General features: G+C 40.2%; 2 protein-coding genes across 4 annotated transcripts in view; one reads left to right on the top strand and one right to left on the bottom strand.

Annotated features, from left to right (window-relative positions):
- The first annotated feature begins 79,637 nt into the window (after positions 1–79,637).
- JMJD1C (jumonji domain containing 1C) lies at positions 79,638–135,893 on the top strand. Its single transcript, XM_031053295.2, has 24 exons — positions 79,638–79,736; positions 96,692–96,797; positions 101,625–101,749; positions 102,962–103,105; positions 103,223–103,415; positions 103,503–105,175; positions 108,236–108,408; positions 108,722–110,928; positions 113,837–114,038; positions 115,749–115,963; positions 116,990–117,142; positions 119,943–120,032; positions 121,402–121,529; positions 121,713–121,926; positions 122,417–122,631; positions 123,067–123,345; positions 123,720–123,888; positions 124,265–124,355; positions 124,464–124,594; positions 125,747–125,869; positions 126,907–127,046; positions 129,026–129,202; positions 134,515–134,646; positions 134,988–135,893. The coding sequence occupies exons 2-24, from the start codon at positions 96,791–96,793 to the stop codon at positions 135,075–135,077; spliced, it is 7,071 nt and encodes a 2,356-aa protein (XP_030909155.2). The 5' UTR covers positions 79,638–79,736; positions 96,692–96,790; the 3' UTR covers positions 135,078–135,893.
- Positions 135,894–143,595: 7,702 nt separating this feature from the next.
- The window catches only part of NRBF2 (nuclear receptor binding factor 2), a 15,319-nt gene continuing 14,735 nt past the window's right edge, over positions 143,596–144,179 (bottom strand). For 2 of the 3 annotated variants that reach the window (XM_031053144.2, XM_031053145.2), the window contains one exon: positions 143,596–144,179. This exon is cut by the window's right edge and continues 961 nt beyond it. The gene's annotated coding sequence lies outside the window, so the exon portion shown is untranslated. The other variant, XM_005153663.3, reaches the window with a different exon arrangement.

Here is a 144,179-nt window from a genome sequence, read left to right as displayed (position 1 = left end):
CAGAGTGCCCGACTCTTGCTTGTCAGCCTCAAGCAAAATGATACAGTCTGATTTGAAATGCTGTATTTGTGTAAAATGAGATCTGTTTGCTTAATACCTAGATTGTTTTGTTTCTCTTGAATGTAGGACCAGTAGTTCCTGGCACATGCTACTGAAATGGATTACAGATTGAGGTGTAACAGTGAATGATATTAACAAATGCTCCACTGTATATTGGAAGTTGTTAAGCTAAGTCTCTGTCTCCATAGTTTATTTCAGTGAGGTCCCTGTGGTGTGGGTTGGAGGGAGGCTATGTGGTCTTCGTGTCTGCACAAACTGAACAATGTGCTGATGGAAGCCCTGAGAACAGATGCAGTGAGAGTTAGCTCTCTGATCTTTCAGCTGAATTTCTAGCTTCCATCTCCTACACAACCAAGCTGCTAAGTAAGAGTCACATGGATGGATACTTGAACAAAAAGCTGTTACTTAATATAACTATTGTGCTTAGAAATGTTCTGTATTTGTCAATGCAGCAACTTGCCCTCTGCTCATGCAGCTTAGTTTTGTTTGCACTGGGGCCTGTGTGCCAGTGTGGATTGCCTTGACCCATATGTGCTTCATTGTGGGAGTGTGAGGGCAGGGAAGGTGCTTGTGGGACCCCTAATGGAGACTGCTGAAGAAAATTTTCTGAACTGATGTTGAATATGTACTATCATGAGTAGGATCCATATCTATAATCTGAATTGTGGTTACTACTTTAGCATAACTTTGAAGTAATTACACTGTGGTGTAAATGTTTTTGCCAGAGATGAAGCAGATAAAAATGTTTTTTTTTTTCTGTATTTCAACAGATACACTGAAACTGCAGAATCATGTTATGATTTCATGTACATTCCTAGACTGTGAATTCAGTACAAGTGTACCTGAAGAATCCTTTTGCAATTGATATTCTTTACTCCAATAAAATAATTATGTTACATGCTTTAAGTTATGTAAGAAATTTAAACTCACTGACAAGGAAATAGCTAGGTCCCTAGAGGTTATTTAGTAAATATGGTAGACCATTCTGTTTATAGGTTTGTGTAGCAAACATTAACTAATTTCTATTAGTGGGGAACTAAAAAATCCCCAACAAATGAATCTTAAGCTGTAGTTGCTTTTATTGCTATCTACTTCTAGATGCCCATTTTCTCACGTTAATCTTAGCAAGCATTAAAAAAAAAAAGTTGCTATATTGAGAGTCCTTTTTTGATGAAGTCTGCATTATCCAGCCCTTTCCAGTTGCACCTGAATATACGGTGTTACAGAAATACATTGTTCAACTATAATGGATTGAACTTATTTCATTGTTTTAAGATGGTTCTTGCTTTTCGCATGCAAAATCTGTGTGTGTTTACTGCTTGCTTGCTCTGCCTTCTATCAGGGGCCTTCCAAAACATGTTTAATTCTTTCCACTTAAAAGAAGAATTCATAGATATTTTCCTAGTCCTCTAGGCCTTTGTTCCTGTTGAGTAGGATTGCATTCCTGTGTTTGTTCCTAGCTGCAGAGCAATCAAACTGTCAGGAGACTCTTCATAGACTTTGCTTTCAGCTCTTGGGTAGCTTGCAGCCTGATTCAGTGATATCTAAAATGCTAGCTTTACCTATAATAAATTCTATTTCTTCGTATTCATATTAAATAAAAATATTGCTGTTACGGATATTTTTACTCTGTGAAAGAAAGTTGATTGGTAGTTTCTGTCTGACCCATTTAATTGTTGGAAGAAATCTGATGCCTGGCTCTTGCCATTTTGGCATTCTCACAAAAGGGCTAAATTATTCTGCAAGTTATGACTTGCCAAATGTATGAAAATATCTCTGCACAGATAAATCAACAAGCTCCTGCAGTATTTTTGGATCTAGTACTGCTCGGTAGGTACAGTATTCCTCGGTAAACAACCACTACTCTTTTGAGAAGGGAACTTACCAGGTTGTTTTTCCTTACCTCCTCAGTTTCTCGCTTTCTCAGGCAACCTCCTAACCCGTTTCAAAATGTTTTAAGCAGCTGTGTCTGAAGGGGGAAGTGAGTGACTTGTTTTGTGTGCGTATGTATATATATGGGGTGATCTGGTAGCAGCTAGCTGCTTGATGTTTTTGACAAGAGGCAGTATGCTTTAGATGATACAACATGTCCTTTTTTGTGGGTTGTTGTTTTTTCCCCCCCCCCAGAAGGCTGTAAGAGACACTGTAGCTGCAGATGGTGAAGGTTTGTTCTACTTTTGGTTGTTTTTTTCTTTTTCTCCCCCACCCCTCCTGCTGCCTCACCCCCAATAAAGTGTTTAAATCATTACTTTCATTGTGCCCCCTATTTTTTCTTGACAGTATGTCAGAACTGACTGTGATCCCTTAAAAATGACTGGATCCCTCTATTACTACATCAGTGATGGTGCAGCCCATGGGGGCTGTTGATTCCAGCTGACCCCCAAGTGCTGTTGACTCAACATTTCATCCTCACATCACATTAATGTATCTCTTGCTTTGCGGAATTACTATTGCTGTTGGTAGAAAAGCCCTTTTGCCTGCTTGAAAAGTCTTACTTGAATTTTATTGGTTAGGGGAGTCTGCAAGAAACTGGGGAGGGTGCTCTTAAGTACTGCTTACATATATGCCTTTGTATAGGTTTTGATGTTTTACAGTAGTTTGATTATGTCTTGAAGAAAAGTATTTCAAGTGAGTTTATGCCTCTCCTGCCAAGTGCAGTCACCCATCCAGGAGCTTCTGGTTCTATTTTTCCAATGTATTTTCTTGTGTTACAGCTGCTTAGGCATCCCCCTGAAAATGATTAGTTATATGAACCATATCCACACAGTTCAGGAGAAGAAAATGTGGTGGGTTTCTCCATCCCCCCTTTCAGTCGGCAGAATCATAATTTTAAAGGTGTGCTCTCTAAAAGTGTTTGGGTGTCCGGCCAAGAGTTTGTCAAGAATGCAGAGAAACACTGCTCTTTCCTGCTCCAAAAACATTAACTTAGGTGGGAGGCAGTTGCTAGGTTGTAGATACGCTGTTACGGAAAATGGTTAAATAGTAAAGGAAAGAATTTAGGCATATTATGCTGAATTTTTCAACTCTACTCATTTTTACAGGCATTTCAACTTGTAGTACCATGGTTTAAAGAAGGGACTACATGGTGTAGTAGATACTGAATGTTTAAAAGTGCTTAGTGTGGAGTCGCTACTTTAAGTGTACTAACTTTAAACAACTGCTTCTGCTCTCCATTATAAAACTAGGGAAACTGGCAAGTTTCTAGACTATTTGGAAAGTTAAAAAAAACCCAACAACCCCACCACACATTCTTGAAGAACCTCATTCACTTTTGTCTTGCTAGGTAAGTATTTCCTCTTTTGTACCATGTAGGCTCACTTTCTGTGCCCCTTGTCCTTCAGCTCTACCAGCTTTTCCTACTGGTAGTTTTGGAGGACTGTACTCATGGGCACATCTCCCTATGGCCTTCAAAGGCAAAGGTCTCCAACAGTTTGTCTCATCAGGTTTATTTCAAGTTTGTGTTCTTTTTTTCTGCCAGCCTGGTGTTAGGACAGATGCAAAGAAAATTGGAATAGTGGTGGGAAGGCTTAAATGTTTCCATGTTTTTGTCTTGTCTGTCTGTCTCCTCCCACGGATACTTGAATCTCTTGGTCATTTTCAGTGAATATATGGTGCACGGAACTGATAACTGGAGAAAGGTTTTTTCATAGAGAGTTCAGTGAAAACTAATGGTTGGAGTGGTGGACAGGCGTCCAAATTGACACTTTGCATACAAAGGCACAGGGAAGTCAGCAGGTGGTGATTTGATTTGGTCACATACCAGTTGTGCAGGAGTCATGCATGTGCATAAGCCACAAGCATATGCTGTCATATCCCCACGAGACCAGGCTGAATAAAGCTGTAGGATAGTCTGGTGGAGGTAAGGGGAAGAAACGTCAGGATGTAGTAAGAGATTGGAGCATGTTATGGGAGGGAACTCAATTTTGCAGCTTCATAGGGAATTCAGAGTAATATGATGTGAGTATATTATTTGGGAATGTAGAAAACCACACACTTGTCATTTGCTCCTGGGAAAAAAGTTAGTTCCTTAAAAAAAAAATGGAAGAAAAGGAAGGACAGCAGTGAGTGATGTGGAAGGTGTCCTGTATAAAGCCACTTTTAATTAGTATAAACATTGAGGCAAGGGCTGATCTTTAAAGCAGTTTATGTATATGATGTGGAGAATGTAATTAAGGTGTGCATGGTATTTTGCTTGTTTTTTTTAATACCTGCACCTCAGGTAACATGGCTCAAAATGGCACGGCCACAGATTTTCATTATGTAGGCATGAAAATGTCATAGAAACTCAGTTTTTACTATTGAAAAATCACAGGAGACTTCAGGATATGTAATAACAAATTGGAACTGCAGACTGTGAAATCTGTTCATCCTTCATGAAGTCTCAGCTGTCAGCTTGTGAATAAATCACCTTTGAAATGATAGCAGCATAAACAAATAAGAGACTGAACACTTGGTAAGTTACTGCAGTCCCCCCCTAGTAGAGTATTAGTTTTGTTAGGTCTCTGATGCTTTCTCTTGCAGGTGGAAGGAAAGTTTAAATGTTGCATTGGATTTCTGTAAGACTTAATGACTTGGAATATGTCTGCACTGCTTTTTGGGCTTGAGCTGTGCAGAAATGCAAGCCACAAAAACTCGCCACAGTAGCACTCATCACTGGTACACCTTCTTTGCATACATGCCCTTAATTCCGATAGGTGTTGAATGCTAGAATTTTGTGAATGTAGACTTTGAAACATCAGAGTCAAGCTCCCTAGAAAAAGCCTTGAAATATTAATTATTAGGATTTGTTTCTTCTTTCCTTTTTTTTCCCTCCACACTTTCAGATTTAGCTGACCATATGATGCTGTTTTGTCTCAACTCATTTATTCTGTGAAATTGTACTGGCAGGCCAGCTGATAGATGAATTAAGTTGTCAATGATTTGTAAGTTTATGTAATGCTACTCTGAGAAGTGATTGCATGCTGCCTGGTTACTTAATGAAATATGGAAGGGTGCTAATTTTGGGAGGTAAGAATAAAGCAAGTGTTCTTGTCAGATTGGGTAATTTTGATACTCTCATCTGTTTATCAAGCATTCCTGAATATGTTTGTCTTTCTAGAATAAGGGAATTGTTATGACATAAAAGCAGTGAGATAGTTTACAAATATGGGATGAACAGTAGTGAATTAAAAACTTTTATATATTAAAAAATTTAAAAAGCAGGATATCTTGGGACTTTTTGAGTGCTTCTCTTTCATTTTCTGGTGATGAAGTACTTGAGTGGATGAGCCTATGTAACTGAAAGTAAGTAGCTGTTGCCATCTGGAAGTTTGCATCTAGACGTCTGCAGGAATCTGGGTTTGATTACTGCTGAGTCCCTTCAGCCATTGCATTGCAAGGGGTACATCTCTTAATTCTTAGAGTTGATCACTAGTAGGTTGTGAGTATAATTGGGTATAATGATTATATGAATTACAGTAATTCAAGAAATGTCATAGGTATTAATGTTCTTCAGTTATACTGAAGCCATTGCTAGAGTGTATGTCGGCTGTATTTAATCTCTCGTATGTTGGTAACTTGTCATCTGCATGAGTTGTTATAAATTGGCCCTGCAAAGTCTGTGAATTATTGGTTGGACAATGGTGCCACAGCAGTAGTGAGATCCGGCATTTGCAAACTTGGGCACAATAAAACCTTTTCCTTATGTTTCATGGCTTTATTGTATTTGTGAATCTGTTACAAGAGTATATTCTTTGTACTGTCTGAATCATACAGAGTGATAACTTAATTAACTTTATACAGTGCTGTCTCTGCCAACAGTTTAACTAGAGATCTAGCTTATTTGTATGTTCATGGATTAGAGTGCAACTATGCTTTCAAAATGGATTTATTTTTGATATTTCTATTAATCTTTCTTATAATGGAGTATTCGCATGCTTGCAAGTGGAGAGGGAGGGGAGTGCTCCAAATACTACATGCAAGAATATTTAATGAAACAAAACCCATTGAATTAGCTGGCTGCCTAGCATGCTTCTCAAAATGTTGAAGAAGGTATGAAACATTTTTTGCACTTCAGTTTCATACTCTTTTCAACATTTTGAGAAGCAACCTGCTGATATCTCTCAGATAAAACTGTATTGGAAGCTTTAGTTAAGAGTATCATTTATGTCAGTTCATATTGTTTTGTAGTCTTTGTTAATCCAGTGCAAAATATAATTAAAGGCTTCTAAGTGAAGCGCTAAAATGTCAGGAAATGGTAATGCTGTCAAGTCAGCAGAATAATCCTACCTGCCACACTTTGTAGTTATAATACATTGCAGCAAATTCTTAAGGACTGCTGACTTAAGGTAGAGAATTTGGTAATTTCGGATAGGGGAAGAATGTAACCATCACTGAAACAACTGGAGTAGTAAAACCATAAACTTCAGCACAGCATTTTTAAATAGACAATTGCATAGTAACTTCCAACAGAAAATTTCAAGGGAAGTGGCATTTCCTGTGGCTTGCAAAAGCCTGCATTTACCTGACGTTGCAGTTAATTATGGTAAGTGTAATTAATAACATATTTTAGACTTTGAAAGATTGTTTTGTCTGTGTGTCTGTTCCCCCTCCCCCTCTTGCCCAGTAATAAAATGCTTCTTTTGATTCTGAATTAGTGACTTGACTCAGCCTGTATGTAGTTCTCTTCTGGCAGTTTCTGTGGCCTGACCCATCTTTCACACTCCATGTAGGCAGTGTTCTTATCCAGTTCATACAAAAGAAAATCCCTAAAGAGTGAATCTGTGTTAAATAAAGTAGACTTCTAACAATTCAGAAGGTCAGAGTGACTGGCATGTGCTAGCTGTTTTACGCGTTCTGGGGCCACAGAGGAACTGGAGAATGCAGAGCTGATTTAGACAGATTTACAGCTGCTTCACCTCACTGACTCAGGGCAACAGGACCCACAGTTTATTTTCATTCTTGATGTTTTGTGAACTCCTGAATTTTCTCATTTCCTTTTTTTCATGCTTCACATACATACCTATTTCCTCCTTCTGTGTATCCATGTTGCTAGATAATTCAGTTGCAGCCGTTTTTAGGATATTTAGAACTGAGATAAATTTTTAGGGAAAAGATCCTAAAAGTGCATTTTCCTCCATTGTGCCTGCAACTTCTCATTTTTCTGTTTGATTGAAGCCACAACTGCCTGAACAAAGATGGCCACTACTTGCCTTCTGTTTTCACTACTGGGAATGAAGCCAATTGCCCCCAGGGGAGAAAGTGGCTTCCTATCTGTAGGGATATAGATGATGACTTTGAGAAAGGATGAAAGCGAGGTAACAGTTATTCTTTGCTGAGAGGTAGCCTATGGCATCCCCCCTTCTGAGAGTGTAAGTAAATGGCAGCTGTTGTGGAAAAAGGGCAATTGTTTTGAGAAGTTCTCTGGAGAACATTACTCTTCATTCTCTGAAGCACCATGGGAGAAAATTGCTGCTAAATCTAGATTTCTTCTTATAGCCTCTCCATTTCACTAAAAAAGCTGTAAGATACTAATCTTAAATATATATAAACATGGAGATGATTTGGGGAACAGTTCTGGTAGCGCATATTTTACATCCTTTGAACTAGTGAACTTTTGAGAATTTTCTAAAAAAAGAATTAAATAAATAAAATCCATTCAGTACTGGGTAAGTGCTGTAATTCTGTAGGGCATAACTGTAGTTATGCAGAAGGAGAAGCTTTAAATCTTAGGTTGAAGTACTGAACTTCTTCCCAACCTTTTGAAGCTAGGGTAGTGTCTATCTAAAGGTGACCTACTTGTGCTTTTTTGGGTTAGTAATTTATTGTACAGCTCTTCCGAAGGCAGCAGTTAGGCATTTAGTTTTTCTTTCTTGCCTCTGCTTAATGAGTAAATTTGTGACTTCCATAGTACAGTTCATGCACAGGTAGAACGAGACATTGTGACTCAGGTGTGTTTCTGAAGGTTGCTATCCAGGACTTCAATAATTTACTTCTCAGTGTATTCCTTAAGAGCAGTGTGTGACCCATGTCACAGGGTAAAGCAGAGCAAGCTGACAACGCTCTGAATGTGCACTGCTGTTCAGAGCAGATGTTCTTAAGCTGGGTTTTAGCACTTGTACCCACGGTTACATGGAGTTCAAAATAAATGCTTTGGCAGTTGGCCTGCATTCATAAACCTGGTCTTTACAGATATTCTGGTTCACTTCTAACATCTCTCATCATCATTTTTTGGGTAACATTCAAACCGTACACTAAATGAGTAAAGGTATGTAGGTGCACTCTGCGTGTGCAGTTTATGTTTATCAGGCACTAAGTATCTTACTGTTGTTTTGTGGGGTTAATACTATGTAATCAGAAACACCTCTGGAAACTGGCATTAATGGCTTAAAACCTCTCCAAGGTAGAGGTGGAGCTACATGTACTGGAAAGCTGTTTGGTATCTTTTCCAAAAGTAAATTCTGCTGACTGTTTATTATACAGTTCCATTTCGGTACTAAGAGCTAAGCATGCAGTTGTCTTTCCTTTTGTAAAAGTGTAAGCAATAGGAATGCCAGACCAATACTTACCTGCACTTGTGTGTATAGATGTGTACTAATGTAAGTAATTTTGATTCATATATATTCTGTATTCCCATCTGGCCAGGCTGCTGCTTGAGTACAAACGATATTTGTTTTAAATAAAACCTCTGCTTAGATACAGTAGTGCAATTGGCAATGTCTGCCTATAAATGTACCCAAATTCTACAAGCTGTCATAGGTATAGGATATTATTAATCTGTGATCTTTGTACAGAATTGCCATTGAAGCATATGTTGTTAATGCTTCTTCCCTTATGGGAGATAAGCTGCTTCTAAACATGCTTTGAAGAAACCTTTTTGTAATGGCAAGTTGTACAAACCTGATGGAAGAAACATAAGAGCGTGGTAGATACTTTTACTGGTCGTTGCACCCTTCCCTAAAGAACCTCATACAGATGTTTGCTCATTTTTTTGGCTTCTTTTGAATGGAGAGATGGTTGAATGACTGAAAGTTGGGAGACAGCTGGATACTTACAGGCATTTTTGGGGATGCTTTGTGTTTTATGTATGACAAAACTCCATACCCCTAAGTGTCCCACAAAACTGGGATCAGCCCAAACACTGACAGCTAGATGTGTCAAGAAACTATAATGAAAAAATATTGCTTAAAGTAGCTGAAGACATTTTTCAAAGATTAAGTAGAACTAGTATGGAGAAATAACTGTCTTCTTGAAATACCATGGAGTCCTATTGCTATTCAGCTTTAATTAAATAAAATACTGAAGGGTCTTTTCTGTGAGAGACAAATTTGAATTCCATTTTAGTAACTTCATTTCTGTGTCTCAGATAATACGAAGTTTTATTGTGCTGTTAAAACTTTCGGGTAGGTATTTGTAGAAGCAGCTTATGCTTTTGTTGTTTTGCCATTGCTGTCATGAAGCGTCACTTTCTATTGAGTCTGGTCTTGTTGAGGAAGTGCTGGTCCCTTCTCCCATGTAGGAGACTGCTGTACAGTCCTCTCCTTTCACACAGGATAGTAACTTTCTCTGACCCATGGGTAGTATAGGTTCCTGGTATGGTAGTTTCACTCTGATGTTTTGGGGGAGTGTTCCTTCTGCAAGAAGGACTGGGATTCACTTTGGGCACTGTAGTTGAAAGGCCATTTGGTAGCTGTGTTCCAGCAAGGAGAGCTGGGGTTTGGGAGCAGAGCTTCAAGCACTGCAGCATTGTGCAGTGTGGGCTACAGCAAAAGGTCGTCAACTCTGAGGTGGTGTGATTACCTAGCAATAACTATGGGGTTTTAATTGCATATTGCCTTATTCAGGACTGCCCCACAACCACACCTTTAATGCATTAGCTGTTGAGCTAGGAGGATAGCAGAATATTTCTGCTGAACTTACTGGAATGTCTGCTGGCTTCTGCTTCCATTTTCTTATCCATAGTGGCTCTGAAGTTAAAATGGATTTTCTTTAACATCATCAACAAATTATAAAACACGCATAAAGCTGTAGTTTGCAAATCGCTTAGTGACATACACAAAAACAAAGGTCCCTGAAATTCCATCGGGTTGCTTTTTTACTGGCCCTTTTCTCCTGTGTGCAGAAGGCTCTCCTTGTAAATCAATACCAGATTGTGCATATATAAAATAATGTTTTATCTGTAAAAATAGAACAAGCTCAGCTTTTCAGCAGCATCGGAATCGATCATTTATTTCTTCTGTGTAGGCTCTTGCTAAAGCATTTGGTTTTATGGTGTGTGATAAGCTGTTGAAATATAGAGCATATTGTTTTTAGCAGGAGCCAACAATTCCTTAATCTGTTAAGGTATTGGGGTTATATTTCTGAGAATGCTTAGTAAGGATTTTAGGGCAGAATTTTGTGATTTCAGGCTGCTTTTTAACACTAAGATCTCGTTTTTTAGAACTTGGTAGGGATGAGGTTTTTTTGAAGTTACTGAAACAAAGGCACCAAATCTGTGAATATTCATTTTCTTAAACTTGTGGTGATTAACACACAAATATAACCCCCTTTTGTTTAAATAAATGTTATATTCATTTTCCTCTTTGTAATGTTTGTCTGTATGTGGTATTGGCTGCATACTGTTTAACAATGCAGAAAAATGGGTTGGCATTAAGAAATTCTTCTATAAAAAGCAAAGCTAGAATAAATCTTAACAACCATTGCCAGGTAGATGAGTACTGTGCAGAGATGGAGCAAAGACATTACTGGTACTGTTTTGAAAGCTTTCAGGCTGAGTTTCTTTGCTTATGTAAGACAGTGGTCTTTGTTTGGCACTTCCAATGGTGCTGGGAGTGTTGTGTAGCTTCATTGATTGGTTCCATGCAGTGGAAATCTGACCTTTAGCAGATGTTTGAGAAATTGCCAGCATTCAGAATGATCAGCAGACTAGACAGTTTTTTCCTTGTTATGTCGATGAGAACTTCCATTAGATTAGTAACGTGCGTGACAATGTTAAGCTTTTAAATTATTAGTAAACTTTCTGAAACAAGGCAGATTTCCCTGCTTTGCAGAGCTGCATCAGGTCCTTTGTTTTCTTACACACACAGTTCTGGTAATTGGTGAGCTAATACTAATATTTTGATAATTTAAGTGGTGTGGATTTTTTTTGTAATAAAGGCATACAGGTTTTTAACTAAGTTTTGATTTGTCTCTATTTTTCTCAAAAGGTCAGTTTTAGCATGCTGTTATAGCATCAATTTGGGATAAATGCTTTCAAACAAAAAAGAACAAACTTAAATGGGCTGGGGAGGGGGAGGCAGCAGTGAAACATATCCCATCTGGAGCGTTTGGCTTGGAACAGGATGTTGCATGACTCCATGTGAAGTCTGCTCTCACGAACAGTATCCTAAGTAATATAGGAGATTCAGTTGCTTAGTGGTGGGAGTTTAGCATGAAATGAGGTCTGTTTTTCTCAAACTCCAACGGTTAGAACTACAGGAAAGAGGTGGGACTTAATAAGAGATTTATGTGATGAATAACTCAACAACACCAGCAGTTGCCAGATTAAACCCTTTCCTGCAGGTGCTGGCTTTCCTCAGAGCTCTACAATTGTTTTTCAGTGTGTTGCATGTGAGAAGAAAAAGTATGTAAAGATTATAGGTTTAATATGAAAAAATACTATGACTAAAGTTGCCTGTTTCTGGTTTTAAATTTAAAAGTCAAATAATTGCAAAAGGGTTGATCTTGTCTGGGCATTAGATGTCTTGCGTACGTACATGCTGTTGTTGGGGAGACATAGGGGGTTTTTTTAGTTGATATCTTGGGTGCAGAAAATACATTAAGAAATCAGCCTATACCAAAAGCTTGGGGTAGTCTTAGCTGAACAACTAATCCTGCTGGTGAGGACTCCCAGGCAGAATGTATCCTGTGAATGCATAGGTTTTTTTAATCAAGGTTAGGAAGGAAGGAAGGGATGTGGTGATAAGAGAAGCCACACACATTAGAAAGCCTGGAAATCTTTGCCCTTTGGTCTCAGTGCTCAAGAACACTTAATTTTTCCAGTGCTGTGGAACTTGTCAGGTATGTTTCTTTATTTTTATGATTCCCATGAATTTATCCATAGAAAGTGAGAGACTGAAGAATAGGTTTTAGCTGTGGCATTCAGACCTCCTCCTTTTTTTCCATGCAGAGACTGGGGAATAAAACATCTTGGTCGTTCTGTTTTTGTGGGAAGTGAAATGCATGGGAGGAAAAACATGATTTTTTTTTTTCTCTTTCCCTCCATGTAGTTAGTTTTCATACATACACTGAACAGAAATACGGGTATACATATTTGTTCGCAATGTTGTTCAAAGTATATCACAGTTGCATTATTGCAGGCCTTGGCTATGCTTAGTACTTTTAATAGATTACAGTGTGCAGGACATTTGTATCACAATGAAATAAACGTACCCAAAGCTGTGAGATAGCCAGTAATGAACATTACTTTCAAAAGTGTTTGTTGTGTAGTCTTATAATTTATTACAGTATTAATGTTTGTTGGCAGTAGAAGACAGCCATCTCCTTCTTACATTTTTGCCTTGGATGTTAAGAGAAGTTTCATATGAATATGAATTGTTCCTTTCTCATTCACAGTAAGTTTATTTTAGCACAAGGTATATTATATGTACAATGTACAACGAAATGAAACGTTAGAAAAAGCATCCTGAAGCAGAAGACATTTGGTAAACCAAGGTAGAAACTTTAGCTGTCATTCCCTGGTATGCTTTGAAAACAGATTGCCTTCTTTATCAGTGAATACTTCCATGATCTTACATACTAAGAGTTCCACAGCTGGTGACTCCTTCAGTCAAACCTTCTTACAGTGTGTTCATTTTCCTGAAGGGAACACTTGTGTCCTAAACCTAAATAGTAATTTTGTTGCTCATTCCCAAGGGGATGGGAACAGCAATGATGTGAGTATGCTGTTTCTTCTCTTGCACTGATATATCATAGTACAGTAAAATTGTCAAATGCAGTTTCACTCAGGGAAGGTTGTGGTTGCTTGAGTTACCTCTTGATGTCATAAAGGCCCTACTTGAATTTTTTCCGGAAGTCTTCCCATAGGTGTACAGTCGATTGCAGTTCATGGGGTTTTTTGTTAGTTTTCAAGATGTTTTCTCATACATAAAGCTTGAAGTGGATTTTAATCACAATCTTTAAAACGTATCAACATAAGCAAGTGGGTTTCTGCAGCAAATATTAATGCACTTTATCTAAGTTAAAGTGATAATCAAAATTACAAAGAGCTCTTTAGAAAATAAACTTGCAAATACAGAATGAGTGCAAAAAAAAAAGTTGGGAGAAGTGATTTTGCAGTTTTTTTCTACAGCAGTGCTTGAACTGGGGGATCTTAATCAGCAAGATGCTAATGGGGAAAGGAGGAGATGGAGAGTACCAGTCCTTGCATTTGTGCTTTAAGCTTAGTGTTTTATTTGTCCAATTCCATAAAGGATTTAAGTAACTTTTATAAATGTCTGAGTCAACACATTAGAAGCATTTATCATATGTATAATTTCTAGAAGTAGAAGCTGCCTAGCACGTACAGCAAACTTTTTTAGTATCTCAAACTTGCACAGATGGTGAGCAAATTATCTACAGTTCTGAATTAATGCTTTGTTATTGTCTGCAGCGTTCATTTTGAATTGCAGGAGGACTTTTTTTTTTTCTTAATCCCAGGCACAGTCCTTCATAGTTACAGCCCATAAAATCATGGTGCATAAACGTTCTTTTAATTTATTATAATCTTTAAAATGCCATTCAAAATGTTATTCTTGCTGTTGTGACAGGGAATGTCTGAGTTTTTCACTAGTAAGTTACCCAGAGATAGCTGATGCAGTAATTGAGGTTATTCACGTGGCTCATTAGACAGCTTTTGATATATACTCATTGCCACTGTTTTGTTCTTCTGTCTTTACTTCTGGGCTTAAGCCTTAAGGGTTTGATTGTGTTATCTGTTGTGTCTATTGTTCTTTTGGTGTTATCAATGGATCTATTGTTCTTCCTTAAAAAGAGCTTTTCAGGAAATGACTAGGGGAGCAGAAAATGCATAAAATTACACTGTCTTCATTTCTTTGAGTTGTACATTTGAGACTTGTAGGACAATTTCTAATTAAAAAAACAAAACACAACAGCAACAAAAGCTGTAAGCTTTTTTTTTATTTTTAAAAGCAATCAAGGTACAAATCAACATTTCTCTGTAGTTTGGAGAGTTGTGGTACTGAAATACATTTGTTAATACTTAAAATATCAAAAGTTGAATGACTTTTATGACATACTTCAGAAAACTTGCTGCAGCATAAAAAATAATGTTAGATGAGAGAGAAGTGTATCTTCTGAGAAATGCAAGTAGACAAACATGTCAAGGGTTTTCATGTATGTATTGTGAATGATTTCTGTAACCTGAAGTGCCTTCCACCCTGTATTCCTGAAGCTTTTATGCACCAATGGTTCTGTTTATTTGCAGCAGCCCTTTCTGTGTTGTATCCTTAGCAGCAGCAGCAACAAAGTGGGTAACTGTTCGGAGCAGCAGGTTTGTGTTGCAACACCTCAGTGAAAAACTACTGTCACTAGATCTCTGTCACATTTAGTATCATGCAAACATATAGTCTCAGTTCCGAAAGAGTTTGTGGTCAAAAGCAAGCAACACTGGGTTGAAATGATTGTCTTCCTGTTCTAAAGTGTTCTAGCGTATGGGTGTTACAGCACCTAAAGATTGGGATTTGCCTGCTGTCGTGAACAGAGTGCAGAAAATCCCAATTCAGTATCTGTGTTATAAAGTTTAGCATGGGGTGTTTTTGTTGTGTGTTTGTTTTTTTGGTTCTGTTTGTTTATTGGGGTCTTTTATTTTTTAACACACGTGAGCAACTATTAGAAGACTTTTGAAATACACTGACTAAAGATAATTGTTTGGCTAAGTTGGGACCAGATTGTGCATGTTACTAATGAGTGGCCATTATGGCAAAGAAAAGAGGTTGAGAACCTGGCAGGATGTTTCCTGATGTCTTGTTTGCTCATATGTGTCACAACCGTGGTTCTTAATCTTCTTTGGCCTTTAGTAATATTTGAAGATACCTCAGTTCAGTGTTAGAATGAACCTTGATCCCAGTTTGTCGACATGCATGCACTGGTGTACTATGAAGTGTAATGACCCGGTTCTTCCTTACAAAGTCTAGCCTTGCAATTTGGTATCAAGCAGAAAAATAAAGGAAGATCATATATACCTGAGAAGTTTAAATCCTTTGAACCTTCAGCCTGTGAGCACAGATTTTAGGTTTTTTTTTCTCTAACACTGCAGTTGATCCACAGGAAAGGTATAGACTTCTGTAAGCTTTGTTTATGAATGGTTTGTTAGCAGGTGTCTTCAAGCTTCTAGCTACATCAGAGAGATTATATGAGAATCCATTTTTGAGTAATGACTCTCCAGTATGAAGGAGTAGATAAGGATCAACTATGTGAATGAAACTGAGATTTAGTTTCAAAGGAGGAGATAGAAACCTAAAAGCTGGAATAGTAAGACGTGGTCTCTGACTAAAACAACAAAGGAATAATTCAGCTTGCAAGACAGCACTGAATACAATTGCAACACTAAAGGAGAAGGCTTTAAGAATTCAGATTTCCAAAATTAAAACTTGGACACAACTGCAAAAGTGAAATACCTCTATGTCTTAGCTAGGAAGAACTTAAAAACTGTTTGATTTTATTATACTGTTTAGAGGTGATTTAGACAGGACTAGGAGAAATAGTTTAGAGACTGGTTATAGGTAGCATGTTAAGTAAAGGAAAGAAAACAGCAAATTACTGTTAAGGAAGTGAGGTGTTCTTCTCTGAAAAGAGACAAAGCTTTAAAGTAATTGGTATGGTAAAATAACTTCCCATCTCAAATATTCTAGTCCTCTTACAAGGAAAAACAACTGGAAAATACTGTCCAACATTTTAGTGGATAAGCCATGAAGTAGATAAATATTTCACTACATTTCTTTTGCCTTTCAGGATTCTGGTTTTGATGCTTTTGAAAATTTTTTTTTTATATATATATATATAATTATTACAATTTTCTCATGTTCTTGATGAAATTTGTCTTGTTGCTTAAGGTTGATAATGTTGGTCATAAGCGCAAAAGTTAGATTTCTGTCAGAACACAGGAAGTTACCATTTTGTAGTTGGTAATTATGAAAAATATGATGTACTGTCTCTTTTTTGGTAGATGAACTTTTCTCTTGGTTTCCTGATTACTCTTTAATATTTTCCATAGTTCTCTTGATTCGTATAAGCTGATCAAAGAACAGCAATGAATTATTAAAGGTTATCTGATTGATTTCTTGCTGTTGGTAGTAACTAGGCCTTGAGAAAATGTCTCTGGTACAAACAAAATCTGCTGACCAGCTTCTTCTGGTGTTGTCTGTTACTATGCTAAAGCTTTTCTGATGTCTTTTTGTTATCCCCGGCTTTAGCTGACAAAAAGGAAATTGTTTGTAAGCCCACTCCTGGTTTGTTTGGCCTGCTGTTCAGATAACAATGTGGATACACAGAGCAGCTGAGAGGCACTTGGTGCATTAAAGATCACCTGGTTCCAGTCCTGCTGCCATAGGCAGTACCACCTTTCCCTAGGCCACGTTGCTCAAGGCTGTGTCCGACTGGCCTTGAGCACTGCCAGGGATGGAGCATTCACAGCTTCCTTGGGCAGCCTGTTTCAGTGCCTCACCACCATCACAGTAATGAATTTCTTCCATATGTCTAACCTAAGTCTGCCCTTTTTGAGTTTGTGAACCTATTGTCACTTGTCCTGTTCCTCCAATCCCTGATGAGGAGTCCCTGTCCATCGTATGTCTAGATCACCTTCAGACACTGTGAGGCTGGTTAGTCCTTTGAACCTTGGAAAGATGACTGTTGAAGATGGCAAAGTGTACTGTCTTGGTAGAAATGGAGGAAGTCCTGTGCTTTTAGCACTATTACTGATTCCCTCAAGCAGTTGTTCAGGTTAGGGCTCTTCAGCTTCAGTGAGAAATGAGAAGAACTTGGGTAATCATCATAGCTTCCTGCTTATGTTCTGGTTGTCCCAGGAGAACTGAAGTTGCCCTGTTTCCCCATGAGTGGCTTTACAGCCATACCTTGTCAGATGATTGAGTGAAGTTTCCTGCCCTGGGGATGAGGAGCAATAGCAAATCATAAATTCAGACTAAGAAGTAAACTGCTCCTTTCAGTATGCACTTTAATTCAGCTTCCTGTAGTGCTGTGTGTCTGCTGACAACCTGATAGACAAACTTTATCTTCATAAACAAGCCATTGAACTGTAAAAATTGACTGAAAGCCATTAACATATAACAACTAATAATTAGTATTTTAAATGGTCTTATCTCTATTCAGTTGTTTTAGTCAGGTTTTCAAATATGAGAGATACACAGATTTAAACCAGTATGATATTTTTTTGAAGTGAGACTTAGCAATAATGATTCCTTATTAAATGATATTAAATGTTGGTCTTTTCAGTGTGGCATTGAAAAAGTGCATATATGCACATGTGAATTGCTTTTAACTAGCCATCTGAATAGGTAAATGGTTAATTTTAAGCTACTTTTTGTTGTTGTTCTCCTTGTCTAAAGTCACACATGTCTGATTCAAATACAAAATTCCCTCTTTTTAAATTGGGTATGTAGGCTTTCTATAGTATGTATGCTTCTGAACAGTTGTTTTTAGAAATTCAGGTGAAATAAGAAGTTTCCTGTGTTGTGTGATGGCAAACAGAATTCAAAAGATGTTTGTGGGTTTTTTTTCCAAGTCTTGAAGGACTGGGAAATTTTTGAGTACGTATATATCTTAGCTAGTTGTTGCAATGATTTAATACTTTGTGCTTTCTTAAAATAGTCATTTCTATTTGTCATTTTGGATGAGTAATTTATTATATTTTTGCCATCTAAAACATTTTTAAAATGGGGCTGCTTGACTTCGGTTTCTTTAAGTCCAGTATAGTCATGTTGTAATTTCTGGTTTGCTTCTTACTTCCATTTGCTGATAAGATCTGAGTTTGTAAAAAAAAAAAAAAAAAAGATTTGAAAAATATGTGTGTCAGATATTTTATGTTATTGAAATAAGTTTTAAAATAAAATTGGGTGCTCCCATGGGTACCTTTTTATCAGAGACGAGTTCTTTACTGTGAGAGTGGTGAGGCACTGGAACAGGTTGTCCAAGGGAGTGATAAATGCTTGGTCCCTGGCAGCGTTCAAGGCAAGGTTGGACAGAGCCTTGGGTGACATGGTTTAGTGTGAGGTGTCCCTGCCCATGGAAGGGGGTTGGAACTAGGTGACCTTAACGTCCTTTCCAACCCTAACTGTTCTATGATTCTATGATTTTTGAAAAACTCATTTAAAACTGACATGCACGAATGATGTCTTTTTTTTCCCCCTTGTGTTTCAGTGTCATTCATATTTTCTCCTTTCAGCTTTGTTTTTAGAAAATGTGTTTTAAACTGAGGGATGAAACACACGCGTGTTTTAAATTTTTCGGGTTATTTTTTCAGAGATGGTCTTGGGGCATGTAAGTAGGAGGCTTTTTTATTTTGTTGCCTTCCGTGTGATTTTACTCTATACATGATGTGCTGGTTGCTTAGCAATCCAAGCTACAGACTGCAGCAGGCTGTTGTGATAATACTGGTATTTTTCTTTAGTTTTCAACCATTTTTCTCTGTATTTTTTGCTGCGAAAGCTGCTTTATTGTTAATGCTCAAACATGAATTTCAGGGAATGCAGAATTAGGATTTGAAAATTAACCATAAACTGCATATGTTCATAATTTCTACTACTCTTTGCTTGAAGTAAATGATTATTTAAGGCCTCTCTGTGTTTTTTGGGTTTTTATGTTTTAAAGCTTGATGTAAGGAAGCTATCTTGATGATTCATGTTTATTGAAGCATGTATTTGCTACATCTGGTCATGTTCCCTTCTGCACCTGGCATATATTTGACATGTTTTCCAGCGTGTGTCTCTGGCTTATTCAGAAGCCTGTTGAGAGGGCATGGTTGTTCCTTATTCTTCCATGTATGAAGTGTATTGAGCAAGTTGGCATTTAAAGTACAGGCTCAGCTTGAGTGCGCCTGTCGCTGAGTGTCTCAAGCAAGGATACAGGCTCCTTTATATAGTTTTATAAATCTAGAACAGGTGATCCTGAGATTTTTTTTTTCTCAGTAACAAGAGTAATGAGAGTAGTGGTTTTGTTTTAGGGCTTCTGTCTTTGTATTTCAGAGGGGTTATAGCTGGATGCTGTTATGCAGGGTCTGCCAGTGGTTTATAAGAAATAAGTGTCGGACCACTCCTGCTGGACAGGTCCAGAACCATTGTGCCAAAAAAAGGTTTCCAGGCAGTTTTAAAACAACAGAGGCTTAATACCCTGCATGTAATGAACTAGCCACCTTTTTTTCCATACACTTCAACTTCCCAGGTTATAACTGAGGAGTGCTTCTGGGATACTATGCCTATTCCATTTTCCTTTGAATAAAGAGAGAATTTAAGAGTAATGAGTGTGCCATTTCATGGCATTGGAGAGTGTCAAAGGTGTTTTAATCTTTGAGGAGTTGTCCTTTTGACTTCCATAGCTCATCTGAAACTAGCAGGACTTTCAATTTAAGAGAAAACTAAATTTTTTGCTATTAAATTTTTGTTACTATTTTCAAGCTCCACAAATAATCAAAACAGATGTCCAAATAACTGTGTTTTTTCTTTAAGTGTTAAAATATCATAAAATAATGAACACTACTAATTTGTCCCATCTTCTAAGGAGCTTTCAGGGGTCTCTCATGTAAAACATCTGATTTTACAGCTTTTTTTTTCCTAATGCTCCAGAGTTAGATGCAGAGCTGGTGGATCTCTGATGCAGGCTATTATGTTCTTTAAATGGTGGAAGAATTGTAAACTTCTAAGTCATCAACTTTTATCAGTTTTGTCAAGAACACTTTCAGGGCTTTTAAAGACTTACTGTGGCACTGTGGGTGTCTACTGACCCCTGCTAAAAACTACGCAGTACGTTTGTGTTTCTTTGTCAAGAGTAAATACTCTTGTCTACAAATCCTAAGTGAAATTTTTGTATTTAGGAATGACTATGTCTGATTTGCAGTAAAAATGCTGGCGATTTTTAAGAATATGTGGGGCAATAAACCTCATCTTTTAATCCTAAATAATCTGATAGTTTAAGAGCACTATATTGCTATTATTCCAGCTGTTCTGGGTGGTTTTAGGCTGTATGAACTGATGCCAGTGTATTTTCAAATACTCTTGCCTTTTTTTCTTTTTCTGTACTGTTTTTCTTGAGGAGTTTGTAAAATGCAAATGTATGTAGCATTTCAATATATAAAGGAAAGGGTAGAATGATTCTTTTATGGGTTCTTTTTAATGTAGAGTGACTATGAAGTACTGATGTCAATGATTGGGGAAATTTTGGTAGCTTAGAACAATATTGCAAGCCCTTTATTAAACAGGAAACAGTGCTGCTGTCCTTGGTTGCTATTTCACCACGTTTCCATGTGGAAATGGGTAGCACTTGTATAACACGGTAATAATTTTACTGTGTGTAGCTGTTTTGCTTTATAATAATTTGTGCTTTGATTGCATTTGATTAGTTAAAGATATATTTAGAAAGACTTGACTGCTGGGTAATGCCTGTTTCATCAAAGAAACAATTTGTAAAAACCTGAGAAGGCAAGGATATTTGGAACATGATGGAAGACTAAGTTTTATAAATTCACTCTTACTGGATGCATTTGCTGTGTACTTACAACTAGCTTTGGTTTATACCAGTTAGATATTTGGCAATAGCATCCATCTCAGGAAGTAGATAGAAAAGTCTTTCGGACCCTATTGTACTTTGTGTTAATTTTCAGCTACATATAACGCTAAAACAGCCCACCAAAGCAAGGCAAGCTGCTGGAGCTGGGTGGCATTCAGAACTCTGGAAACCTTCCTGGCAACTTCAAACTGCCATTGCTGCTAGTGGTGCTTTGGTTTGGGCTCCCCAGACTTGTCTACTCCATCCACCTCTGTGGGCAGCAGGGGGGGCACTGACTGCTCACTTGGCTCCTTGGATTTTCTTTTCTGAAGGTAGATTTTTCTCTCAAAACCAGGAAACTCCCAACACCCTTTTTACTGAGCCAAGAATAAACCATTCTTAAGTATCCTGTAAAATGTATATACCCTAGAATTAAAGCGTGCACGTTGCAGTTAACATTGAAGAATATGAGGAGGGAAGAACTAACTTGGACTTGCATTTTAATTTGCTAATTTGGGAATTTTGTCCTGACATCTTGTAATGTAGTTTCTGTTTCTCTTATTTATTCTAAGTTGAAGGTATCAGGTAAGATTCCCCCCCCCCATCATGGTACCATGGGTTTTAAATACCAAACAAAATGCACTCCTTCAACACCCCTCCCTCTGTGAAAGATTTTGTTTATTGCTATTGAAACACACTTTTTTCATACTTGTGTATCTTCAAGTAAATTTCTGCTGAATTACATGCAAGGTTTGCATTCTTGTATTTACCTGGCCATCCATTACAAGGTTGGAAAATTGTTTCTGACAACTAGTTTTAGATGTTTGATTGCATGCTAAGAGTTTTAGGTCTATCTTTAGTTAGACAACTTAAAAGACTTGAATTCCACAGATAATTTTTAGCACTGGAGTTTTCAGTTCTCAACTCTATTATAAATAGTGTATAAAGTATATATGTGTTATAACTGTACATATTGTAATACTCTGTATCTTTCTTTCAATTTAAAAATGTTATGTGTGAAACCCAGTGGGTTGTACTCTGGGAATCACCCTGAAGTCAGTGGCCACATTTGTGTTGATGAAAAACTATCTGATATGGTACAAAGGTAGAAGTGTTTTTTCTTTGCCTTATTAAGAACATCTTAAGGCAGATTGCTTGATCTTTTTTTTTCTTCCTAGAAATAAGTGTTTTGCTAACAATCTTCAGGTGCTGGAGAGGAAACTGTACACTTCTCCCTTAGGAGAGAGAATTTGTATTCTGTTAAATACAATTTAACAATTGATTATTAATTATATACAATTAAATACAAATTTTTGGACATCCTTGGGTTAAAAACTTAGTAAATAAATGCTATGCAGTACTCTATTTCCTTGTTACTAGAGATCACTTTGCCTTAAAATGATGCAGGTTTTTATCTTGTAGCTGTGTTGCCTGGAGCTCTTGCCAGGGCAAACCTAACTTGAAGTCAGTCTTTGGATTGTTAATGATGCAGTTGTCTTCAGCACGAACCAGGACATGGGCAACACATTGCCATACTGTAGTGATGGGAGAGTAAGAACAGCATCCACCCCTTCAGGTAGTTTCAAGAAAGTGGATGGTGCATAGACTGTGCTTTTCAGCACTGAGTCAAATGTTCTGGAAGTCAGCATTGCTTTTGTGACAGTTTAAAGCGTTTCAGAATTTGTTTGGTCAGGCATATTTATTTGGAGCAGAATTGACTGGAAAACTCTGGATCACAGTGCTGCATGTAGAGAATTTCACCATTATTGTTCTGTTTTGGCTTTGAAACAGCAATATTATGTTGCAATTGTTTGGAAAACTCCATTGGAAATAAATTTTTTGTCTTGCTTTACTTGGAAAAACATGCTAAAGCTTATGCTGCTTCCTGTTGGAAAATAGAGCTACAAAATTAGCACATTAATGCCAATTATAGATATAATATCACCCCAGTGGGAATTTGCCTTTTTATGCAAGTGAATGCATACGTGGTGAGAAGATTTCAGCCACGTTGGGAGCACAAACTTCTGTATAGCTGACAAGGCAAGAAAGCAGAATTTGGCCGAAAGCTCCCAAAATCAACTTTCATTCTTAGGGGGGTGAATGTTGTAGAGTTTCTTGCTGTACAGAGTTTCATCAGTGAAGCAAGAAAAATTAAATCTTTTCAGCCTTTGCACTCCTTAGAGGGTCTGACTTTGGCTCTATATTTTATTTTGTTGGCATAGGTTGCTGGATTGCTTCCTTTCCTTCTCCTCTCCCCTATTTACTCCCTTTCATAAGCTGTGCTGCTTGGGATATTGCTCTTCTCCGTGCAGTAGGTCAGTGTGCAGAGAAAGAGGAAGCCTGTGTTCTTCAGAGGTTCTACTGTTGCCCTAGAAAAATCCATCGTGGATGTTCCTGGTTTAGGTATTTCCTAACAAAAAAAGAAGAGAATTGGTGAAGGATTGGGCTTTGTTTTGTCTGTGTTGTTTCTGCTTTTCAAAAATCAACTTTGAAAAGCCAGCAGATAGTTAATAGACTTGGCGTTGAAACCTGAATGTGGTGGAAGCTGGCAGAAGTAATTCCCATGTAAGGTTGTGTGTGTATCATACTTGAGGAGGAATATGGTGCCCTGGGCAATGGCAGACTGGCTCTGTGCCACACTCTATTCTCCACTTTTCTTGGAACAGCTCCTTTGAAGATCTAATTATACGGTGCCAGGAGACTCTGCAGATAGCTCAGCAATAACTCCCACTGTCACTGCACCGGATTTCAGCTTATTTGGGGTGCAAAACTTGCACACAAACACTAGATTGTATCACAGATATCCACAAGTTTTGGCTAGTGTCCAGAAGATACAGCATGTTTTAGTGTTGTGGTTTCTAAACGGCTAACTCCAGTTTAGGTTTATCTGTGTTTTTCCAAATGTTTATTCACTGATTCCCCTTGCTGCCTTCTTTTCTTTATTTTTTTTTTATTTGCTGCTGTGTGAGGTCTTACACCCTGTTATAGACTACCCAGATAAGCTGTCCTTCCAAATAGTAATGTGAAATTATTTGACCAGTCCAGAATAATAGAGTGGAATTTGCAGGTGGAGGGTCCCGGTGTGTGGGACAGTATCAGGTGTTTGGTGGTGTAGGTAGATGGTGTCCTTCCAGAGGGAGACCATATCTTTCCTTGTCTTCCTTTTATCGCCGACATACTTGTAGAAGCTTTTTCTGTTTCCCTTGACATCCCTGGCCAGATTTAATTATGCTGGGTTTTCCTAACCTGATCTCTGGCTGCTCAGACAATTTCTTTGCATTCCTCACAAGCCTCCTCTCCTCGCTTCTACTGTCTGTAGGCTTCCTTTTTGTGTTGGAGTTTGTCCAGGAGCTCCTTGCCTGCTGGTGTTTTTGTCTGACATCCTGTTTGTTGGGATGCATCACTCATGAGCCTGGAGGAGGTGATACTTTAATATTATCCAGCTTTCTTGGGTGCCTCTTCCCTCAAGGGCTTTATCCTATGGTACTCTACCAAGCAGATACATGCAGAGGCCAAAGTTTGCTCTCCTGAGGTCCAGGGCAGTGAGCTTGCTGCACTCCCTCCTTGCTGACCTAATGATCTCGAGCTCCACCATTTCATAGTTACTGCAGTCAAGGCTGCTCTGGAACTTCACATTCCCCATCAGCCTCTTGTTGGTGAGAACAGTGTCTAGCATAGCACCTCTCCTTGTTGGCTCCTTTATCACTTTGAGATAGGATGTGCTTTCCTGTAAGTGTTTTTAAGCATTACTATATTTACCATTAACTTTGTTTTCATTGAGAAATTATTATTCTGTAACTTCACTTTGTATTTTAAAAATAATGTATAGAAATTATTAAGAAATGCTTTTTAATGAAATGTGTCAATATACAATATTTAGTTTTGAGTTTTGTTTTCTACTTGCTTTGTTAAAATAACAGGCAATAGCTGTAATAATGAACTGTTGAGGTGAGAGGATTTTTTATACAAACTGTTCCTATAGGGCAGATTGTAAAACGACCACAAAGAATAGCAGTAGTTTCTTTATAGTTCCATTGAGTGAAATGAGTGAAGGGGAAAGGTAAAAGAAGTATCTGCATTGATGAGCAAGGTGATGCAGAGGCGGGGATGACTGCAATCAGACAGGGTAATGGAAATATCAGAGTGGCAGCAGGCAAATGACAGAAATTCCAGATGTCAACATGGTGAATCCAGAGGAAAAGCTCTGCCCTTGAGAAATAAAGAAGGAACAGTGTTTAATGCAGACAACTGATGCATGCTCTACTTTGACCCAGTGATTAGGACCAGGAAGAAAGAAAATGCATATTAGGATGAGATGTGAGATAAGAGGTAGAAAGGCTGGTTGGCTGTGAATATCATATTGGTGACAACAGGTGTGCATGATGACAGGTTGGGTGTCAGTAGCTGGTAGACGTATGGCTGAAAAGGAGTCAGGTGTGCAGTGAACGATAGCTGTGGTTAGGCAGAGTAGTCAGCAGTGTGTGGAGGTTGAAGGGGGAAGTGGTGAAGTAAGTGGATAGACTGAGTGCTTTCTTTTTATTTGGACGAACTGTAAGTGGAGATGCAATAATGGGTTGTCATAGAAGAAAGTAACTGCACAAAGTTATCTTCTTAATCTGATGCTTTAAAGAGGGTAGGGAAAAGGAAGGGAGTGTGTAGGAACAGAATGGAAGTAATATGGGTTAAAAAGAGTATAAGGGTGAAAACTGGAATGATGAACACAAGAATGAGAGTCTTGGTCCAGATTTAAGTTGTGTACACAGAAGGGAGAAGGACAAGATGAGAAGAAACACGATGTAGTATACTTTTGGAAATTGTGAGACCAAGTCTAGGTAAGGAAGTATGTTGCAGGCCTAAAATTAACCGAAGTTAGAAGAGTATTTCTGTGACAGTGATCAACTGAAATCACTGTTACAGAAGGAGACAGAGGAAGAAACTCCAGTTTCAGAAGTTGCCTTGGGTTGGCTGGGAGCTGAAATTCAGGAGGGTAGTAAAGCATCTTCCGTTCCCCAGGTTGTGTGACAAACAGTGACTTTTTTTTTTTTTAAATAATGTTAGCTGGGTTTTTTTTTTCTTAAATTTTCTCATCTTTTGGAAAAAACTCCAATTGATTATGTTGACCATTTAAAATTATAATTGTGAAATGTGATGGTTTTGGAGTTTTGTGTTTGCTAATGCAAATGGCGTTTAGATTTCAGCTCAGGTTCCTTCTTCCCTTCACATGAGGAGACAGAAGGTTTGGCATGTTTAGCTTTGTGAATGCAGCTGCATGAGGGTATGATTGTTCTCTTAGAATGTGTTGAGTAGATCCGTATAACCTACAACACAGAGATGGCACATGATCAAGTAGTTGCAAACTGGCTTCAAATTAATTTAGCTGGAAACAAAGTACGAGGGGTTTGTTCGCATTTTCAAGGACAGAAATGGCAAAAAACCTGAGCTACTTCTGTCAGGTGCTTTCTGTTGGGCTTGCTTATAGTGACAGAGTCTGCAGGCTCAAGGGTGTCCTTTCTGGTTCTGTTCCAAATGGCTTTTTTTCTTTTTCTTTTTTTTTTTTTTTCTTGAAACTGTTCATTTGCTTGGTTTGTATTACATGACAAGTATTTCAACTGAGAATTATAAGTATTTTTAAAACTTATTTACTAATATGTCAGTAGCTTTATGTATTACTGGAATGATACTACTGGATTACTTTGTGTTATACTTTTCATTCATGAGATAAGATACCCAAAGTTAATGGCGGTGCTTCAGCAAATGTAAACTTCCTCTCTTCAGCACAAATATTTCTGTAGTGCAGGAAATAATTATATCAGTAAAATGGATAATACTAAACTCTTGCATCAATTTTAAAACATGTTTTCAAAAATGTATGTAGATGCACACGTGCTGTGTGTATGTAATAATGTATGTCCTTTTCTATTCTTAAATTTCCCCAGGTATATGTGGAATTTGATGACCTTGAATGGGAAAAGCGAGAATGGGTTAAAGTTTATGAAGATTTTGCAACCTTCTTGGTGGAGTACCAGCTGGTCTGGGCAAAAAGAAAGGACCCAAGCCAGACTCAGGGATCAAAGATCAAACAAATTCAATGGCCTGCACTGGTAAGATACTTAAGCAATTGCATTTACTAAACTCTTTTAATCTCTTTCATTCTGTCCTTAGGAAACCATCTAGTTTACTTAAGCAGTGGTGGACAGTGGTAAGCATGGAGAGGGATGAGGATAAGGAAAGAATAACAAAGTACTAATAAAGCATGTTTGTGATGGGAGTGATATGATAAATAGTCACTCATCTTCTCTTTTGAATCAACATAGAGCACTGCAAAACTAGTCTCTCAGTGACATAATAGAGCTAATGACACTTTACATAGTCAAAGCATCTTACAAATATAGACTTATCAGCAGCACATCCTATTGCTCTGTGGAGGATTGAAACTAAGGTGAAAAATAAACCCTTATGCTTGTGATACCTTCTGTGTGGGAGTTGAGCCTATCTGCAATTCAGGTCAGAGTTCAGAAAGATGGGAAAAGTGAGCAAAGATCGATAAAGTGATAATTGCTTACCTGGTGTATGAGACTATGTATGACTCTCGTTCTTTCTGGATTGATGCCTAAACATTAAAGCTGCTGAGAGAACTGCTAGGAGGTTATGTCTGGTTTTGGCATGCCTTTAGGTAGACCTGATGAATGCTAAGGAGCTGTTGAGATAATCTAGTGAGCAATAAGCACATATTCCTTTTTTATCCAAAAAAACTAGTAGTGCTGTCCAAGTCTTCAGAAGAGCCAAATAGATGATGAGATTTCAGGAACCTACTATACTGGATGTTTGTGCTTTCTAGAGAGTTGGGGAAGAATTCTCACAGAGCGGCAGGTAAAAGGATGCTCCAACAAATTTGTCAAAATGGTGAAGGAAATTCTTAGTGGAATTGATGTTAAGCTTAGTATCTGTAACTTCAGTCTTGGGTTTTTAGAAATTAGCAGTTTTAATAAATTAAGATTATGGTATTTTTTCCCCTCTGATCTTTAACTGTATCTGTGTTTCATTTAAATATTCTCTTCCTCTTCTTATCTCTGAGCACTTGAAACTCTTCCTACAATGTTGCCACAAGATACAGTCATTCTGAAGGTCATAAAGCAGGCTGTCCAAGAAAGCCTGGCAGGGAAAGAGATGCATAGACGCTTTAGATGGACTTAGCTCCTCTTCAATTAATATTCCTACTTGACTCACCCTACATGTTTGTGCCAATGTGCATGAGTAAAACAAACTAGCTTTCTGGATGTACAGGATGTTTCTTGTATTTACCTGTACAGGCAAATTTTCTGCTTTATGCTAGTATATCCTTGCACCAAGAATTTGTAGTTGTAGGGAGTCATGTAATTAGTTCTTGGAGTTACTCATCTGTCCTTGATTGCGGATCTATTAGCAACTTGGAACTTAGTGTTTTAGTACTGTGCTATTTTACATGCTTGTAATCTCGCTGCCTAGGGTAGAAATCCTTCTTCAGCTTAGAAAGGGTGTATTTCTAGAAAGAATTCTAGGCTGGCTGCTTATCCCATGCCCAGGTTAAAAGTATGTCTTTGCTAATGTCTGAAAATGTTTTAGTCAAACCTCTCTCTCTGTAGAGACTTCCAAACTTGTGCTGCTCCAGCAAAAGGTAGAAACTGGGTTTTTTTTCCATTCCATCTCCACCTTACAAATTATTTGTTATTCTTGTTTTAATGTTAACGTTCTTGAGGGTGCTGATAGGTGTGAGAAGGGAGGGTTGCAAAAGATCTGCCTCTTGCGTTTACAATTAAAATTGAAATCATGTAGTCCAAATTGGGGCTTAAATAGCTTGTCAGGTCACAGTTTCCAGATGTTAAAGATGACAAGTTCTCAGCATTTGTACTTGGCCTGCCTACAGATGTTCTAGCAATTGTTTTCTGAGTGTAACCCTCTAGTCATCCATTCCAGAAAACACATATTTGAGGGGAAGTGTGGATACAGGCTATTAACTCTAGTTAGAGCAGATTCCTTCCACAGACACCTCCCAAACTTCTGCTCTGTATCAGTAGCTGCACTGTGCACACCAGGCATTGGGGAACAGGGAATGGTGTTTAAATTGCCGTAATACTTTCGGATTTTATTTCAAGACTGCCTGAACACTCTGATATAGCAGATGACCTCTATGAGAGTATGACAATTTAAGTGGTGATATGTTTGTTTTCTGCTTTTGTTTTTTCTTCTCTAAAGCAAGACTTCCTAAAAATGAGAAAGCAATGGAAAAGGTGATTAAAAAAAAATCTCATTTGCTAAACAGCAAATAGAAATATCTGCACTATGTGAAACCCTGAATGTGGATGTGATAATACATACTTTTTGGAAAAGCTGAGTCGTGCTGTAGTTATTAAAGGAAAAGTCTCAATCTTTCCCATGCATGTGAACTATTTTGAAGACAGTTATTCATGTACTTGGCTATCTTGTCTTCATATTAAATACAAAAATAAAAGTTTCTGGTACAGCTTTCTTTTGGATGCTGACATGTATGCAACAAAGCAGTGTTTAAATACGTTTCATGTAGTAGTTCCATAGGATCTTTGCCTTTATTGAAGTGAATGAAAAGTGCTTATTTATTTGAATGGTTGTCACCTTCTCTTCTTTGATTAACATATTCTGTATTTACTATATGGTGTTCAGACAAAGAAGGCTTGTTATTCCCTATGGGGCTATCTATGGGGAGACATCAGTTTAGTATCCGTGTACTTCACAATTAGTGATGTCTTTTGTTACTCGGTTGTGCAATACAGTGTATTCTCCACTTTATAAATGAAATAGACAGAATGCAAGTTGGTCACAGATGTTTGCTGTTTTAAAATGCCTAAGTATAGCTGTTACTGAAAGCACAGGGTCCATTGACCTTGTGTAGCTGTGCTTTAAGTTTTTAGGCTCTTATGTCAGGTGCTGAGAGGATGAAGAAATGAGAAGTACCAACTCTTTCTCCTTGTTTAGAAACTTGGTAACAGACCAGAGATAGATTATCCCCTGAATCCAGTTTTGTCATGATGAGATCTTCTTTTAGTAGCGTACTTGCCTCATGCATGCCAAAGGTGAAAAGTTGTAAATGAGCCTGGGTCCTGTTGGCATCAACGTGCTTCATTGTGTTAGAGTCACTCTGATGAAGTTGTCTAGGTACTGGTTCTGGGCCACTATGCAAGTCTGTGAAAGAGGGAGGCAGTGTTGTGCCTCACCTTGTCATGCTGTAATCAAATACTTCTTGTGAGATGACTTCTTGACTACCCAGCTGACTGGGATGATTGGAAATCACCTTGCCTGTGGGATATTTACAAGCATAGAAGAGAAGACTATCTAGAAGCATGAGGAAATGGCAGTGGAAATAAGTGGTGCCAGCATAAATGTAGCCTAATTATTAGGGAAGAGAGTGTTCAGTGAACAATGCTTGTGGTGTAATGGAGATGCTTTACAGATACAGTGTGGAAGAAAACTTATTGGCCAAAAGGGGTAGGCATAGGAAAAAAATATGTATTTTGAAAGATTAAAAAGTGCAAGTAGTGAAAGTGAGTAGTATCTTTCCATGTTAAGGGATTAAGAAAAGTAGCCTAGATAAGGTGTTGAAATCGAAGGTGCCACCTTAGTTTGGTAAACACAGGGTGTGTGTCAAAAAGATACAAAAGGATAGATACAAAAGGATAGATACAAAAGGATAGATACAAAAGGATAGATACAAAAGGATAGATACAAAAGGATAGATACAAAAGGATAGATACAAAAGGATACAAAAAGATACAAAAAGAGGGGAGTGAAGGCTCAAGTGAATGCATAGGAGAATTACCAGCACCTCAAAAATGAGGCAGGATTGATTTGTTAACTCCTCAGGAAACAACTCCAAAGCAATTGAGATGATGGGGTGGGGATATTTTAGGGGGAGTAAATTTCCTTTTTGTAGAAATAGTGTGGGTACTAGGATGTTAGAGATCAGAGATAAAATCATGCCTGTGGTACATACATTCAGTCTGAAGTCTTAGGAGTATAATGGTATCCCCTCAGCAGCCAAGGAGATAAAAGGAAGTGTGTGGGCAGGGTGACAGACTGGGGCAAGGTTGTAACATGGACAGAATAAAATGCTTCTGTGAGCTGTCAGTTTGAATTTAATTACTTTCATATGCAACTAGAGAGTATCTAGAAGTAAAGTGTAGAGGGAGAAAAAGATCGGACTAAGGACAGAAGCTGCTAGAGACAATTTAGAGAGTAATAGAATAATGTAGAAGAAAATCTAAGGTGGTAGACTAAATAGGTGAGGGCACCATGGTAGAAACATAGAGGTTCACTTTTTTTAAAGCTATGTTTAAGACATGGGAAGGTGTGCAATGAGTGCATTTTCCTAATAATTTTGTTTGAGAAGGGTGATTTTGAAAACTTCAGTAATGTGCTGAAATTAAAATTTATCATTGAAGGTTTACAGATAGAAATGAAAAGCAGACATTTAAGAGAGGTATTTAAGGGGCATGTTGCATCATCTCAGGAAGAAAATAAGGCAAGAAGGGTAACTGAAATGCAATTAAGATTAAAGGTGCTTAAGATGGATAAATTATGACAATTTTGTACTTTCAGGAAAAGAGCCTGTGAGAATATAAGAGACTGGGAAGAAAAGGACTGGGATTGGAGATAAGGAAAAGTGAGTGCATTGAATGGGAGTGTGCATGAGAAACTTCTGCACTTGCAACAAGAAAGGAATATTATAGAAAAGGGGAAAAGTGTTACCTTATTGTGGCCTTTTCCTTTTGGAAGAAACTAGCAGTGTTATGCAGGGTAGATATTAAAGGAGGAAACAGTTTGACTTGGTCTAATATGATGAAAGCCAGGACTTGGGGAATGGTACATTTAGCTGGCAGGGGAGAGTTGAGTGCCTTGGAAGGTTACATGCAAGGGTCAGGGGTTTCATGTGATCTACTGAAAATGATTTGTTTTGTTATACCTATAAATAAAACAGTGCTGCTTGTGAATTCAGTATGCATTCATATATAATAAATCAGAAGAATCTATACTGATTCTGTTGGTTTGAATATGGAGACTGTACTTGGCTTGACAAGGGTGAGTACTACAAAGCTAGCAAACAGATTTTCCCTAATGTCTCATCTAATACAAAGTTCTGCAATTGCTGTATCATTTCCAGTTTTGATGCTGTCATACAGCAAGAGCTGGTTCTCCTGCAACTGCATTTTTCTGAAGATTGTATGTATAAAAACTAAAATACATCTCATGAGGAGATCCTGAATATGCTTGTCTCCTAACGTAGGGTAGTTGGAGGAGCTACTCCATCTTCTCCTCTCAGTAAAAAAATGCCTGTTTGCCTCTCTCTCTTGGAACAAGTGAAGTCATTGCTAAACCAGTGGCTTGAGAATGATCTTTCCTGGGACTCTATCCAGGGCTCTGCAGCAATATAGAGCTTTAGCCAGGCTTATAACAAAACCAGGGACAAAGAGTGGGTATTTGTTGGCAATGGCTAACTTTTCCACTGGGAATCTGGAGTGGATTTATGGTGGACAGTGCCAGTGGCACCTGTGGGACTGTGGGCCTTCAGTCTGACCATCATGCTAATGAGGAGGTCTTGCAGAAGAATGAGATGAGTTTTGTTCTGCGTGGTAGTGGGTGTGTTTGTTCCGGTTAGATGTGAATGAGGCCATATGTTCATGTGCTGACAGCTTGTTTGGATATTTGGAGGTCAAGTATAAGAGTAGAAGTGTTCATGGACACTTGAAGGATAGACTTGTCCTCTGACCTTATGTAGCCTCTTCCCCCATCCCTCCCTGCCCCTCTGTCCCAGCTGTCAATTACAGAATCATTTTGCTTGACTGGATTCTGGTTCAGCTGGCTTGATTGTGTTGGATTATAAAGCAAATACTTATAAAGTGCCAGTTAATTGGCATTTGTGTCAAAGTTAAAGAAGAAAGTGTACAGATTGAAGAACAAGCTTCTATAGGGCTTCCAGAGATTCTTGAGACAAATCAAGTTCTTTATTTTTGGCATGAGGATGGAAAGTAGAACAGGTCCCTTTTTCATTCCTGTTAATATCATGACATGCTACTACTCTTTTTTTTTTGTCCTGGGTTCCTTGTCTTGATGTATAATTTTAGTTATTCTAAGTTTCTCTTTTGTATGTTGGTCCTATGGGTCAGATTGATCTCCTTCGAAGTCAGGTGTTTCTGTAGATACTGCTAAGTTTTCCCTGAGTATGCAGTTACTTCCCTGCAGCCTGATCTCCTCTCTCTGCACCATAAAAACCAGAGATATACACCGCCAGATACTGTGATTAAATTCTCAGCAGACACTCAGAATACTCCAGCAGTAAAAAGAACTAAGTTCACAAAGGATTACTGTGTGTATGGAAAGCAATGCAGAGAGAAGACTCAGTCTCCCAAGTCCTAAAAATAAGTAAAAACTTTGAGGGTATTTCAAATTTGAGGGGAGGGAGTGCTGTAGCTTCCAGAGAAAACAATCAAAAACTAATAGTGGACTTTTCCCCTAGCTTCTCCATTCCCTGCATCAGAATTCTAGTGCTTATATACTGTGCTAATGTGGTATAAAGATGAGATCCATACAGCAGGAGAAAATGCTTGGAAACTATCAGCTTCTTGGAAGAGATTTAAGACACTTTAGAGCTTTGGAAAAGAAAATTTAAATAACTGACTCAGCAGAGCATAAATGACCTGATTTTTTTGCTGCATTGTGAAAGACAGTAACATGCAGAAACAGTGCTTGGAGGTCATTCAAAGATCACTTCGCTGGAGAGTATGTTACTGTGATATTCCCACAGAACATAAATGTCTCAACCATGTCCTGCCTGTGTACTTTGGCACTTGCTTTTTTAAACTACTGCTTACTGGGAGCCACTGCTTTCCATACAGCCTTCTAAGCAGAGGCCATTACCTTCCCAGGACTCGCCCCAAATGAGGAGCAATAAACTGGAATCTGCTTCCCCAGATGCTCCATTGTGAAATCTGGGTGTTGTCCTGTGGCTTCCCACTATGGAAACAAGTGACGAAGTGGAAACCCTCACTGCAGTGCTGACTTGTATGTGGCCTTGGTACTTTCTGTGCACATTACACTACTGCATTGTCTGTTACGAAGTTTTTTTTTTTGTCTCAGGGTGTTGTCTAATGCAAGTTTGTATTTAACTTTGTTTTTCTCTTTCTTCTTGTTAAACTTGCACCTCAAAGAGATGGAGACCTTTTTTCTTAGAAAGGATTTAGTTTTGTAAACGCATGCTTCCATATAAAAAACACATAAAATATTTTTTGTAGTTCAAGTGCTATGCTAAAAATTGTTTTTAATGTCAAATACATTTACAGGAGTGCTAGTATTCCAGACAAAACAGAATATTTTCTAGACTTTAGTCTTAAAGAAACAGTAAGCACAAGTCATTTTGATCATACAGGCCTGGGAGTTGCTATTTTGGCAGCTTCTCTAGAGAAGGCTGCTTTATTGTGCCATGGCATCCTGGAGGTCTCTGTACTTCAGGGTTTTTCTTGCTGGTAAAGCATTTCTCCTTGTTCCCAAGGGTTATGCAAACAAGATACTGTTTAGTGTCCATTTGCTACAACATTAAGTATGTCCAATTGAGTGTGCCTCTGTCACTTGCACCTCGTGCAGAAGACTAATAGCAGCGAAATGTGATAATAATTTCTATGTGTTTCTGTAAAGGATAGATTTAAAGCTTCTGGAAATTCCATATTCACGCTAGGCACTTGAAGAGCAGCCACAGTTACAGGGAGCTCTGTGGAGGGTAACTGCTTGCATACTGATTTTATAACTGGTGCTTAAACCTGTATTGGTTGAGTATACTGTTATACTCCTATTGATACCCTAGTCAGCTAGATTGAAATTAATGTAGGTGTATCTAAACTGCATTCACACTTCCAGCTTCAACATTGACCTACTCCATGCTTTCATTGGGTTTTAAAGCAAAGAGCTATCCTCTGGAATTGACTGGGAAGTCCTAAGTCTTTGATACTGCACCCCCCCCCCCCCCCCCCCCCCCCCGCAGCATTCAGAGAATAAATTTTACATTTGGCCTAATGAAAAATTGCTTTGTAGCTCTTTAAATCATCTGAACTTCTTCAGTAAACTAGAAGGATAACCTGAGCTTTGGAGATACAGTGTCAGCAGAATATAGGCATGTGGATGCAGTTGGTTATTTCAGCACAGTAGTTTGGAAATTCAGCTTCCAGAAGAGAAGAATGACTGAGTGCCTTCAGCGTCTGTTCTGTATCTCCATCAGTCTGGTTACTTGCAGTCTATTTGTTGCTGTTTATGTAAATTATTACTTATATATACATTCTTTCTGGGGGTATGTATTTATAAGGGAGTGTGTGTATATAGACAAATACACTCAATACATATCTATTTTGTACAGTATATTTTATATAATATATAAGATAGACATTATATGTAATACATTCTTCTCACTCTATAAAAAATATTAAAACCCCCAAAATCTCTTGACCTATACCTCTTGAGAGTCTGTGCAGTGAGGGAAGGATGTCAGCATAGTACTTGTCCTCCATCCGAATGGTAGCAGTCTAGAATGAGGAAACCTGTGCCAGAAAGCATCTATCCAGAAGCAGCTGCTTGGTACTTTTCTTGTGGTGGGGTGGAGCAGCTGGGCTTTACGCCTGTCAAATCTACTTGGCAGCTAATTTTGAAAGCCACCCACTGTTAAAATCTCCACTGCTGCTTCTGTGCATTAATGACTTGTCAGCTGTGCAATACTGAAGTACTGCTTTCTTCGTGCTCACTTTAATGAGTTACAGAAGGCATAATTAGAGTTTTATCAGTTTCTTGTTCTCCTTCCCCCGAATTCCAGCAGCTTCTTCTGGGTTTCATTGTGAATCGTGTAATGTGCTGTATGAAGTCTCAGTGTCCACCTTGAACGTGTAGCAGCATGGAGAACCCCCAAAATGTGAAGCACTTCTTCTGAAAAAGTATTCCAGTAGTTCACACATTACTGTTTGGATACCCATGTCTTCCTGTGAATAGAATCTGTTCTACGGCTAAGACATAGGAGCTTCAGGTGAAATGAATGCCTGGATGAGGTTAAGATGTTGCAGTCAGGGCCAGATGCTGTTTTGCTAGGTTAGGGAGTTCTGTGTTTTGCAAAGTTCTGAGAATATGAAGAAAGCTTTTTTGGTGGTATCAAGAAAGTGTATACTTTGGCTCCACCTGATTTTTTGTTACTGGCATCTACACAAGGCAGCTGTTTCTTCTTAGGTCTCCTTTTTGATGGAGTGACTCCACAGAACATTTTTGTCATGTCATGATTGTGTTGTGGTATTTTAGCTTCTCCTTGGTCTACCACAAGAACTGGCGCCCATGAAATAATATTCCCTTGACTTCTGGTAATTTCCTGTAGCACTTCACTACTTCTTGCAGCAGTAGCAGTAGGTCCTGTCATTGGGTGTGATGTTTCACAGTTTTTAATAAGCAGAACAAGTGATGGTGAGGGATCTTGTGTTGCAAGAGTCAAAAAGAGAATTAACACCGTGGATTGAGGAGAAGACACAGAGGAAGAGTTTTTAGTCCTTCGAGCCCTTGTGGTGTGGAAAAGGGTGTTAATATTTGGGATAACAAGAACATAGAACTGAAAAACAAAACAAAACCAACTTCCTTATTTTCTGAAAACCAGACTCTTTAGTAAATGTGTCCTCTGTCCTCTGTTCCTGGCTTCACTTTCATAACAGCACTCTCCTGAAGTACTTGCCATTTCCTTTCAGGTGTGTGTTTGTATGGGAATGTGTTACTTTCTGAACTTCATGTTGCTGCATTTATGTTGACATGGGTTTCATCAACATTTCTGAAGCCCTTCTTAGATTTGGTGGCTCTGAGTGTGCTCCAGCTGGACCTAAAGAACCTAAAGAAACATTGGTTGTGCCATTCATGACAAGAATTAAGATGTGATTAGACAGTAACCACAGGCTAATTGGAAGGCTGTGTATTTTGGGAGCATTGGTGGGAAGAGAAGCATAGAGGAGGAAGCTGCTGAAGGAACAGGTTTGTCTATTCTGCTCATTAGTTTTCTTATCCTTTTTTTTTTCTAATTAAAAAAAAAGCATTTATTTTCTTTCACATGCCACATCCAGTTGTCTGCAGTGGGTTCAAAATCTGTTCTCTTTGTGAGCATGCAGAGGCCAGGGCTGTGAGTATTTTACCACTTCCTTTCTTGTACCCTCAGATTTTCCAAACCAGGAAATAGAGTCAAGGACCAGAAATGGCAAATATACTTCTGATGACTTAAAAGAAAAAGCAAAAACTTAAACTGAAGACATTTGTGTTTCTCTTCACAGTGTGTGTCTTGTTAGGATGATGTCTTTCTTAACCAGATGATGAACAACACTGATACCATTTAATTTTTTGAAATTCATGAGGTATTGGGAAACAGCCACTTTGTCATATCTGTGGTTTTGCAACACTTTTGTTTTTCTATCCTCTGCTGCATGGAATATTCACATAAATGGGGAAAGGACATACAGTGAAACTGCTTTTTATGTTTGGGGGTTTTATCTGCTTTTCTTTGCAGTAAAGCATGAGGTTACTTGAACAATAATTATTGATAATTCTTTAAGATATTTTATTTTGTGTGCATTGCATGTCTGAAGCATTATTGCATAGAATATATTCTATGTAATAATTCACTGGAAAGTGAATTAATGTTAAGAACTGTAAGTTTAGGGCTGTATAAAGCCTTCAGAAACAAAAACGATGTCAGAAAAATATTCATTAGTGTGACTTCATAAGCTATCAAAATGGTTTACTATTGATTAGGGAATGGGTTCTTGTTTGAAAATAATATACTTTAGCAGTAATTAATATTTGACTAGAGAAATGTGGCTGACCTCGCCTAACCCTGAGTACATCTGACTTCTTATGTACAGATAGGTGAATTATTAACACAATCAATGATACAGTGTTAATTTTTTGTCTACTGGCTGTCTTAGGGTAGCAGTCATGGGTAAAAAAAAGTATTTTATTAAGCTTTTTGGTCTTTTATTAGCTGCTTTTGTATTCCATTTTGATGGTTTTATGGAAAATACTTGTCTTGTTAATTAAGCAACTTTTAGAAATTTACATGAAACCTCTCAATAGTCCAATTTTTAAATAGAACTCTTTCAGCAAAAAGAAATTGTCATGTGTAATGCATCATTCTGAAAAACTCTTGACTTTAATTTAAAAGTGGTTTAATTTAAAATTTCTCATCAGTTTGAGTCTTAAGACATTGGGTAAGTACCTAATTTCTTTTAATAAATGATGCAGGAATATAATTCTGTTCATGGCTTTAATTTCACATGGCTTTGAAAAATTCTTACATATCTCATTGCAGGACTTGGCTGGGATTTTAAATCCATATAAATAAATAGCTACAAACTATATTAATACTATCACAATAAGAATGAATTCTGATTTGTAGGGCTGACTGAATGACTGCTTTTTGAATCATTGAAACATTTAGCTGGATCCTGAAATGAACTGAATAGCACTTCATATAGTTCACTGATGAATTTAGCCATTTTGAAAGTATATTAATAAAGCTATATATTATTATGAATATAACCGGAATAGATTTATGTTCTTTATAGATTTATTTTTTTTTTACATTTATTTTGCATTTAAGAGTATAGCTGGCTCTTTAGAGAACAATGTTCTTAAGTGTTTTGGTGTATTTGTCTGGAATAGGCTGTATTCTAACTGGTGTTCTAGTGACATTCTATTACCAAGCTAAAGCCTTTTGGTGTTTTGTTCCAGTATTACTATATGTCCAGGTAGAGTTTTGCTTATAGTACTTTTACTATTCTAAATTACAGTGCTTTTAGTACTCATAGTACTTTAGGTACTCTAAATGATTAATAAAACTTTTTTATTTATTGCTTTTAAATTTAAAGTCAACTTTTTTCATATCATGATTACCTAAAGCACTACAGAAATGCTGGGGTATGTCTTTGTAGCTTAGGGTGGTTTGAAGACTCACTAAAACCACCTTCCCATTCAGATTCATATTAGTAGTAGATTTTATGTGAAGAGGTCTTGATACCTCTGTAAATTACTGCTGTAAGTTTGCCAGGATCATATCCTTACTGAAGTTTGAGGCAAGATGCTGATAGTTTTAAACCTGGAGACTGGGCAGTACATCTCGCTTTCAGAGTGTCTCCTTCTGTAGATTACTCAGGACAGACGTAATCAATGCTGGTTTACTTTCTGGTTAGAAAGCATTCACTATTGATCCTTTATTAGAAAGTAGTGTGATAGATATTTATATTTGTATGCAGTATCTTTTAAGACTCAGGGTATAATTAATTTATATGGATAAAATCAGAAATATCTGGGAGAATTTACTGATGATTGTGGAGGAATTAAATTGCCAAGGATGTCTTTGAAACTTGGTCATAGTGGAAATAATGTGAAACTAAAACAGAATTACAGAATGCATCTATTTATTAAGTCCTTAGGGCTTTATGGGTGTTTTCTTACTTTATAAGTATAAAAGCAGTTGTGGGTTTGCGATTGCATCAGAACTTCTGTGGCAAGCTGACTTCTGTCAGGCATCACCTAGACAGACAGAATTCTATGAACCTCCACTAAGTGCCGAGAAGGTAGCTGCAGACAGCAGCAGTATCTTATCAGTCAAAACTGGTGCAGTCCTAGCAGAATAATGTGTTTGACTTGATTTGCAGGTGAAGGGATTGCAGATTATTTTTATAAATCTGGCCAGTTATGTCTTAGTGTATAGAATCACCTGATGTGACTCTTCACGTCTTTTCGTCCCCCTTTAAAATGTGGTAGGGTAGGAATGCAGCTTTGTTTGAATGTGCAGCAATTTGTGTTTCCTTTAAATGTGCGTAATCTCAGATGAGCTTTCCTTAGGGAAGAATTTATGCAGTTTTCCCTATGCTCCCTTATTAATAGTTTTGATCTTTTGTCTGAGATATATATATGTGTGTAACCTATATCTTGGCAGTTAATCTGCATATATAAGCACTGTGGTATTCATACTACTAGGTTATGCTTATGGGGGGCTTGAAGGCATTCTTAATTGATCATGAGGTTTTTCTGTGACAAGCTGTTTTCCTGTGTTACTGTCAAATTACCCAGTGAACTGTTATTAATCATATTTTGGCACATGGCTCTGAAATTACTGCCACTGCTGTAGAATGTCGATTTCAACATCTTTGGCTGCTGCAATTGCACAATCTATTAATGACAGACGTACTTGGAGTTCCTTCAATACAAATGACATTATTGGCATGCATAAGATAGTATGCTAGATTATTTATTAGAATAACCACTATATCTTTTATTGGACTTTACAAATTCTCCTCAAAATATCTAACCTAAACTTACTTTCAAAGTGGCAAAATGACCTATGTCAATTCCTTAAAAGTTACAAGTGCACATACGAAGTACAAATGAATGCAGGAAAGGCAACTGTTCCACGTGTCCAGACAGGGGAGATTAATGCTACTGGGTGTCATTTGACTGGTGCTGTATCTACCTGCCTTTTGGTAATACAGTATAAAGCTGCCTGTCCCAGGTCTTTGTTTGTGTTATTTTAAGCAAAATTTGGATAGTAGGGGAGAAAAACTAACACTTCACCCACTTTTCCAGGATTCATAGAATCATAGAATAGTCAGGGTTGGAAAGAACTTTAAGATCATCTAGTTCCACTGCCCCTGCCACAGGTGGGAATACCTCACCTTAGACAATGTTGCCCAAGGGCTCTCTCCAGCCTGGCCTTGAACACTGCTAAGGATGGACCATTCACAGCTTCCTTGGGCAGGCTGTTCCAGTGTCTCCCCACTCTCACAGTAAAGAGCTTCTTCCTTATGTCTAGCCTGAATCTCTCCGGTTTAAGATATGTCCATTACCTCTTGTTCTTAGTAATAATTCTAAATACTTGCTTTTGTATATTAATGGTATTTTAACATATGCTTTAGTACATCTATTTACACTCTGGCACTGATGTTTTAGGTCCTTTAAGTAATTTAATTGTATAAAGAATGTAAGGATCTATTACTTATATATGGATGTTTTTGGCTCACTAAGACTCTAAAAGATAGTCTATAGCTAGTTACTTTCTAGTGGGGAAATGTTTTTCTTTAACATATATGGACCTTTTCCACTAGTTTTAACCAGGTATATTTTAGTGTATACACAGTGAGTTTAAAGCACTAGCTGTAGTTTGCTTTCTCAGTACAGTTTCAGTAGAGTTCTTTCAATTAATTTAATCCAAATGAGTGCTAGTTGCCATTAGAGTTTATTTTTGAAATGAACTGAAAGAGACGTGAAGATGGGTGATAACAGGAAAGTCATTGCAAGATTTGTAAAATGCAGTAAATTCTGAATACCGTTGTTATGTTGGCCAGCACTAACATTTTGACTATAAGTAAATTGAGAAAATCCAGTAACTGTTTATATCAAATTTCTTATGGAAAATAAGCCATTAGGCCAAAGCAGATTTGCTTCTTTATTTAATTTCTCGTTTCAGCCATGATCCAAAACTGTTTGGAGCCAAGGAATATTGGTAACCATGTATGCACATAAAATCAGTCATGTTAATTTATCAAGAACTGAGGCTTATTTTCTATTTCCAAGGTAAACATGAGCATGTGGATATGAGCTGCTCACAAATTAACTGTAATAAGTAAGACTAATCAGTTTTCCTTTTTTCCTTCTTCTTTAAAGCAATGTAGTTCTTCGAGCAACCTTTCTGTTAGAGTTGTGGAAATAAGTTTTAAACAATCTATATGTAAAGTGATATTCAATCCTGTATGTTTTCAACTGTTGTAATTCTTGGCCAGTGATTTTTATCATGCTCTTCAAATAATTTCTTCTGCACAGATTTTTTTAATAGTGTTTTGTGTGTCCTGTGTCAGAGATTGTAGCTTGGATGCACCTTTGCTGAACCTCCTCCCACCCTCCTACTTCTTCAGTGGCTTTGATTGTGCACCAGACTATATTTTTCTCTTCTGTCAGGCAGATAAAACCTGTGTTCTCTTTGTTCCTTACATTTTACTGCTTATTGCACTCTCTTGTGGGTTAGTCACCCTCTGAGGGATGAGTTTGCAAGTGGGAACCATTATAGAGTGGGGGAAATAATGTTGTTCCCAACTGCAACCAAGTCATGAAATTCATTAGAAAAAAATTAATGTTTATGCTGTATGTGGAGAAAGGGCAGTTTCCACCACATGGGCATTGACTCAGTGCTGCTCTGCTTTGAGATTAACAGGACAGTTTGCAGATCTGAGTAATTTTTCCAGACTCATGGGAGGAATGACTTGTGGCCTGTTAGTATTTCTAGGCTCAGCTTGCAACCATGGAGGCTGGAAATACAGTTTGATTATTGAGAAGGTCATTCTCTTGAGTAGTTTTGTGGCCAGAGGTGAGTTCACTTGTGATTTTCTACTTGTAGGGATCACAAGAATAGTAAAGAGGACTTTCTCCCTCCCTCTTTTTGCCTGATTCCCAATTTTGATACGATTTTATCAGTAATGCAAGACTTTTACTATACATTATTCTGTAAATCCTTCTCTGTCTACTGTGATGGCTGCTTGGCTGAGAAAGGAGGATTCAGTTGCTTCTTCCTTTGCCCTCCAGGGTGTGCTGCTTCTTTTTGAGATAGGAGGTTATATCTCGCTGTTCAAAAGGAGATAAAATCAGTAATGGGATAGGTGTGAAAGCAGTAGAATTGTCTACTTAAACTGCTCGTATTAGTTTCCAAGCTGTGCCTGGTGCTTACTTTAACTCTCTGCTGATGTTTTGATAACACTGCAAGCAATCTTGGTGCTTTTAGAGCTGTACCAGGGGCTTGTGTTGGGACAGAGGCTGCTGACAGGGTCAAAAAGGGAATTGGGAATTCATGGGCAAAGAAAAAAGACTTCAGTGTGAGGAGAACTGAGAAAAGTGTAGTTTGTGCTGTTTACTGTTTCTTCTGGTGGTTTTGATTGCTTTTCTCCTGTTTCAGCATCAGCTTTTGTTTGTCTGGATTGAATTTGTTGGCATGTAAGACTCAGTTTCCAGCAGTTGCTGGTTCAGTCTCTTCCTGCCTGTAGCAAGAATGAGGTATACACTAAAACAGCTTCTGCAGGCAAGTGAATGCCAGAATGTAAGGTCATCATCCTCTGAATTAAGAGAACTGTTGCAGGAGCTCACTGGTGTCAAAAGAGGGAGTCTTTGTTCTCCCTGTTCTCTTTGCAAGAAGAGACTGAAGGTGATTCACATGATTCTGCTCTTTCACCAGAGCACATAGATCCTAATTGTTGAGATAAACAGAATCACAGAGTACCTGGTGGTAGCTGTTGTCTCTATTCCACCTTTGAAAGGAGGATTACTGCTGCCACAGAAGACTGCAGATCAGAATATGATGGAGTCCAGTAGATTCTTCCTTTTGTTCTTTTGCGGTAATGTTTTCATGCTGTCATTTTTGCCATTCTTGGATGGCAGAGAAAATGCGAGAGAATCCCTTGTCCTGATTTCAGGTTTGGTGTTGAATAGAAGAGTGGCTGCTGAAAGGAGTATCCATGTCTGTAGAGTACCAGGTTACCAGTGAGGTACAGGTTTCATCAGAGCTCTTGGAAGAAAAACTGAAAGCAGGAAACCCCCAACGCTACTTCTGCATAACAAAGATGAAGGAGCTGCAGTGGTGGTCACCCCAGAGAGAGCTATGTTTTTGTTTCATAAATACACAATATAATCTAGGTTTGAGGAATCACTTATGTTGTTTTCAGTAATGCCAACAAATTCCTCACTTCAGACACATAGGATGACAAAGGGATACACTAGTTAGCTCCATTATTCTCTTCATCCCCAGTTCTTTTCTTCATTTTTGCCAGGTCTTGTGCAAGGATCCATTTCATGAGATTGATGACTGTAGGGAGGTCATCTTGGCCATATTAGACAAGTTCTCCATGTAGTACAGAGAAAGCTTTTCAATACCAGTATTTACTAAACCTTTAGGAACTGAGCAGTGAGCCACACTCTTCTTAAGTGGTGTTAGAAGAGGCTAACTGGATTTCTGAATAAGTTCACAGATTTATGTAACAGCCTGTGATGAGTGTCTTCCTGTGGGCATAATAGGTAAAAGGTCCTCTTGACCACACTTCTGAATCCTGTGTCGGAGCAGTGTGTAGAACATGCACTTTGAGGTCAGGTACAGGGCTCAGAGTGCAGACACCTTGTCCTCTGCCACCTCCTGATTGTTAAAGCTTTGTCTTAAAAGCAGTGCTGCTTAAAACCTTTTCTTAAAGGTTTCTCACTAGCTTCAAATCTCCCTTCTCAAAATGTTCCCCTCGGGGAGCTCTGGTTCCACAATCTGCTCAGAATTCAGCTTCAGTAACCTTAATTTTGTAAAGAAACTCAAAGCCGTAATAAACAAGACCAAAAAAAACCCCAAAAAACATTACAAATGTAGACAGAACATGTCACTGTGCCATTTGTTCTTTCTTGTTCCCTTTACAATTCCAGAGTGCCATTTGGTATTTATCCTCAGTCTCCTTTTGTGTTATACAGCTTTTTTGGTGGTGCTGGTACCTGCATCGTGTAGGGTACATATTGCTCTACAGCTGTGCTTTCCACATGAGTGAGTTCAGAGAGCTTTGTGTTTTTTGTGGGGTATAGGACTGTTAACAACAAATATCTCCTGTAAGTAGTCTTCATTATTAATTCTCGGAGGACAGGGTGTTTCAGTTGTTCAGTCACTCTTCACAGCTCTTACTTCAAAGTTCTGTGTCGTGTTCCACTATTGCCTGTACGTGGTCAGTCACAGCAGTTCACAGGACATGCAGTATGCTGCTGCTTCCAAAACATGCTTCTTTAAAGGGATGAAGCTCACACAGGAGACAGCTTGTGTTCAATCACCCGACAAGGATGCAGGCTCCATGACTAAAGTGCAGGCGTTTCCCATGTCTGCTGATGTGCCTTTGTTACAGCTTTGCTGTCTGGCTGATAACCAAGCTGCTGGAGGGCCTTTAGTGAAAGGAAGTGGGTTGTGGCTGCTTGAACAACCTTCCTATCCCTAGCTCTGTTCCTATGCAGCTGGAGAGACTGACAGAGGCTCTTGCTTGCTGTGAGTCACAGGTGACTGTTCTGTGATGCTCATGGATATCTCGGGATGGGAGCTGACCCCTCACAAAATACCATTTGGGGCTGGTGGTGCATTTCCCAATGTGCTGTGCTGTAACACGTCACAGGAATGAGTTACATCTCTGGGAGGAGCATTCACTGGAACTTCTAAGAGCTTGAATATTACCACAAAGCCCATCATGCTCCTGTGATGCTGAATATGATGTTTAAGCTTCTTGTTCATCCTAAGTTTGACAGACAGAGAACCATTATTTGTATGGGAGGGAAATAAATTACTCAATGAGTATAACCCAGTCTCAGAAATAGATTATAAAAGTTAGTTTTTTTGGAAGGGATTTTTCCTACAGCTTGACATTTTCTCTGTGATTTCAATGGCAAGACCATTGCAAATTGTTATTTGTTAGAGTGTGCAGGCTGTATTAATTTGTCAAAGTTCTTGTAAAAACAGGAAGAGGCAGGAAAAGGCTCAGTAAATTAAATACTGGAGCAGCGTGATGACTTACATCTTGGATTTATGGAGGACAAGTTGGAGAAAGAGATTTAAAAAAGAAAAAAAAAAGCAAAAAAACCAAACGCAAAACCTAAAGAAGTCTACAGATATCTATGTAACTGAATGGATGTTTCTGTTTATCAAGCCATGGAGTGCTAAAGATCTGTATGTATTGGTCATGCAGTTGACATCGTGCTTTATGATAACTTTCTGGAGTAAAACAATTTCCTATTTTATATTTGTGCTTATGGTACAGATCTCAAGTATCACTGGTGAAAACTTAGTTGTGTAAAATGTTCACACAGTTATTTGCTGATCTCCATATTAGTACTAGTCCCAAAATATATCTCAGTTTACTGCTTTACCAGAAAAACCACCCCACAACTTACATCACTGCGAACTGAAAGTTAAACTTCTTGCTAGTGATACCTTTATGTTCTAGACAGCAAGGTCGATTCTTCTAGTTTGGGAGTCTGCCATATCATAGGAAGGGACTATTAAATCATATATAAAATATCAGCAGAAAAAAAGTCTTGGTTTAACTCATGGATTTGTTCTTTCTTTCAGAAAGAAAGTATTAGAGATAAGAAATGCTGCTCTCTCTGGATGACAGTATTGTCTTGAAAAATACTGCGAGTGATAGGTGAGCACGTAGCAGCTATTTTGAGGGTGGTAATGAGCAGGGAAATTAATACATTTTTCATGACTTGTTTCCAGCACTGTAGGTTAATGGAATCAATAGTGTCTTTCTATTGTAGAACCACATCCTGTCTGGTTGAAAAGGATGGGATTATTAGCCAAATCTGTCTCTCTCCGACTTTCTTGTCAAGACAGGAACTGCTTCATGCCAGGCTGTCTGACAGCATTTCTCAAAAGCTCGTCCATCACATGTCCTCCTTTCTGCCAAAGGCCCTGGCTCATTTTCTGAGGGGTCAAGATGAGCGTTAGGTTCTATGAAATCTGAAGGTGTGTTTTGGAAGTGGTTTTAACGACTTTGATGTCAGTGCTTTTACCACAGTCTGCTAGTAGCAAACAGTTGATGCAAAACACTGGCATCTATTTACTTTAATTGGGCATTGGGTATCTCTGATGTTTCTTTTGGGTTCTTACATGGTCAAGACAGATACATGTTTTTACAGAAGGTGGTAAATTTGTAGCATCCTTGCTGAGGTTAAAAGGCGAGTTGCTGTATGCAGAATTACACTAGAGATTATTTGCGAGTCATATTCAAAGAGGAGTAGACTTAGAATTTACTGGCTGCTAATGTTGATCTGTTCTTTTGATTTTGGCAAAGTCCTGTGTATGAATCATATTTAATGGCACAGAGAAGGCACTGCGCTCTGTGAGGGAATGAGGCCGTGCGTGTTGCATCTGTTTGAGTCAGCAGCCAGTGTGTTCTGTTGCAGCTCTTGTCAGAACAGTCTGGAGGTTATTTGAGGGTACAGTGAGTCACCGCAGTGCCTTCTTCACTGATCATGAGTCTACAGGGTGACATGTGTCTCTAGCACAAACCTCTATTTGTTTGATTGTAAGAAAATGATTTAAAATAAAAAAGAAAGTGTGATTACTTCAAAAGAAAAATATTTCTGGTTGGGGAGGAACCCCAACAGTATAAGTATGTCATATTTCTAGGTAGTGAGAGTCTTATATACAGGTAGAAAGATCTCTTTAATGTGCCCAAGGTCTAACCAGTCCATTTCTATAGGGCTTGCACTTTCTTTATATAAAAACAAATCTGGTTGATACCCCTAATACTGTATGTGAGCTTACTGATTGAGCTGAGTAAAGAGTTCTTTAATGCCAGAATTTTGTATGAAGCATAAGTATGAAATTAATTATACATTAATTCTGGTTGTGGCCACCTGTCCAGTAGAGTTCTGAGAGTAAGAGTATCAATTCATCCCAGTTTCATATAACTATTATGGGAAAACTGATAAGCAGCTGAAGTACTGTAATTTCTCTTGCTAAATTGGTAAGAGTGGTGAAAGCAGAAAAAGGCCAACTGGGTTTGACCATTAAAAAAGCATGCTTCCTTTCAGACCTGAAAATAAAACCTGGGAATCCTGAGTATCAAAACTTGTCTACCAAATAATTATGATGCTCATTTACACAGTCTTTCATCTCCTTCTAGGGACTGGTCTGAACAGTCTTGTTAAAAGCTGTTCCAACTGCTGTGGTTGCCTTGCAGCACAGGTTTTTTAGGCTCCTTAGCTCAAAAGGCATCTGATGAGGTAGGGTGGTTTTGAGCAAGGTCTTCTGGGTTTGTGTTCAGGGGCAGCTTGCCAAAGTTTCTGGTTCATCAGTTGCTGGGAGGAACATAGCTGCTTGGCTTCTGAGCAGTGAAACACTTGGTATTCAATTTTGGAAGCTCAAGAAGATCCTCATCTCAGGCTATCATTTTGGTTTAGGAGAGAGAATATTTTAAAGTGAATACACATAGTTCCAGACAGGGGCCCCCACGCCTGCTGCTTTTTTGTGCCCTTCATTTGGTTAGTGAAATATAAAAGTTCAAGTTAACACTTGTGATCTCTGTGGGTTGCTATACTTCCACATGATGTAGTTTCTGTAATATTGCTTTCAGGTTTGAGTTTAGGAGATCGCAGATGTAACAACTCATACTTTTAAAGCCATTATTCAGGCTGCAAAGTCATCCATTGAAAAATTGGAAAACATTTTGCTTTCTTATGTGTGGATGAAGCTGGAGGATTAAATTTTCAATCATCTCCTCCTGAGAGGAACTGAATAAAATTGAAATTAAAGTTGCATATGTAATGAAAATAAGGCAGTATCTATGCCTAATAGTCTTTTCTTGGTCTTCTCCCAAAATCCAGCAGGTAGATGATCCACTAGGTTGCTTTTTTTTGACAGCAGTGTTAGTCCTTACCTGGAGCCTGGTGATTCACTGTGCATTTCCCATCATTCTCACACTCCTGAAGATTTTTAAGTAATGCAGGGGATGTATCTTTATTCTCCTTTCTGACTATTACCCTGAGCCGATGCTGGGAACTGTCCAGAACATGCTTATTCCTAAAACCTGAAAAGTTTGCTTAATAGCTAGGATGGGTAAAAGGCAGATGAAAACAGAAAATTTCTGTGGAGTTCTACAAACTGCCATGGTAGAATATGGCAGAGAACATTATATGAGATCTATTTTAATGACTGTAGCAGAGACCTAGTTGATGAAAATCTAAAGTGTCTTTTAGTTGTTCTACATAAAAGTACTTTAAACACTTCAATAAAATATCTAGAGTATGGATTTTACTGTATTTGTGTTGCACTCCCCCCCCTCAAAAAAACCCACCCTGAGCAGATGGTATCTTGATACATGTTATATTAAATGTTAATCAGGAATTGAGTTCTTCCTTTCCATTGCTGATGCTATAAAATAGAAATGATAGGTATCTGTTAAATATAAGCATCACTTTTTAAAAATGTTTACTTTAGGTCAAGAGTTATATAAGGCTTGTTCCTAGTACTCCTAAAACATAATTTCTGCTCTACTTTCTAGCGCCCAAAATAGTCTTCCGGTTAAAATGCATTAACTGTGAAGATAGCTATGCCTTGTTTTCCTCCTTTATAAAAATCTGTATCAGTAATGCTGTGTGCTCAGATGGAATGGAAGTCAGGTCACTGGATTGTTTTATGCCAGTGTAGCACAGAATCCAAGAATGCTTTTGAACTCCTAAAAGAAAAAATATTTGTATTTATACTAGAAGCCATTGTTGAAGAAGAAACTACAATACCTTTGTCTCCCTTTCTGTCCAAAAGGGTTTTGTTGGTAGAGGCTTCATAGGATGTTGTTGCCATTAAGAATGAACTCTTACAATCTAGAACCATATAAATGCTGTCTTTAAATGTTCACGAAATGTAAAGGAAATGTTTTCTTTGCTGAAGTGCACAGGTCTTTTGTATGATCTTGAAAATAATATCAGTATAGCTTTTTGCTGCTCTGTCTGCATTTTAACAAGCTGCTTTGTTGGCAAACATCCTTTTGAACAGCCTCAGGAAGTATTTTCATGTGAAGTTCACCTGAGGCAATGATTCAGAATTCTGGCTGGTGTTTGTGCAGGACACCAAGGTGAGATTTAACACTTTGTGAGATTCAACACACAAAAGACTTTTACCCTAGAGTAATACTGTCAATGTAAAATGTTTTGTTATTTTGGCTTGTACCTGTCTTCCAAATGAGGCACACATTGATTTCATACAAGTTTTGACAGTGTCGGGTACTAATGGATACACAGTGTTGTGGTAGATCAGCTGTTAATCTACAACAAATACTTCTAATTACAAACTTTTATGAACTTGGAGTCCCATAAAATGAAAAAATTCCCCTGACAAGCTCTCCACTTTGTAAGCCTCTCTGTGAAACTCTTTCATTCAGAAATGCATTGATGGCATTTAAAAAAAAACCCTGTATTTTGCCACTGGAGAGCCACTAGCCCTCTAAAATTGCTAAGTCTAAATGCACACTTGATTGTTTACCAAGCATTTTAGCATCATTCTAAAGAGCAGGTAGTGATCTTCCGCCATTAACTGACCTTAACTATGGCTTGTTTCTGTCTTGGTTTTAGCTGTAGTGATCAGCTGAGTAGCAGCAAGCAATAGAAAAAGGGTATCAGGACAAAGCAAAACCAAAAAATTATGAAGGTGTAGAAAGTAACAGCACATGTCTACCTGGCATAGTAAATGCAGTCTGGTTACCTCAAGGAATGTATGGTAGAACTGTAAAAGTAAAGAGGGTCAAAATAAAATACTGAGTAAGTACTAACTTCTCAGTCTTAATTGGGCTTGTGTTCTCTAACTTAGAAGAGGGCTGAAGGTGTGGGGGGCAGACTTTTGTATGGCAATGAATCCTGTTGAGGTGGCATGTCAGAACTAATTGCTTTGCAGTACCAATGGATGCCCAATGAAACATCAGAAATGCAGGTTCACAACAAGCAAAGGGAGGTACTTTATTCACAAAGGGTATAATAAAGTTACTGCCACACTGCTGTCCTGCCAAATGCTGTGCTATGGTGGCAAAAAATGTGCATGGGTATAGCAAGCAGTTATGCTGACTCAGGGAGAGGAAGATTAAATAGGATGTGGACTCTCACTCAGGAAGTTTGTCCATAAACTGCCATTTGCCAGTAGCTGCTAGATTGTTCTGTGTGCCCCTTGCTGTGCTTGAGGAGGGGAAAGGATGTTTGTGTGTGGGAATTGCTGAAACCAGGTAGTGACTTAGTCTAAACTAGTGTTGCTGCTCATATTCTCACAAAGAGATGGGAGTAACAGTAGCGAGCAGTTCCGTCTGCTATTATACACCACTTAGACAAGGTTTTGTTCGCTGCCTTCTTTAGGAAGTACTTCTTTTTATTCTTTTAGGTTTCTGATTTTTTTTTTGGTCTTTTTTTCTCTTAACATTTTTTGATGTGGTTTAGGGAGCTATATGTATGGTCAGAGAGGGAATTACGCTCTTCCATTTTCCATTCTGCCTCTTTAGAGTTTCTCTTTATGTCCTCTTGTGCCCTTAACTGCATTAAAATGAACAACTCTCTCTGTAGTGACTTCATCCTCCTCAGTGCATGAGGAGCACAGGATAAATGATGTTAACAGCACAAAGAAATCAGATTTCTGGATCTTCCAAGTTTTCTTTCCCTTACTAGCATCAGAATTTGATTAGCATTGCTTCAGCAGCAGCCTGGGTTGTAAACTCCCATTACTCTCCCCTTCCCCCTTGTGACCATCCCAACTTTAATTCCGTAGCATTAGCTGCCATGCATGGCTGTGGGTATTTGTCAGCTTAAGGTATTTCTTGTTAGACTTCAAAGCATGGCATGTATCTGAGAGCGGCTTTCTGACAAAAGTTTCATCCAGATTTTCTGTGACCACTTAGAAGTATTCCAGGAAAAAAAAAAATAATAGGGCAAACAAAAAATCCCCACACCAATACAAAATAATGTGTAGTTTTCAGTTTGTGATTTTCATGGTTTCAGCAGGAAATCCATGTAATCCCTACGTTTGAATATGGTTTATTTTGGGCTTTGGAAATGCAAGGTAACTTTTCTTGTCTAGCCTGAATGTCAATGCGAAGAATAAACAAAACAAGCAGCCAAAAACACACACCCCCACCCCCAAATAAAGTCGTTACTGAAGTTTAGCTTCAAAGTCATCATATCTCAGCCAGTGCTGAGGGCTACCACTTACATGTCTGTGAGGCACAGAGATAAAACCAGTGTTTCATCAGCTCCCTGATATCTTTGTACACACAGAGCCTCATCAACTGTATGAAAGAGTCTTCAGTTTTATTATATTATCTAGTGCTGCTCTGTGTGCCTTGAAGAGAAAAATGAAGCTCCTTGAAGACAACTTCCTGCCATCAATCCCTGGTAACAGATGTAGGCAATCAGCTGCTTTGCAACCAGCAGAAAAAGCCAAAGAATTAGAATTAGTGGGGATGCCTGCTGAAGAAGGTACCAGCTAACCTGATCACTGCATTAGCTGCAACAAAGCTGCAACAAAAAGAGCGCGTGAAATCTCAGATACTGCAAGAATTGATATGAGGAAGCAATTTTTACTTTTGTAGAAAATCTAAAGTTCATGATAGTACACGATACTGCCACAGAGCTTCTTGAGTAGTCTTTTGTATGCTCTTTTCAAGGGTCTGTGATCTTCACATATGCACTTGCTGGCAGTCTTCAGAACTGAATGTTCTCAAATAACAGGAATATGGATTATGCTTTTATGTTGTAGGTCAGTACTTTGAAGTCTTAGCTATAAAATATAAACTGAGATGTGACATGAGCAGTCTTATGTTAACACGTACTTCAAAATCCCCACATAAATTTGAGCACCTATGTTGAAGGAACACAGTAGGTGTACTACACAGCACCCGAATCCTGCCTCTACATTTAACCACTCCTCATGTGAATGTTCAAACGTACTGTGTTTTCACTGGTTAGGCTTTTACATATGTAGTGGTGGAGGGAAACAAATCTTTATTATCTCCAGTACAAATCCAGAGACATTCCGGTAGGGCTTTTTAGGTGAGCCTCAGGCTTTCTTCTGTGCCAGAAGCCAGGCTTGTGCAATTCATGTGACCATCAGTAGGCTACTGCAGCGTGCACACTGAGATCATCAGCACCGGATAAAAAGTGTATCATGCACTTAAGTTTTCACATGTACAGTAAGTAAACATCCACCTGGCATGCTTTGTGTTTTCTGATAGTAAGCGTGGATGTTTTGATAGCAGCTCTGCATGTTGAGACCTGTGATTAAAAGCTGCTTTTTTTCAGCCACACCTTGGGTAGCTTTTGTCTGTCAGAGTGTTTCTCGTGTCTGAGGTTTCTCAGTCAGGGTGATAATCTTTGTGGGGCTGGAAGAGGTTTCTCTGAACCGAAAGAAATGTGAAGGGGAGATGCGGTTAGGGCCTTGGTCTGGTACATCACACCTGCAGCTTTGAGGAAGACCAAATTAAATTATTATATTTTTAAAAAACAAAGCCCCAACCCCATTCATGTCTGGGAATGGAATCCTGAAATGTGGTGTGAATGTAATAAATAACAGGGACATCTGCTTGCTTCCTCAGAGGAGCAGAAGTAGTAGATTGGGAAGTTAAGCGGAACCATATACTGCAATAAAAGAGTAAATGCCAGAGCACATGACTTCTCAGGGAGCCTTGCCAGCACCAGTCCAACACAAGGCTTCTTGTAGGAAAAAGAAACATGCAGTTGCTTACCAGCTTAGCCCAGGACTTCCTGGCCTTTCTGATAAGGTTAAAGATTCTGCACGTTTAAAGTGTGCTGGTAAAAAGGATGCGAGTTTTTGTTACTTGCAAACTGGGGGATGCTGCTATGTTTAACATGAGGGCCCCTGCTTGAGGCAGTTTTAGGAACCTAGAGCAGCTTGTGACCCTGCACTGACAAGCAACAGCATTAGAGCCTGTCTGTAACACAGGCTATGCCTACTGAAGCAGATGATGTGGAGCAGTGTGGCAGATGGGCACGGTGCAATGCCTCACTGTGCACACTCTGGTCATTGCTCTGGACTGCTTTTGCCTCATCTTCAGGTGTGAGCTCCCAGTGGCAGTGGGAGCACAGAGGATGCTCCTCGAGAGCATGTCTGGCTCAGATCTCCTGTGGGTGTGTGATTTGTGTTCCCAGCGCTATGCAGGATGGAGCGTGGGGTTCTGTTCCTGATTACGCTCTGGCAGCAAACTAGCAGGCTTACATAGGCATGACTGCAAGTTCTTCAGTCTGGCTCTAAGGAAATGTAAATATATGGGCTACAGCAGTCAGCTGCTTCTGCTACCTTTAAGTTATGAGCAACTCTAATGTAAATAGTAAATTTCATGGACAGACTCTTGCCCTATGTACCACAATTGTTTTAAATAATTTCTGTTAAGATAAGAAAGTAGATAAAGTTAAGAAAAATAATCTGAGGGAAAAGTTATTTTTTTTCCCAATTACTTATCATACAAATATATTTACCTGGTACGTTTACTTATACAGTATGTGCAAAACCAAATAATCTGGTTACTTCTTCCCAGAGCCTTATTATTAGTTCAGGTCTTATTATAGGAATGGATCTTTTTTCCAGGTGTGCTTTTCTGGGAAGCGTCTAACCATACTTAATGCTCTCAACAGCATACCCCGTCTTATTTTTTCTTCATCTATTACAGGAGGGGGAGGAGAGAGTCTTTCACATACATGAGTTTTAGCTAGCTAAATTGACACCATGACACAATATTTTATTTTAATAATTGTAAGGATCTTCTGCTTAATTTTGTATTACTTTAAGCATTAGAAAGTTAACATTTATTTAACTTGTAGGTTCCTAGAAGAAAACATACTATTTTATACTTCTGTTTTAAAGAATAAAGCTAATGCTTAGTTTAGTAAGTTTTGATTGGTCCCATTTTACCCCTTTTCTTTGTAAATATGATAATTTGAACATTTAATTAACAAAAACAAATGTTTCTGAAATTGATGGTCATGTAGTGTTCGCTTTTAGTGTGGGAAAAACTACAGTAATTTCATATGTCCCAGTGTAGTAACTGTTGTCAAAGCAGACTACCCATGGGAAATCCTTTTGCAAGACTTGCATAAAAATCCTTTTTTCTCTGGATTAAATGCTGCCCTTCACTGAAGACTCTATGGACGTCAGAGTTGATGGCTGATACCCTCTAGAATTCAGTACTTTGTGCTGTGGAGAATAAGATGAATTGTTCTAATGCAAGGGGTTCTCCCCCCAGTCAGCTGTAATAATATGGTAGAGGTAGAAGTAACTTTCATTTCCAGCTGAATAGCTCATTTTTAGGAAGCCAGAGTGGATTTGACCATCAGTCATTGTTACATGGTTGAGGTACCAACAGAAATGCAGTTTTTGGCAAAATAAACTGTTCCTAAAGCTTAGAGAAATCTCATGGAAACCTTCACAGGGAGGATGTTTGGTCAACTGGTCCTTTTTTCTGCTGATGCAGGAGGTAGGAGAGAGAGGTCCAGGTTCCTGGTTCAGAGTGAGGAGTAATGAAAACCGCTCTGAAGCAAATGGAAGAGGATCTTGAAACTGGGCTTCTCTTTTCAAATGTTTGCATTCCTCTGCTCCACTGCCTACTTCTGCAACATGCAGAAAAACTAACAAATGATTCAGTAAATGTTAAGAGACCCAGAAGTACAGAACAGTACTGATTTTCAGAATGGAATTGTTAGTAGTTGCCTTTTGCTAATATATAAAACCTGAAGGAATTCAGACTGTGTGAATGTTCAAGAATTACCCTTCACCCCAGTGCCTCCCAGGGCACTGAAGGGAAGTGCAGGGCAGGGAAGAGCAGGGAAGCTCTAGAGTAAATGCTTAAATGGTTGGATTTGCACCTAATACAAAATCTGGGTTGAATGCTCCTAACAGTATCTTAATAATAATCTTGAAGTCATGTTCAAGATGAAATTCAATTCTTGCCCATGTTTTAATTCCTAAAATGATAGGCAAAATATATTAAAACATGTTTATCTGAGCTACACACCTTAAGAAGCATTCATGGGCATCGAGCTTTGGTATGGAGTGTCCTCTCAAATGAGAGTTTGGTTTCAAAAGTGTTGCTGATGAAAAAAAGGAAAAAGAAAAAAGGCTAATTCACTGCACTTTCACAGCTGCACTGAATGTGGCCTGGGAACACTCACATCATGCTGAGTACTGGTGAGGAGCAGTGGTAAAAGTGGTGGCTGGTGCACCACAGTTACTTTGGTCTGGCAGATTTTGCTTTCCTGTCGTGTTGCTACAAAGCAGTATGTGGAAGAGTGGCTGTGCCTCTGCTCTCTGCTTCCTGCTGCAGTCCAGCTGAAAGTCAGGTTCTGGTCTTCCAGGCGCAGTACCTCCCCAGCGACGTTTGCATGAATGTTTATATTTTGCTCTTCCCCACCCTCATTAAACTGCTTTGGTCCTTAAAACATAATTTTTAGCCCAGTGTTAGTCCTCTGTTTGGAAAAGCTAGGTAATGCAGCAAAATGGCAACTCCAATAAAGAGTGCATTTTATGTTATTAAAACTATTTATAATCTGAAGTTCAGTGGGATGTGTCTGTGAATCACAGAGAAAACATATTTGAAAAACATCTAAGTTTTTAACATGGAAGAAGTAGAGCTGTAAAACTGGAGACCAAAAAGGCTAGGTTTCGCTTTTTCTCTAAAATTATCATGTCTGAAAGAATTTATGCTGAAATTGGAGTTGGCAGGAGGATTTAGCAAGAGGCAGACAAGTATTTCAGTAACTTGCCAATCTTCTGTTAAATGCTTAAATGTCTAGGTAGTCAGTCAGTTCCTCTTCATGGCTATATGGCTGAATGTTAAGATTATATGTGTGTTGAATACTATTAGGAATTACATTGTTCTAGCCTAATTAATTGTTACGTTCCAGTGTTGTGGCTAATACAATATATTTTATATTAATCCTTTTTTCTCCTCCTACTGCATATGTACGAATCAGAGTAGTTTCTAATATGAAGTTCATCACACTTTGCGTAGTGCAGCTTTGCTTAGCAAGTTGTATTTTTTTCTTATAATCTGTCCTAGAGGATCTGCTGTCTGGTTAAATTGAAATGAAAATAAATTTGGATATATTTGGAATGGAACATCTGGAGTTGCTGAATGTTTTAGATACTAAATGAGTTAGGGTCACTTTGACTATTTTTAATAAATGCAGACTGGGAACGTTTCAGTGAGAAAGAAAATGAGACAGAACAAAAGGCAAAAATGAAGTAGGAGTAATTTTCCCTCATAGAGTCCACTTTAAAACACTGCATTTCACTTACAGAGGATCAGCCTTCTCCAGTCTGTGTCACTGACCAAAAGTAAAGGAGTAACTGAAGTATAATGGAGGGGGGGAGGAAGGGATGCAGTGGAAGAAAAATCCTCAACATTTTTTGTGAAATAATAGATAGAGTAAGGTCTGTGGCAGAGCTAGTATATTTTATTGGATTGACAGATACAGAAGGAATTAAACCGCTAAGCTTTAATAATGTAAAATCTTCAGTTCTGAAATAGAAGTGTCAGTCTTCATCCTTACACCTTAATAACTGCAACAGTACTACTGTAACAAGTACCTGATGTTACTACAATATTTTAATTCATTTGTGTTTTATAAGTAAAAAGATGATAACAGAATGACTAGCTTTGTCCTTTTAATTTCTTTCAAGAGCTAGAACTTAACTAGTTAAACTTCACATTCCAGTTTCGTATGCCTCCCATCTTCTACAAGATTAGTTTTAATTTTGACATTACAATTATGTTCAATACTCACTGTCATTACATAAAGGTTTTGTATACTTCATTCTCTTTTGCCACCCATCCTTGTGTGCAGGAGCTTCTGCACCAACTTTGTGAGTTCTTTTGCCCTTCAACTGAAGCATGTTACTATCCTCAAAAGAAAGGTGGTATTTCTAAATATAGAAACCTAATTTAGATTCTGCCGTGACAGCTAGTGGTCCATTTCTTTTTCATTACAGTGACGAGGTATTTATTTCTGAAGTCCACTGGTATGTTACTTAAGTGATCTTTTAGCCTGAAGGCACAGAAAAAGTTGCTAGTAAGGGAGAAGGCACAATTCTGGTAAATGAACTTGAGTCAGAGATCTTCCATAGCTAGAGTATCTCTGTTCCATCTCCAACACTGGATATGTATTCTCTTCTATCATTAAAACCACTATTTAAGCCACTTAATACAAAGCGTCTTCTACTGAAATAGGCTCAAAATTGAGGATATATTTTTCTTTATCCCCTTTCTTTTCAAGATGAGCCCATTTACAAAGAAAGTCAGGTATAACTCAGATATAGAGGAACTTAACAGAGAAGCTGTTTCAGAGACTGAATAGTGACTGGGAGAGAGAAATGAAACATTTCTATACAGGTATACCAGAGTGATTTTTTTCATAAGGACAGGTAATTCTAAAAGGAGCTATGCTGCTTTCTCAAAAAGTTCTTACCTTTTATATTAATTGGAAAACATCCCTACTTCTTTCTTTTTGTACCATTGAGAACAGACTGGGGGTGGGGAGGTTATGTTTTTTGCTTTTTATAGTTTTTGTGATTCACAGCTGGGATTTTTGACCAGAAATGGGTCATTCATTTTATAGATTCTCCTGGAGTAATTCAATGTATGATGTTACAGCACCATGAAATGGGGGGGAAGCATCCTAGAGATTTAGTGCTTGCCCTGTTGTCCAGCTCCATTTGTGGGTCTTGGTCTGAAAGAGCTATCTTTCAGAGAAAAATAAAAACCTGTCAGTGAGACTTACTTTTTTGTTCACTCAATACATAGCTAATAGAAAGCTTTTTCTTGTTACTTTGGGTGTGGGAAAGGGAGTACAGTTCTTAAAATTATTTTATAGATATGAGAATATAAAGACCAAAGGGAGGCTTCATTTTTAAACTTCTATTCATTGCTTGTGCTATATCTTGAATGAGCGCAGCTTGAGGATATCTTAAATAGGGGTAAACCCCCCCCCCCAAACTTCTGAATAGTCCTAGACTGGATGCCATTATCTGATTTAGTGATAGTTTTGTATCAGTTCTGCCTGGCTTGTTGGGCCAAAAAATAATTTAACTTTAAAAGTCAGTTATGTTTCAAAATATTGAAAATGATTAGGAGAATTAAAAGAAAAAATGTTATAGGAGCTATACTAAGTTGAAAGGCAAAAAAACCCACTTGAAATCAATGTTCCTCATCATCACGTGAGCATGCAATATCTTGCAAAGGGCAAACGTACTTAGTAGTGGTACAGGCCAGGAGAGAGATAACAGTGCCAAACAAAATGGCATATGGGGAGAATGCTGAGGATGCATGGGTGATTTCTGCTTTGACACTGTTGAGAACAGGTAGTACTTATTGAAATAACAAACTGCTCCTTCCAGCCGTTTTGGGGAGGGAGAGGAAGGTCCCAAAGGAGTCTTGTTTTCAGTGATGGAGAGAAGGTCGTGAGGTGCAAAGAATCCTGACTCCTCAGTTCATCATTTAGTACTCAAGCACTTCACAGGGTAGAGCTGCCATTTTCACACCAGTTGGGTAGTTGGTTTTCTGGAGCAATTACAAAGCAGTAAGTCGTCTTGATAGGAAAACAGGAATGTTGCATGTGGTTTCTAGGTGTATTTCCAGCTTCCAAAGGGGATGTATGGTGGTAGTACACAGAGCTTTCTATTCTTGTTTATCCATTGCCAGCTTGTTGTGCCTGTTGGTTCCTCCTTGCCCTTCTGGTGTTTCTTTTTCGCTACCCCCTGTGCCTTCTCCTCAGTTTACATTTTCCTTTTCCTTTAGTGCAGGGTGCTGGCAATGGGGGACACTCTGTTCTCATCAACCAGGCCATGGCCCTCACTTGTTAAGAGCAGAAAGTAAACAGCCCCTTGCTTGTAAGCACTTTGCAGTTAAACATCTGTGAACTCTTTATCTTTTTATTTTTTAATTATTATTATTTATTTGAGGCTTCTAACCGTGCCAAATTCGGATAGATTTCCATGGGAATAGCCAAAGCAGACATCTTTGACACATCCAGTTTGTTATAAAAGCACTGAACTTTTAGTAGAGGTCAACAAAGCCAGCACCAGGACCCTTTCCAGATGGTTGGGAAGTAAATCTTGCTTCTTGAGGATCAGTTACTAGTGTTTGGTTTGAATGTAATTTATGGACAGCATTTGAACTTCAGCGTGAGTCTAAATCTTGCTTCTAACCACAGCTGAACTTTCAAAAGTCAAGCAGTTCATAAGTAGTTGTTATGTAACTGGTGAGTATATCAAGGGAGTTCAGCGTGCACCCTTTTTGAAGGGAAGGGCTTACAAGAGATGAGATTTAGTCATCAAGGGAGCAGTGGAAGAAGCCTGAAAATGACAGATTTCATAAAGATTACTAAATATAGTATGCATGGAATCACTAATACAGTTCAAATGTGAAGAGGGGGAAAAAGAACAGGAAAAGGGGAAGGCTCAAGATGTAGCTGGTGATGTGGCTGGAACTTAAATCAGATCCAATAATTAAGGCTCATGTCGCTTTGGAATTGCATATTTCTTGGTGGACCTTTTGATGTTACTGAATGGGAAGATAAGGAAGAATGAGAAAGCTGAGAAAGATCCTGAAGGGATATGAGTGGGAGTGGGAAGGAAAGACTTCATCATTACCCTAATTTTCTACTGTGGTGGATTACACATGTGCTAACCACACAGGAATAGACAGTTGTTCTGATGCTCTGAAGTGGAATTACATTTCCTGGAGGAGAGAGCCCTGAGGAGATCACTCTTACAGCTAAGTTCTGCCCCCAAGTACCTGTAAAAAATTGCCTTTAGAGAAGGAGGCTCGTTCAATGGCTGGGAACTTGAGTGTAAGGAAAAAACTTTGACCAACCTCTGCAACTTCCATTCAGGCTTTAGCTCTCAGCAGAGAGTTGTCGTGTAAACCTTTGTTTCTGTCTTAGCATATGAAGCAATGTCAGTGTGTAGAAGACTAGTACTGATTGAGAAGGAAAAGAGCTCAAAGATTAAGGAACATGATTGTCAAGCATTGCAGCTAGGGAAAAGGATTCACTGGATAATGGGATGTGGTTACTAAGAAACAACAGAAATGTTATGTATATGAGAGCCTGGACAAGAAAATGGAGAAACCCAAGCTTTTGACAGAGGTTGGGATATAAAATGAGTATCAGAAGCACAGTAGAATGTTCTTAATAACTGGAGTAGAAGTAATTAAAGCATTTTATGCTGCTCAGAAATAACCAAACAAAAGCAAAAGTTGTGCAGTAGTAATTATATGGTAGGCTAGAAAAGAGTATCTTGGTGTAAAAATGACAGACTGGCTCAAAATCACTTTGGAAGAAGATGACAGAAGGAGTAAGAATCCTTTGTTAGCCTCAGGGTTAGACTCGAACAGGGATAGGGATCTCTGTAGTGTTGTTAGATAAATACTGCTTGTTATGAGGTGGTTTACTTTCCCAGGTAGAGATCAGAGAAGAAATGATAGAGCCAAGGTATTCCTGGATGTGATTTCTGGCACGTTTCTTCCTTAAGCTGTTCACTGAACCAACAGGAAATCAGGGTTGCTTCAGACTTCATTTTGAAAAGCAATGAGGATATTCTAGAAAATGATTTTGGATTGAGGATTCAGTTTTACTTTATGCCTGATCAGCTGCAGAAAGAGCTGGCTTGGCTCTTTCTGCCCCTGTCTAGCTGATCCTAGCGGTCGCACAGCCAAGGCGTGAGTTACATCAGCAAGGTGACTCTAGAGAATATGAGTCAGTCTGGGTGGGCGGGCAAGCTCTGATACATTAGGCTGCCAGAGGAGGAAGAGTTCAGTGCTTGGGGCTGGTGAGGCATTCAAGACCTCCCCATTCAGTGGCAGTTTGCAGTTAATCACATAAAGTGGAACTTCAGATTGCACTCTTAGTTATCCTGAGTTGATTAAGTTTGAAATACATGAGAAAAAGCATAGGAAAGTTGGTTTGGAATTTAGGTTCTGAATCTGAGTGTCAAGTTTAAATAAGTTGATCACAGGTGTAAGGTGTAAGGACTCCATTTTTTAAACTTGTCTGGAAACTGAATTCCAAGTAAGGATGAATTCTGCTGGTCTGCAGACCGAAATGTATGAATAGCCAGCCCGAAGACAGGTAGATAGTAAGATTAATGCAGGAATTCTGTAAGCAGTGTGTGTATGTGTGAGAAGACTTACTTCTGATTTATTTGTTTCTAAATATTGAATTTGATTTTGCAAATGATGTGAAAACTAATAAAAAGAAGCTTTTGTATGCTGAGAAAGGTAGGGAATAACAATAATGCACAACTAAAATGTTAAATAATTTTTACTTTATTTTCAGTCAGGATGATAATAAACTACAAAGGATAAGGGAAAATATATAATAAGAGAATGGAAATTGCTACAACCAGAAGAAACTTAAGGATTGTAAAATATTCAGACCAAGAGAAATTTCCATCTCAAAATTAGGAAAGAATTAGCGCTGATTGTAACTATTTTAGCTAACGTTTCCTTCAGAGTGGTACCTGTGATTGGAGATACCTGTGATTGGACTGCATTGCCAACATAAAGGGGGGAAAGGAAGAATTATGTAACCAATTGAAGACTGTCACTCTGCCCTCAAAATATGTAAAACTTTGCGAGGCATTCAAAAGATCAAATCAAATCAAGGAGTTGGGAGATGAAAGACAATGAAGTAGAACACAGTATACGTACTTCAAAGAGCAGGCTTTCGTGACCTAATACCTGTCTTTGAAAATAAGTATTTTCCTAGACAGCGAAGGCCAGTGTGTGGCCTTCAGGTCAGGCATCTGTCAGAACCTTTCCCAAGGTCTGCAGGCAGTTCTTCCTGTTCAGCTCCATCAGAGGAAACCTGCAGGCTGGGATTAGTGTGGGTGGGGGATGCTGGTACCTCAGAGCTCTCAAGAGTGGCGTCATATTGCTGCCAGGGAACAAGGTCTTGAGTCCTTTTGCATTATTGGTACCTAGAGGACCAATGGTTTGCAGCTGTTGGGAGAAGCCATGAAGTAGGTGCTGTTGGGCAGAGAAGCTGGGCAGAGAGGCAGATGGCATAATAAAAGCAGACTTAAATTAACATTAATTTGAACATGTGTTTCTCACTGCTGTTTTATTTGGGAGGGGTAAGTGACCCTGAAGATACTCTGGAATCATAAGACTGAAAAAGACCTTGAGATCATCTAATCTAAATTGAGACGTTAAAATTTGTTGTGTCTGCTGCAGAGATGAAGAAATTATTCCTTGCAGCATCCTGTTTTCGTGGCTGCAGACACACCCGGCTGTTTTCCCCTCCCAGTCTCTTCAGTGTGTATTCATCCATGGTATTTTCCAAAACTGCTCATTTTATTGCTCTCTTTTGAGCATGTACCTGTCTTGAGGAACAATCTCCAAAATTCTGCTCACTTTAGACTACACCAAATGAGGCTTTTTGCCACGGAATGGACTCAGTCAGAGGTCAGTATGATCAGACAAAAAGCCATTTATTACAAAGCATTAACTCCTTATATATACTATTGCTTACACACACCTACAGCAATTTGGCATATCATGACTGGATACTTGTCTTGAAGACCCTTAGTGACTAACATATAATTGGTTAAGCACAGGTGTGAGAACTTGACCTCGAAAGCTTGCCAACAGTCCACAGTTCTCATAACTCAGTGAATTCCAGCTTCTTCTTATCTTGCTTGCTTAAGCTTCCTCGGGCCTCTCATGGCCTTGTTGTATCTTTCAGAGTTATTCAGAGCTCATGTACCAAATATCCATTCTCCTGTGAGAACACTGTCTCCACAGCTTTTGAATACTGAACACAGGTTGTACTAACATTCACACATCCCAGTATTGTGTTTGCATTTTTATAGCATGATACCATTAACTCATAGGAATTTATAAATTGAACCTAGCTTCTGTCTTTTTCTGTGGAATTTCTCCTTGGCCAGTTATTCACCATTCAGTATTTCTGCTGTTGACTTCTGCCTACATGCAGTGTTTTACATGGCATCTTTTTTTTTCAGACCACTTACCCAGTTTGTCTTTTTGTCCTCCAATACAATTTGCAGTGTCACCAAACTGGTTGTTTGTCAATTTAATAAATGTAGTCTCTGTTCTGTCATCTGGGTCACTAATGAAAATAGTGAGTAAAAGCAGACCCAGTGTAGGATGGCCTTGGAACTGTATTCTAGATATGTATTTTGCCAGTGAGCTGGTGATGATTCTTGAATGTTTTGGGTTTGTTTTGTTTTGTGTAGTCCTTTTTCCTTGATATGCATCCACATTAGTTTCATTTGGGTCTAAGCTATTTAACTTGTGTACATGAGTATCATAAGAGGCAGTGCCAAAAAACTTTTAAGTCAGAATATATAGATCTGTTTCTCAAGTCTGCTCTTCTGTGTTATAAAGGAAATTTGCTTTGACATTATGTATTATTTTCAAATTTATTGTGGTTTTTACTCATCACCTTACTTTCTTTTAAGCCTTTTCAAATAGACTGGTTATATCTACTGCGTGTTTCCTCCCCTTCCCCTTGATCCTGGGCTAGTCTAGTCGTCCATCAGCACTTTGAAAATCTACATCATGAACCCGCTTGAACAAAAAGGCTGGTCAGCTTTGTTCTGAGGCAAGAAAATGTAATTAAAAATTACAATTACTTTTGTAATGCATTCCACAGTATGTCAAGTGATGAACAATCAGAGGAAGACAGGGATTAGTGGTGTGAACAGTAAATTAGGTAGGAACTGTTTTATGTTAGCTATGTGGTGTTGAAATAGGTGGAGCAGTGTAGTGGTGAAATATGTTTGTCTACCCATAGTTGTTCATGCATTTTGAGAATGACTTGCTTAGTACTTTCACTAAAATGTGTGGACTAATGGATTACATTTGATTAAATCTGTAGATGGTACAGAATAGGAGAGGCCCTTAACACAGAAGGTGAGGGGGTTTTTATGCAACTCAAATGCCCCTGAAAAATTAGTCATAAAACAAATCTCAACTCCATATGAAGAGGTGGATTTAGGAGCAGATGGCAAATGTAAACAAGAGCTTATAGAGTCATAGAATCAACTAGGTTGGAAAAGACATTTAAGATCATCAAGTCCAACCTTTACCCCAGGACTGCTTTAGTAAATTGGACACATGTAAAGGTTAGACACTAAAGCATCCAGCCAGGTCACTAAACCATGTCACTAAAGGCTTCTTCTACACAGTTTTTGAACACTTCCAGTGACAGTGACTCCACCACTTCCCTGGGCAGCCTCTTCCAATGCCTGATCACCCTCTCAATGAATAAATTTTTCCTAATACCCTACCTAAACCTCCCCAACGTGGGGGTATTACCTCTTGTCCTATCACTTGTTACTTGGGAGAAGAGACCAACCACCTCCTTGATCCATTCCTCATTTCAGGCAGTTGTAGAGGGTGATAAGGGTCCCTCTGAGCCTTCTCTTCTCCAGACTAAACACCCTCAGTTTACAGTGGAAGCACTGACATGGATAAGGTTCGGGCCTTCTGGCAAGTCAAAAAGAGGATTGTTTTATGTCAAGATGATCACAGGTATGACTCTGAAATATATCTTCCTGGAATAGAGGAGGCATCCTAGAGTCCCCGTCCAGCTGCCTTCAAGAGTGCTTTTAAACTGACACACATAATTCTGGTCAGCCAAGCTGGAGAAAGACAGATTCAAACTGAACAAGATACAGGAGTCGATGATGAGGATAACCACAGTGCTGCGGAAGTACAATCCAATATGAGAGACTTAAGTGGGAGTAGATAATGGAGGCTAGTAACATAGTCTTGTACGCGAGTATGGGAAAAATGAGGGAATGTGTAATCAGTGCTATAAATAGCTCTTGGAGGTAAATATTGTCTGATGTACTATACAAATGGATCCAGAAGATCCTGAATTCACTATACAGGCCTAGGGCACAAATTTGAAAGTGCAGGGGTGCATTTCTTCTTTCTAATGTAACAGTAAGTTTGAACTTGGAAAAGAAACACATTTCCCATTTAGTGGGAAATTTCTAAGTAGGATGTATTTGTGTGACCTTTTAGGGACCCTAGAGAAAGAAGATGAATAAGATATGAATAATTTTGGTTTTTATCGTTAAACTCATAGCTGTCATGGTTTGAAGATAAATGAACTTATAGAAAGCAGAAAACTTTATCTCAGAGAGAAGTATTTTCAACACCATCTGTCCTGTTTTCCTGAAAGGAAAAAATGTGTTTGTCCACCAAGGTTGCTACTGAACAAGCGTGTAGGAAAGCAGATGTGAGAATCTAAAAATAACACTGCAGGGGGAATCCATTACGATATCTAGGTTAGTTTTTAATTCATTTACTAGATAGACTGATGGTGTTTCAACATCATTTCAGCATTATCCTGATGCTGGGATATATTGACTAAAACCCCGTCTGTTCCATCAGACTTTTTATTATCAACTGTAAACTTTTAACCTCTACTTCTTAGTGGCTTATGCCTGTGCAGTTTTTGTCTTTGAGAAGTCTTCCCAAACTTTTTGTACTGAAGAGTCAGGAATCAAACCAATGTATTAGCAGCTTTATCTCTGTGTGGGATGTCTTGACAGTCACAATATGATTTTAAAATAATTATAGCAGGCAAATAGACTGCTCAAGAAGGTTAAAAAGTATTTATGTATATAGTCTGAAACTAGATTGCATCTCACCCTGTTTACACAACACACAAAGGTGAGGTGAACAGTCTGGTATTTTTATTTGAGAAGTATACACTAGCATGTTGTCTCAGTAAGGTGGAGCTTTTTACAAAGATCATTAAAACACAATGCAGTGATGTTACTTAATATTTAAGTTTTACTGTTTGGAAATAGGAAAATACCACTTTTAAGGTAATATACGCTTATGCTTAAAGCTACATGTTCAGGATATGAACAGGATATATTGCAAAACACAGAGAAATGTCCAAGTATGTCCCCAAGTATGTCCAAGCTGAGACTAGGAGAGCACAGAAGCACTGAATCCAAAATGAGTAATCCTTTCCCTCCCTGAATAGCCTTTCCCTATTAAGGGAATCCAGAGACAAACAGATGGAAAGCCTGCAGAACTGGCAAATGGGGTTCCTAATCTTTTGGAGACAATGAACTCAGAGAAGGAGAAAGGAACAGAAGTTGTAGCCTTTGACAGTTCACCAAAAAAACTCCCATTCTGAATATATTGCAAATTGAGTGTGCTTACTCCACAGCTCTTCTTCCGCCTGACAAACGGTACAGCACACTGCTATCAGTAAAAGGGAATAAATGTAAAGACTGGAGGAAGGCCTTGAGGAGTCTTTTACTTCTCAGAAATGGAATCCACATTTATGTGTAACAGCTTCATTCATATGATAATTGAAGCAGGTATTTCTCTCTTTCAGCTTCCACAGAAGGTGTTGTTCTAAAATACTGCTCTCTGTTCTTGGTTTGGTTTTTTTTTTCCCCTGAGATTTTTGTACTTGACTTTTTTATGGTTTTGAGGCTTTTGTTATGCCAGGTAGCTCCAAACAGCAGCTCCTATTTAGCATACCTTTTTCTCCTGATCCCAGCTCTGTTTCAAGAGCCAATTCCACTCCCTGTAGACACTTTCTACTTAACTGAGTTGTTACAGCCTACTCAAGTGACCATTTCATAGCATGATGTTAAGAATATGTTGCTTGCCCTGAGTGCGGTGTCAGGAATATGTGGAGCATTTGATACTAGAGGAGTCGCTTGGATACTGTCGTAGGACTGTGGGAGTGGAAAATATCGGCACGGGTGCATTCTCACCACTGCTGTAACAGAGGAAGTGATGCCTGGCATGAGACTCCCTCGGAACCGCACCCTGTTTCTCCTCAGATGGAGCCAGTGGCTTGTTTCCAGGAGGCGGCCCTGGACTGCAGGGCAGCCAGCAGCCTGAGCAGTCAGGGAGCCTCAGCTGTAGTGGGAATCCAAGCTGTTTGTGCTGAGGAGGTGCCCGAGTTGTTTTGGATGAGAGCAAATAGAAAAGCGCAAACTCAAATGCAATCCATTTAAAAGGAGGGAATCTGACAAAGCTGGTGGCTAAAATGCCTTAGAGAAATGAAAGAGAAGAGGGGAGTGGCAGTGAAGAACTGAAAGATAAACAGAAAAACTGGGGGAAAAAACAGTGTTTTGGAAATGCAAGTTAACAAGGATGTAGGGGGTGAGATGGAAAAAAGTGAGGCAGGTATTTAAGCTCTTGGGAATACAACCAGAAAGGGATCTTGTGACAGCTAGATCTGGGTGACTCAGGAAGTGAGACAAGCTTCTATGAGGCAAATGGGAATGTAGTAGGAGAGGGGCAGGAAGTAGTGGGAGGTTGAAAGGTGGAGTCCTGTTCTCTAATGGACTTCAGTTGGAAGTTTGAGAGGGAGGCAGTGTCAGGTGCTGAATCAGAAGAGCAGCAATTCAGTGGATGTAAGAAGCCTAAAGCTGATGATCTCAATCAGGTTGTTTTTCTGGAGGTGAGGCTGGGTAAATGAATTTTACATCCAGTCAGTCTGGGGAAAAGAATGCAAGAGTATTGTGAATGTTGGAAGAAAAGAATAAAGCCAAGAAGTGAGTTGGAGGGAGTTTGGCATTATTGTGATGGAAACTAAGAAGGCTGAAGAAGTGTGAATACTGAAAAACATGGATGGCACCCAAGTTAAAAAGGGTTTGATGAATATTGCAGAAGGAGTGTGGGTAAGAACATTATGAACTTGAAGCTGTTGTGCTTGCTTTGTGGAAGACAGAATCCAGTCCTAAGGTTAATGACTGTTGTAGTACATTGCTGTGACACTTGGAAACTCATATGAAAGTCCAGAATTCCATTATGCAGTGAATTGTGGAACTAACCCAAAATGAAGAGGGTTCCTTTCTCCACTGAGGTAAAATTTTAAAGTAAGTCAAAGGCAGATGACACACAAAGACAGGGAGATGGGAAGTAGGAAGCATTGCTTATGAGGCTTCCGTAAAGCATTGGCCAAGCTATTGTCAAGGTTTCAGAGGTCAGTACAGCAGTGCAGAGTTTTAAGGAGAAAATGGAAAGATGTCAATGGATTAGCTTTACCAGTGTTAGCTGTTCCTGAAATTGATAAATGGGCAATGGCAGGGTTGGGAGCTGCTGTTTCTGAAAGCGCAGTTTGATGTGACAGGACTGCTGGGGGACAGGGTGCAAAGAGGTGACACTGTAGGATAGTGATGTTTGTGGCAGCATTTTGAATGAATCTGAACATGTATGTGTTTATTAAGGCCAGAGTAAAGTAGGCTTCAGTAATCAAAATGCAGGATGGGTGTAGGCTGGTGCTCTGAACTGTGGGGATAAGTACAAACCCACATGTTTTGTAAGCTTTATAAGAAAGATCTGCAGACATTTCATGTAACTTGGACCCAGAGGTGAGAGAGAAGCTCACACTTAAAGATGACACTGATATTACTGGACTTGAGTAAGCGGCAGGGTCACATCGTTTTTGCTCAGCTAACGAAAGGAGAGGGCATAGGAAAATACATCTGTTATAGTGACATTAGGCTTGAGATGACAGACACACACAAAGGGATGCCTGAGGGACTGCTCAATATTTTGTGTTTGAACATAAATCTGGAGTTAGAACACTGTTCTGTAGGTTCTAAGTACAGGGATTTGTATCTGTAAATGGCATGCTGCAGAGGCTAAACAGAGAGAAAAATGTCAGCGGCAAGCTGCTAACAGAAGCTGAATTAGGGGGAAATGTAGAATGGGATAGGAAGAAAATAAACTAGGGGCAGCAATTGTAAAATATACTATTTAGGTAGCTGAGACCTGAAAGAGTGACTCGAATTTGTACAAAGGATGGGTTGGTTTTTGGCTTTTGGTGGGTGTTGGGTTTTTTTTTGGTTGCTTGTTTGGGTTTTTTTTGGTGGGGGGGGTGTTTGTTTTGGTTTTCCTCTTTTTTTTTAAACAGAAGGATTAAAAGCAACTTACTGTGAAATTATTTGTCAGCATTCAAAATTTGTAGTTTCTGAAGTTTAGAGATCATCTAAACTCTAGCAGAAAACTCATGCAAAAGAACTCATGCAATACTATCGCCTGCAATGATGCATTATTTTTTATTTTTAGTGCCTACTTCTGTTCTTTCTTCTACCATGATTATTGGTCTCCTGTTGCAGCAGGGACACCAATTCAGCCACAAAAGTAGTTCAAGTTTACTATTGGAGCTTATTCCCAGAGCTACGAATTACAGTATTGGTATGATGAAGTAAATGGGGATGAAGTAATGGAGAAAGTTGCACAGTCACATTGATGCACGCAGCATTAAACCCCATGGTGCCTGCCCAGGGAAGGACAAAAGTTATTTTGAAACTTGACTGAAAATATTGCAAAGATAGAAACTATGTTTTAAATTGGATTAATCTGAAATATACTGTAAGATCAATTAGTGCTGATATGCAACTGTATTAATTGTACTGTTGGTCATGTTCCTCCATATTGAGCTCAGCTGCCCAACACTGTTGTCTTCAGCGTCTCAATTTGGAAAAATTACTAAAGACAGCCTGGTGAGGTTTTTACACCTCTGGAAGTGAGATTTATCCACCTCCATAACCAAAACATTGAGTTTAAATGACGAATTTGCCCAATGAACTGACACCTAAAAATGACAGTTTTTTTTACGTTTCACAGCCTTAGTAGTAATGATTGTTTCACCCATATTAATTCCTCCTTTGGACTTCGGCTTCTGCACTTAAGTACACCATTTGAACTCAGCTGGTTTGTACAAATATGTAGCAGAAAGTTTACTTCTCCACTAATGTGAGACTGGTGTAGTTCTGCTCTTATACTGTATTATTTCTGCAGGAGTATCGCTATGAAACAGTTCTGCTTGCTAAGCAAATGTAGGGTGGCACACACAGGAAGAAGATAAGTAGAAAAATGCTGATTTAAATTACGAAGACCTGTTTAAATAACTTTCATTTGTTTTGAAGTTTAAATATTTACTCATTCGCGATATTTACATGTGCTCTTTCCTTGCCAGCAGCATCACACAGATGGGTTCCTCGGGCGAGGTGTGGGGAAGTAGCGTGGTTTGCAGTTACACGGGTTTACTGCCACCAAGAAACAAAAGGAGGGGTAGAGCAGAACTTTCACCACCACCCCCTTCCCAGCCCTGTGTGCTTTAGTTCCCTGATGTCCTTGTGGTGTTTCTGGCAGCAGAGCCGTGCCAGTAGCCTCCCCGACGGGCAGTGACTCAGAGCCTGGGTGCTGGCAGGCAGCCAGCCTGCAGGCACAAGGGCTGCAGCTGGCCCTGGCCCCAGCCAGCCCTGCTGGGCACCAGCAAACGTCTCTGTATCGGGGCGCTTGGGTGAAAAACCTGCCAGTGTTCTAAAGGGGAAAAAGGAAAGGAGAAAAGAGCAGCTTTCGCAGAACCGTGCCAGCACAGCCCAGTGTGCCTTCCGCCACAAAGCAAACAAAACCCCAACCGAAAACTTCCAGCAGAGGAAGGCAAAGCCATACACCACCTGGAATTTTTCATGCGGTCTCTAAAGACAAAATCCGCAGTATTGCCATCCTCACATGCACGGCCTGAGCCTGGGCTGGGTCTGCTGCTGCGGTGCACCAGAGGAACGTTTTGCTGTAGTTGAAGTTACAGTTGCGATTTTAGGAAGGGAATGTTTGCATTTTCCCGTTGATATTCGTGATTATCTGTAGTTCTTACGATTATCTGCAAAATAGGGCACACTGTGTAATACATGTATCCTGTGGCAGCGAGCCAAGACAGTAATTGAAGGTCAGGGATTGTTTGCTGAGTGCAATTCAGTGTGCTGCCCGATTCCATAGGGGACTGGCAGTGCCAAAGAACAAAGGCAGCTCTGTTCTGAAATCTTATAGTATGGCTGGTTTGACAGAGTTCAGGCCTGATTATGAGAGGAATCAACCAGTAGTTGGATACAGTGCTAAAATAATGCGACTATTAAATAAGCCACTTTAAAGTGTAGTATTTTGCAAATGTCATAACAAGGCTTTGGTAGGAATATTTTACATAGGCTTTGGGATGACTCTTAAGGCTCTGATTTTTAAAGTTCTAGTTCAGAATTGAGTGTTAGTGCTTTTACATGGCAAATCTGTGTTTTTTTAAGAATGCACACATATATATTGCAGTAAATTTAGCAAGCCATAATGATGTAAACTTCCCTTTATGTTACCTTAGCATACTTACCTTAGCAGTTGTACCGGTAGCAACTTCATTATTTTTTTATGCTCTCAAAGGTGTTTCCCACTTAACGGATTTTTACTGAGACTGACTTTAAGTGAAACCCTTGGAAACAGAGTTGCTGGGTTAGTATTCCACACATAGCTGCTGCCACTTGAGAGTTTTCAGCAAAATCCCGCTGTGGTAATGAATAGGTGGTGCTGCAGTGGGTATTAATATTCTTTGTTACTAAGTCGCAGTCTATTAATAAAGCTTTGTCCAAACGGGCAAACTTGCCTGTCCTCCAGACAGTCTTGTGATTTGTATTTTAACAGTGTCTGTCTTGGGTATTATTAAGGATTGCCTGCTTTGACAGTTGCACTACATTCCACGCAGCTATCGCAGCACCATTAGTTTAATAGTATATGCTGTGCTCTGTAATAGGCATAATTTCTCCATTTGCCCTTCCTGAAATAACTATTAGTATTTGGACTCTTACTTGAGAGAAATGGTAAAACAAGAAACAAAATCCCCAAAACCATTCAGTGGTGGTAGTAGTAGGAAGGATGTCTTTGGGATGTTCAGTACTTCTTGGAGATAATCTAAAATGTGCTTAAATTTAGATATTGCTATATAATGTGTTAAATTTATATTTTAAGTAAGACGATCACACAAGTGCAGAATTGAAAAGACACTTTATTTCTTGACTACTTGGTAAAGTCTGACTTCAGGATATTTCCTTGTGTCACTGCTCACTGGTAGGTCAGGTTTTATTTCTTGGAGGTGCTGAGGCCTCTGAAGAGCCGAGCCTGTGAAGGACACCCCCCCTCACATGACACGCTGCCTGCTGCTGTTTGGTGGCAGAGAATGGGCAGCACTTGGGCACAGCTTTCGGGGTGCGATAAGGATGTGTTTTAGTTTCTGCTGCTGCATGACTTGTCTTGGTCCTGGTGAAAGTGGACAAGGCGTTATTCCCCCCTACCCCAGAGAAGAAGCAATTGGAAAGAAGTCAGGTCAAAATGGTGTCACTAGATGTTGAATTCTTTCTCTGGAGATGAGGAAGTGCAGCCCAGCCGTGGCCGGGTGGGGGCAGGGGAGCAGCGGAGGTTAGTGAGGCCTGTGCTCTGCTGGCAGTAGAAAGCAGCTTTTCTCTGGCTGGCCCTGAGGGCAAGAGGATCTGGTGAGGGGCTTTGCAGGCGTGTCAGAAGACGAGAGTAGCAACTGTCCGGCCTGGCTGGTCAGGAATAGATGGAGACTGCTGAGGGCACTGCTGCCTCTCCACAGCCTTGCAGCCATATAAGGCTGCTCAGCTGCCTCAGCTCACCACGATGCAAGACCACTTAAAAGGGAAAATCAATACAACAAACAGCGTCTGCCCGTGTCCCCTTCAGAACAAAACCCAGTTCTGCAGTTCCGTGGCTTTGGTGTAGGCTGAGAAGCGTACAAACCCCATGTACAGGTAGCCTGGTTCCTGAGCTGCTGTGTGCATGCAGTGTCATGACCTGTTGTGAAAGAAATCCAGTTGCTGGAGACAAGTCCATGGTGGGTAGAGAACCTTGCAGTTCAACTTCAATTTTTAACTGTACTTAAGTATTTTATTATTTCAGGTCTCAGTATTTTATAGCATTCCAGTACACCTTTAAACATACATCATTTGGAATAATTCAAGATGAGAACAGAGGGGTAGTCATGCATTGATTCCTCATTATTCTCATGCTTTCTTGGCAAACTACACACTTTGTATTTTTTTTCTTTTCCGTGAAGTAAGAAATGCACAGCTGTTTATGTTTAAAGGGTTCGGAGGAAAAAATGCCTCTGTTGCAACCCCCTCTTGAGAACTTCCTATTCTTATTTTTTTACTTTTTCTATCAATGTTTGTGTATGTGAACTAAACTCAGGGAGTGCCGTACAGGTGTTCTTGCTATATTTCTGTTTGGAAACCATTTTCTCACTAGACAGTACACCGTTCACATCCCTAACTAACACCCCACGCCCCCCACCCAGCCCCTCTGTCTCCGCCCCTGACAAGTCAGGTGAATTAATGTTTTTATCTAAACTGTAAGCTACCAGTTGTTGCCACAATAACTTATGGTCAACGATGGGAAAACATGTTTTATGTGGTATTTTTTGGTGATCAAGGATAAAATTGATGGTACGCTGAAAACTAGAAAATTGTGCTTGAGAACGTTTTGCACCAGTTGACAGGCTGTAACGCTGCTCAGGGAGAGGTGTGCTGTGCTGTTTGTGAAGGGCTTTTGGCTGAGCAGCCCCTGGGAGCTTTTAACGGTGCCTGGCGGCGCAGGGGAGAGCGGGACAGCCCTGGGCGCTCGGCTCTGAGGTCAGCGCTGACACTCCCTTTCCGGTTTTGGTGTTTTGGATTTTTTGGGGGGTGGGTGTGTGTTGATACACGAATGTGGGCAGATTCCTACCCCTCGTTTGCTGACTTCAGAACGCTCACCCGAGGGCGAGATGGGGAAAGGCTTTCAAGGGGCAGCCCTGCCACGCTTCGGGCCGTGAACAAGGCAGCAGGTCCCTCGCTCTTATCCGCACTGCTGGAGGCGGAAGCCTTTTGGCCCCCGGGAGTCCCGGCCCCGCGCCCGGGCCACTGCCACACGTGGCCCTCGGCTCCGCCCCGCAGGACGTGGCTGCCCGCCCGCCCCCGTGGCTGCCGAGCGCCGCCCCTTGCCGCGGCGTGCTCCTTTCGCTCGGCTCCCGGCAGCTCGGCTCCGTGCGTTCGGGCTCCTCCCGTCCCGGCTCCGCGCTGCCATGGCCGGCCCTGCGCACCGCGCCACCGCACTTATGTAAGCGGCGGCAGCCGCCATGACCCAGCAGCGGGGACGCGTCGGGGCCTCCGCGGCGGGCCCAGCTCCGCGCTAGCCCTACAAAGGGCGGGCGGAGAACAGTTCTTCTCCTCCCCCGGCGCCGCCGTCCCCGCCTCCGGCGCGGCCGCCCGGTCCGACCCGGAAGCGGCGCGGCGAGAACCATTTTCCTTGTGAGTTCAAAGGCTGAGGCGGTTGCGGAGGTCCCGCGGGCCGGGCCGCTGAGCGAGGTGAGTACGGGGGGGTGAGGGAACAGGCTGAGGTCGGTGAATCCGCCGCCGTAACGCGGAGGGGGGGAGCGCTTCTGCGGCTTCTTCCGCGCCTCCTCCCCTCCCCCCCATCCGCGGACATATTTAACTTTTTGAGGGGCTCCCTCGGTCTTTGTTCCTTCTCCGGGGGCGGAGCGGGGTGCGCCCCACGCTCACGGGGCTATGGAGTCCTTTCTCCCCCGCTCCCTTCTCCGCGATGTGCGGAGGGGTGCACGTGACGGGCGGGCTTCCGCGGGCGCGCACGCGGCAGGCGGCGGCTTTGTGCTCAGCCCGAAGGCGGGTGAACGTGGGCCGGAGCACCGTGAGTACCGGACACGTCCCTGCCCCCGCCGGGGGGCCGGGCGGAGGGGGAAGCCAGCGGGGGGAGCGGAGATGAAGGAATCCATTTCTCGCTCCCACTGCCTGGCGAGGTTACATTTCTGCCGTCGGCAGTGGCTGTTCCGCGTCAGGGCCTCGTTGTCCGGCCGTTGGCGGTGAGGCGGAGTGCGGTTCCGTACGGCGCCTCCGCCGGACGTATGTGTTGGGGGCCCGGCTTGTCGGGCCGGGCCGCGCCGCCTTCCTGTGGGGCCGCGCACCCCCACCCCCGTTCTGCCGGTTGCTGCGTGCGGGCTCCACCACCCTTTCTGGGGAAGGCCTGGGAGAGTCCCGCCCGGAGTAACGTCTTGGCTGGGAACGAGATCTTCCGTAGGGAGGGAGAGAAAACTCGACCCTCGATTTTTGTGTCAAATTTGCTTTGTCTTCCGCTCTTTTCCACTCGGTAATTCTGCCTTTGAGTACAAACCATGGCAACAAACAGGCCTTGGAAGAGAGCGCCAGCTATTTGAATGATTAAGTGTCATAATGAGAAGGTGCCAGTTTTTGCGCTATTGCAGGCTAGCCAGCGAGGCTAAAGAATAATGTGTGGAAAAGTTTGCTGAATAGTAGGTAGAAATGATGTTTACACGATCTTGTCGGTTTCTTTTTCGGTTTAAAGAGGAAAAACCTATAAAATGGGGTTTAGCGTAAGACTAGCTTTCTTGAATACGTTTTTATGTTTTTAGTTCATTTTACGGCATAAATTTCGCTAGAGGCTTTTTTTTTTTCAATGGAGCTAAGGCAGTGGCTGTGCATAGGGAAATGCGCGGCCGGGGTGCGCGCAACCGAGCACGCTGGAGGCTCCCTCCTGGGAGGCAGTGGTACGTGCAGGGTGAGCCGGACAGCAGCTGCGGGCTTAGCTGTAACCCGAGCGCTTGCTGCAGTGAGCTCCGGGGTGTCACCGCCTGGCAGCGCCAGCCTGCAGCAGCCGGGGTGCGCTGGCTCCCGGAGCCCTGGCCGCTGCCAAGGAACTGCCTGCTCAGGCTCACGGCGCGGGTTGCTCACCACGTCCCCAGCTGCTTCATGGCGTTAGGCAGAGGTAAAAACGCTCTGTGATTGTTCAGTACTGCTTCCTCGAGAAAGTGGGGCCTGTGGTTGCCATGGGGGTTTTGAAACAATACATAAATAGATGAGTTGTGCTACAAGGCGTTAGGAAAAGCAGTCCGTGAGTAATCTGCTCTCTTTGCAAGTATATGGTGTGTGCCGTTGGATACCTTTGAGATTGTTTGTTGTGACATGATGATACTTAATATTTTCTGAAAAATTGTTTCATTATTCCAAAGGTCCAAAACCAGCTCTTCTTAGTCTCAGTGGTAGGCGCCTGTCATAGGCAGGTTGTTTCTTGTATGAGCTGTGGTGGTAGTATCATGGGGATATGGATGGCAATGGGGCAAAGTAAGAAATACAGTTTATTCAGTATCAGGGAACTTGGAGGCAAAGCAAAGTGTGTGTGTGTTCACAGAGCTGCCTTTGGCCAAGCAGGGAAATCTGGTGGAAAAAAAGTGGGATTTTTTCCAAGCAGCTGCTTAGAAGAGTGCTTAAGTCAGATGTCATTTAAAATTGAGTCCTTTGCTTAATTGTGGTCTTCAGGGAGTTGGGTTAATGTGGATGGTAAAAGGAAGCTTTATGCAAGTTTGAAAGGGAGATTTTTGTTTGAAGAGGTTCAGTTTTTCCTGGTTTCAGCCAGTAAGCTTTATTCTCCCAGGAGCTGCCTTCCACTTCTGGAATGGAAAGAGGGAGCATCTTCCTCTAAAAGTCTCTGAGGAGCCTGTTGGACCTTCTTACATTTAATTTCATGTTGTTACATGCCTCCTATGCTTGCCTTCAGTAGCTGATTCTTGCCTGTTGTGCTCTTAGTCTTTCTTTGTGCATACGTGATGTGTGGTGTGAAGTTTGGTCATGTCTTTCGGATTAAGATTTTTCAAACCCCTCTCCTGTCCTTGGTGGCCTGCCTATCTCTCAGAGCTGTTGGAGTCTGGACTTTGCTTTCCCAGGAAGGCTTGCCTTTATTAAAGGGTGGGGTTTTGTTGTTCTTTGATAGTGGAAATCTTTTCTAATAGTGCCTTAAAAATCTGAACTTGTGTGCAGCTGAGCAGATACCCGCAGATGAGGAGGTGTGTGACATGGCAGTTTTGCTTTATTTATTTACATATTTTTTCTCTGCTTGTGGGATATCCCGCATCCTCCACATGCATATTTTGGGGGCGTTGGCCTGTCTAGAGGCTTAGATCTATGAAAGCAAGTGAGAAGGCATTACGTTTCTCTTCTCAGAATAATCACGCTCACAGATCTATATTTGGAACTAGTTCTTTTAATACCAGCAGTAAGATAAACCAGTGGCTCATGCGTACCTTAATCTGTAGTGCTGTCTGAATCCTGAATGGTAACTGTGAGCCACATTCCACATGGTTTCATTTCACTAATGATGTGGTATGTCCTGTTGTTTGTAGTCGGAAACGCGTTTCTTGACCTGAATAATAGCCCAGAAAGTTAGAAAGCAAAAAAGTAGAACGGTGCTTCTGAAGCTGTGAGCACAAGTTCAGAACCTAAAGACACTGCATCATCAACTTCTTTAAAGGAAAGGTTTTCTGCTTTTGTATTGGTACACCCAATGCTTGGCAATTTCATGATGTGGACTCCACCCTCTCAACTCAAACCATTAGCAATACAAGATCCATTATAGAAAAGTGATGCAAGAGCAAAGGCCCTTTCATAACTATTAGAGGTTAAATAATTATTTACTCTTTAGACTCTGTAGTTAGCGTATTATCATAATCTCCTGCCCCCTCCAGCGCTTTCATCTAGTTACCCTGTTGAGATGGCTGGCTGGCTGGCTGGCTGATAGAGAGTGGGGTTAGTTTTTCCTTGCTTATGTGAGAAAAGGTAACAGCTGAATTGAAACCTTGAATGAAATGGAAACAAGAATGCAGCACATTACATCTGAGCATTTGTAAAGTTGGATAGATTTGTTAAAGTACTGCGTATCTCTACAAATGAAGTATTCTCTTATTTGTTTAGTAAGTGCCACAGCTGAAACTCCAGAGAGATTTGGGTTAAATTTAGCCTAATTGCAAGGCACACCTTTGTGAAATAGGTAATGAAGTCTGATAAAACCTTGAGTGCATTTCTGACAAGATGCCTGCAGGCTGACTGAGAGCAGGTCACTGCTGCTGCCACCCTTGCTTAGGTGGCTTTTGTCAAGTTACGGGATTGCTTCGTGCCTCAGTTTCCCCACCTTTAAACAGGCAGTGGTGATCCTGTCCTCTCCTTGCAAGTCCTTGGGGTCTGTTGCTGTGGGGTGTTGCATGTGAGCTAGTGATGTCCTTTTTCCAGTATCACCATCTTATATGTGTTAGTGTAGCATTTGCTCAGTGCTTCAGGGGGTTTGACCTGCCCTTCTCCTCTTTGCCTTTTCCTTCTGCATTTTAAATTTAGAATCGATCTCAAAGGGCTCTTTTGCTTTCCTGTTTTCCCTCATTACTGTTTTTTTGTTTCGTCCTGTAGAATAACTTTCCTCTATTTCTTCTGTCCCTCCATGTTTGTTTTCCCCTTATATCCTGCATGTTCTTTCTGCTAGTCATTTCTTTTGTTCACCCGTGCCTTCCTCTTGCTGTTCTTGTGTGTCTTCAGAGCGGCATTTTCTCTCCTCTCCATCCGCTGGGATTTCCTTTTCACCTGACTCATCCTCTCGGTACATCCCCACTCAGTCACGTTGTCCTTGCGCTTCTGTTACAGGAAACCCAACCAGCAGGGGAGGGGACCGCCTGCTTGTCCCCTCTCGGGGCAGACCCACTGGAGTCATGGCTCCCTTCCCACTCTCCTACCGCATCCCACAGCGCCTGGGCGAGGCTATGCGCGAGGGGGAGGGTTTGGGCAAAGACTGCCTGCATGGGGGCGTCGAGGAGCCCGTTATTCCCTGCTCCCCTTTCTTTATGCCCGGCTTCTGCAGCGGGGCCAGGAGGTTTCCTGCTTCCTCCCACGTGCTGGCGAGGCGGCGAGGGGCCAGTTGTCCAACTGGAATGTTGGCAGGAAACCTCCTGGCCCCGCTGCAAAAGCCCCTGGGCCGAGCGCTGTCGCCTCCAGAGCGGTTGCGCCGGAGCAGCCGGTTGCTGCAGGGAGGCGCGGCAGCGGGGGCGGCAGCAGCAGTCAGAGCAGGGAAATGAGACGGGTGACTCCAGGCAAGGTGAACGATTTCAGAACAGGAAGGGGGGGAGCGTTTCACATCTGCAGTCTGCTTCCACTTGAACGTCCTTACTGTAATTACCACTGCGCTAGCTAGTCCTGCAGGCAGAGAGAGAGGAGCTCTCTGTGAAGATGTATGTTTAAGATCTAATCGTGCTCCTGTACTTCGAGCTTCTGTGGTAAATGCTCTTGCTCAAGCACAATGAGGGAAAGGAAAATACATGGTGTAGTTCCCTTTTCTAGCTTGTTTTCCACCAACGGCACAAAGGAAAAACGACAAACCCCCAAATCCTCATTTCTTATATAATTAGTAATTGTTATTCTGTTTTAACTTGTTTTGATGGAATAATTACATCAGTATTTATTTAGTCCTTGGGGTTTGGTGTGCTGAGTTTTTTTTTAATTGGTTAATTTTAATTTTTTTTCCTAATAGACATTCAAGCCCTTGGTTGGAAAAACTGTGTACAGTTCAATTACTGCAGTAGAATTCCTTGTGGACAAACAGCTGGATTTTATAACTGGTGATAGTGCCTTTCAGCCCTATCAGGTAAGAAATGTATTACTGTATAAGTACTTTACATTTGGCTTAGTTAAAATCCATGTGTTTATTATTTTTAAGTGCGTTTTGCTGTCAAATTCTGTTATGGGAATAATGTCCTATTGATTATTGGCAGAGATTATTGCTCATTTTGTGAAAGATTATATCCCATACCATATCTGAGTCTAGTGAATCTGATCATGTCAAGGAGTACTGTGCAACTGATGTTACTGAGCCACCTTTAAGTAAAATACCTGATACCTTTAAAGGTTAAGCAGTACCATTAGTTGTAGAGCAGATGAAAGATAGTATCCACCCTTCTGAAGCTGAGCTTTCATTTCTAGGTCTTTGCAGTAATACAGTGGTATCTGACTAGGGTTTTTTTTGAGAATGAATAGCAGAAAATGTGAATTTTTACAAAAAAAGACCTTCTTTTGCTGTTGTTTCTAAGCATGCTAAAATTTCCAGTAGTCTTGATTTTTAATGCCTTTTTCATTAATTAGAAACATGCTAATATATTAGTGTGTGTATTTAAAGAACAGGAGATTATTCCCCCCACCCCCCTTCAGAAGGAGGTTTAAAAACCTTTTCTCTGACATAAGAAAAACATTTGATACATTTCAGCTTGTGCTGAAACTGATTTCAACTTGAATAGCCATAAATTCTTTTTTATGGGTTGGATGGTATGCTGCGGTGGTACAGAAATAGTACTTTGAGACTTGGAATAACAGATGGCCCTGAATAAATGCTATGTAATTTTGTCCTGACACCCCTTCTTCCCTTCTGCTTCATGAAGATGTTGTTTTTTTTCCCCAATACCAAATATAGAGCTAGAAAAAGAGAAGCAACTGAGAGAGAATCCTGGGCAAAGGAGGGGAAGCTTCAGTTTGTGGAAGGGCTGGTGTTTTTGCGTGTCTCCGGTGGGGAAGCCAAATGAGTTCAACACTTTTGTCAGGGTGAGGTTATGTGTTGTGGCTCGAGCTGCTCAAACAGCTTGGCTCTGCCGCAGAGGACGTTTCCCACTGTTGGACTCCACATTAGGTGCCTTCAGCCTTTTAAGCCAGCACAACCTTGCTTTATAATAACGGGGGTGGGAGAAAGCTTGTGATGTTAGTGAGCTGAGCTGGGGATTAGTCCAGGGTGGAGCAAGTGCTGTGGCTTCCTCTAGGGAGGGGGTTAGGATGATGCAACACAGAGTGGGATATCCTCCTTTGGCAGCAGTGACCTCTTAAATCAGCTGTGCTGTGAAGTGTAAATTCACCCTCAGAGTCTAGCCGCAATCTTCCAGATGCATTTTAAGAAGCAAATACTTGTGCTAGCGTCTGTCCTTTGCCTGAAATTTATCAAGATCATGTCTCTGATAACGTTTGTTCCAGTAACAGTAATCAATCTCTTCTTGGCAATCTCCTTTTGGTTCCTTGCAAGATGAGCTGAGCAAAACAAATTGAATGTATGAGAAGGACTGCATTTTGTAGAACAGTCTTGTTGCCAGGCCTGGCTGGCGATAACATAGCTGTGCTACATGCATTTTAGGCCCTTCACTTCAAGGAGTATTTACTGGTGTAGTATTAGACATAGAAGCACCTTAATTTGGGAGGTGCCTACAGACTGAAGTTGTCATTTTTGAAAATGTGTCATGTGAAAAACTGGTTTTATAGTGTCTTGGTAAATAATACTGTATTTAACAGCATTAGCACTTCAGTTTTAAAGGAGGTGTTGACCAGATTCTGGTACAAAGCAGTAGCTTATGAAAAATGGTTTCAGATATAAGTTTGGTTTCCCTAACTCTTGGCCTCCATTTTTGACATGTTGAGAGCACCTTTGTGTGAGATGAGGTTGTGTCCCCCTCTCATTAACCAAACAAGTACCTATCAAAGCCTAACATGGAGGCTAGTGTTCTGTATCAAAAGTAATTTGGTGACAAGGGAGACCTAAATTGTCTGTTCATTTTAGCATTAGGAGGAGGTTGCTGACAGAGATTCCTTTAAAGTACTAAGGCATCCAAAATTTGCATCTTAACTGGATATTGCACACATACTGAATGTAGAAACATAATAAAATTGAGCTCCCTGACAAATAGTGCAAAGATTTCTTTATTTGAAGGGTTATAAGAAGTTTCAGAAATACCTCATGTAGACATGTTTGCAGTGCTAGCAGTGTCTCATTGCAAAGTTCTATGAGTTAATTGTACAGATAAGACCTTTACTGAGTGATAATGCTCTTAAGAGAACAGAAACTTTTTTAAACATGCTAACTGAATTATGTACCAGCAGTGTGTTAAATGGAAATACTAACTTATAATTGTAAGACTCTTTTCTCTTGAAAGATACCTGAAGTGGGAGGATTGTCTGCATTCGTTTTGCTTGTTATTTTTTGTTAATGCTGGAAATTATATTCCTAGCCTTCACTCACTTAATGTAAGGTAGTTTTTGCGTATATCTTTTTTTCTTAAAAACTTTATTTTCCAACAGAACAGGTCCTAGATAATTTTTTTTGTAAACTTCCTGCAAAAATGTGCTTTTCCGAAAAAAGAAGTTCTTTTTGCTCCCTTGTTTGGTCTGGAATACAGCTAAACTGCTTTTGAGCATAAGACAGAACTAAGGAACCATTCTTTGCAGAGATGAATTAACTTTGAGTGTTTCTAAATGCATTTAGTTTTTGATGTAAGCTCGCATGGCTGCACATTTTCAATATGAAGTCCATATAGACCATGGCGATTTGAACAATTTTTTTACTGCATTTTGCTGTTAGTGCCTAAAGTTCCAGTACTTTTCTGCCAAAACAAACAAAGATGAATACATGTGGGAAGACTCCATTTCACTTCAGATACAGTTCTTACATCCTGAGTAAGTTTTCCATTGTTGCATATACTTGTAATACTAGTAATGGGCAGCAGATGAGCATTTGGTGTGAATTCTGCTCAGATCAGTTCTCATCAAAACCACAGTGCTGTTTAACATAACTATTGGGCTAAAGGGCTTCATGAATTAGGTGGTGCTGTCATTAAAAGGTGACAGCTGCTCAAGGCAAAGAAAAGGGCACACTTGGCATCCTTTTAGTCTTGGCAGGAAAAACAAAATTTGAATAGGCAAAGAACTAAATTACTGTTGTTACCAGAAGTGGTTCTTCCAGAACAAGAGTAAAGAGACCTTGGCAGGACTTGCTGGAGAATCCTGAACCACGGATTCCCATGCCATATCTGCTCTTTGCATAAACATGTTTCAGTTGTTAAGAGATTGAACAACCTTCACAAGAGCTAGATGAATATCATTATTAAAAGTAGGGTATGGACCTGCACTGTATGAGCCTTTTCCCATTTTTCATCACAAGGTTTTCTATAGCAAGTATTACACTTGCCAGTAAGGTTTTTCTTTACAGATAATTGTTACCTGATTTTACTTTTCCTTATGTGTGTACTGCTTTGAATCCCACCCTTCTATGTAAAAATTCCTTAGATCCTGTATATGTGGTACCTGTAACACCAACCTACAGCTTGTTTCCGGTGGCTTTTATCTCTGTTGCTTCATAGAGGATACAAATGGTGTTATTCTTGCCATGGAACTTGTGTGTGACTGGGAGTGACTCATTCATAAATCTGGAATGGTCAGACCATTTAGTTATGCAGTTCTTTTTATGGTGGTGACAAGGGGATCTTGAGGGTAAAGGAGACAGGAACATTTGCTGTAGTACCTTGCAGTGAAATGAAAATTATGTTCCTTTGCAGGAAATGACAGACAAAATTTACAACATGTATTTTCTATGTCAGATTAGTATCTGTAGAAAATGTAGTCTTGAAATGGGATGTGTAAGTCAAATCCTTATATTTTTCTACTTTGCATTCACAATATGCATATTTCGTAGGTAAAAATTGACATGTAGTGGGGTTTATAGTGGTTCTTGCTACAGACTGAAAATGAACACACTTTCAAATACATCTGTCAATACAATATTTTAAGCAAAACTACAGTAAGTCTTCACAAATACAGCTGTGACCTAACTCAAATAATTAGAACTGAAATGGTTTCTGTAATAACAAGTTACTTGTACTATTATGACAGCTCTTCTGTTTGTTATGATACATGTAGTAAGTTCAGCACCAAAGCTGATCATGCTTTAATTTGTTTAAGCATTGTAGTTTACTTGAAGGATTGTAGATGGGGATGTAAAGAGTTAAAGATCAGTATATGGTACATGTGACCTCATCAAGTGTGATGTTTTTGTCTGGGTGGTGTTTATCAGTACCAGTCATGGTCACTGTTGGGCTGAAATGTGTGATTCTGCTGTTACTGGCTGAAGCAGCTGGAGTCAACTGCATTATACTTTGAACAAGCAAACAAAGAATAACAAAGTGTTTTATGTTATGTCTTTCCATTATAAAATACACTTATGGAAAGTGTATTTATTTCCACTTTATGGAAAGACCCAGAAAGACTCTGCTTTCCTCAAGCAGTCAGTGAATTTCAGTTGTGTTTGGGTCAGGCAGAGCAGAGTGTGTGATGTGTATATACTTCCAAATATATAACCTAATACATACACACTCATTTATTTCATATGTGTGTGATAATATATTTCTAAAGGATTTGTGACCGTACAGCACTGGGACAAATGTGCACAGCTGAGACAGAGCAAAGAATTCAGATTTCCTTCACAATCGTGAAACTTCCTGCAAAGAGGCTATTTTGACCACTCAAGGAAGAAAGCGGAAGTGTGTCTCCAGTCTTCAGAAAGTCCTCCTGCATACTGGGTTTTAAAAAACACAAAAAACCCACCCAAATGCTAGGAATGAATCAAACCCATGTTTCAATTCTTCTGTATTCACATTCTCCTTTGGAACAACTTTTTGTAAGACAAGACTGGTTGCCTTAGTGTTTCAAAATGGTAAGGTCTGTCTGCCTACCTCTTTGCTGAAGGTTGCAGATGTGAAGATAGGGCACTGAGAAATCCCCTGTGGGAGGTATTACATGCAGAGTGTGTACTTTGCTCTCTTTCTGAACATGTATTGCATGTCTGAGATCTGACAGGTCAAATGTCTAACACACCTTAACATTGTCAAAGTAGTAATAATAAACTTTCTCACTAATCATGAAATAGGTACCTCAGATTAGCAATCTAATACTGTGCTAATCTCACTTGATCTGTTAGAAATTCAAGTTCTACATGCCATGAAGTAAGGATTGAAAAAAGAGCATTGTGCAACTCTGATACTCTCATTTTCTGTTTGTTATGGGCAGACACTGGACATTTCAGGCCTGTTATCTTTTGGGTTTCGTGAGTTGTTTTCTCATGAAGAGCAAGCTGATCATGTAGCAGGGCTTGTGTCGTAGTGACATGTGCCCATAAAAAATACTTATAAACATCTTGAAAGAGGGATAAATATTTTCCTGCCTGTACTTTGAGCACCCCATAATCATATGTGCACTTACCTTTCAGACTTCTCGTACTTTAAACTTAAGGCTTAAAAATAGCAACTGCAGCTGAAAATTGCTTTTCCTGTAAAATTGTACCTCCAGTGATCAGGCCAGCAGGAACTTTTGGGTTGGTCCCACCCTTTGAGGTTGACAGAAGCAGCTTGTGAACTCCTGGTGAGGGCCAGCTGGCAGCTGTGGCTGTTTTGTGCTCCCTTCCTGCTTTCATTTCCTCCACGGGTAACAGGGGTGCACACAACTTTCTGTATCTTTAACTCTTCTCAAAATCGCATTTAAGAGCCGCCTGTTCTTTCCCATGTCTCTGGTGTCTGGACCACCCATAAGCAGTCCAGCTGGCTTCTCTGGCAGTGTCGTAAAGAGTGATGGTCTAAACAGCTTGTTACCGACACATCTATGTTTAAGTGTGTGGTTCCAGCATGGGGGGAAGCAAAAGGCTGAGTCCAGCTAGAAGTGGGTCAGATGACTCATACCAGTCCTTGCTCACAGCTACACATGTGGGACAGAAAGAGTTTCATTGGAATGCTCATGAAGAGAGGGAGGAGGGATTGGCACCCTCCTTTTGCAAAGCCAGAGGGAGATGTACATTGTCTCTTGCAAGCCTGTATTTGTGTCTCCCGTTGAAAAAGAGCTGCTTCCCTGAAGACTTCATCTGTCTTTACTTTCAAAATAAGTGGAGTAAAATTGTACCTGTCTGTTCTACCTTGTTTGTTTTTTTTTTAAGAAACAAAGGCTTTAGTTACCCTTTTGCATCTCTCAACAAGGTTTGATGCAGGAGTGTAGTTCTTCCACATCTGACAAGCCTTAGGGAAATCGGCAGCATGGAGGAGAAGCCATCAGTCAGCAGGCGGGTGGCATAGCTGCTACAAATAGTGTGGCTCTTTCAGGTAGTAGGAACTGGAGGGCTGTAGGAAGGTAGATGAGGCAGAGGAATGAGTTGTGAGGTCCAATGGAGGTAAGTCAAATCCAGGTGACAACAGGTTTATTTCCACTCTTGTAGAGGAATTTGCTTTACTCTCCCTACAACTTTTAGAAAATCATGGTTATTTAATGGTTTGCCCACACTTCTACTGTAGGAGGTAATGTTCAAAGAAATAATATAAAAGTCAGGCATTCAAAACAGAACAGACAGAACAAAACTTGTTTCTTCTTTGAAGGTAAAGATTGAATCCTTTTCACTGAAGTATGTTAGTACTTCTCAAAAGCAGTCTTGGGATTACTAAACTGACAAACCCATCCATGGTAAAACCCCAAAGTCATTGTATGGGAGTGCTTACCCAGGAAAAGTGTAGGCCTTCCTGCATTTCAGGTAGGGGGGAAACTGAGCTTCATTGAAATGTGTTCTTAACAGTTAAGCTTTAGCTTGACATGATAAACACAATAGCTTGTTTGATGAAGTGCTCATGGGTTTGTTTGCTTTTGTTCCTTCCTGTGATACAATATTCCTTTGTTCAGGGCTGCTGCTCTATAACATATTCCTACAAAATGTGTTTTTGAAATTACACCTAATAGAAGTACTAATTTGTAGTTTAGTGCATTGTGAGAACTGCTCCACAAACTCGAGCAAGCTACAGTATGTAGAATAGAGGTTGAGAGCTATAACAGTTCCAGGTGTGTATATGGCATTCCTTTTCCAGGCCAAACATCTGGGGAGACACTCAAGTAATTTTATCCAAACTTGAATTTTTTAAAATCAGAAAGAAGTATGAATCTTACTTTCTTAGACATTGGAATAACATTACTGATAAAAGTGTAATACATGTTTTGATATAGAGATCTTGGTGTACAGAGCATTTCCTGATCAATCTTACTTTCTTTTTAGCAGTATATTATGTAAGTAAATATACTTGGGTTTTTTTTTGCTACTATTGTTTGTAAATACTGATCCTCCCCCTTCAATCTAGCAAACATTTTCTGTCTTTTGAATGGAATTAAAATAAGCTATTCCTGGTTTTTTTCCTTTATCCCCTCATTTGTGTGTGTCTGCCAGCATTACAGGGAGTAGTATTTTAGTGTGTTTTTACTGAGCAAGTGAGTTTGGAGCATAGTAATTTCTGTGCATCACGAGCTATTCTGTATTTTATTATTTTAGCTGTGAGTTATAAGCATAGTTTAGAAATCATGTTTTGGCCATAGAGGCTGGGGTATTTACCCGGTGTGAATGTTTTCTTCCTTTTTGCTGTCTTCTTTTCACCACTCTATGCCACTTTGGTGTGTGTATATATATATACATATGTATTTGGTATATAAATATATACCAAATAAAGGCAGATTTCAGAGTGCATAAGACTTGGTGGCTAATGTATGGTGCTTGACATGCTCAGGCTTCCCGCCTTCTAAGTGGTGTAGTTCATTCTTGAGTTATGTTTTCAATAGCAGTTTTTTGGTTCTATGTGCTAGTAGATTTATTGATGGAAAAATACTGATAAATAGATGAGCATAGTGTCAATTTTAAACACTGAATGACTTTCCTAAGTTTACCCCAAGGAGCTTATTGCAGCAACAACTGAAATACCCCTGTTTCCTGATTAGCAATGAATCTTTCCTCTTCATGAGACCATTATTCATCAGTTCTGTAAAAGGCACAGCCCCTGCTTTCTCTGGAGTTCTTGAGAACTGTGGTGTTAATCCAAATATGATATACATCCCAGCTGGTCAGACCTCTTGTTATTTATAGGCAAAATTCCAAAAATGGCTGCAGCAGGTCAGAACAGTGCTCTTAGCAGGAAAAAAAAAGTACACAATGATAGCTGTGTTGCTTTTGATACTGTCTTGGAGGAGAGGCAGCATTTCTATGTTCGTCCAGTGATGGACTCACTGTCTTACGCATAGTCCGACAGTTGAAGAGTCTCCTGTATCCCTGAAACAGGGAAGTTTGTTCTTCTGAAGAAAATTCTGCAAGAAAAATGTGCTGATTGTTTTGCAGCCCGGATACATTGCTTCTCTGCAGTGCTGTCTTAAATCCCATTTAGAAGTTAACTTTGAAAAGTGTGTGCAGATACAGTGGTACTCGTTTAAATGATGAGAGGAGCATGGTTCATTCTGAACTACTTTCATATTACTGGCATGGGGGCCAACAATCTAAGAAACATGTTTCCAAGCAAACCCTGGAAAACCACTTGAAAATAAAACACTAATGTAGTGAACCAAACTCCACTGAAGCTGACTTTCAAGAATGTTTTGAAGATATCTGATGTATTCTTTCCTCTTGACGAAAGAACTGGTTATGATATTGTTGGGAAGGATTTATATTCTGCTTGTAATCCTTATGAGTTGTAGGGGCAAAGGAGCTGCAAAGTTTTATGTTCCCAGAGCTCCTATTTCGTAAATAGGGTTGAGGATATTTGCAGAAGGGACTGGGTAGCTCCATGGTTGCTGGTAATCTGAGTTGGTGATAGTTCAGATTACAGAGCAGAGTCATTCACAAGAGTGAGATGCTGTGATGCACATTTCTAAGAGGTGGTGTTGATTCTAGGAGCTGTTGTCAGTCTGCCACGTATTGGATAGTGGTTTGCAATTTTCTTCTGCAGATTTGAATAGAGAGACCTTTGCTCTTTAATACAGTAAGCTCTTTGTTATCAGTAGCCTTGTCAAAGAACACTTGCTGAGTAATGCAGCTGATAAAAGATCTGATGGAGGTAACTACCACCAGATACGAGATGAAATATCCAGTCTGTCGGTTTATGTTTTTGCGGTGGTAGTAAACAGCTTTCCAGCTCTGCTAGTTGAAGCTGCTGCAAGTAATTTCTGCTGTCCCTGATGAAAGGAGGATGGATCTTCTGTAAAATGGTCAGTCTGAGCAAGAACTGATTTCTTGGCTTGATTTCTGGGAGCATTTGACTGCCTTTCTAGCAGCACAGTAGTTCAGACAACTGGTAATCAACAGAATGTACTTTTTTTGCTTAGACTCCTCCATCTATTCAGCATGTCCTTCAGCTGCTGGGGTTTGGGGAGTTGGTGGATACCTTCTGAAAGCTATTCACATTTCACAGTGTGTCTGCATTTCAGTTTAAAAGATTTTTCTCCAATCTGCTGAGCTACTCTCCTTGCTAGCATCAACTTCACTCTGGTAATTGCTTGCTTCAGGAAATGTCTGCACTTTGAGGTTTCTTTTTCCCATAGTGGCATTGAGTTGCTTGGTAAGTGACTCAAAGGCTTTTTCCAGTATCACCACGTGACTTGGAAGTTACTGACTGAATGAGGTAGGACCTGTACTCCTCCCTGTTTCTCCTAGGACTAGATAAAACAAAATGCAAAATTAGGACAAAGTTGCATATTGCTGAGAAGATGGTGATACATGTAAGGATCCTGCAGTGAGGAAGGGGAAGGAAACCTGATACAGTGGAAAACAGAAGAAAAACAAATGTATGGCTGTGTCATCAAAATGAGGGAGAAGGTGGATGTGGAGCAGTGCTATTCACTGGACTTTCATTTGTTTGTATATGGAGAATGTAAGTAGTACAGATGTGCTCTTAAGTGGAAACTGACAGTCCACTAGGTTTGTCTGTAGGAGCTGCTTGTTTGCTTGTCTTTAGATCAGATGTTAGAAAGTACGTTTGGTACTCCAAGAGATTATGCTTTTCTGACCCAGATTGTCCCCGCTGCTTGAAGAGAGGATGATGTAACCCATGAGCACAAGGGTCATCTATTTTTTTTTCCTTTATCTCTATTTTCAAATGCAAAACTATTGTAGAAGTCAGCAGGTTTTTTTTTTTGTGACAGTGTCTGCCTGGCCCAGGTTTGGTTTTGCTTATCCATTTGTGGCTGCTTGCTTACCTGCTGCATGCTCATTCAGTATGCTGCTGTTGTTTCCCTTTTGTCTTTCCAATCTAGATCCTTATTTACTGATACAGGAATAGTGAGGTGACTTGTGAAAAGCAAGTTTTCCAGCATGTCCATTTCACCTGAGGCATTGCTAGTCTTATAGGAAGGCAAATAGCTTTGGTTTTGTGTTTGTGTTGTGACTTGAAATCAGGGAGAATATTAGACTACAAGACACATCTCTCCCCCCCCACTTCCCCTCCCATATATTTATGTTCCTAACTTTAATATATTTTCCATAGGATAACCTTTTGTATTTTAAATAGAAATAACTCACAGCTCTATTCTTACAGGTGTGAGTTATTCTTCCAGAACTGAACTAACCGGTGCAGTGATGCTTCTTCAAGGCCCAGATAATGACTTGGAGAGGTGTATGCAGCCCTGCTCCCCTAATTCTCAAACACGATAATTAAAACTTTAAAATTAGCGTCAACTCCTTAATTGTTGAGCAGGTGAAATGAGGTAGGAGTGTGTGAGAAGTGTTAGGTACAGGGAAGAGTGGAGAACAAAATACAAATTGTTGATAGATTTTCCTGAGAGATTTTAAGTTTAATGACAGCTGGAAAATCACAGAATTTTTAGTCTTCATCTTTTTTCCCCTGTCATTTATACCTTTCTACTTACAGAAACAGTTGGAGCTATCATACACTGAAAATAACCTTTATTCTTAAGTGTTTGTGGTCCAAAATATCTATAAACATTTGTCCTTGTCAGAACAATGCATTAAGAGCCCCTTGCTGGGAAGGGATTCATTATCCCTGTTGTCTGGCTTGGCCTCTGCACCTAGGGAGAGTGTCTCTGCCTGTCCCTGCTCTGCCTGTGTGGCGTGCCTCTGTGCACGTGTGAGCAGGGCTGACCTCAGCTCGACTTTGTTTCTGGTTTAGGGGTCAGTGTTGTGCCTTCAAGCTTGACTTAACTGGTTCAGATGTAGCCCAGCAGCTGCCGGGTTTGAATGAGGTAAATCGTGACTGTGCTCTCAGAACAGCAGAAAATAGGTCAAGTGTGGGTTGGGTTTACATAGAAAGCGCTAGCATCGCCTGGTAAGCCTAAGCCTCTTCTCTCAGCTCAGACAAAGCTGTTTAAGGTAACCTGGGAAGTTATGATCTCCCAAAAAACTTTCTAGCCTTCTGTAACCTCAGTGTTTCTGGCTGATGTTGCAGGGGCACCCTGTGGATCGGGTCACTGTTTGGCCTGGAGCAGTCCCCTCTGGAAAAGCATGTCTTTATGTGCTTCTGTGGAGTTGCACAGCCCTGCAGCCTTCGGTGCTGCTCTGACCTTCTGCCCTACCAGCTGCAGTGGTGTGGGGCAGGGGTAGCCTTTCACTTGTCAGAAAGGAGTAAGGAATATGCTGTTTATTAGTGCTCTATGCATGTGTATGTGTTTGTGAAGCAATAGAAGATATCCATATTTTAGTCTTGGCTAAATCCGGTGATGCCTTGTAGGGTTTTGATGTGTTCTGTGTGGCATTGGCAGCACCTGCCTGTTGATACTTTTGGGGGTGTCAGTTGCTGTCAGTTTTTCTGTGTTTTAGTTAGGTTCTCATCTTTTGCCACTGGAAAAAAAAAAGGTGGTGTAGCATGGCAGAGATACACTGCCAGTTAATAGATCTCGTTAAGATCTTTGGTGTTCTGCAGATCTGTATCTTATGTCACTGTTCTGTTTCATGTGTTGTTTTGGGTTTTTTCCTCCTGTTCCTTCTGACGTCAGGCAGGGCAATATTAAGATTGAAGGTTTGTTGAAAAGGTATAATCACTGAAAGAGATTATAGATCAATGGTACAATCAGATATGGCAGGTAACACAATCAGTGAAAAAGAAAAGAGGGAAGAAAAAATAAATGGGTGGTTAGTTATCAAGGAATGATAATAAGGAGAAAATTATATTGCCCTTTTAAATGAGGGGTTAAAATCATTTATGTGTTTGAGGCTGGGTTCAGGTAAGGTATTAAATTTTTCTTTTTATGGGAGTAGTCTTCTAAATGATGGCACTAGAGGTCTAGTGTAAATTCTGAGCAGTCGAGATTTCAAAACCAGTACTTTCTTCTGCCACTGTTCTCTGAAGACTGTTGTGACACTCAGTTGGCATGTGTTGATTTACCTTGTTCCTTGTTTTTCAGAGTGGAATTTGAAATCTTATTTCTATGCAGCTGAAGTTCCATGCAGTTGTAAAAATGATTTGGTGGTTAAAAAAAAGGGAAAAGGGGGCTCTCAGTTTTCTATAGAAACTGATTTCAAGATATTAATGAAACAAGAAAACTGAAGCTTTTCTTCTTTTGGTACAGTGCTGACCGAATTCTTCATTTGCACTGTTTGAATTTAAATGTGGTCGGTCTACCATTAAAGTACTGACAAAATGCTTATTTCCTTGTGCTGCACGTGCTGTGTAAATACTATAAACAGGACTCTCAAGTCACTTACATACTAGTTTTCATTTAATTCGTGTCCTAAATTATCAGAAAACCTCTAAGCAGCCAGAGGAAGCTATAGTTAATTAAGCCACAGATGGTGAGCACTAATGTGGTGTTGACCTTTGCGAGGACTGCAAAATCTACTTAGTCTTTCCCTGTAAAACACTAGCTGAAATGAGTTCCTACTGATATTAAAAAGATGTCTGTGATGCATTGAAGCCAAATGCAGAGACACCATGGCCAAGGAGGGCACTTTACCAAATAAATGCTTGCAGGTTCCTCATGTATGGCATGTGGTATGTGGAAGCTTGGTCTTCCAGGCTGTTATTTAAGCCTCGTTAGTGCCAAAAGCTGCTCTTTTTCCAGGACTGGTTTTCCTGGAATGCATATTGTTGGTTCTCTTCTTCACTGAAAATTGAGAGTTCCCAGCTGACTGGAGTTTCTACACCCTCCTGTAAGCAGCATGCAGGCTGTGTAATGGGGAGTGGGAGTGGCTACTGGAATCCTCTTTGTAGTTGTAGTTCTGTGTTCCACGGTTTCGTCTCTTGATGTAAAGAACTCTCTGCCTCTCAAGTCTGTGAAGAATGACTTGGAGAAGTATTTTAAAATACTGAGGAAACAACCCATTTCATTAGTTCAAGTGTTGTTAGGAAGGTAGAGAACTGTGGAAACCTGCAGGCATTCCCTCCACAGGCGTGCCCAGCTGCCCAAAATGGAAAAGGAGCTTGTGGTCATTTCAGCCTTTCAGAAGGCTCTTTGTACGGTCTTGGGCAACGTGCAGGTTTGGCTCATCCAAAGAATGCCTCTTAATATCTTGGACAGTATTTTATTTGTGGATGGGGCTTGACTAGGAGAATTCTGTGTGTATTTGAATTTTGACTTGTTTTTCTGTGGGCACTGTCTTTAAAATTCCAAGGAATTTTGAAGCATTATAAGTGATCTGCACTCATTCACCTGTGGCTTTGAATGATAAATTATGTTTGTCCTAATAAGCTCTCTGAAAACACTTCTCTGAACAAAGATTTCCACTTCCTTGTTAGAGAAGCTTGGTATCTTAACCTGATGGTATGGTCTATACTTTCCAGCCTGCTCTATCACTTTGCACCAGTAGAAAGAACATATATAAAAAGTTAATTCTTTGGAAATACTTAATTCTTTGGGGAAAAAAATATCATTCTTTATCCTTCTTAGAAATTCCTAGGTGTGGAGTAAGTCCCCAGCAGGTGGGAATTACCACCTAGAGAGACATGCAGCTGACTCAAGTATTGTTTTGATAATTAAACAGAAAATCAACTCCAGTTCCTCTTTTGGTCTGTAAAGAAGGGAGAGTGGAGCAAAGATCTAAAAAGCTTGACATTGATTGGAAAGCTTCTGATAGTCACATTATTTCATGTGACTGTCTTCCAGAAGGGCAGGAAGGATTATCTTGACCATATCTTTCTAGCCCATATTGCTTTTGTCTTTTTCCCACTGTTGCATATATTAATTTGTGGAGCAAGGGGCACTGCCATGCAAAGTATGTAAAGAAATTCCTACAGTAAATTTGAAGAAGAAAATTGCAATCCCATTTTTTTGCATTCTGATTTGCATTCTATAAGGATTTCAAACCAGCATTAACATCTTCCTGGAAGCAGTATTCCAGAACTTGTGGAAAAACTAGTCTAGGAGAGGGTACCATACTCTACTTTTGTTAGTAGAACTACTTTCAAATGAGGAAAAGACTGGAGAAAAATCCTACAGGGCATTTAATTCTTGTGTGTGTGTTAAGTCTGCCAGTCTTGATACTTCAACTAAGAACAAGGAGAAAGCGTAATTGCTAAGGTTCAAATCCGTAGACGAGTTGTTGTTTCTTGAGCAATATAAATACAGGGTAAGGGAAAGGCCTGGGCATTGCAGTCATCTGTTTGACTTCAGTGCTAAGACGGGAGAGATTGCGAGTCATCAGCCTTGTTTTACCCCGTCTCCCTGGTTTTGCCAAAGTTTGTGGTGTGTGCTAAACCATTGTGCTTAAGGCTGTTACCTTTATAGTTTAACACATTATGCAATTAATTTCCTGGATTTTAGATGTTCAGATTTAAAATTAATTGTGGAAAAGGGTCAGTCATGGCACACACATTTTTTCTAGATACACGTAATATATACCCAAAAGAACAGAGTTTCTTAAAAGTTCAGGAACCTATGGGTGTTTTTGGTATCTTGATACTGAGCTTCAGTTGTCAGTTGTATTTTGCTTTGCTGTACTGATTTCTATTGAGTTATGTATAGCATGTTCATGTCTAGAAGCAGAATACTTTTTTTTTTAGTGATTGATGGTAAATGTTGTATTTCATGTGTTTATTTAGAAAACCCTGGGTTCTCTTTGATATCCTCTACATAATCATGGTCATACCTGCATGCAGTTTGCGTATTGGATCTTCGACTTCACTTGTACCTTTTGTACCTTGTCTTTGAGTAACAGTAAGAGCCATAGGTGTGACTCCATAGTACCTAATCAATATGTAGTCTTAAAATTAAAATATAAGTTTTCTTAGATGGGACTGAAGGAATTACTCAAAATGTACAAGATATGTCTGTTAGCTACATTTCTAAGTCAGCCAGGCTTCCAGTGTTGCAGTGCCTCAGTCTGCTACTTAGATCTAATACTTGTGGATCTGAGAGGGGAAATTTTTGGTACAGAAATCTCATACAGCTGCCATGGAAGAGGGTGCAAAAGAAGGACAGACAAACACAGCTCTAGTTCCTGGACCTTTTTGGTTCCCTTGGCAAATCATTCTCTCTTTCCAGTGGTGGGATTGGTTCTGTATGTAGGATCAATGCAAAAATAGATTTGCACAAGAAAACAGAACCCTTTTTAGATTGCCTCATTGCTAGTCTGCCATCTCTTAGTGTTGACTCTCATGTGCCTTTGATAATGCTAGCAATATACTTACATGGTGGTGGTTTTAAACTTGGTGGTAGAGGTCTTGTTGATCTTACTTCTACTTTGTTGTACTTTGCATGTAATAAAAAGATAATGTTGACCATATCTTTTGATTCTGATGCCATAACGCCTTCAAAAGCTCCAATAACTGAAGCATTGATACATTCTCCATAATGGAGCACAGCAAATCTTCAAGTGTCAGGAAGTTAATTTTGAATTTGAAATAGATGTCCTGTGATCAGTGGGTTAGCAGGATTAATCTCGTCCAGATGAATAGAGAGAAATTGCTCATGTCACTTGAGAGCTTGCTAGCAGTGCACTATTCCCTGTGTTGCTTGTATGTTTGTATTCTGTGTCTGGAGCTCTCCATAATAATTGTGAAACATCAAGGAACTTGTTGGAGGTCAAGGAAAGAAATTGCTTGATCTCAGCTGCAGTACTGGTAAAACATTTTACATTTTGTATGTGGAGAACCACTCTGATTATTTGAGCTGTCTGAAGTTCTCTTGGTACAAATGAATGTTCCTGCAGCTCATGGATTTCCAAGGCCATCTTCTGCACAGGTTGTTGCCAGGCTGTGGTGCAGCTTTATTTCTGTTTTACAGCCTCAAAAGCAGAACTAGCAAGTTTGCTCTGAAATAGAGAAATAGGTATTATAAGGGTCTAGAGACGGATGATGATTTAAGCCCTGCTTTCAAGGATATGAACCAGATTTTGTACCTAGTTTTTCCTTTTCAGAAGGACAGTGCCACCAAACATGTCTTAATTTCTCAGATGATGTCCTGCTTGAATAGTCAAAAAGAATCTTTTCCAGGAGAACTGGAAAAAAGGTGTCTTATTTGAAATTGCCTGATTGATAAAGGCCTACATTTTTGAAAATGTAGTAGTAGTGGTGTTCCAGAATATTTGTTTCTCTTAAAATACAGCTCTCTTACGCATTATCTTTGTGGATTTTATATCTGTGTTTAAGCACAATATGTCCATACCAAGTTTTACAGACATGAAAAACAGGATTTTGTTTGTGTTTTTGGTTTTGTTTTAAAGATTAATTTAACCATTATTTAAGCAATTCTTTCTGCATATCTGTAAACATTGAAGTCTTTGGAGGGCAATTTTAGCTTCTAGTAAGACAGTATTTATGAAAATGTGATCCTATTAATAGCTTACAAGTCTGGCCACATGCGGGAGCTGACATACCATGTTCCCATGAAATAACTTCTAGCACTATATTACACTTCAAAGTTTCTTTCTAAAAATAACACAGGGATTTGTAGGCAATCAGTAAAATTAGCACCAAACTACTTAATATTGTACTCTAAAATACATCTAGGAAATTAAACAGAAATGTTACAAGTAAACATAACATATGGTTCTTTTTTTAATCTCTACTTTAGGACGACGTAGACAGTCTAAACCCAGTTCTCAGGGATAACCCGCAGTTACATGAGGAGGTAAAAGCCTGGGTAAAGGAGCAAAAGGTTCAGGAGATTTTTATGCAAGGTAATTATGTGGGATATTGTCTTATTTTTATACTGTGTTAGTTAGTTTAAGGCCATTAGTTCTGTGGGATTCGTCCCATAGCATTTGTGCTATAATGGAGAATATATTTCTTACTTGGAAGTTACTTTTTTGAAGTATTTGTTAATACAAGAAAGCAAGATCATGTAAGAAGCTGTGCGTGACTTCTTCACTGTTCCTAACTTGTTTGATGTTTCAGTGATTACAGCAAAAGCTGAATATCATTAGTCTAAAAGTAGGTATTTTATAAAGTTTGCTGTGAAAATGTATGAATGGCAACTACACGCCTTTTAGCATGTTTAAAACGGCTCTGATTTCTGTTAGCATTACTATCATGTGTGATAACTTCTCAGATACCTGTCTGTGCTTGTTCTGTCACAGATGAAGAATACTTTCAGATCCCCACCCCACACCCTCACCTTCTGATTGAAGAATGCCTTTCAAATAAGTTACGATTCTGTAACTTGATTCTGGTGCTGGAGGGTGGCAGCAAATGCAGACGTCATTTTTTACACTGTAGAGACAAGTTACAAGAAAAATTAATGTGAATTAGAATAAATTGTTTTGATTCAACCTTGCTAACAGTAGAAATACTGTATGCATTCACAGTATATTCATTAACTTCCTGCAGAACTGACAGGCAGCTCTACAGAGGCATTCCTAGCAAAGGGAGGCAGAAAATATCCTCTGTGGGTCTGGGGGGTTAAAATCCCCAGGCAAGCAGTAAAGCAAGTTTTAGGACAAAAAATGCTTGAGCAGGCAATCCATAGATTAAGAATAGGAGGGGAACAGCAAATAATGCGGTGTTCTAAGGATGGTGCTGAGGTTTGCTTGTTGTCTTGTTTTTTTTTGATGAAACTAAGATTAGAAGACCAAAGGAATATGGTAAGTATAATACCGAAGTTACAGTAAAAATACTTGTCTGCTGTGGAGTTTTTAATTTGACTAGGTGCAATTATTCTTAAGGGCCACAGAAAAAGGATGGTGAAAAAAGCAATGTGTGGAATTGTGTAAGTTGGTATGTTGGTGTTAATAACTTTATATTTTATCTCAATATCCTCAGATACAACATGAGTTAATAGCCTGTTGATGAAATTTACATCAACTAGACTGAGAGGTGATGTGAAATCAAATTAGGGCTATATGAAAATGAAACTGAAATTCAGCTTTCTTATTGTATTTTGTTATGGTAACAATAACAAGATAATTATAAAAGCCTGTTTGTACACTGGTTGGTAGCAGAATCAATACTTGAGCACAGCCCCAGAGTCATCTAAGTGAAACTGCCAGCCATCATCCACACCAACTCATTTACATCCTGTCGTTCCAGGAACTGTATTTTTGTCTTTGTATAGATGGTTCTGTATCATTTCTCAAACAGATGTTTGAATGCTTAGAAGTGCACAAATTAAGAATATTTTAGATGGTGAGATGAATCTAATCCAAACATCCTTTGCAGACTAGCTGTCTTGTCTAAGGAGAAGCTGTAGTTCAGATCCATTTGTTCACCTGTGTGTGAGGGAGATGTGCTTCCGTGCACGTCACCTGAGGAAAGATGTGCTTCCTTGGGCAGTGATGCATCTTTCACTGCAGGGGCCTTTTCAGTGCCACCACCTCAGCCCCACAGGATGCTGGTTAGCCAGCAGAGCCTGCTGTCATGTTCTCCTGTGGCATAATCTGCCCTTCAGCATGGAGACTTCGCATTTGGCACAAACCTGTCAGTGGCTTACAGACAGCCTTCTAGCAGTGCTAGCTGCTGTAATCTAGTGGTTACCTTTTTCTTCTACCTTCCCTTCTCTGGTTTTCTTCACCTTCTCCGTTATTGTAATTTTCCAGTTCCATGCAATTAAAGGGACATTTTCAGTTGTACTGTGTCTAGACGCATCTATTAAGGTTGTTACTATATTCTCTTACTTCATCCTCTACACCATTTTTAGGATCCAGCCTTTTCCTTGTCTGTGATGCTGCAGCCTTCATCTCATATCTTAGTATTTTCTGCTTTGTGCAAAAAAGTTAAAAAGCAGTTTATCAAAAGAAAGAGGAGGGTTGGATACAGGCATTAACACTGAGTTCTGAATGTTTGAAAAGAATTAGAGGAGGGGGAGTTTTTGTCAAAACCAGTCCAATTTACAAGAATGAGACTAAAGAAAAAACTTGGCCCTTGTGACCTTTTCTTTGGGCGGCAGTCACAGCAGCATGCTTTGCAGTAGAGATTGTAGGTTTGGCAGGGAAGTAGTTTATTCTGTGTTTTAAGAAAACAAACTCCTCCCAGACTTGGCCGAGTTGAAAGCTTTTGCGACAAATAAAACCAGTTCAAGGAACATAGTAAAGTGTCTTTGATTTTTAACAATTAAAATATTAGACTTTTTTTTCTTCTTGTTAGATTTATTATCACTACAATCTCTGAAGCTGCGTGTGTAATAATCCTCTTGAAACACTGAGTGCGCTTCAGCCCTGAAGATATTTCCTCATAGTACTGCACAGGCTGTTTTCAACAATGTGTAGCTGAGCATGATTCACCCATGGACTGGGGACAAAGCCAGGCTTTTCCTGTAATGGCTGCTTGTGGCTGGGCTGGGCTGGGCCTGAACTGTCCTGTATTGTATGACCACAGTTTAATTTTTCCCCTTCTTTCTGACATCCCAGCAGCATGTAGGGAAAAAAAATCACCACTGCTTTTAAAGGTAGATAAAGTCTCTTATGAAAATAGATAGGATAACAGCTGGGATGAGGGGCAGACAGATTAGAACAAGGAGTAAGAGGAAAGAAGTTGGCACTGGGTCAGTGCAGAAGAGTAAGAAAAGATGGAAGCTGATGAAGAAGGAAGGATGGAACTTGTAAGCTGAGAAGAATGGCAAAGGGCTTGGAAGCCAGTGGCTTGGAATTATAAACGCTAAAATGAGACGAGAGGCTGGTCCTGGTTATGCAAGAGACTGAAAATCATTGTGTAGTTAACAGTAGGGTGCAAGAGAGGAGGAGCTGGGATAGGAAAATAGGAATGGGAAATTGGCATGAAGAGACACAGGCAGAATTTAGTGAGGTTGTCTGAATAAGGTGGAGCTTTGGGACAGCCAGGAAAAGTTTGAGACGTGGAGAACGCAGTTGGGTCAGGCAGCCAGAAGTGTGGGAGCTGAGCTGGAGGCGTTTTGTGGGGGGGCAAGTGGAGTAAGGGTTGGAGAGAAGCCATCAGGAAATGTGTCCCCATGGGAACCCCGTCTGGTCCAAGATTAGGAATGTGAGACATAAGCTTGTAGATTCTCCCTCTTTTTTTGCCTGTACTTACGGGTGATCGGCAGTGCCTGTGCTGGCACATTTCCGACTCTTGTCTGTGCAGTTGGGAACGTGCTCTCAGGATGAGTTAATGCCAGTAACTTACACAGTTCAACAGGTCTCAAGGTTTCAGTTCAGTAAGGAATGATGTGGGTGAAAGAAGGGTGCCACTGCATGATGCTTCTGTGCCCAGCTGTTCCAAAACCTAGATAATCACATGCAAAAGGTAGCTCAAAAGGCCATGCTAAAGTTCCAGAATTAAACCCTAAGACCAGTTGGAAACAGCTAAATCATTATTGCTTTTACACTTCTCTTGATCTCTCAAATACTGACATTAATAACAGTCATTATGATCACACACTTTATCATCCAGGCAGTATAATGGACCCAGTCATGTGAATATGAATATTTTACTAAAGAAAGCTGTCACCTGTGAGGTCCTTGGCATGTTTGCTGCAGATGATTGAGCTTGCTCAATGTACTGGGCAGAGGGGCTGGAAAGACAGGGGAATTCTGTCCTTGTCTGTCCAGTTGAGCAACTAAGGCCTCTTAAATCATTTAAGTTAGGCTTTTTGTAGGTTGTCACTGACTGGTTTTGCTTCCGTTCCTGCATGCCTGACCTGGGGTTAGATTGCGGAAGTAGTGAAACCCACACAGTTGGAACTGATCTTGGTGGCATTGCTGCTTGGTCATACCAAATGCTATACAAATGCTTAAGTGTGATGAAATGTGGGGCTCTGGTGATACAGCGAGTCACTGAACATGAGTAAAATTGTTGGATCTCAATTTCTGGGTCTTCAGACCAATGAGCAAATAACTTCTTTATTATATAGTATATACTTATGACCCCACTTTCATGGGCTTTTGGAGGTGAATTAAACTGATCTTTGCAAAGGGGCAGTGTATGGCATTTATTTGGAGTTGATGTATCTGAAAAGGGGAGCTGAAGTCTTCATAGTATGTGTGGTTTTGAGTGTTCTGTGTGGCCATATCACAGATAGGATCACTCCACTGCCTTTCTGACTGCTGTAATGGAGAGAAAAGAAACTCTGTGGTCACTTATGGGAGAGACTTGGCAGATGCAGAGCCTAACCACCAAGATGTAAATCTTCTTGCCAGCAAAGCATCTGGGCATGTGACTAGCCTGTTAAATAGCCTCTGTATAACCTGCTACTGCCACAGTCTAGCCTTTCAGATTACTTTTCTATGGTTGCTGTTTAGTGGGTAGGACACTTCCTATCATTTATCATCACGATTGTGGAAAGACTTAGCTAGATAAGAGAACTGTATGTTGAAAATGTTAGCAGCATTGTCCTTAAAGCATACATAAATGTACCATTTGCATTTCAAAATGTCTTCCTGAATAAAAGTGAAATCCACCGGAGGTCTTGTTGCCAGAGTTACCTGTAGTTTGCTGCCCGTGCCATGCATGCTGTGTTTGCTATGAACCGAAACTCGGGGAAATCCATTTGTACTTTTTCTTCTTTTTTTTTTAATCTGAATTCCTCAATGGGTTTTTTATTTCTTCCCCTTCTAAAGGTCCGTACTCCTTAAATGGTTATAGGGTGAGAGTGTACAGACAGGATTCTGCCACCCAGTGGTTTACTGGTATCATTACTCATCATGATCTCTTCACCCGCACTATGGTTGTTATGAATGACCAGGTGAGTTTGGTATGTGATAACTTGGAAAACAAGCTTCAAGTAAACTACATGTTGTGAGTTCTCAATATGGTTTTGTGGTACTCTGAAATCCACTGAGTAGTTCAGTTGCAGCAGGATAAGTCTATGACTGAGCTGCAACTACAGCATGATGTTGCATTGGGCTAGCAGTTAAAACCATCCTCAGGTATCATATTTGTGCAGTGATGTGATTGATACCAATCCTACAGTGTTGCTTTTCTCTGTTGTTGCTATTAGGCTAGTGAAGTCTTTGAAGTGAAGCAGTCTAGATTTAAGAACTGGTCTTGCCTGTCAGCTCTGTTAAGAATTTATTTTTTCAATGCTGAAGTCTTTTGGCACTGCAATAGCGATTACTTCTTTCAAGCAACTGTAATACCCACTGTCTGCAATTTATTAAATTAAGCATTTATTGTAACCCTAATACTGGTATTTTTAGTGGCAGAAATGAATTGTTTCAGAGGACCAGAGTAAATGACTCAGTATTAATATAGCAAATGACCCATTTGCCTTAAAGTAACTGCCAAAATCACGTGTGACAATAAAAATTTAAGACTAGTCTAATGCTTGCACATTCTTTCCCATAATTTGCTCTTATTCATTTTCCCCAAACACTATTTTTTTTACTTAGTGACACATTGATCCAAGTTCCCATGGGCATTTATGTTTTTCTGAAATATCCCTCACTAGTTAACATTCTGCCAGACCTAGAGTTCTTTCTGTTTGTTTTGGTTCCTTTCAGCATTTTTGCTTCTGTTGGAAGCATTATTTTCATGTGCTTCTGCAGTATTTATATATGTATATATATATACACACATATACACTATATTTTGTATTATATTAGCTTTATAAAATATTTGCATATTATAATTGCTGCTTATGGATTATTCAAGCTCAGTGTCTTAATTTCAAATCTGCAGGTCAGTGAAGGGGGGAAGAAGTGGTGGTGGGGTGCTTTATGGGGGGGGGGGGGCAGGGAAGAATGAATTTTTGAAGTTATGTTACCTTTGTTTTTACTCTATTCCCAGCCCTTGTGGAGAGTCGTATGTCAGTTCTGCTTGTCAGGATTAAGTGGGCTTTTCTCTGATTAGTCTTTAGCATACAAAACAAACTGATGAACACTAATGCAGAAAATACAGATTGGGCAGTGTCTAAACATCTGCTGATTACTTCTTATTTTATTTTTTATTAAACCAGGTGTTAGAACCTCAGAATGTTGATCCTTCTATGGTTCAGATGACCTTTCTAGATGATGTTGTTCACTCTTTGTTGAAAGGTGAAAATATTGGCATCACTTCACGCCGACGGTCTCGTTCCAACCAGAACAGCAACACAGTCCACGTAGATACATTTATCTTTTTACCTAAGTATTTTTGTGTATTGCAAATACTAAAAATACATGTTAAAAGTTGCTGATTAAAATTGCATTAAGTTCATTAATCACAGAATTATTTTTAGGGTCATTATACACGTGCACAAGCAAATAGTCCCAGACCAGCAATGAATTCCCAAACTTCAGCACCAAAACAGAATTCTCACCAACACCAGCAACAGAGGAATACTCGGCCAAATAAGAGGAAAGGCTCTGATAGCAGCATGCCTGATGAAGAGAAGATGAAAGAAGATAGATATGATTATATAGGTCGAGGAGGTAAAAGCAGTTATTGGAAAGGGGGGTAGAGCTTCTTAAAACCATATTAAACTGAAACTGTGATAGACATGTTTTTATCTTTTACAGAAAACCTCAAAACGAAAAATAAACACTTCCTTAGTAAAAGAAGAAAACCTGAAGAGGATGAAAAAAAACTAAATATGAAGAGACTGAGGACAGACAATATCTCGGATTACTCTGAGAGCAGTGACTCAGAAATTTCAAATAAAAGATTAACAGATTCGTCCTCAGAGCAAAATTCAGAAAATGAGTTAAAAAGCAAGAACACTTCAAAGATAAATGGAGAAGAAGGAAAATCCCAACCTATTGAGGAGGTAGAACAGACACTAACTGATAGGCAGTCTCCATGGGATGAAATACAGGAGGATAAAAACCATGACGAGACTGAAAGACTGAAGTCATCCGTTTTAGATCAGCAAGAAAAATCTTCACTCCATGCCATAGAGCAGCCAACACCTTATGAGCAGAATGCCAAGGATCCACATGTTCAAGAGTGCAATGCTGAAAAACATCACACAGCGGAATTTAAGAATGAGCAGCTCTTACCCAGGCCTCCTACTCCAAAATGTGTTGTTGATGCTACTAATAAAAACAGCTCTGAAAAGGAGAACCAGGATGATGCTGCAAGTAACTTTGGTGTGCAAACGGTTCAGAAAATAGAATCTCACAGTAGCGATTTAAAACAACAGTTTGCAAATGCAAATTTCCTTGAAGCAAGAAAACAGGAAGCTGATCAAAGTTGGGCTAACACTGTTGTTAAAACGGATTTGATACAACCTGGGGTTGTAAAAACGTTATCAGTAAACGAACACTTAAATCCTGAAAAAGAAAAAGCGCAATATGGCTCTTTTATGTCTTCATTAAATGTAGCTTCTCTAGCAGAAGAGAGTAAACTGCATAAACAAAATCCAGTCCCTGATTCTGTGAAGTCAAAACCTAGTGCTTCAGTTGATCATCCTAAAACAAAGTCACCTGATGTTAAGCCTAAATTCACCCAGTCTTCTGATACTGTGAAGTCTAAGGTTAGTTCCCAAAACAGCCACGCTACTGGATTAACAAGGTCAGCCAATAAAACTGATCATGATTTGCCTAGGTCTAGTTTTCATCCAGTTCCAGCTAGAGTTAGTGCTCTAGAAGCTACTAAAAGTCCTCTTATCATTGACAAGAATGAACATTTCACAGTGTACAGGGACCCCACTCTGATTGGACAAGAAACAGGAACTAATCACATTTCACCTTATTTGCATCAGCATAATTATCCTCTGCATTCCTCATCCCACCGAACCTGTTTAAATCCAAATGCTCATCATCCTGCATTAACTGGTTCATCCCATCTGCTAGCTGGGTCTTCAGCTCAGGCTCCCTTGTCCGCTATTAACACTCACCCCCTTAGTACTGCATCTCACCATTCTGTTCATCACCCTCATCTACTTCCTGCAGTGTTACCTGGAGTGCCTGCTGCCTCCTTGCTGGGTGGCCATCCACGACTAGAGACTGCTCATGCTAGCAGCTTAAGCCATTTGGCATTAGCACACCAGCAGCAGCAACAGATGTTACAACACCAGTCTCCACATCTTCTTGGACAAGCTCATCCTTCTGCTTCCTATAATCAGCTAGGGCTTTATCCAATTATTTGGCAGTATCCAAATGGAACACATGCTTACTCAGGACTTGGTCTGCCCTCCTCCAAATGGGTCCACCCAGAAACTCCTGTTAATGCAGAGGCTTCCTTGAGAAGGGTAAGTTGAGCTCATTTCTTAATGACATAATTTGCTGGGCTGATGTCTCCCTACAGTGGTTTTCTAGGTACAGGTTCAGTAGTTTGTGTCACACTGAGTGCATGGCGGTGGTGGTTTTTTTAAGTAGGTAAAGCACTAGGAATGGAAATCCACTATGAGACGTGAGTAGGGAGTTCTTCCAGAGATTAATGTCCTAAGTGTTTTAAAGAAAGACAAAATATTTGGTTTTAGTTTATGACCAGGTGAGGTCAGCCAGCTGGTTTGGGACCTCAAGTCCACAGGCTAAATATTTGCTATGTCAAACTATGAAAGTCATTGTGTAAGTTAAATACTAGGAGGAGCAGAACAGTCATCTTCATAGTGAAGTTTTGTGTATGCTCACTAAATAATGGAGAAAGGCTGAGATGGAAAAAGTACTAAATACAGTGGGAAGTTCTGAAGAGAAATACTGGCATTCATAAATCTTTCTTGTGCTGTTATACTCATTTCTCTTGTCTTTACATTTACCTGTGTACCTTCCTTTAGCATATGTTTTTCTCCTCTTCTGTTCTTGTTGACACACATCCCTACCTTCCCATCTGCTTTATACTCTTCTGTACTCAAGTCAGGGTGATTCCTCTGTCTGAAGGCTGGGTGTAACCACTCAAGTCTCAGAAGAAGTGGTTTGTTTTTCAGCCTAGTGCCCATGTGGCAGCAGAGTGGTGTTCAGCAGGCAGACATGGCCTTTACACAAAAACTTTCCTGGCTCCTGGAGGCTTGGGATATGGCATCAGCATTGCAGGCACCTTAGAGAAACAGTGTAAGATGAAGCATCTGTAGTGCAGACAGAAACTTTGGAGGGCTTTACTGTCAGCTTCAAGCGAACCTCCACTGAGCATGTGCCTACTGATCTTCAGAGGCTTACAACTTGGCCTAATTTGGGTAGATTCTCAGAGGACCACAAAAGGCATGTCACCGACAGTTGTCCTTCTGCCAGATTGTGAGCCTTTGTGTCAAAGCTTGAAGGTCCTGAATGGTTATAAAGATTTTTTTCTTTTTCATCATGGGGAAAGCTGTTCTTCCCCAGCCTCATTCTTCAGAAAAGCCAAACCATTGTGGCTAAGTCTTTCCCAAACAGTCAGTTTGAGTTGGCCTTGTAATATGAAGTCAGTTTGATCTAAAATGTGATAAAGTCACATGCAGCAGGGAAGAAAAGCCTAAGAGAAAACTATAGGTGGATTTATCTTTTCATGTTGCTGCCTGCTCTACCCCATGCTGAAGTCCATTTTAAAGAAGTTAGGATAGACTGTTTTCACTTTGGCTGCCTGAAGTATGCAGCCATGCATACCGAAGCACGTAGCTTTTTAATTATGTTGATATGTGGCAGTTGTCTTGTGGTGGCTTGTCTTCTGGCTCTCGCACTGAAGGCCTTTTTTAAATATGTCTTAGAATCCCATAATGGGCGTTTCCAGAGTTGGTTTGCATGGATGCCACAACTGCAGAAAGGAATATGTGCTTCAGCTGCAACAGCAGTAGCAGCTATGAGGGCTGAGCCATGTCTGTGTGCTGAAGGAAGCATACCCCCAAGCCCACCTTTTCCTCCCATCCACAGGTGGCTGTGGTAGCTCCAGTCTTTGAGTGGAGCCATAGATGGTTGCGAGTGGGGTCACAAGCTGTTTGGGGGCAATTCTTGGAGCTCAAGCAGTTGTTCCCCAACTCCTCTAGGGAGAAGGTGACGGGCCTTTTTTGCATAATACTTTGATACAGCTTACAGGCTATTCGTGGGAACTCGCCACAGCGTGGGAACTCCTGGCCTAGGAAACGTGTGCACTAAAACTGCCAGTGCAAACCCAGGTGGTTGCTTTGAATATTCAGAAGTACAGAAATCAGAATTTCAAAGTTGTAGCACCTGCATATCTATTCTGTGGTGTGTGTGTTGTGAGAGCTCTTGGCTCCCTTTCTGCTGCTGGACCTCTCAACTGAGAGTCATCAAGACTGGGGAGGAGAGGGATGGACTTGTGGGGAGCAGAGGAGGGGAAGAAGTTCTGGGCAGTGCCAGGAGTTAGGGGTGGAACAGCACTTTGTGGTGCATGAGAGCTCCACTCACTCTTGTCCCAGCCCCTTCTTGGCTTGTCCCTAGCACTTGTGCACCACTCCAACAGGGTAGGTACCCTGCCTCTCCACTGTTCTGTGCATGTTTCTTGTGAGCAGGTCTCGAGGGGAGAGGGAAAGAGGGGAGGTACAGAAAGCTGCTATTTTCTGTAGACTTGTTACAGGTTTCTGAGCAGATAGAGAAATAGAAACCTACCCAAGTTATCAATTACAAAACAGTTCCATAAATTAAAACTATCCTAGTGTGTGTAAAGGAGGTCAGTATTGCCCACCTTTTGAGTACTGAGGTACACAGCAGAAAATAGTGTACTGTGTGTTTGCAGCGCTGCAAAGTATGGTAGGCATGTACATTAGTGGTTTAAATAGTGTGCTGCTACTGAAATTATGCCAAATAAAAATGCCTGGCAAAATAAAGCAGATTAATTAGGATTATTATACTTAAATAATTTGTTTGGGGGGAGGAGAGGAATCATCCAGGGAAGAGAGAGTTCTGTCCCGTATCACTGAAATTTGTTATAAAGCTGAAGATGACATTGTTTTTCAGAAATACTGCTAAACCATGTTTGTCTTTTGAAAGAAGTACTTCTTGCAATTCACTGAAGAGCTAATGGTCTGTTTGCTAGTAACTGAAGTGAAGTGCCATCTGACTACCACTGGTTTTCTAATTTTGATGGGCTGGAGATGCCATTCAAGAATTAACTATTTGTGCTGAATACTGGAACAGTTCTAAGAATACTTCTGAAATGTGTTAACTATTTTCTGTGTCACAAGTCCAGCAGAAGTATAGTCAGATGTTCCAGTCGATCAAAAAATGACTTAAAATGTTAAATTTTATTTATTGTGTATGATTTGACGCTGAAATACATTACTTCCCTGTGATCATTGGTAGGACTTAATACAGGAACTCTTGTGGTCCAATGATTATTTCGAAATCTGATTCTAGTTTTTTTGTTTGGTTGGTGTTAACAGAGTTCTCCCAGCCCGTGGTTACACCAGCCCACCCCAGTGACCTCAGCTGACAGCCTCGGTTTACTGAGTCACATTCCTGTGCGACCTTCCAGTGCAGATCCTCTTCGGCCTCTCAAACTGGCGGCGCATTCCAGCCCACCATTGTCCAAGAGTATCGTAGAGCATCACAAAGAGTAAGTTTGCTCTTCAGTTCTGTGTGAGAGGGTACATTTCAGTAGCTGATGTTGTCTTCTGGCTGCCCCTTAGTTTATTTGTGGGTGACTCTGATAGCTTCTCAGTGTGCTGCAAAATAGATTGCCCTGTTGACTTGGAATGGTACTTGAGTTCGTGAGTCATCTGAAGACTTGAAAACTGTACCTAGTATAAGGAAAAGTTTATTTTGTGTTAATAGATAACTTTGTTCAGAGCACGGGAAGAAAAGGTCTTCATTTAGCACGTTGCACTGCATTCAGAATAACCTGTGTCTGTTTAACCTTTTTAAAACAGAGAACTGGAGAGGAAAGCTTTTATTGAACCGCTACGTTCTGTTACAACTGCACCAGTAAAAACTGAGTTAGAGCAAAGCAGAACACAGACAGCAAAGGAGAGCCATGTGCACAGGCATTTTGCAGATCCAATGTTGAACCAGCTGCCAAGGCCACCACAAGAGACTGGGGAGCGACTGAGCAAATACAAGGAAGAACACAGAAGGATACTACAAGAAAGTATTGAAGTTGCTCCTTTTACAGCTAAAATAAAAGTACTTGAGGGAGAGAGAGAGTACTCCAGGGTAACATCCTTATCTTCAAGTCCCAAAAGCCATTCAGTAAAATATGACAAAGATGCTGAACGTTCTGTGTCAGAACTGTATAAAATGAAGCATTCGGTTCCACAGAGTTTGCCACAGAGTAACTATTTCACCACCTTGTCTAACAGTGTTGTAAATGAACCGCCAAGATCCTACCCATCAAAGGAAGCTTCAAGTGCATATGTTGATAAGCAAAGTAATTGTCCTTCAACAGCAGCTAGTCCCCAGACCCTCCCGTCTTACATTTCTTCTCTTTCAAAACCCCCACCTCTCATTAAGCACCAACCAGAAAGTGAAGGCTCGTCAGGCAAGATACCCGAGCAGCTTTCACAGTCAGTGCAGTCTCACTCTATAAATTCTTTTAGAAGTGACAACAGGAGCCCTACTCAGTTGTCAGTCTCTTCTTCAAATACACTCCGGAGTATGCCTGCCTTGCATAGAGCCCCTGTGTTTCACCCACCTGTGCATCAGAACCTGGAGAAGAAGGAAAGCAACTATAGCAGTCTTTCACCTCCAACCCTAACCCCTGTTCAACCTGTTAATGCTGGTGGTAGCAAAATACAGGAGTTGCAGAAACCACCAACTTTAGTACCTGAGCCTAAGGAAGCTCAGACTGTTTACAAGGGTGCTTCTGAACAGAATTTGTCAGAAATATGGAAGTCAAATAATGCCCCAAAGAATGAAAAAGTGGATTGGCATGTTGAAAGAATGAGTGGAAAGTCACAGTCCGCTACAGCATCTGTTATTGTGCGTCCTCCTTCTAGCACGAAATACGAGAGTGTCCCAGTAATGCAGTCTGCTTCCAAAGATCGAGTTAGTGAGAGATCTTCAGCTGTGACAAATCAAGCAGATTGCCTGAAAACAGCGGAAGCCAGGGAGACTGGAAGAATCATTCTGCCAAATATGAACTCAGACAGTGCTCGCACACAGTATGAAAAGAAATTTCCAGCTGTCTCGCAAGGCAGCATTCCTCATGCTGTCACCCCTACCACAACTATGATCTGCAGTACCAAAATGGATGTCACCACATCAGCAGCAACAACTACCAGTGTGTCAAGCTGGGGTAGTTCAGAAGTTACTTACTCCTTATCGAACACGGTTTTGGCCTGTGCACCGCTAGAGTGTACTGCCTCGAGAACAGCAAGTCAGGCAGTGGCACAGACCCAGGAATGCAAGGTCAGCACTCCACCTCTGGTTACACCCGCTGCTGGCAAGACAGGCAGCGCTGCTCAACCCAGCTCAGGATTCTCAACCTCCACCGACTTTGTTCATTTGAAAAAGCACAAGGCAGCATTGGCTGCAGCTCAGTTTAAAAGTAGTAACACCAGTGAGACTGAGTCCAACTCTGTGAAAAATCAGACATTTTCAACCTCTCTCTCCCTAGACAGTGCTATCGTCTGTAATACAATAAACAAAGCGAACTCTGTAGGCAGTGGGCAGACTTCCCAGACGAGTCAGCCAAACTACCACACTAAACTGAAAAAGGCTTGGCTAACAAGGCATTCTGAGGAAGATAAAAACACTAATAAAAAAGAGAATTCAGGGAACAGTGTTTCAGAAATTATTAAGCCATGTACTGTCAATTTAATAGCTTCTACATCAAGCGATTTGCAAAATAACATAGATAGCAAAATCTTGGCAGATAAGTTTGCTAAGGAAGATAAACACCCTAGGAGAAAAGCAAAACGAGCTTATGAGTCTGGCTCTGAAAGCGGAGACTCTGATGAAAGTGAGAGCAAGTCAGAGCAAAGGACTAAACGGCAGCCCAAGCCAACTTACAAAAAGAAACAAAATGATTTGCAGAAAAAAAAAGGTGATACAGAGGAAGAAGTAAAACCGAATGGTGTTCTTAGCAGGAGCGCCAAAGAAAAAAGCAAGCTGAAGTTACAGAGCGGCAGTAACAGCAGTGAGTATATTAATCTGATTTGGAAGAGACATGCTAATATGAAGTGTAACAGTGTTTCTCATACATTATAGCTGGGAAAAGAGTTAAAAAACATGGTTGTGTGAATGAATAAGTCCAGATTTGTCTGTCTCGAGGCCGTTGGAAAATATCCTGGTTTAAGAAATTCAGCGTTTTGTATATATGTGTTAACAAACTGGTTCTTGGCCTACAGTTAAGCAGTAAACTGGTTTATGCTGTCCATCAGAATTGAGCAGACTGGTGCATATAGTTGTGCCACTACCATTGAGTTATATATATGTGGTGGTTTGTTGAGGTTTTTTTAAGATCTAATGCGTTTATTTTTGGAGCACTACTGGAGGGAAGGATTCTCTGTTGTTGAACTTCAGTACATCCTTTGATCAGGAAGCCAGAGGCAGTTCCTTGAGAGCCTGATGCCACTCTGTTATGATTTGGTTAATTTAATGAAAGATTTGAGGGAGAGCCATTTCACACTTTTAACTAGTATGTGTATTACATTGTGTTAACATCCCTCTCGTTTAAGGAATAAATAAATTTAGGGAAATACATTCAATTTAAATGTAAAACTGTAGCGTATAGCAGATTGTAACTAGATTTGTCTGAGAAGAGAAACTGGTTTGCCAGCATGAGAGATTTTATTTTAAGAACTTGGATTATTTTTTTATCCCAAATTATTCTTCTCCAAGGACTATTCTCTTGCCTTTGTTCTCTTGAGAATGTCTACCATTAAATTACTTTTCGCAAGAATTTTGAAGTACAAGTAGTAAGAAAAGGAGTTCTGCTACCTGTAATTGCATTCTCTGGCTTTTTAGTGCCTTGTGTATAGTAACTTTTCTGGTATTTAAGAGTACTTGATCCCTAAGTTGTACTGTGTGCTGGAAGTGTTGCAGTCTGTCTGAGATATTCTGGCTTGGGTCCAGTGATAGTACTATTACTTTTCCTCCTCCCAGCTGAAGGGAAGATCAAGGAGAACATGGCCATAAGGTCTTTCTCAGTTTCAGTTCTAAAAGTGAACTAAATACATACATGTAACATGTTAGGTCTTTGCCCTTTGCATTGTTTGCAAAAGATTTTTTTTGGTGGATTTATTGTAGAAGAATTGCTTAACTAAGTTCAGGGAAGCAATAACTTCTTGTTTTGGCTAGCAGTACCTGACTATAGAAGTGATATATGATAAAATGTATGGAACTGTTTCATGGAATTTAGGTTTGGAAATGGGTCGTAACGTTGCGAGTCACGCAGCCTGTGTCCTGCACATTAACTGTTTGGGCCATGGCAGCAGTATGCATATGCTTACCCTCCTTTTGAAATCTTAACAGACAGGGGATCTTTCTGTCTCTCATACTTGACCAATTGAATAGTTGAATGTAGATAATCCTGTCAGTTTATCTTGGGGGAGCTTTGCTGTAATTTCTGAGAGCTGGTCAGAGATTTTCTTGCTGAAAAGACTTTCCATAAAGATTTATACAAAACATAGTCATCCTTGGGGAGCTTTCAGGAAAGAATGGGTCCTCACTGGATGGCTGCCTGGGCTCCCTATAGGTGGTTGAAGATAACTGTGCTTCAGGATCTGGAGCTTGATGGCGGTTTCACAATGTGGGTGGTATCTGGATACTGCCAGGGTTGAGAGCTGCTTTGTCCTGATGCTGTTTCAGAAAGCTCTGGGAGCCTGTGTGTTAGCCAGAGTGCTCCGAGCTCCAGGCTGCAAGGCTCCCTCCTGCAAAGTAAGGCATTTTACAGTCCTGCAAGCCCTGGGGATCTTCCAAGTTCCTGCCCACAGAGCTTGAAGTCTGGCAGATTCCAGATGACACCCAGAGTCTCTGGTTCCAAGGCAGAAAACTTGGATTTGGACTAGCAAATCTGCACTTTGGCCTTTTCTGTTCTCAAGTTTTAATCCAGTTACAGTGACACTCCTTGGATGAGTTTGGAGTGCATTTTGTAGGCCATGAACCGAGGCATAGGCAGACTCTCATTTTGCAAAGTTTGCACAAGTCATCTCTGGTAAAATACAGATCTGGACCCAGGTACCAAGTCCAAAGTTAACACCCTGACCTCTCTGTCATTCTACATCAGATCCCTGTTTACAGGGCATGAACTTTCAAGAGCAGTGGTAACTGAAATGACAGGTACTTTGTCTATGTGCAGATAAAACTGTACCACTTTTAAGTCACTAAAATGAAAACCTGGTTAAAAACCAACAGGGTTCAGTTTCAAAATGTGTATGTGAAAACTGCACATATTACTCAATAGATCTGCTGCTTGTGTTTAACTCGATTTCAGATCTGCTGACTTCCATATTGAAAATGGAATTGTACTGCTTAGCCTTGCAAAGCTAACAAACTTGACAGTAAATGGGTTCTGTTCTTCCTTATGCTGGATACTTTATGTTAAGTTCAGATGAGGTACATGTTAATAGAGTGTTCATCTGTAATCATACCTGTAACCCTCAGCAAAAATAAATTTTAAAGAGGCAGGATTTTTTTTAAGCTTCCATTCATTAAATTGTTGCCTTTTTTTTGCATACATCTTCACTTGAAACAGAATTCAAACCTTTCTTGTCTTGGGGTGTTGTGTTTCTTCATTTATTTTGTAAGAAGGAAATTTTGAATATGGTTTTAGTGGAGTATGTGGTGAACAGTACACAAATAGAGTGTCTTAGGTATTTCTGGTACCTCAGCAGGTAGTTAAATGTGCTCCTGTCTGTCTGAGTCTAATTGGTAGCTATGCTTTTAAACTTTGGCACTGACAAAAAGACAAATAGAAGTAATAATGGAATATGTTATGCAGGTAACAAATGCACTTTCAGAAATGTTGAATACTGACTGATCTGACTGGGTTCTGCAAATCAGGGCTGCCAGCGTCTCATGTGAAACTCTGCTTCCTTTTGCAGCTGGTATACCTCGCTCAGTGTTAAAAGACTGGCGCAAAGTAAAGAAGCTGAAGCAAACAGGAGAGTCCTTTTTGCAGGATGATTCTTGCTCTGAAATAGGACCAAATTTGCAAAAGTGCAGAGAATGTAGGTTAATAAGAAGTAAGAAAGGAGAAGAACCATCTCACTCACCAGTATTTTGTAGATTTTACTACTTTCGGCGGTAAGTACTGCTATTTTCCTGATAATGTGTTTTAACTGTTAAAAATAATACTGGCAAAAGACTTGCATGCTTTAAAGTTTGTCTGATTTTTCTGGCTCAGTCAGTCTGTCTGATAAAAGACATTGTCTAATTTAATAATATTTACATCTGTATTTCTTCTTTTGTGGATTGACTTCATTGCAGCTTTATAGCAAAGACATCAGAACATCTGCCCAGTGTACCTTAGGCAAGCAGAAAATACAGCACATCATCATTACAGAGGTGTCTGACATTTGAAGTGGGATTTTCAAAAGGCATGCTTCAGTTATTCTGGACAAGTTGTGTACAACCACTGAGTTGCACTTACCTGTAATTGTTCTGATGCCAGTATATGGTGGGAGTGCTGCTCAGTGTTTTCTGGGAGTTCTCTGAGGACAGAGAGTGTGACCTCCTTTTTTCAACATTAATGGCTAATCAAGGGAAACTTGCAAGTCAGGAAGAAAATTTCCCAGGGTGCAGCATCATGTACATGGTGCACGCAGCACAGCTATCAAGACAGAACAAAACAGCTTTAATTTGCACGTGGGCCATGTTATCACTATATATCCATCTCATTTTGGACAGGCAGTTGTTCCCAAGATTGGGGTTAATATTTTATAGTGAAGTTTTAGTTACAAGACTTGGTGTGGTAGTCCAGGATTAATTTCAAGGTTGGACTCTGAATACCTTCTGTGTAAGAATATTTGCTTCCTAATGTAGCAGTATTGGAGTTCTGGGGTTTTCAACCCTGTTTAAAGGAGAGAATATGAGTAATGAAAGTTTTGCCAATGTCTTAAAACACAGTTACGGAATTTAAAATTTTGAATGTTTTGAATCTATTGTGGTAAATTTTATAGCAGTTCAATTATTTCTATTGTATTTAGACAACAGGACTTGAATTGTAAACAAAAATTGCACAGCAGTTGGAAGTTGTACCAGAAAAATTCTCATTTCTTCTTGTTCATTAAGTATCTAAGTATCATTTTTTGTACTTAGTTCTGAATTCAGGACTATTTTACTGTCATGGCTGTAAAAGTCCTGGACTATTATCATAATTGCATGTGAATAATGAAGTATCCTGTATTATGAAAGATGGAATATTGTCAGTACTTAAAAATAGGCTAAATATAGCCAGGGTTAGTGGAATGGTACCAGGTAGGATAAAGGAAAGCCTTCAGTTATTTTAAAGATCAGGAACTAGTGGATGTAAAAAACACTATTAGTGATTTGTTCTGCTTAGGAAGACTTCTGTTTTTTGAGCATGAGAGCAGTAGGACAAAAGAGCTATTAAATATTAATCAGGCAGAGTGATTGCTGTCACAGACACTCCAAAAATTAAAGGTGGGGAATAGGCAGAACCAAAATCTGTCAAAAAAAAAATAAGAAGAGAGAGAAATAAGATAATTTTTCTGTCTGGAATTTTAAAGCAGTAGTAAATGTTAGAGAATTATAAGTAAACTGAATGCAAGATGTGCCTAGGAAGTTAGTTCTAGTTTTCATGCTGTCTTACTCTTTAATTTTAAAACTGGTTTTTGGCAATAGGATTTATTTTTAAATTAAAAAATATGTCAGGATGCTAAAAAGTTAAACTTAGTTGTTGTAAGACATAAGCAGTAAGGTAAATTAGGAAGTAAACTGTAAGTCGCAGAATGTAATGATACATGCAGTTCAACTACTTGTTTTCATTTTTAGGTTATCTTTCAGTAAGAATGGAGTGGTTAGGATAGATGGTTTCTCCTCTCCTGATCAATATGATGATGAAGCGCTGAGTTTATGGACACATGAAAACTATGAAGATGATGAACTGGACTTAGAAACTTCTAAATACATTCTAGATATCATAGGTGATAAATTTTGTCAGTTAGTAACATCTGAGAAAACAGCCATGTCCTGGGTAAAAAAAGATGGTAAGTCAGTCTGAAGTGCTCTTACATGTTCTGTAGTTCTACTCAGCTGTTTGCATTCATTGTGACCTACTCCTTCCTTTTGAGTAGTTCACTTCACTGGACTGTCACATGGGATTTTCCTAGGCTATTTTGTAAGAGAGTATGTTGGTAAGGGGCAGGGATCATCTTCAGTGGGCCAGCCTATTTCCCCCTCCCTGTGCTGACGGCTGTGCTGGTCCAGGACTGGGGCCAGGCTGCTGTTGGGTTTGGAGCAGCCTCGGTTCCCAGCTTGGCCTCCAGCTCTCCAGCCAGAGCAGCGAGCTCCAAGCCAAGGCCCACAGTGAGCCAGGTACTGACTGCTGCCAACAGACAATGTGTTTCTGACGTGTCTGCTTCCCAAAACAAAGGAGAATAATGTGACAGCATGGGTCCCACAGAACATGTGCTAACACCGTCACCTCCTCCTCACCAAAGCCACAGTTAGTCTATCCTTCTGGTCCATAGCAGATGGTCCCAGGTTGGAAACAGGCTGATGGCTCCACTAATTCCAAGCAATAGGAGGAGGAGGTGGGGCAGAAAAGCAGAAGTACTTCCAGGTCTCTGGGACAGGCACTCTCCCTGCTCTTGCTGACCTTTAGCTGTTCAAACTCACTAGTTTGGCTGCCCTTGAGATTAAACATGTCCTATAGGCAGTCAGGTGAAAAACCCAGCTTTCCTCATTACATGGGGTAAAAGTATATGTTAGAGAAGTTTGTCATACTTGAAGCCCACTCATGTTAAGCAGGAATATTCTTTCTGTATTATTTTAGTCTGAGCTTTTTGAATGCTTTCATTTCTTTACAGTGTATCAATAGTAGATTTGATGGAGTTGTGGAATGCAGCTAAAGGAGTAGATACTGATGGTCTGTTTATGAAGGATCACTTTCCTCTGCTCACACCCATTTGCATCTGAGGGGAAAATAACAAATGTTTTGCCTATAAAAGCTATTCATACTGTACTTTGCATTTAAATTTTAGTCGGTTTATTCTGCTTATTTTGTATTTCAGCCAAAATTGCATGGAAGAGAGCAGTGAGAGGAGTCCGTGAGATGTGTGATGCATGTGAAGCCACATTATTTAACATTCATTGGGTCTGCCAGAAATGTGGATTTGTGGTCTGCCTAGATTGTTACAAGGCAAAGGAAAGAAAAAGTTCTAGAGGTCAGTTCTTTATGAACTAGAGTATTGTATAGGCTGTTTATTCTCATTTGTTGTAGAGCTGCTGATCCACCAGTGTAACTGCCTTTCTCTTAAGTGTTAAATTACTACTTGTGTGTTTAGGTTCTCTTTGCCTCCTTTTTTGCGGGTCAGCATAGAATCAGTCATTCAGAAAACAACTGCTGTGGGGGCTATTTTAGGTCTCTGTCTGCTTTTCAGCCTTTTTGTGTGGATTGTCTTGGGTTGCTTGTGCCTTGCCCCTCAAGGTTAAATCATGTTCTTCGGCTGTGAGTCTGGCTTTCCATTACACCTCCCTGCTCTATAGTAACTCACTGCTGTTAAGACTTGCCCTGATTTAAGTGCTTTTTTTGAGTCCTCCCTTCAGACATACATGGTTTGTCATATGGGCTTAGCAGCCTGCTTTTTATTATAAAAAGAGAAAGAAAAATACTTCACATAGTATTTAAAATGCGTGTTAGTGGAGGCTTCATGGTCCAGCAGCCTACACACATACCCTGCTTATTCTGTGCTTAAATGGAAATGTCTAGTGTAGACTGTAGTGAAGTATAACAAGGTTAACTTGCAAACGTATGACTTCTGAGTGACCAAGCCTATTTGTAATTGAAAGGAGGAATGGCTTGGAATCTTCATCTGATCATTGAGCCCTTGACTGTGACATGGGTGCTCAGACTGTTTGTTGGAAAGGACTGCTTTCCCCTGTGTGGCAGGCATTGTGCCCTGGCATAGTCCTGCAAACACTGCGCCAGGAACCAATTCAAGTATAATGCTGTTTTGAAAAGCATTTCTGTGTTTGTCAGAGCAGCATAATGTCACAGATGTGAAATGTTAGTAAAATAAAGTTTAACATTTAGATGGTGAATCTTTGATAAATAAACTTATCCATTTTGTCCTTGGCTGGCAGTGAGAGGCTTCCTACAGTGCAGTTATAGGATGTTCCCAGAGACTTCCATCAAAGCCTGAAGCTTCTAGGGAGCTAATGTCAGTGTTTTCCAAAACCAAGATCAGTTGCTAATGCTTTAAGGCTGGAGGCTGTTTCAGCAATTCTTAACTGGCTTAAGTCTGTGAGTGCGTGTATGTGTGTATCCATCTGACGTGGCTTGGGATATACGCTGAACATTATTTACTGTAGTGGGAATATGCAGTCAGAGGCTTTTTATAGCACGTGTGTTAACCAGCCAGGAAAATCTTAGTAAAATGTCTTAAAAGCTTAAAAAAGCCGTATGCAGAAGCAGGCTTCTTTTCAATTTTCTAACAAGGAAGACTTTCTCCTTACTGTTCATCACGTTACATGCAAAAGCAGAAGTATGATAGCTTCCTTCTCTGTGGCTTTATTTCTAATGATACTGTAGGACTCATGTGAACTGTCTCTCTTTTGGCAGTCTCTTACAAAGTTCAGAACCACCCACCCATTTCTATATAATAGCACCTTACATTACACCATTTTTCCTGGAACCGATAGTTGTTTTTACAGTTGCTAAATGTAACAGAGGATACACTGGTTTTTCCCGGCTTCAGCAGGAATGTTAGAGGTTTGAATGTTTCATACTCAGATACTTATCAATGATTTCTCTCATTACTACATGGATGAATGAATATGCATTCATTGTTATCTTCAGACAGTTCATGGCACCATCAAGTGGAATGCCATGTTACGGCGTTTCAGTGATGATATACGTTAAGTAGGTATATGCTGGTTTGGTTTTTTATTTGATTTATGTTTGTGGCCAGTCCTGTGTTTCGTTAAGAGTTTCAAAACCTACAGGATAGCTAACAAATTTCCTATGTACCTGAGAAGAACATCTGGTATGTTGCACATCTATTGCAGTGGAAGAAAATAATGCTTTAAATGTGCTAAATGCTTCCTGTAGTGTACTTCTTAGTTTACATTGCTACAGCTGAACAAACTAATAAGAAGGTTTGAAGAGCCTGTTAAAAAACTAACAGTTCAGTGGATAGGGAACAATACTGGGGATTGAGAGAGAAACTGTATTTCTGTTTCTGCCCCAAAATCACATACCAGATTGGTGACCAGTGACTTGGTCAGACATTTGTTTCTGTCATTCTTCCTCTGTCCTATCTTTACACTCCATATTTTTCTGGTAGGGCCATCTTCCTGAAACGTCATAGGAAGCCTCTTTCTCCTACCAGTTAGGCCCTCTCTGCTGCCACAAACAGTTTTTAACCAGTACATAGAGACTTGTGGTTTCCCAGTTGCTTTAATCTGACATGAACCTGTGATGCAAATTCTGTCACTTTGTGCCACCATTAACACTAGTGGCAGCTGTATGGTAGGCTAAATCAGAGAATTGATTCAGTTTAAAAGTCCATCTTTTTTGCTTCTTTGGCACTCTGGTTGAAGACATCCACTTTCAGTTGGAGCGTGGATTGTGTCAAATTAAATAAACTGTACAATAGCAGCCTAATTGAGTCTCTTTACTGTATTAGAATTCATCAAGGGAGTCTCACTGCCTCAGTAGCAACTGTAAAGGACTTCAGCTTATGCTAAATTGGCAATGCATTAAATGTAATTAATGGAATATACTTTGAAGCTGAGGTTATTCGCAGGGATCTGTGCTACAGATGCAGCTATTTCAGATTTCAGTATTGTTAAAACTATTCTTGTTATGAAAAGTAGCTGTTGTATGCAAATATTTGTTATGCAAGGTATAAGGACAGAAGATTTACAGTATGTATAGATAACTGTTTCTAACTAAAAACTGAAAAATGTTAGTGCTGTCTTGTGTAACACTGAAGTAAAACAACTGGCAATGCTGTTTTGCAGATAAGGAGTTATATGCTTGGATGAAGTGTGTGAAGGGACAGCCTCATGATCACAAACACCTGATGCCAACACAGATTATTCCAGGCTCTGGTAAGACTACTTGCAAACAAGCAGGATGTGTTTTTTTCCCAGGCCTTTTCTGTAAAAAAAGGCCAGAGTTCTTTCTTGAAACTTCCCATTTTCCATTTAAAAACCTGCAAAATCTGTCAACTAATTGCAGGAAGGCAAGTGACTGAGCAGTTATCAGCAAGGGGCATTGATTGCGAAGAGAGAGTGTGCTGACATATACCTGAAGGGATTTTGGAAATAGGCAGTGAAGAAATTCAGGGTGTTTGTTGGGACTGTTTTGTACCTTTTCAGAGCAGAAGAAAACACCAAGAATGCACTTAATAAATCGGACCTTGGCTGTTAAATGAAAATCTTAGAATAGTATTGCTGAGGAACATTATGTGGCAACAGATTTTTGGGGATCTGCTTTTCACTGTTTTCTATCCCGCTCATCCACCCACCCACCAAAAAACAAAGATTCATGTGGTTTTTGTTGGACACCTGATTGAACATCTTAAAATGCAGTGAAGCAGCTTATGATAAATGAGAAACTAAGAAACAAAACAAACAAAAAAGAAACTAAACACAGCTAAATTCAGATCTTTTTCTTACAGCCAAGTAAGTTTTATGAAGAACTGTGGGTAGATGTAGTTGTTGTTAGTGCAGTTGCACTTGGGATCTCTGGCAGAATTGTTGCAGAGAATAGAAAATTCAAATGTGCCCTTAAACTTAAGTAAATTCCCAAGCTATTTTAAGCTGGAAATACAGACCCAGTGGTTTTGTTTTGTTTTTTTTAATGGTTTTCTGCATGTTAGTTCAGGAAGCAATGAAGGTTTGTTAGACCCCATAATAAATTCAAATTGTAACATTCCCCAGAACAGGTTCCAGACTGAAACTGTTCTAAATTGTGAAGTGAACCACTTATTTGGAAACAGCACAGAGAAGACTGCCTACCTAACCTCAGTTTTCTTCTTCTGTGCATACCCATTACCAAACAGCCTTAAATTGCATAATCACATACTAATTTCTTTGTCAAGATGTGGCTCACTTCAGTCTGTAGTTTGACAGTTTCATTAAATGAAGCAATGATGCACCCACTGAACAATGAGGAGTAAACAATAAATGACTGACTTGCTTGGTGTGCACCATGCAATAGGAATGCAGAGTGAAGGTTAGATTATTCAGAGGAGTAGTGTGCAGTTATTTAATGAAAGACCTTGTCTCTTTCTGCACAATCTTTAAGGTAAACTGGACAGTCTTTTTATAATATTTTTGAGTGTTAAATTTAGCAATTCTACAAGTTTGTATTTTAAAAAAGTTTAGAGATGGCATTTTGGCATCATGGTGTGTGTACTGTAAAGAGGGTGACAAAATGACTGAGAGCTGCTGGTGGTTTCTTTTTGTCTTCTAGTTTTGACAGATCTTTTGGATGCTATGCACAATATTAGAGAAAAATTTGAAATCAAATCCCATTGTCAGTGTACCAGCAAGCAGAGCACACCAGCTGGCAAGCTTCCTGCAATGAACGGTGTGTCTCAGGTGAGTCTAAAATACGTGTATACATTGCAGTTTATTCAGGTGTTCTAATTCTTGTGAATTTTTGGTTTTGAGTGCTAGAAATTGTATTTTAATTTGCATATATGATGGTTAAATACTTGCACCTTGTCTTTGAAATATATTAAGGGAAAGTTACATATTTAAAAATAAATTTGTTCCTTACAGGTTTTGCAGAATGTCCTTAACCACAGTAATAAAATTTCTCTGTGCATGCCTGAGTCTCAACAGCAGAATACTCCTCAAAAGTCCGAGACAAATGGTAATACAAGTCCAAGGAGTGATGTAAGCACAGACAGCAAGTTAACACCACCCGAATCACAGTCACCACTGCATTGGTTAGCTGATCTTGCAGAGCAGAAAGCCAGAGAAGAAAAGAAAGGTTTGAAACTCTCATGTCATATATCCATGACTTTAGGGGCACTAGTGATAGATAATTGAATTAGGAAAAAAAAAATCACAGTTTTCTGTTCAACAAAAGAAGAGATGATGTTCTTTTCCCCTTTAATTTTAATCTTAAAACTGCAGTGCCTTCTCCTGGTGGTGTCAGTGTCAGTGTCTTCTTAACCAGAAGAACCACTGTTGGAATTGCATGTGTGATGTGGCAGTATTTCCAGCTACAGCATCTCTCATTTGTGACAGATGCTCAGCTGCATGTTTGAAATGCTGAGGGTGGCCTTTTCAGGGTCACACTGTTTCACTGTATTTTGAAGGATCTTGTTTATCCTCTGGTGTGTTTTCAGGTGAATGAAGTGCTAGTGCTAACAGTATATTATTACCACCACCACTATAATATACGGGATACTGGTGGTGTTCGTATGCCTGTATGGTAATACAACAGTGTAAACTTCAAATGATAATTTTTGTTTCAGAGAACAAAGAATGTCCTTCTGGAAAACATTCAAAGGAAGAGAAAGACCAGGATAATTTGGAATCCCAAAACTGTAAAAGCTCTCCTCCTGCATCCCAGAACAATGAGCAGGGCTCAACGTTACGGGATTTATTAACTACAACAGCAGGCAAACTGCGTCTGGGTTCTACAGATGCTGGTATTGCTTTTGCTCCAGTTTACTCTACAGGAACAGCAGTAAGTGTTGACAAGATGCATGGATTTTGTATCAGGATTTGCAAGTCTCTATCATTTATTTTGGTACATTGTAGTTAAAATAGTCTGATAGCTGTATTCCTTTAAAAGCTCATTTATAATTAAAATGTCGTGTGTGTGTGCACACACCCTTGTTCTAATATTTATGTTTGTTATATATAGTGATAATGGATTCATACAATGTGTGTGAAGTTAGGTAAAGCCTTAACATGAAAAGTAAAGGAAGATTCCTATTTATTGAGCTTTGTAATAACTGTATATTTCTGACTTTTTCTGTGTAAGAATGCATGCAGTTTTCTACAAAGGAAGTAGATAACTGCAGGCTTCTAATTGGTAATGTCGTTCTACTGCCAAAGGAATTGCATTAACTTCATTTGTTTTTACATAGTTTAACCATACATTTGTTTGCTATGATAGAGTGGCAAGAGTGGAAGGACTATGCCAAACATTCTTGATGACATAATTGCTTCAGTAGTAGAAAACAAGATTCCACCAAACAGAGCACCAAAGATAAATGTAAAATCTGAAATAAAAGATGAGCCAAAGGATGATAAAAAATGTATTCAGGATGACTGCAGTAAACGGTACAGTGACATTCAGTATTCGTGGATCTGTGATAAGCATGTTTTGTGGCTCAGAGACCATAAAAACAGCAACAACTGGAAGCTCTTCAAAGAGTGCTGGAAACAAGGAAGGGTAGGTATCGAGTCATTTGGTCTATAAAGTGACCTCAGTATAAACTCTGGGAGAGCTGTGTTTGAAGGATAAATTTGTCTAACTCCATGTTAGAAAATGTATTGTTAGCATCGGACAAAGGCTTGTCAGGTGTAACCTATATATGAACCTTGTGTAGTTTACTTCAGTTAACTGCTAATAATGAATGGAAAATTACTGTTATGGAGATTGAAAATGCAAAAACGTGTGTATGACATCATGGGTATGGTTGCTTTTGGAGGAAGTGTTAACAGCTCAGCAGGGCCAGGGTCTTCAGTGTATGTTTCAGCTGTATTTGTATACTACATTAGTTGAAGTAAAAGTATTGATTTTTAAATTTTATGTAATTTTTACAGCCTGTTCTAGTGTCCGGTATGCATAAGAAAATGAACTTCAGCCTGTGGAAAGCTGAGTCCATTAGTCTAGATTTTGGAAACCAGCAAGCTGATATCTTGAATTGCAAAGACAGTATTATTTCAAACACTAACGTCAAGGAGTTCTGGGATGGTTTTGAAGATGTTTCAAGTATGTTACTTTAAATTTATTATTCCATTGATTCTGAACAGAGTGTTAGAAATAGTTAAAAACATTCTTTGTGCATCTGGAGGCTTTGAAGAAACTTTTTATTGAAGAGAAAGATCTAGGTAATCTGTTTCCAGAGAACATGATGGAAACTTTGGTTTTGTTCCTTTGCAGGAGATGGATTAATATGCTAGTTAAGTCTGACTAAAATGTCATTGTTCCTTGAGTAGTTGAGTTTGTTTTGTATCATTCTCAAATCTCAAAATTAACTATCTCACATTTTATGGAGAACTTCATAGACATGTTCAGAATTCTGTTGTATATTTAAAGTGAAACACCTACAAGTGTATTAGTTTCGAGTAATTTCTGTTACTTGCAGAACGGCAGAAAATAAAAAATGGGGAGACAGCTCTACTAAAACTGAAAGATTGGCCTTCTGGTGAAGATTTCAAGGCAATGATGCCAGCAAGGTATTTGAGTTTAATATTAGATACTCTTAAATCAATCTCCATGTTGTTTTTTTTCTCTCTATGTAATGACACAAATTCAATTACTTTCTTCTTTCTTTTCTCCTTCAGATATGAGGACTTACTAAAAAGTTTACCCTTGCCTGAATATTGTAGTCCAGAAGGAAAACTAAACTTGGCTTCTCATCTGCCAGGATTTTTTGTCCGTCCAGATTTGGGACCCAGACTATGCAGTGCATACGGTGAGTATGCCCTAGAATTGTAGCAGTTACCTCTTCCTGAAAAGTGTAGAATGTTACTATGCTTGATAGAAAGCTGAGCTTACTTGGAGATAATAATTCACGGACAGTAGGAGAAATACTTGAGTGACTTGCATATTAACTGTACGTGCACCTCAGGCATGAGAGTCTTATTCGTGTCTACATTTTGTTCTATCTTTTCTTATGCTGTTATTGTCTTCTGAAGCATATAAATTGTTAGCTACTTTTACACAAGACAGACCCTGTCTTTAATAGTGCTGCATGGCAAAATACTTCCTGAAGTGCTACTGTACTCGTAATTCTGGTCATACATAAATCTCAGTGTATTTTTCATCATTTGCATTTATATTGTGTACCATACACTCAGAAACTTGTTTAGAAAAGAATGTTTCTCTCAGACCTTTTCCAGCTGCCCCTTCTTTTCGAAACACATTTGTTCAGTTCTGTTGCATGAATTGTTACAATAGGACAATAAATTAGTTGTAATTTATAATGTGATGGCTTTGATTTAAAAAGTTCTCCAGATGTCCTTTAAATAAACGTATAGGCAATAGTGATCAAGTCATGGGTCTGAAGAACAGACTCATTGGTGGCACACTCATGTAATATTGCTGCAAGACTTAAGGTTCTGAAATACCCTTTTGACTTAAGCGCGTATGTTTTCACCTCTTGGAACTGAAATTAATTTTCCTCTTTGCTTGGGGATCTCTTCTGATTATGAGCTATGATTGCAGACAGGCATAAAAGTGACAAATTTGAATTGATTCAATGACCATGTGTATTCACTGTACTTATATTCTGCCCCAAAAAACTTGAAAGGCTGGGAAGCCACACAGTCATCAGGGAATGTTCATTGACTGTACTGCTGAAATGTGCTTTGCTCTGACACAACTGCTACGTAGGGACAGTTAACCTGGCCTAAGAGATAACTCAAGGTCTCTGCTAAAAATAGCAAGGGAAACAGAAGCATGTTTGTATATTTCAGTATTTTCACGTTAAATCCTGCCTGTACATAAGATGCTTTTCTGCGATGCTTAGTGTACTTTTGGAAATCTTTTCTCGGTTGCTGTTGCATATTTCTTTTTGAAGGTGAATATACAATATAACAAATCTTAATTTTACCCTGTTACATAGGTGTGGCTGCTACTAAAGACCATGATATAGGAACCACAAATCTGCATATTGAAGTTTCTGATGTTGTGAATATCCTTGTTTATGTTGGCATAGCAAAAGGAAATGGAGTACTTTCCAAATCAGGTAAACGCACACTTTGTAAGAGACGTAGGTGGACTGAATGATCTGCCACTTTTAAAATTGATGTTCTTCTGAAGTAGATGAATTATATGTCCATAAGTACTTGCTTAAACCTGGAATTTTCTGTCTTTCAGGAATTAGCACACACATTAATTCTTCATAAAATACAGTGCGGTTCATGAATTATGATATGGCATTTCAAACTCCTTTCACTTTTTTTTTGCCATTACCGATAATTGATGTACTATTCCTGTGCTAGTACTGGCAGAGCTAATGAAAGTGCAAGATGAAGAATTTTCTCTGGAAACTGTGGTAGTTCTAACAGTTATGTCAGGATGATGTATTTGCCAGAGCTTGTGTTTATTCTGCTCCCTCTGGATGCACTGTGTTTGCTCTATTGGATTTGGACTGTAATGTAATTTTTCAGCACCAGAGAGCTGAAATTGGTATATGTTGCTTGTCTGTATGAGGCTTATTGCTTATGTGAAACAGTTTTTAAATCACTGAAATAGTTTTGTTTCTCTCCCCTTATTCTTTCATCTTCTTATTCCATAATCAGCAAATGTAGATTTTGGGTGTGACTTAATACATCAGCAGTAAGGTTTGCTGTCTTTAATTTGCTTTGTTTTCAGTTGTGTGTGCGCTGAGTTAATCACAGCCAAAATTGAGCATACTGGGAGAACTCTAGGTTCTTGACTAGCTGCTGCAGAGCTGCACATAAAACACTGCTTTTGCTGACTGTAGGAAAATGCCTTTTTCATCTGTAATTTTTTGGTGCCAGCCCTGCTTGTTTATTTCAGGTGGGCAAAATGTGTTCATCGAATTTAAAAGATGTAAAAAAAAGTTACCGTAAAAATAAGTTTTTAAAAACTTTTTGTCATTCTTTTTCTATATGAGCACCAAACAGAAAGGTAACCTGGGGGCTTCTGTTATATTCAGCAAACTTTGATCTGCTCAGCCTCACATAAGAACTTTTAAAAGGTGTTTAGTTTTTGCTCTGTCTCTCTTAAACAAACAGAAACATTTTTGTTGAATTTTAGGAGTTTTGAAGAAGTTAGAAGAGGAAGATTTGGATGACCTTTTAAGGAAGCGGTTGAAAGATTCAAGTGAATTACCTGGTGCTTTATGGCACATTTATGCTGGCAAAGATGCTGACAAGATAAGGGAGTTCCTGCAAAAGGTTAGACTCATAATATGTATTTTCTAAGTATAATGCAAGTAATGGGTAAATCAGAGAGGGCTGGCAAAAACTACAAATCCCTGTGCTTAGGGAAAGGAGGAAGGGAAGCAAAATGCTTTCTAGCACTTAAATTATAATGTGCAACATCATCAACAGATAAATGGTACAACATGGTACATATTTGCTTCTCAAGAGTTACAGGTAGCCTGCAAACTCTGGAGGCTCAGGAGAACAAAGAACATGCCTTGGCTCTTAGTGAGGGTGGAAACAGTGGGGGATAATGCACCCAAGGGCAGCAGACTTGTTCAATATCAGCTACAGTGCAGATCTTCCTTTGGCAGCCTTCCAGAGAACCACAGCAGAACCTTTCAGGTCATTACCATGTAGGATGAATATCCATTGATAGCATTAAATTTAGAGATACCATCACAGAAGCTGTTTTCTGTGTCCTGTCTTCAGCATGCTTTCATGTTCTAGAAGGCAGTCCTGATGGATGAGAGAAATATCAAAATACCACTGAAGTGGTCCCACAAGGAAAAGAAGTCTTCACTGTCTTCTGCTGTGGGAAAAAAATCAGATACATTTTAATGGGCTAGACCAAAAGGGTCCATAAACAAGCCAGAGGCCAAAGGTCTCTACTGTGAGCAGGAAGAGCCCGAGAAATTTAGCACTAATAATTCTCGTGGACAGTGAGGCACTGTTTCAGTCCCAGGGCAGCTCTCCTCTGATGACTCAAACATTTCTCTTTGGCAAGCTGAACTGTGGGGAAAATTGAGCATTAGTAAATAAAATAAAGCTAATTCCAGATGATGAAGAATTACACAGCAAGGCTTTTCTGTTCATTCACAAAGTACATGCTCATAAAGTAAGTGGTGGCTCTTTTTCCTTTGGAAAAGAGAGTTGTGAATAAAATCACAAATGCAAAGGAATAGGTGGACAGTTGGGTATTATTCAGAGTTTCTTCTTTCAGAGCAATTAAGAGATACTGTGGAACTCTGAGAGCAGCAGGTTCAAAGCTGAAGCACTTAAGATGCTATGTTAAAGTTTGTCATTTGCTGCCACTGCCTGTATTTGTGGTACGGTATTTTTGAAACAGTGAATTGGAGAGGAGTTGATGACGACCTTTGGACCACTTCACCTACTGATAAGAGAAAATCTCAGTATCTTATTAGTACAGAAGAAGGGTGATAACACAAGAACAGTTTCAAGCTCTGCATCATATTAAGTATATTTAATATAAATATGAATAAAAATGGAAGATAGCTGGCCCCTGAGTCATGACAGGTTGGATTAGTGATGTGTTTTTTATCTTTAGTCACTATGACTGGCAATTAGCAATAGATTAAGGGTAATATTTGTTCCTTTATATTTAACTTGATGACAAATGGTTGTTGTGGTTAATTCTACTGCTGTCAGCAAGTTGGGTTTTTTTTATGTCCATTATCTTTTTATGGATTCCTTGATGGGATGGTAGGAAAATAGCTTCTTGTTACAGAGTGGTTGAGATTGGAAGGGGACCTCTTGAAGTCCTTTAGTCCAGCCCCATTCTCAAGCAGAGTTGCCCAGCACCATATGACCCTTAGTTCTATCTGCTGGGTTTTTATTTTCCTGAGCAGGTGTGTGTCGGTGTCAAAAGTGAAGGTTGTGAGCTTGAGGGATTGGCAGCATAGGAACTCTTGAGGTCACATTTTATTTTCTTTATGAAAAGTAACACAAAGCATGTTGCTTATTAATAGATTGTTGTGCCAAGTTTTTCAGAGTTTTATATTATACACTTTGGAATGGGAGTCCTGTAGATGTCTTCAGCTCAGTGGGACTTCCCAGTTCCTTTTGAGGTTTCTTTGAATCCCTAACTAAAGTGTCATTTGGGTATTGGGAACACAGTAGTACTGCTTCATTAAGTTAGGTATGCTTACAACTCATCAGCAAAAAGCTCAGCTTCTTTTGAAAGTGACTTGGGATCTTTTCTCTACTTACAGATAGCAAAAGAGCAAGGCCTAGACCTTTTACCAGAGCATGATCCAATACGTGATCAGAGTTGGTATGTGAACAAAAAACTTCGCCAAAGACTTCTTGAAGAATATGGTGTGAAAACTTGTACGGTTATTCAGTTCCTTGGTGATGCTATTATTCTGCCAGCAGGAGCACTGCATCAGGTAACGTACATTTGCTTAAAGACACAGGATTAAATAACCATAAATACAATAAAATAACTTTTTTCAAGGACATAACTGCACCTGTACTGAAAGTAGATTTTATTTTCTTACTGGTTAGTGTATAGGTATTTATAATAAGGTATATCTGCTTGCACAGATGACCAGCCAGTACTACCATAGAGCAACTTGAGCACTTGAGATGATATTGTTCCTTTTTTTCCTTTAAAATGAAAAATGACCATGCTATTACCACTTTTTTTCTGCATTTAATTAGCAGATTTCTAAATAAACTGGTGTAGTTTTGGCAAAGTCAGGTTAGTGTTTGGTTTGTTTTTTTTAATTCTAAACTGAAAGTTAACTTAAACACAGGCGAAGCAGGGAGAGCAACCCAAGCAGATAGAAATACCTGGATGTCACATGTCATTGTTTCTGTCTTCATCCATAGGAGAACTGTAGAAACAGTTTGTGTGTAACAAGATGTTTCTGTAACAGGATTTGGAGGTTGTTTGCCCAGTCTACATTAAGTTACTTCTTACACAAAAGGTACATCCATCACCAGGAGTCATCACTGACTCTTCAGCAGCTTTCCTCACCATCAGAAAGTGTCATACCACCTTTGCAGCAGCTGGGAGGGTTTAATTCTTAGTTATGTAAGAACAAGTACTGCCAGTAGGGCAGTTCTCAAGAAACAGTATGAATATGTGGCAAGCTTCATCCTCTCCTAGCACATCGGGTTCGTTTGCTTCATTTTGTTTGGTGTTTGGTTTTTTTAAATCTATTTTTTACTCGTAGTCTGCAGACTGCTTGGTGAAAAGAGGAAGAAAATATGATTGTTCAGATATGATTTGGGAGCATTCTAGGTTTATTTCTTTCTTCACTCCGTGAACCTTTCCCTGTTTAACAGGAAATAGAGCCTGCTTTCTTGCTGTCTTGCCAGCTGTCAAGCACCACTAATTAGGTAGCTGACTATCAAGGAATGAGGAGCCATCCCCACCCTGTAGTAGGAGTTGTAAACCATCTTGCTGTTAAGATTTATCATTGATCTCCACCTGGGTTCAAGAAAGGCCAGGCCTTTCTGCAGAGAATGCTGTTTGGTTTCTAATCTGCAGATAAGCTTGCATCCACTGCCTGTTCTGGGCAGAGAGGAAGCAGTGGCTTAGCATGTCACCATGACCAGAGCAGTAGGGTTTTCTCTGGGAAAAGAATGACAGGGTTGTAGTAATGACAGGTGTTACGTCTTTCACTGTCTGCTGGCTATGTCAGTTGCTGGGGCGTGGAAATCAACAGATACCTTAGAAGACTAGACTTCTTTTTTGTTGCAGTGAGTCTTCAGATCATTTCACATGGCCGTATGTTAACCCTGGGTGATCTGTTTGGAGTTGGTTTCTGGCAAAAGAAATAAAGTAAAAAAAAAAAATAAAAAAAAGGCCCAAAACAACCCAGGTGCCCAGATCTTGGTTTGGTATAGATTGTCTTTCCCTGTGTCATGTCTCCAGGGCCTGAATGAATGTCTGGCATTGATGTTATTCTTGGCTATTTTTAGGCTAAATCAGTTAGGACACACAGAGTCATGTTGCATCCTCCAGCAGCCTTACTCTGTTCTCTTGAAACACAGGAGATATCCCAGACATAAGAGTGAAAAAGGAGCTCACAGAAAATAACAAACGTACTGGGAAATTTGTTTTGTGTAGCATGTGGCATATAAAGGTATAAAGAAGGTAAAACATGAAGTAGGAAGACTGTTTCAGGCTTCCCTGCAGTTCATAGGTTTAAGGACCAAAAATAAGACCACTCTTATCTTTATCTCTTTGGCTTTAAACTCCAGATTGCTTTTGAAGTGGTAATGCTCTAGCTTCTGGCACCAAGGGGATAATAACATGGTGGTTTTAAACCTCAGTGGGTGAAGCTGAGAACCTTTTCATCTTCAGTAAGAAGTTCCTGTGAATCTGCCACGTAGGAGGAAATGAAAGCATCGTGTTCTTTCATGTACTTGTATGGTACTCTCTATATAAGATGCATAAATACTGACCTTAAGGATCAGCACCAACACTTCGTATATACAAAGCACATTTAAACACTTAAAAATAAGTCTGCACAAGAATGCATTCCAGGTTAAGTGTACATGTTAAGTGTTTCAGATTTACATGCGTGTCATGAATATTAAATAATTAAAATTGGATGAGAGTTGATACTAAATTTGGTAGTAAATTAACATTTTTATTTTTACTTGCTCGTTGTTAATGTTGTGGAGCAGCGAAAATTAGGCTGAGGGATGGAATTAGGGAGCCCAGCAGCCTGTGGTCACTGCATCCTGGAGCTCAGACACTTCCATCCTGTAGCCAGTTAGGATTGTTGACACACTGCTGCTTCTGACGCGCTGGTCTAGAATTTTATTGCGCTCACATGGAGGAGATTGTGTGTATTTCTTATATATATACACACACACACATATATGTATATACACACTATTTTTTCCCCCTCAGCTTCTATGGATTCGTGCCTTTTAAAGTATCTTGTTCTTAGTATTTTATGGTAGCATAAAGCATTCCTCTTGCTTTGCAGGTTTCCCCTTCTTCCCTGTGTACTTCCAGACAGCAGTCACATCCCCTTTGTGATCATTTCAACAGGCAAACTGTTCCAGTGGTGGGGTGGGAGGAGAGCCTCTCCTGTGAGCTGTGATGGTCAGAGTAGCCTTGTCAGTACCTCCTGTGGAAAGAATTGCTCTCTGGGGGAAACCAGAAATAGATACTGGACTGGTCTCCTCTGCAGATGCTTCCCTGAATGTACTGTGTCTGGTGTACTGCAAGATTTTCTCTCCTTTCTAGTTGGCTGTACAAGTAGGGGAGTTTAGCTTTGCATCTGGGCCTTGTTCTCTGTCTGGTGCTTGTAACAGCAAACCCTTAGCTCTGCTTGGAAACTTATCCAGCTGAAAAAAAGGGTGGTTTTTTACTGTTACTCTGAACTATTTGCTCTTTCTCCTGCTTCACTTTAGGTCATCCCCTATCCCAGTTGTCCTCTAGGAATGCCCTTTCTGGTTTTAATTTGGTGACTCTAAATTTGCAAAGAATTCTAGTGATAAATTAAAAGCTAGAGATACTTGAGTTGGTGATTGAAATGTGTTCGTAAGACTATATGCAAAACCTGTTCATAGTAGAACAGGTTATTACAATGTTGTAGCATTATCTTGACTTAACAGCAGGATTATATATTGTAAAATAACATGCTGGAGGTAATGTGATATCCTGGTGATGTTGCGATAAGGATGTAGGATAAAGGTCTGGGAGTTGCATATGCAGAGCTGCTGGGCTGAGCATGGCCCCAGAGCTAAGCCATGCAGGAAATGGCTGATCTCAGTGTGTAAGGACAGGAGGGAGATGGCTGTGCTGTGAGGAGCTGCAGTCACACGGATGGAGGTCCCTTTCCTCCCTGCCCACTCACCCTTCCCTGTCCTGGCCCAGGTTTGAGGCTGTTCCAGCTCTCTGCTGATCTCTGCCCTGCTGGAACACTGTTCCTCTGTGTGACATGGGCTGGGGAGAAGCTTTTACCTCTGTTCAGCTGGAAATGGCACAGTTGTGGAGTGCTGTAATCCTCCCCCTGCAAACCTCAGGGAATCACTGCTAAACATACATATTTGTGTGTGTCATTGTATCAGCTTGCATTATAACTATTATAAATAGAACTGCCTGTGGGATGTCAGCTCAGCATTCCCATGTTAAATACCAGACCGGATGGGTAAAATCTGTCTTCCCTGCAAAGACTTGCACACTGATAAGACAGGCCCTGGAAGGGAAGGAGGTTTAAAGCACAGCAGAATGAAAGAGGGCAGCAGATATTGCTCACTCTGCAGTGGGGGTGTGGGGGGAGTTGGTAAAACCTTGTCTCAGTCAGGAGAAGGTGAAACAGTGGTGTGGGATTTCCCCGGGGGTGGAAAGGAAAACTAGGGCGGGTGGAGACTTGAAGCAGGCAAGAAGCCTGAGAGGAGAGGGAGCAGTGGGCTGGAGCCAGCTGCACAGGGCAGGGGTGTCTGAGCCAAGCTCTAGGAAATCCCCCAAGTGCTGGCGCTTCTGCAGCTGTTCCCTTGCTCTTGGCTTCCTGCCCTTCACAGGTTGTGTGACACCAACAAACCCTCTTCCTCATTTCTGTTGTGATTGATTCACAGGAGGGACAGCTCTGCTTTGTCCTTGATGACTGCAAGGCTGCAGAAACTCCATATATAACCCTTGTGTTGAGCTAGGGATTACCTCTGGGATATCGCCTGTAATGGGGCAGGTTACCTTGTAAATGCTGTCTCAGACGGTGTTTCTGAAGAGGAAAGTGTGTTTCAAATGAAGTGCTGTGTCCTCAGCTATGTAGACCCCAAGGGTTTTCTGAAGGCCAGGTAACAATATAAATTCTTGAGTGTGCACTAAAAAAATCTAGCATTTGCTAGGCTCGAGCTTAAAATAGGCAGATCTTCGTCAGTGTTGAGCAGGGTGGGACTGTGTGTTTGCTGGAGTGGCCGGGGCTCTCCAGCCTCTGTAAGAGGCAAAATCGATGTTGCACAACTTCATGAGCAGTTGTTAGAATTCGGGGAGATAAGGTTTTTGACATGTGTGATATGTGTTTAGGGATGAAAACCTGATTCTGTACATTTCTGAAGAGGACAAACAGGAGTTGGTAGTGAGATCACAACCAGGAAGTGGCTTTTTCTTTCCCCTGTCCTCCAGGTATGACCTGTGTGGCAGGAGGTGGTGTCCATTTCTCTCAGTAGTTGCTTCTTACCAGTAAGAAAGTGTACTTACAGAAAACAGAACCTGCTCCTTCCCCCCTTCTGAACCTGCCCTTTGTTCAAGTACTTGACTTTCCAGTGGCAGTTCCTTCTCAGCAGACATGGCAGTTGTGCCTGGCAGAGTGCAGGTTTCCAGCATGCCTCCGTGGCCCAAGGAGCTATGTCCTGCAGGGCAAGGCTGCTGTGGAGTCAGTCTGTGCAGTGTTTTGGCCATGGCTGTGCAGCAGTAGCACATGGCAGCAGTGCCTGTGCAGCTGGTAAAAGGGTGGAATACAACACATCAGAGTATGTCGAATGAGTGTTGGAGCTGACTACAGGAAGAAGTGCTGAAGCACAGGCAGATGTGCATTGTTCAAAGTGTACCTTTTGCCAGAAACTAGGTTTCCTAAGATGCATACACTTAATTGCTCATTACATAACATATAGAGACGCCCTTCAGTCTTATAAGCCTGTGGTTTAAGAGATGTCAAGGCCCCCTCTCATCTTGGGTATTTGAGTAACTCCAAAGTACTAATTATCAGTCTCCTCTTGTTATTTTGGATAGGTGCAAAATTTTCACAGCTGCGTTCAAGTAACAGAAGACTTTGTGTCTCCAGAACATCTTGTACAGTCGTTTCACTTAACGCAGGAGCTGAGGCTGTCAAAGGAAGAAATCAATTATGATGATAAACTGCAGGTAGGAAATGAATTCTGCTCTGGAAGCTGTTGGGAATGCAGGGCATGCTCAGGCTCATTGAAATGCGGAGCAGTGTGTGGAGCTACTTCCTTGCTGCTGTTCACACAGAATAACAATGAGCAGCAGCATGAATGCAGGGGTGTAAATGACTCTCCCTTGAGCAGCTGGTTTTATTTATGCTATGTTTTGAAATGTGTAAGAAGGTGTTTCCTTTAGCACTGGCTTGATGTAACCTTCCTGGGTTTTCCATCCACTATGATTAGGGCTCAGTCTTAAATGTAGTCACTTTGCAGAGTTCCTTCGTGGAAGGCTGTACTAAAATCTGTCCAATGTTCTCGCAGGTTAAAAATATCTTGTATCATGCAGTTAAGGAAATGGTGAGAGCTTTGAAGATTCACGAAGGTGAACTGGAAGACATGGATGAAAACTGAGCACATTCTGCTTTTTTGTGGTAACATCAGCTGGAGGTTATTTTCTCTAATAGGTGAACAGTATGCACACTAATTTAAGCTTCACAAACCATCAGTGCCAAGAAAAAATAGTCATCGTATTTACTTGTTACTGACACTGCAGCGGTAGAGCTTCATATCACAGCCACTGTGATTACATGTTAGACTTGCAAACGATTCAGCAGCATTCTGCTGTCCTGTATTATAATGTACATGAAGTTTGTGAAATGTTAAAGATTTAAGATGATGTATTTATTTTTGGAAAAAAACCCACAAAATTCTATGCTATATTGTTGATCAAATGTAAATGTGACTTGTACAGTTTGCTAAAATAATTCAGATATTTTTCACTACATTGAGACAGTTACTGTGAGAGTAGGACACAAACACCAGCTATTGCCTGCATTTGGGATCTTGCTGAGTCCGCACAGCAGTCATGTCATAATCTGAAAATTACTGCCAAATAATTGTAAACTTTGTAAAATATAAAGTATATAAAGTAGATATTAAATACAAACACTTCAGTATTTTATTGAAGCTATTCAGTGTACAATTAAACGTTTTCAAAAGGTGTAATTTATTTAAAAATTGTCTCATTTTGGTAAAATTTATGTGAACTTTTAAAGCTTAAATATTAAACTTAATATGCTATGTAAATATATACATATATACATTCAATGATGTATTTTTTTAAAACATTGGCTTGCTTTAATTTGTTAAAAGTGCAAGTGTTACACATGCTTTGTACATTGAAGTTGAAAGGGGTTTTACATTTTCCATTAAAATGATTTTATCAAACCTTGTCTCCTGGTACTCGTTCTTTACCTTTGTGTCCCGTGTGTGACAGCGTGAGTCACTTGCTCACAGTGCCCTCGCTCCCAGTGCCACAGTGTGCTGCCCTGGTTCTGTGCACCGCGCTGCTCTCTCTGGGTTTGAGGCGAAACTGCGAGGGAAAGTGCTGAGCACCGCTCGTCACTGAGCCAGAGCACCTCTCCATAAGGATAAGACAACTGAAACGTCGTTTACGTTCTGCCTTTAATAACCCAGTGTTTACTCTGCATGAGGGAGGAGTTTCTATAGAACATTTTTTTACAGCATCTTGACTTTTTACAGCTGAAGTAATACCACAAAATCATGTTTTTTTTAAATTGTATCTGGTTTAATAATGCTAAATGTGAGAGCATAGTTCCAGCTCTTGGGGTTAGCTTGACAATTTGAAATATACATGGATTTAAATTATTAGAACTACGCAAATGTTTAGATTTGATACTAAATGTTAGGTGCAGCCATTAGCTCTTGATGTGTCCAAAAGGGTGTAGTCACCTGGTGACTGCTCCCACTCTGACAAGATCTGTCTGGGTTCTGGGTCACCAAAAAACCCAAAACAACCCAAGAAAACACCCATATATCTAAGAAACAGTGAAACACAAAAGCAATTGCTGGTTCCAAATGTGAAGTTCTTTTATGTAGTTCATTTGAAAATGTGGAATTTATTTGCAGTTGTAAAGAAATACCTTGGGGTTAATGTTGCTGTGCTTGACAGTTGATTCTCAACTTTGTAACTGGTTCCGTGCAGCATCTTTAGGCTGTGTGTGGCACAGGGTTGGAGCATTGGCTGACAATGCAAAAGATGCCAGTGTATCTTTGCTGAATGACAAGTGGCTTGAGTTGCCATGTACCTTTTGTTTGTTTGTTTTAAAGTTCAGGATTTGTAAATGAGTGAATTTTTGTCATGTGCTGCCTCTTTCCCCCTGAGCTGAGTTTTGGTGAGGTGCTTTTAACATCTGTGAAACTTCTTGAGGCTGCTGTACTTGCATTCCTGCCACAGATGGTTGTATCCCCCCTTGTTCTTCTGCACAAAGAGCAGTTGTTGAGGCCCAGGCCATTTCTGTCATCACAGCTGCCTCCTTGTGCTGGAGCATCTTTGTAGCTGAAGGGAATGGGTTGGTTTCCCCTGGGGTACACCAGGGGAGCATCACGTTGCAGTGCATTGTCCTGGCCAAACCTGGGGCTCCAAGCTCTGCCTCTTCTCAAAGATGTGCAGGTACTTTCACTGCCAGTGACTGGATAGCAGGCAGCATGCACTGCTTCCAGGGTTGAGCTTTGGCACCATCCTTGTGGCTCCCTTAGGGCATGGCAGCTACCCATCACCCTGCAGCACTTGCAGACCCAGGAGAAATCCCTGCGTCTGCTGGTGAGATGGAAGAGGTTCTTCCCTTCTCAGGTGGTAGCTGAAGTCGTTGCTGAGCAGATAGTAATTCAGATTTCCAAGTGTGAGTTCTTCCTTTGTGACCTTTTTTCCTGCCACCTTTGCTGAGGAATCCTTACATGTATGTCAGAGTTGTTAATTGCAAAAGCATGTGGGTGAAATGTGAAGCAGCTTGAATCCTCACGAAGAAAAGCCTGAGAGATTGCTGGATTTTAAGACAAAATGTCTCATTTTTGAGAAGCAAAACTGAGGGGCTCAAGCAGCATGACTCCGTGTGTTACACTGTCACTGGGTAAGTAGATCTTTCACTGCTTTCCAGCAAAGATGAATTAATATATTAGTTCAAACTGCATGAATATGATTTGTCCATAGTCACTATAGAGTTTTAACTATCCATTTGTCTAGTAGAGTTTATAGTAAATAATACAGTAGTTACACCAGATGAACAGTTTTAAAGTGGTGTGGTTCATGGGTATGTGGTGGATTTGCAATGCATGGAAACAAAACCTGATGGGTTCTGCTTTGGGAATTGCTATGCTTCTGTATGGGGTGGTTTCATAAGCTGCCTGCCACAGTGATGGTGTTTCCCAGTAACTGGCAGGAGGGGAAGAAGCCAAAAGTGAGTGAACAAGGAAAATGTGGCACAAGCTGAGCATGATGGGAAGTGCTGTAAAGCGGTTATTGCATCAACTTGAAAAGACTGCATGCTGCGGGCATTAGCAGCCCACAAAGAGTTAAAGGGAGCAGCTACTCCAGGTGCCACTAAGGATAAAAATTCTGGGTTTTTTCAGTATGTAGCGTAGCAAACTGAGCCTACTCAGTATCCTCTGGCTCCATCACAATGAAGCAGAGCTCCCCACTCCACTACAGGAAATCAGAGCAGGAAGTGGTGCTGGTGTTGTGCTCACTGCCAGCAAGACTGAGATTTTCACTGCTCATGTCTGAGACTAAAGAGGAGTTTGTGGGGGAGGTGTTTTGTTTTCAGGTTAGTTTTCCCTTCAACCATGTCCATGCCCGGTGAGGTGTTACTGGATATGGTTTTCCTATCTTTCTTTCCTAAAGACAATGTAGGAGGTTTTCTGGTCTACAGTCTCAATAGTTTTATTGTAGTCAAGAGGACTTGATGGGATCAGCTGAAGCTGTTTGAGGTGCAGGAACACTGTCAACCCTCAGAACAAGAATGTGACATACAGTATCATATTTTGCCACCTCCCTATTGAACCAAGCTGTCTTCATCTGCTATGCTGTCCGTTAAGCTGTTTTCATCTGTTCTTTGAAAGCTCACTTCTCAAAGACACCAGAACTGCAAGCCCTGGCCTTCACCACCACTTCCCTTACCACCTTTCCACTTTGTCATCATCATCTCCATACGCTGCACTGCCATACAGTAAATGACCTAACAGTTTTCTTCCTGTTGTAACTGCAGAGGTAACTAACAGGGTAAGTAATTAGCACAGAATGAAGCAGGGCTGCTATGACCTGGAGAATTTCAGCACGGATGGGTGGTGGTGTAGATGGTTTAGCTGAAACATGTTACCGGATTGCTGGAATTGACAACAGTGAAACCGTGGTCCCTGTTACACAGGTCAGAGGTGCAGAGGTTTATAACAGTCTGGTTTAAAAGTCTATTTACTCTTCCAGCCTCACGGAAGTTGCTCAGATCTGTGTGTGTAAACCAAACCCCATCTGATCAGCTCTATGTTCTCATGCTCTCTGACCTTTTCGGTAGGTGGCAGTTGTGTTGTACTCTCTCCCGTGACATCCTGTCGAGCCCTCTCACAGCTGACAGCCTTCCCTGCCCCAGGCCCATCACTGGGAATTTTCCTTCCTTCCTCCTTCCACAGCCACCATCACCCTGTTCTGCTGCTGTCCTGAGCAGGATGTTTGTGCTCTCCCCACATCCGCAATGGACAAGCAGCCTCTCCCTGTGGAGACTCCCTGACAGAGGCTTTGCTGTGCTCTCCCCTCTTAACCCCCAGCTCTGCTTCAGCAAAGCTGCTTTCCACTGCCTGACTTGTGCTTTGTTAGCCCGAGTGCTGCTTTCCCCTCCTCGCCTTTGTGTTCCCATGATACATGTGCCCCAGGAGGGCAGGGGAGCACTCGGTGTCATGGGGGCTCCCCTGATGGGGCCTCCACCACCATGTCCCTTTCTTTCCATCTCAGCAGGGCAGCTGAGGAAACTCTGACCAAGGAGCAAATGATCGGCAGCCTCAGCCACTCACACAGACCAACCTCTGCACATCTTGCGTTAGTTCTCATAGGTTTGAAAAGGAAGTGATGATCTATATATAGCAAGTAGGAAAATCTTACCTCACAGCAAATTGAAGACATGTTTTACCTGGTGTATTGCACGCAAACAGTTGCATTTTAAACACGGGCCTTTCTAAAGCTAAGTGGTAGACTGAAGGATTTCTACTGTAATGTTTCGAAGTGAACATTTCTGGTATCTTCCAACCATACTGATACGTTGTTGTCTTGACACAGATGCCTGTTTCTTTTTCCAGTCCCTGAGCATGTGGTTTTATCCTAGCTCTGTGCTTCCTTAGTGGAATTGCAGGGTTTAGTAGCTCTGAGGCAGGAAATCCTGTATTTTCACAGCTCTAAGGATTTTGTGCTGTTTGATCTCAGTAATACCTGAACTCTTGCAGCAAATGAGCCCGAGGGAGCACTTCTGATGATTACAAGACACAAAGCCTGGGTAAGCTTAGGTACTTCTGGTAAAACAAACATGGGAGAGAAGAAGGTGGAGGACATGAGGACTGTAGCTCTTGAGTCTTGAGGGAGCAGTGAACTTCTCTTTGTACAGCTGAACTTCAAGGGCCACATACCCAAGCAGAAAGGTCTTGCAAATGGTGCCCGGCCTACATTTGATTTGTAGCAGCCATGCTGCCACTCTTGGTTACTTCTGAAGGGTTGGACTGGTTGGTTTTGTTTTCTGTTGTATTTTTAGTCGGGTTCAGTGAGGGATTTCGTCAGCTGCTGTGGCTGTACTTGCTTGTCTCCTGTGTTGCAGTGAGCCTGCTCTTGTGGGAGCACAGACAGCCCAGGGTGTGGAAGGGGCCTCAGAAGGTCACCTGGCCCAGTGCCTGTGGGAGGGGTGGCCTGGGGGAGGTGCAGCCCCCCCCACTGGAAGCAGGTCAGTAGGAGCTGCCCATGGCTGAGGAGCTGCTGCTGCTGCCAGAACACAGAGCTCCTGAAAATGGAAATGCTCTCAGGGGATGAGGTCACAAGATCCCCTTTTCCCTTTATATGAAACCAAACAGCAAACCCCAACACTTGTGTATTTTGTGTGTTTTGGATTTAGCTGCCATTGTAAGCAGCAATAGGTGGTGTAGTCTGCAGGTGTTGTTCTCAAGAGACTCTCCACATTGCTTCTCAGTTGCCTGTCTTTGGTTTCTCCTTCTGCAGAGATACATTCAGAGGGTGGGTAATTACAATCTCTTTTTGCCAAGCGTCTGTTGGCTATATTTGACAGGGATAGTATTTCTGTGCTCAAGACAAGAGTGGCTTCTGTGGTAAAGTGAGCTCTATGAATAGCAGTCGGTGTCTGGGCCCGTGTTTAAAACTGGCCCTCGGTGAGACACTTTGAACTGACCTCAGACACTGAGTTCTGCCGGGTACAGACCAGCACAGCTGCGGTTGCCCGGTACCGCTGTGGTGCCGCGGTACTCGCCGCAGTCCGGGGCACTATGGCGGCGCTCCCTGCTCCGTGGCTCCAGCAGCCCCGAGGCCAGGCCGCTGCCGGGGCACTGTGAGGGAGCTCCAGCAGGAGCCTCGCACTGCTCCTGCGCTCCGCTAGGTGGCGCCCAAGCCCGGCCCAGGCCCCGGCCCGGCCGGCGGGAGGGAGAAGGGTAAGACATGGAGGCGGTGCAGGCAGCGGAGTTAAACCGAGGCCAAAACTGGAACGAGCTGAATGGCGATAATCATTTAAAACAGTTCTAAAATGTTAAGGCATAAACTAACCTCTAACAGACACTGGAAAAGCGTTTCCTTACGTTTGTCACTATGCATCAATGAAACTTGTCCTCTAGTGGCGAGGATTCTCTATACAACCTTTCATTCTTCAGACTGTGTGAGCTTTTAGCTCTGAATTCAGACTGGAGAATTCCTTACCGTAAAAACTAAAATATTTCATCTTATTTCATACTCTTAGCTTTTTCCCTGCAATGTAAGGAACTTCATAAGGAAAAGTAACTTTATTCAATGCAGAGATGGATGCTGCATCCCTTGCCCTGTCTTCCCCACCTGCTCTGTTTGGTGCAGCTCAGATGGCAGAAGTCACAGGGACACTTGCTGACAGTAATTTCAGTCTTGCATTTTTTGTTTCAAACATATCACAAATACTGTTTTCTGTAAAAGCAGTTCTGCAACACTCCAAGGATCTTTTCTTTTTACGGATATTTGAAAGATGTAATTAACTTATTATACATGTTCAAGGAAAACGCAGGCAAGAAGGAGCAGGAAGTAACTCTGGATTATCCATTATTCAATGAATTCTCAACTATAGGATGTTGCTACTGAAAGAGGTGACGCTACCTGCTCCCACCCACCTTTGTCTCTGTAGGCCTCATGACTGTGCTGCTGCATGGGAGGGAAGGAGGCAAGAGGCTGGCAGTGCTAAGACTCTCAGCAGCAGCAGCACCTGTGCAGTGGGCCAGGTCACAGTTGGACTCTTTACTGGTGTTACCTGCTCCAGCTTTAGGACTCTCTCAGTATTACACAGAAATGCTCAGCTTTCCACCTCACCTTCCTGGGGCTCATGTAACACCAGCAGGGCTTACACTGCTGCTCAGTGCTCCTGTCCTATCAAAGGGAATGTTTAAAACATTCTCCTCTCTGGCTCACCCACAGGACTGGAATTCTCAAGCTAAGTCACACTGCCTAGAGGTTGGTTTAAGCAGCAGTTGTGTTGAGTAGGCAGGACTGCAAGAACAAACACACGTTTGTGCTGCAGGAGAGAGGAAAGTTTTAACAATGTTTTTCAGAAGTGGTTGTGTGGAGGTTTGCCCCTGCTTGGCTGCCTTCCTACAGGGAAGCAGCTTCCCCATGATCTGCTGTTCTGCTTATGCAGCTATATGTGACTAAAAAGTTTAGTCTTAAGAACAGCAGGTAGAGCTTACAATTCCTCTACCTGCCCTACAAAGAATCCTGACCCTTCAGCAGAGGTAGCCAGGCTAAAAATTGGATTCTTCTCCTCTGGTTGCTATTTGCAGACAGCTGAAATGTCTGTCTGTAGCTTATAGCCCTTGGCAGTGACAGGAGATAGGTGCTTAAATAATTCTATTTCCTTCTTGTGAGCACATACTGTTTGCTTTACTTACACAAATATGAGCACTATTCACTAACTGCTGTCTTGTTACCTGCAGCAGCCAGCCAGGCAGGTGACAGTGGGGAAGGTAACCTGCCTTTTTGTGGGAGCAGTGAGAGCTGGGGCTGACCTGGAAGAGGTACCTCATCACAGCTCTTCTGTGGAGCCATGTGCTGAAGTGTTCCAACTGAAAAATAACTTGGTTTTCCCCAACAAAATTAGTTTCCTCATCTAATTCAGCACAAGGGACCTCCTCTAATGAACCTGTCTTACCTTTGTTTCCAGAGCTTTTTTTCTAGCCTACAGTCCCTACGCTCCGTCAAGCAAGCACAGGAGACACCAGCTGTACAGAGGTAAGGGGAGAATTTGCACAGCACTAGGGAGCAAAAGGAAAATTGCTGCATTTCCAAGTCTCTTCTGGAAGAAAAAGGTACTCCTGGAAAGCAAGCTTACCTTGTAACAGCACAAAAATAACTTAAAATTGGTTAGTTTTCAACACTCAACATTCTTCATTAACCATTTCATTAACTGCTAAAGTTAACTAATACCTCCACTGCACCTTGTCCCCTTGCCTCCACTTGGGACAATCTGGGTTCAGGTGACACTCCAGCACACAGGGCTGATGGAGCTCAGGGGCAGGCATGAGCTGACCCACACTGAAAGGGCCCGACTGTGAGGAGGGCTCAGGAACCAAAGCCCCAGGTGGGAGTGCACAGCTCTCATGGCACCGTTCATTCAGCTCCAGGGAGCGTATCCCCAGGCAAAACCAAGCACTGCTTCCTTCACTTCAGCCCTCTGGAGGTGTTAGAAGCCAGGCATTGGCCAAGTCATGTCATATGTAGGCAAGGCTCTCTGAATACATCCAGCTTTCCTGAATTTGCTGGATGATGAACACGTAAGTTCAGCAGTAGACGTGTACTAACACTGTTAGTGTAGAATCTTGTTACTTATACTTTGCAACATTTGTAGAGATTTAACACACATTTAGTGTCAAAACACCTTGGTTTTTATTTTCATATCCTTTTTGAATCAGGTTAAGCTGTAAACAATTTCTTTTTCAATCAAATACTGCCAGCTAGAATTACTTCCATTCATGCATCGCTGAAAACAAAAAGGGTATTTTTCCTTAAGTATGTTTTTTTCTTTTTTTAAACAATGTCACTTTATACAGAAACCAATACCTAGATTCAATGCACCCTGATTAGTTATGTAAACAGATAACCCCAAAAAAACCTCGTCAACAGAACTAATTAGTTGGTTCCTTCATAGAATGGAAATTAACATCTCTCCTGACTTCAGGTTAACATGGTCAGGAGTATAGCGTGTGGCACATAAATCCATCTAGGAGGTGTATAAATTGCACGGTACTTGAATTAGCAAAGTTATGCATAATGAAATGCACAGTTTAAATTCATGCTAGAAAGCATTTTTTCAATATGTGGCAGCCAAATGGCAACCATAACAGTTAGGTTCTGCACCATCATTTATGGCATTATAGATAACTATTACATATAGCATACTTTAAAACCCTGAAGGATTTTGTTACTTGAAACATTCTCCAGGCAGT

Source organism: Melopsittacus undulatus, chromosome 4 (assembly GCF_012275295.1).
Source record: "Melopsittacus undulatus isolate bMelUnd1 chromosome 4, bMelUnd1.mat.Z, whole genome shotgun sequence".
Classification (NCBI taxonomy): Eukaryota; Metazoa; Chordata; class Aves; order Psittaciformes; family Psittaculidae; genus Melopsittacus; species Melopsittacus undulatus.
This window is presented reverse-complemented; position numbering and strand designations above follow the sequence as displayed.

Excerpts from the sequence above, each read along its gene's own strand:
- JMJD1C (XM_031053295.2), top strand. Across the intron at positions 103,416-103,502 it reads TGATTATATAGGTCGAGGAG|AAAACCTCAAAACGAAAAAT; the intron begins GTAAAAGCAGTT and ends TATCTTTTACAG. Across the intron at positions 115,964-116,989 it reads GTCCTGGGTAAAAAAAGATG|CCAAAATTGCATGGAAGAGA; the intron begins GTAAGTCAGTCT and ends TTTGTATTTCAG.